The sequence below is a fragment of the Ochotona princeps genome, chromosome 6, assembly GCF_030435755.1.
Source record: "Ochotona princeps isolate mOchPri1 chromosome 6, mOchPri1.hap1, whole genome shotgun sequence".
Lineage (NCBI taxonomy): Eukaryota > Metazoa > Chordata > Mammalia > Lagomorpha > Ochotonidae > Ochotona > Ochotona princeps.
Window position 1 is genome coordinate 36,618,259 of NC_080837.1, and position 144,179 is coordinate 36,762,437.

At 43.3% G+C, this 144,179-nt stretch overlaps 1 protein-coding gene, 1 non-coding gene and 2 pseudogenes across 28 annotated transcripts; 2 read left to right on the top strand and 2 right to left on the bottom strand.

The window, feature by feature from the left end:
* Positions 1–588: 588 nt before the first annotated feature.
* Positions 589–115,702, bottom strand: MGA (MAX dimerization protein MGA). Of its 27 annotated transcripts, none has more exons than XM_058666026.1 (24): positions 115,110–115,699; positions 55,798–56,932; positions 47,090–48,020; positions 45,306–45,384; positions 45,096–45,191; positions 37,808–37,939; positions 37,493–37,597; positions 34,853–35,514; positions 33,376–33,721; positions 31,347–31,573; positions 30,047–30,226; positions 29,393–29,465; positions 27,389–27,906; positions 24,572–24,869; positions 22,395–23,021; positions 16,964–17,257; positions 15,334–16,784; positions 11,371–11,501; positions 8,924–8,975; positions 6,384–6,590; positions 4,654–4,765; positions 4,144–4,374; positions 3,008–3,184; positions 589–2,174 (listed from the first exon to the last, which is right to left on the bottom strand). In XM_058666026.1, exons 2-24 carry the CDS (start codon positions 56,865–56,867, stop codon positions 898–900), a joined length of 9,276 nt encoding a protein of 3,091 aa, XP_058522009.1. In that variant the 5' UTR covers positions 56,868–56,932; positions 115,110–115,699; the 3' UTR covers positions 589–897. The 27 variants fall into 27 exon arrangements, 26 of the variants coding, with proteins under 26 accessions (XP_058522009.1, XP_058522006.1, XP_058522015.1 ...); XM_058666023.1 differs by having other exon boundaries at positions 55,825–56,932; positions 114,975–115,699; XM_058666032.1 differs by having other exon boundaries at positions 27,719–27,906; positions 114,975–115,699.
* LOC118759291 (U6 spliceosomal RNA) lies at positions 77,333–77,439 on the top strand. The gene has a single exon (XR_004996095.2). It is a non-coding gene; the product is annotated as a U6 spliceosomal RNA (small nuclear RNA).
* LOC118759303 (U6 spliceosomal RNA) lies at positions 98,166–98,261 on the bottom strand (annotated as a pseudogene).
* An 8,061-nt stretch (positions 115,703–123,763) lies between the features above and the next one.
* LOC101525401 (phenylalanine--tRNA ligase beta subunit-like) lies at positions 123,764–125,516 on the top strand (annotated as a pseudogene).
* The last annotated feature ends 18,663 nt before the right edge of the window (positions 125,517–144,179 follow it).

Here is a 144,179-nt window from a genome sequence, read left to right on the forward strand (position 1 = left end):
ATTTTTTGTTTGTTTTGGCCACTGTCTGGTCTGGCGAGAAAAGATTAATTTTAGCTGTCTCTTGAATAACATGATTTGTGAAAGGCAGAGAGGGCCCCTCCTATGCCTACTTCCAAAATACATATTATCCAGCACAGATTCCTGGCATGGTAAATGATCTTTTCAACCTACACCAAGATAACAGGGAGAATGTTGTTTTAACATCCCAAAGTAGTTACCTTAGTAATAAAAGTTAAAAGTAATCCTACTTTACCAGAAAGCTTGAATTTATAATTCTGATAGAAAAAGTAAGGGAATAGAAGCTACTTGAGAGATGAAAGGGAAAATTTTTGCTGAATGATACAAGTTTCTTCACTTTGGTATTCCATTATAATCACCCTCTCTTGTCCTATTTTTTTTTTTTCTTGCCCTTTTGAGAAACACCTGAAAATGATCTCTTCTGGATCCTTTTACACAAGTGCATTACATTCCTTAGAATTCAGACTTGACATGACAGCTATCAGCTACAGTTCAGCCCATAATAATCCAGTCTCAAGCAGCTTTTTTTCTTGGGCGGGGGGGATGGGAACAGAGGGGAAAGGCTGGGGGGGCAGATCAGAGAGGACTAGGAATCACTATGGAGCCAAAATCTTGTTAGGACTTCCTTGGGCAAGTGGGCACCTCAAGTTCAATAATGGATCTTAGCATGAGGGGACCCAGCACCACAAGTGAGGTAACACAAATAACATGATCTGAATTTCTTCATATTTCTTACACCAGGGTCAGCACCCTACCCTCTTTGTCATTCACTGCATCATGAAAGAATCACTATTCTATGACAAATAAACAGATGCCTGCAGAGAAAAGTGAGACTCAGTTTCCCCTTACAACCTGGCTTCTGCTTGAAGATAAACACTCTCATTTCCCTGCAGAAGCTGGGGAGGCTCCAGAGTTGCCCAATTTAGTCACAACAGGTGCCAATGTTGGCATCACTTTGCTCTCCCGGCCTTCCTGGTCACTCCCTGTTAGGTTCATTTTATTTCCAACTGACCCAACTTTGGCAGCTACAGGTGCCAAACAAGGCATCACCTTTGGACTTTGACCATCTCCATCATTAGAAGGATTAGCTACTTTTAAACCTAAAGGGGCCAACTTTGGCATAGGCCTCCACAAAGTGTCCGTACTGCTGCTGTTCTCCAGGCCAGCCTTCATATGCAGGATTGGGGGTGAGGATATACTCTCAGACTCTGCAGCAAGGCCAGAAGTATTCTTTCCTCCGTCACTAGCCTTCCTGTGAGAAAGGAGGGATTCCTTTATTTCAGAGTCAATAACAATCTTCAGGACATCTGGCTCAGAAGCTGGTTCTGCAAGTTGTTTTTCACTCTCAGAAAAGTCATCCTCTTCCAAATGCAAGAGGAGAGGACTTATGGAGTCGCTCTCTCCTTGCACATCAGGTAACTCTTTCAAACTAGGCCCAAAGTGGCCAACCTGGAAAGTTGCTCTGTTTGCAGGAAATTTACTGACAAAAGCCCGCCGAGCATCCCCTGAGAACTCCGTATCCACAGAGCTGGGCAATTCAGCCATAGCAACAGAGTCATCATTTAGTTGCTGATTAAGGTAGGCAATCTCATTGAGCAGTGATGTCAGTGTCTCATCAGTATCATCCTCATCTTCCAGGTTTGTGAGCAGTTCACCAGAATCCAGTTCTGCCTCCTCTATGGCTGATGCTACTTTCCTCAGCTCCATCTCTATGCTGGAGTCCTTTAGCTCTTTCATCTTTAACTTACAAAATGGAGACTCCTTTAACTTTAATCTCTCTCCTCTTGATTCATTCTCTTTCCATTTACAGTGAATTCCTCTTATGTCACCAGAATTCTTTTTAGGTAAGTACTCCTGAACTTCCTGCGCATTGGAAATGTCAACTATTTGTGGAAAACCAGAATCTTTATTTGTCAGAAAAACCTGCGTTGGACTCAATACCATTCTGCCATCTCTATGATTTCCTTTGGAAGAGATTCTACTCAAATCGTCTAAGGAGTTATCTTCATTCCTGACAGAATCTTTCAGGTGGTCGAGTGGCTTGCTATCAGCAACTTCACGGTGATATTTAGAGCCATTCATATCTACCAAATCTCCTTCTGTGGCCAGTGACGTCACATTAACAATTCGTGGCATCATAAATAAGTCATCATTTTCTGAAAAATAAAAATTACAGAAAAATCTCACTTAAGATACATATTGGTGGACACCCGAACCTTTATATACATATATATATATATATATATATATATGGTTTCATATATATATATAAAACCATACCAAATGACTATCTTCACCAGTCTACTTTCATCAAGATGAAAAAAATACCAATACACAAGAAAAATTCAACCAAAATTATTTGCTATTCCACCATATTGAACTCATTTTACTTCTCCCTAAATTAATTCTTGTGCAGAGGCAGAAATGCATCTTGATTCTCTTTACCCCAATCATTGTCCCACTGAGTGGAAAATAAAGGCCAATGAACAGAGAGAAGTCCTCCAATGAGGGTACCAAGCAAAGACAAAAGAACTGTGGCTAGCAACAAAGTAAGGGGGACTTAACATTAGTAAGGATACTCTTTTCATCTTAACAGAGAATTAGGGGCCTGGATCTAAATCGTTAAAAAGACTTCCTTTTTAACTTTATACTTACCCTCCCAAAACAATGATACTCAAAGTGAATCCTGGTAACTGTGGAGTTTACCATTTCAGAGTACACCAGAAAACTGGTAAGTATTTATCAACACCAAGAAATAAACCAATGATTCCTCAACATCTTCCTTTCACTTTGACTTTTTGATTCTTCTCAGGATTAGCAATAGTAGGATCTAACAGTTTCCCCTCCCAAGTAAAACATCCCAATGCAGACAACAGCTCATTTATTACAAAGCAAATGCCAATCTAACAGCTCTGGATCGTCCCAGCTCAGATTCAAAGGCTTTCTCTGTCACAGGGAGACTCCAAGAAGACCACACTTCACAACATACCTGACTGAGCTACATCACTGTTGGGAAGCTGAGGCTTTAGCTCAGCTTCCAAGAGAGCAGGAGAGACAGTTACCACTGGTCCCGGGAACATGGGGCCTTTCAATGTGAGCAGTTGTCCTTGAGGAGTCATCACGAGGTTTGCAGAGGAGTGTGGGGAGTTAGAAGGTGAGGCATTTTCTAAAAGGAAAATAAAAACCCAGTTACGGAATTTGAGACCTTCAATTAGTTCGGAGTCAAACTCAACAGTCCAGGAATGTACATACTACCACATTCTTACTTAAAAAGGAAAAAAAGTAAATTTCAAGTTTAGTAGGGGAACAAAATTCACTTGTCTGAATCACATTTCAATGAGTAAGGAAGATAATTAACTTTTCAAGGAACAGAGCTTTTAGAGTCTTCTAGAAGTCTGTTAGTGAATGAGGACGACATATACAGAATTCCATCCCTGGGCTTCCTTTCCTATCTATATACCTCTAGCAAATTAAGTTTCCAGGCTTCAGGCTTCTCACCCGTGAAATGAGGGGAAAGAATAAACGGCTATTTAACTAGTTAATGGTAATAAAATTTGCTTTTTGAAATCTTTAACTCATGTTTTAGTACCCATCGCTATCTTAATTTCATATAACAAACCAGATTTTTAAATTTATACACTAGACTGAGAGTAAAAACCAGGTATGTGCTTCTCTAATACAAGCAAGTCGCATAAAATTACATAGCCTCCTTAAAAACAATACATCAACAGGTGATCTGATGAAAAAGAGCCTAACTCAACAAAATTACTTTTTCTTTAAAATTTCCAATTTATTTGCCTTAGCGACACCCATATTTCCTCAATTACCAGAAGCATGTGGAAATCAAACGTTCACATACAAAGCAATAAAAATGGCAGCTTAAATAAATACTAAAAATGTGACCTAGATTGCTATCAGAAATAGGACTTATATGTTATCATGATTAGTAATGTCTCAGGATTTGCTTGAGTATACAGCAATAAACCAATATATGGTAAATTCTTTTCTTACAGCTTATCTTTGATTTATTTAATCAGAGCTAAAATTATGGCCAAGAGATGTTCAATCCACTAAACTAAACTGATGCTTGCCTGTATCAAGAAAAGCAAAGAATGTCCCTCCTACCTGTGGCCTGGTCTTTTTTTCTGGAAAGAATCAAAGGTTTTCCCCTCTTGTTATTTATAAACATCTGTCCAAGATCTACAGATGTAGAAGATCCTTCCTGCTGATTGTTAATTCTGGGAGACACATCAAACTCATCTGATCCCATCTTCTTTTTTCTCTTTTGTGTCTCTAGTGCTTGTTGTTTTGCATAAATATACTCTAGCTTCTTCAGGACCACTTCCTCTGTCTTACCTACAGGTAGATAAGAAATTAATGATCACTCTTTGCATGACTCCACATAACAATGAGAAATAAGAGTCAACTCAAGTCCAGTTGACTTAACTATATTTCCCAAAACTATGGAAGGCATGAGTGATTATAGTCTAAAGGAAATGTCCCACCCAGTCAAAAGGTAACTGCTGAAAACTCTGGGATTCCAGTCTTATCCTAACTGTAATAAAATGGTCTACTTAGACATTTTTCTGGCTAAAATTATTAAGCTCTTTAGCATAGATAATTTACACATCTCACCTGAAAGCGATGATACTTTCCGTATCAGAATATTCCGTTTTCGGGTAAGGAGATTTTTCTGTCCTATCAATTTGTCTGCCTGATCGGTTAGTCCCTGAATTTCACTGAAGGCCTAGAACAGAAATAATATGAGGTCAAATTAACTCATTCTTTCCTAAAAATAGGAAAAGTCTACATAATTTCTTTAATAAAAGGAATAAATTTTTAGAAAATTTCATAATACTAAGTAAAACAATATTGATGTTTCAGAAATTACTTTTTGTTACAAAACTCAAACACAGGTTTTATTAAGCAACTTTAAAATCATCTCTTAGTATAAGTAAAATCTGGTTGACATAACTTTGCTCTAAACAGATACGAATGTTTATCCAAACTTCTCCAACTTCTACTTATTTAAGTAGAATAGTAGCAATTCAAATAAAACTACCTAAGAACTTATGCATACAGTTAGAACTTCGCCAGCCTGAATATCTCAGATCTTCTTTTGTAATAACTGTCAACTAAGTTGTTATTTTGGTCCCATGGACAGCTGTCACCAGAACCCCAGAGCAGAGTGCTAAATACACTGCTTCCGTTCCAGCATCCAGCTAATGTCCATGAAAGGCAAACAGAGCAAGTACTTAGAACCCTGCCACGTAGGTAGGAGACTGGGAGGGAAGTCCTAGCTTCTGGCTTTGGTCAGGTCTATACCTAGCTGATGCAGGCATCTGGGCAAGACAGTCAGTGATGAAAGGACTCTAACTCTCCTCGTTTAAACAAACAAATCTTAACAACAAAACCTGTCAACTATCAAGTAAGTTAAAATACCACTTATACTCTGTTTTACAATGTGATAAACAGACTGATGTGATGCAGTGGCAGAACGGGCTAATCCTCCTCCTACAAGTGCCAACATCCATACAGGCATCAGTTCATGTCCTGGATGCTCCACTCAGATCCAGTTCTCAGATAATGGCCTGGGAAAGCAGTGGAAGATGCACCAAGTCACTGGACCCCTGCACCAATACTGCAGACCCAGAGGAGACTCCTGGCTCCTGAATTCAAACTGGCTCAACTCTAGCCGTTGTGGCCATCTTGGGAATGAAGCAGCAAATGGAAGATCTTTCTTTCTCTGTAAATCTGCCTTTCCAATAAAAACAAATCTTAAAAACACATCATAGCGTGCAATGCCAGCATCCCATTTACAAGGATCAAACAAATCCATACTGTGTCACTTTGGATCCAACTTCCTGCTAATATATCTAGGAAAGCAGAAGACATCTCAAGCATTTGGGTTCCTGCCAACCATGTGGGAGACCTAGATGGGTTTCCAGACTCCTGGCTTCAGCCTGGCCAGGCCCTGGTTGTTGAGGTCCTTGGGAAAGTGAACCAGTGGATTTTGATTTTTAAATAAATAAATAAATAAATAAATAAATAAATAAATAAATAAATAAATAAATAAATAAATCTTTTTTTTCTTTTTAAATGCAGATATAGTACACACTGCTAAAGAGAATTCTGACAACTAGGAAGAAGATTATCTCTACTAACAATGTGATTTTCAACAAAAAGCTACTCTGACTCATCACAGTCATTTTTCCTGAGACAATTCATGGGCATTCACTAGTCCACATTCAACTGTTATATGTCCACATAGCTCTACTCCCATCCCCTTTCTATGGCAACCAATTTCTTTTCTTACTATATCTGTCAGATTCTTAGTAGAAAAGTAGCTTATATAAAATACTTACCCGAGTAAGTATGAGACTTTTAGAAACTTTTGAAGAATGAAGTAATCCTAATGTCATCTTCAATTTCTCAAAGAGCTCCCTCATCTCTCCACGTCGCCGCCGCTCATTGGCAGTGTGTGTCCGGCGGTAATAAGCAAAAGCTTCAGCTTCTTTCTGTAGTTTTTCACTCCAGTAATCAGTTTTCGGTTTGAGAGGAGCTGACGGAGCCTGTCCAAGAAAGACTGATTTCTAAATATATTTCAGATAAACCAGTCCTCTTTCTCCACCTTAAATGGTACTGCCTGTAACTCAGGCACACATCATCTTCTGTCTGGACTGTTTCAAGAGTCTCTTAATGGTCATTTTACTACTAGTCTATCCTTCCTCCAAATATCAATAATACCAACTTTGAAATCTCAATACATGCTGATATACTGAAATTATTTCCCAAATCGCATTTTGTGGTTTTCAACAGAAGAAGGAGGGAAAGATTATGAGGAGGAGCACCTGTATTAGGAGATCTAGAAAAGCTTATCATATAATTTATTACTACTACAATTTGTTTCCACAACACAGACTACATGAAAAAAAAATCTTACTTAGTGGAACACATACATCATAAAGAAAAATTTCAATACTGTTAACACTTCTTCAAATTTTGGTAAAGGGTCAACATTCTTGTATACCATTCCTTTTTTCAGTCATTCCTAACTTGCAGAAATTCCCAAACATACTGTGCAACCCCACACCGCCCTGACCACACACATAGGTTTTTGCTTGTATCTGAATTACTCTTTTTTCCTTCTACACAATCCTCCATAGCATTTATGACTAAGCAGTTAAAACTTTGTACTTTTCCAGGAAACAGATTCTTACATGCCTTAGGCTTCCCCAAACATGTACAGCTGACAGAGTTTAAAATAACGAAGAGTTTTAGGAAATCCAACTACACTCTGAACCTATAACCAGACCCCAGAAACAACCACTTCTTGATTCTTTCAGTACTATCTTTCAGGTCTTAAATCTATAACACAAATAAAAAGTGATAATGTAAGCTAATTCTTCAATTCTTTTTCAATTTCAATGCTATCTACTGACTTCTTGCTATAAGGAGAATGTATATTGTTCACATCTTGCCACACCATCTACCTAATAACAATTTAGTTCTACTATCTCTTAGCAATCTGAGTATCACTTTATCTTAATTGATCATTCCATCAACATTTTACCTTGCCTTTTAAAGATTTATTTATTTTTTTTAATTACAAAGTCAGATATACAGAGATGAGGAGAGACAGAGGGAAGATCCTCCGTCCAATGATTCACTCCCCAAGTGGCCCCAAAGGCTGGTGCTGAGCCAATCCGAAGCCAGGAGCCAGGAACTTCCTCCAGGTCTCCCACACGGATTCAGGAACCCAAGGCCTTGGGCCATCCTCGACTGCTTTTCCCAGGCCACAAGCAGGGAGCTGGCTGGGAAACGGTGCCACTGGGACCAGAACCGGTGCCCATATGGGATCCTGGCTCATTCAAGGCAAAGACTTTAGCCACTAGGCCACTGCACCAGGCCCTTACCTTGCTTTCTAAATTTGCAAAATGAGGATATCAACATAGGCATCACTTATTCTTTCTTCTCACCTTTTGCTATTTGCATGTACTCATTTTGCAAGATTAAGTCATCTATATTTTATTCATAGGCTATTAAAAATCATTAACAGTAGCTACACAATAATGCATTCTGAACATTAATGACACAAAGCAATAATAACTTCTAACTTTTAAAACTGGCTTTGTGATTTTTTTTTTTTCCTCTTGTATTTCCAATTGTCACTTTTCGGAAAGCCTTTGTCTTTATTATAACCCTAATACTATGTAAAAACTCTCACATAAAGCCTTGATCTTTCAAAAATTGTGTACAATAACAGTGACAGAATTTTAAAAAATGGACAGCAAATCAGTATGAGGTTTAGAGCAAAATATCACAAGCATCTGCAAGTTAATAATTTCTGTACATAGACAGGACATCAATTTGGTCAACTGGTTAAGACATCACTAGCAACACCAGCATTCCACACTGGGAGTTACTGGCTTAAAGTCCCTGCTTTGCTCCCTATTCCAGTTTCCTGCCAATGTACACCCTAAAAGATAGCAGAAAGATGGCCCAAAGCCTTTGGGATCTGCACCCTTGTAGGAGACCTGAAGGAACACCTGGCTCCTGGCTTCTGATTCTCTCAGCTCTGGCCACTGTGGCTATCTGGGGAGTGAACCAGCAGACAGAAAATCAGTCTCTCCTTCTCTCTGCAAACCTGCCTTTAAAATGAATTAAAATCTTAAAAAAAAAAAAAAAAAAAAAAAAAAAAGATAAAAACCACATTAAGGAAAAATTTCCTAAAAGGTAACAGTTGATTACATTAACTCATTGAGAAAACAAACAAAAAAACCACTGAAGAGGGGTTAGGAAGACTGTGTCGGTAGACAATGTTGATACACCCAATGTTGTTTTAACCCTACAACAAATGTTTTCAATTTATTAAATGGATACTTATTAAATATATTCTAAATACCTTTCGACTCCGTTCACCAGGTTTGTCATCTGCAGAGATAGTAGTACGGCACCTAGATAAAGACATAATTTTTAATATCTTACTGAAATTCAGTTATCATTAATTCTGAAGTAGAACAGCAATGAAAGCTGAGGAAGCATCATTATCACTGCTGAGCAGTCTAAGGATTATGAAAGAGGACTATTTATTTTCTTTAGTCCAAAATTATGTTTAGGCTACTTGGGTTACCTACCAGTTAAGCTTAGATGAACTTAAAATCCTTAAACTAATCAAAATTGGCATCAGCAATATTACTGAACTTACTGGGTTTTGTCTACCAAAACCGAGTTCTTTAGCAACAGCAACAAACAAAAAATGTAATATGAAACATACCATTTATAAAAGTAACAGGAAAAAAAACTCTCTGGTATATGTCTAATGAAAACCTTGCAGCTCTCATAAAATTGTACTGAGTGGCCAGTATAGTAGCATGGCACGCTAATCCTCTGCCTACAGCACTGGCATCCCACATGGGCACTGGTTCAAGACCCGGGTGTTCCACTTCCAATCCAGCTCCCTGACTGTGGCCTGGAAAAGCAGCAGAGGATGGACTAAGTACTTGGGAACGTGCTCCCATATCGGAGGCCAGGAAGAAGCTCTCAGTTCCTGGCTTCAGATCGGTTCAGCTCTGGCCATTGTGACCATATGGGGAGTGATCCAGCAAATGGAAGATCTCTCTCTAACTTGGCAATTGAAATAAATAAATCCTTTACAAAATTGTATTGAATGACTGAAGAAATCGATGAATGGAGAAAATGCCCCATTGATAGAAATAAGCAAACACAAAAAATACAAATTACAAAAGGAACACATTGCAACTAAAGACTTAATTATCTTTAAAAAGATCTGAAAGACAGAAAGGGTGGGGAGACAGAAACAATTATTGACATAGTCCATCTCAGAGTCTCCACTTGCCCAATTTTTCACAGCCAACATATGGCTGAGGTGGTTGATCGACCTGTTCTGTCCTCTGTCTTTTCATGGTTAGGGTTCTGAGTCCGGCAGTTTGATTGCAGTGATCCCCAAAGAAACTTTGTCTGAGGTGTTCCCAGACCAGATTCTTGTATCTACTAGCAAGTCTACTAGCAAGTACAGGGCCCGGCACAGTCCACTGCTCCAATCAGCTGCTGGCTGCAATTGCTGGGTCAGCCCTGCTTCCAGTGCCGTCTTCCACGCAAACCAATGAGTGTTGCAGTTCAGCCTGATTCTGCCCAGCACACACACTCGGCCCTCACACAAACCAGTGGGAGCTGCAGCCTAGTTGGAGCGACCCATAATAATCCCCACCAGGCCCGCCCCCTATCCTGGTTTGCCAGTATGTGTAGCAGTAGTTCAGTCTGCCCCACATCCCATTCGGCTCTCATATATGTCAATGGGTATTAAAGCTTAGTTGCATCTAACCAGCCCAACTCTCCAGCCCTCACGGATGTTGTTGGGTGCCTTTCTGTCTAGCTACCCCCTAGTTTTCGTGCCTTCCTGTGGGAGTGGTAATCCAAGAAGAAGGAGTCCACTATTTCCCTCCCAGGCTATTCCCACTCCTGGATTATGCACTCTCCAGGTGGTTCTGTGGTTTACCTTGACAGAATTAGCCCCCTGTGCCAGCTTCTGCCAGCTGATGCTGAGAGTAGCCAGTTTTCTTTCTTTCTCTTTTTAAAAGATTGACCTGGGACTTGGTACAATAGTTCAGTGGCTAAATTCTCGCCTTGCAAACACTGGGATCCTATATGGGTGCTGATTCATGTCCCATCTGCTCCACTTCCCATTTAGCTCCCTGTTTTGTCACCTGGGAAAGCAGCAGAGGATGGTCCAAGGCGTTAGGACCCTATACCGACACGAGAGACCCAGAAGCAGCTCCTGGCTCCTGCTCAGTTCCAGCCCTGAACTGACTGTTGTGACCACTTGGGGAGTGAACCAGCAGACAGAAAATCTATCTCTTTATGTCTGCCATTCCAATAAAGATAAATAAGTCTTTAGACAAACAACAAATAAAGCCTTGAGAAAAAAAAACTTTAAAAAGATAAAGGAATTAACCTTTGCTGAGCAGAGTATGTCAGTTATGCTAGTTAGATTTATCACTGGACTATGTCAGTTATGCAAGTTGGATTTATCATCGAACATTTTCAAAGGAGATATTTTCCTTATTTCATCAGTAAAGAATCAGAGATGCAGAGAGTAAAAATATGCCAAGGTTAAATATCTACAAACTAGTAAATCCACTATTTAACGTTAAGTGTATCAGGCTCCAGAAGCACATATTATTCATATTTACATACTACTTAAGAGAATGATCATGCCAAGAAAAAAAGACTAACAGAAGAACTAAGTCAGTTACCCCAAGCTCCTAAACAGAACAGTTTTGTTTTCGACTACAAAGAAACAAAAACAATTCTAAAAGCAGTAAAACTTACGGCTGTTTGGATGACTGTGGATGAGTAGCTGTGGTCTTCTTGTGGACAACACTAACTTCTTGTGGAAGCTCTTCTATGGTCTCAATGTCCACCTGTTCCTCATCTTCCTCAATGCATTCTACAGAGTTACTCTGAAACACATCATTGCAATATTAAGTAATTAATTGGGAGGTAAGCATACCTGAACTGTTCAACTACATGTTCCTCTTGTAAAAGATTAGTGCCAAACATTGAGTACCAGCAGTACTGACAAAATCCTATGCTTACTACTCATTTAAAAAGAAATTAGCAACAATCTAGAACTACACTTAAGTCCTAGGTATGCATTAAACAGACCTTACTCATCATTAGATTCAACAGAGTGCCCCACTGCAAGGTTGCTTCAGTGTTTTTTAGAGGACAAAACATAGGTATTGAATATACTAAAGCTTTACAGCCTCAAGATCACATGACTGTAAATAAAAAAATCAGTGAGGGAGAAGGCAGAAAGGGGAAAAATTCAGGCTCTGTTTTAAGGGGGCTTCATGACTAACACTGTTATAGATTCCTAGAAATGAATACACATATTAAACATACACAAGGAAAAAACGAAAACAGTCTCTTTTAGCTTTGATAGTCCCTCAGCCTCACAGAATGAGAGCTTCTGAGAAACTCAGAACTGTTGACTTAGTAAGGGGAGTCAATCCCTTTATGTAGCAAGAGAATTTCAGATAGAACTAAACTAGGGTTCTATCTTCTGTAACTGCACCGTATGCACAGCACAGAGAGGCATAACTCAAAATGAAGCATGCCAAACATCTTACTAATTCTATGCTTAAATTTGTTGGAAAAATTATTTACCTCCAAATTATAGGCTCCACAAGGCCAACAGACACCAAACACAGACTAACATTTAGTTTCCACACCCTTATAATTTAAGCATATTTTGAACAAGGTATGTTAAGTTTAAAGCATACATTAAAATTAACTCTAGGAAGTAAAATCAATGTGGAGCCACAAAAAAGAACCCAAAGAATCAATAACATAAGTTCATGCTCTACAATACCAACTGATGAGGGTCTGCCTAGTGCATCCTCACAAATTAGATCACACAACCTTCACAATGCAAAATTCACATTGAAACAGCCAGTCACAACTTTCTTCTCTGTTCCTATGCAATGCTAATCACAAGTATAAGTATAACATGAGTATGGGTCAATGTGCACAAATGCAATGTAGAATTTAAATTTTAGAAATAATTTAATATAAGCAATGTCACACTCTAAAGTTTTATTAAGTCAGTTCTACACAGAAACAGTCTTCACTGGCTTTAAAAGTGGATTGCTATTTTTGATTGACATTTATCTGGGTTGACTTACAATGGGAGATTCTGCAAACAGCACAATAATCCTCAATATTTAACTCCCATACTCATGCATTCCTTAGCTATCTATAGATATTGGTCCATGAAAGACATTACTCAGAGTATACGAAGCAAACACACACGGAATCATTTAACTTTTAGAGCTAGATCCTCACAAACAACTGAAATACAGAGGTAACTAACAGAGGTAACTAACAGAGGCTAGCAGGATAGCTCAATTGGCTAATCTCTTGCCTGCATGTGCTGGCAGCCCATATAGGTGCTGGTTTGTGTCCCGACTGCCCCTCTTCTGATCCAGCTCCCTGCCTGCGGCCTGGGCAAGCCAGATGGGGACTTGGACGCCGCTCCTGGCTTTGGACTAGTTCAGCTCCAGTTGTTGCAGCCATTTGGGGGAGTGAACCAGCAGATGAAAGATCTTTCTCTGTGTCTCTCTCTGTATATCTGCCTTTCCAATAAAAATGAATAGATCTTTAAAAATAAACATTAGAGCTTGAAAATATTCATTTTAAAATTTTTATCTGTATAACCAGCTAACACAGAGGCTGAATGAAACCCAAGGAACTGACATTCTAAAGTGATCAGCTGCATCACAATGCACACAACTGCTACTGCTGCTCAAGGAGTGCGACACCATGTGGCCCTCAGCTGGCTGCATCACCTTATGTGTTACATCTCACATTATACGGGTCAACAAACAACAGGCTACATTACCTTGTATGAATCAACTTGTTCTAGAACTCAGCAATGTTCATTCACTTACAGATCACTTAAAACTGCTTTACACTATAAGAGTAACTGAATCATCTAGTCTATGTAGTCTAAAATACTATTTGGCCCTTTGCAGAAAAAGTTTCTCTAACTGGCTCTCACAATATGCAGCCACTTAACTCAATTTAACCTTAACTATAAACTCCGCAATACTTAAGGAGAAATTGAAAAAACGCAAAAGATTACAAAGAATGATGGCCAAAGTCTACACAGATGGGACATCTTGTTAAAGTTCATGGAGGGCACCAATGCTGTGGAATAGTGGATTAAGACACTGCTTGCAGTGTTGGCATCTGATATGGGTGCCAGGTCAAGTTCCTGCTGGTCCACTTCTGATCCAGCTCCTCACTAATGTGCCTGGGAAAGCAGCAGATGAAGGTCTAAGTGCTTGGGCCCCTGCCACCAGTGTGGGAAACTTGGATCAAGTTGTAAGCACAAATCTGTTGTTTATGATAATTGGCAGTGAACCTTCCCATTACTAGAGAGGATCAAACAAAGACTTCATTATTTATCTCTCAAAAGTAAAGAAAGACTTGAAGGATAGAACACAAGAGAGATCTTCTAAGGTCTTCTGTAATACTAAGATTCTAAAATGTTGACAACAGGGGCAGTATTTGTCATAACAGATAAAGCTGCTACCTACAATGCCCACCTCCTACATGGGTGCCAGTTTGTGTTTCAGCTGCTCTACTTCGAATCCAGTTCCCTGCAAATGGCCTGGAAAAGAGACAGTGAAAAATGGTGGCCCAAGTGCTTGGGCCCTGCACCATGTGGCAGACATGGAAGAAGCTTCCAGGTTCAACATGACCCACCAATAGCCACTGCAGCCATTCAGGGAGAAACATAAGGGATGGAAGATCACCTCCTTAACTGCCTTTCAAACAAGTAAAAATAAATCCAAAAACTATGTATGGATTTTTTGGGTGTTCTTCTTTGCAAAGTGAACTTGTTTTTTAATTTCATTTTTCTATAAACCTTTTCAAGTACCCATATGTAAATGCTACAAACATATTCAATGATAATTTAAAAAATCAATTTAAGGCAATATTGTGTTAAAATATCAGATACATAGAATTTCTTAGTTTTTCTCCAGAAATAAAACACTTCTCCAAATGCAGGCAGATGAGTTTTTCACATCTAAGGTCATTCATTCTGTTTCTTATTTCCATTAGGTCAGCCACAATCAACTCATGTAGAAACAGTCAAGGACTTACATGGGAATAGTGGATTGGTGATTTTTAAAAATCCAACATGGTAGAAACTCTCCAACACTTATTCCCTAAGGACTCAATCTTGGCTTACCTGGTACACAAGCCTCAGCAAGTAACACAAGCTTAGTAAATTTTATCTGATTAATGGAGTCCTAAAACTAAAATGTTAATCACAACCTAACTACACACTCCAACTGAATATATTAAGTCCTAAAGGTCTTTTTACTTTCCTTTCTTTTTTTTTAAGATTTATTTTCTTTCCTTTTTGGAAAGGTAGATTTACAGAGAGATGGAGAGATAGAAAGATCTTCCATCTGTTGGTTCACGCCCCAACTGGTTACAACAGCTAGAGCTGAGCCAATCCAAAGTCAGGAACCAGGAGCTTCTTCCAGGTCTCCCACACGGGTCCAAAGCTTTCCCAGAATGTAAGCAGGGAGATGGATAAGAAGTGGAGCAGCCAGGATATAAATCGGCATCCATATGGGATCCCAGTGGATGCAAGGCAAGGATTTAACCACTACACTAGTGCACTGAGCCTCTTAAAGATCTTCTGAAAAAGCTACTATCCCTAATAAGCCAGTTAAATCCTTGAGGTTTCAGTCACAACAAAAATGAGCTCACCACCTTTTCTACATCATCAACCTCCTCACTCTGGTAGCCAGAAACAACATCCACAATTTCATCAACAGAATCATCAGTTTTCTCATTTTCATCTTCCTCATCCTCTTGCAAATCCAAAACAGGGTAGTCAGCACTGCTTCTCCCACCCTTCTTCGCTTGCTTTGGTTGTATCTGCTTTCCTCGTAGTTGTAGGTGACCCTGGACACGTCCGTTCCCTCTGCTGCCTTTTACAGCTCTCCGAGGAACAATGGAGAAGGCTGCAGCCTTAGAAATCTTAGTCCAAGAATCATCTTCAGTTTTTAAACCTCTGGCATTCTCAGCAGTTGCATTTCTTGCAAGTAAGTCAGAGTTGCCTTGTGCTTGCTGAAACACATCTGAATTCTGTTGACACGTCTTTGCTTCAATTAACTGTTCCTCTGCCTCTTTCTTACATTCTCGTGATGTTTCAGCATTCTTCCAGATAAAGGAGCCCTTCGAGTGTCTCCTCCATCTCTCCCTACTACTGTCCTTCTCTACAGAGTCTCCACACTCCTTCTCACTGGCCTCAGGCTGTGTATTACACTGCTGTTCCACAACTCTGCTCCCTGATAATTCACATTTATTTTCTTCCTTAGAGACAACTGGAAATTCTTTCAACTTTCCCTCTAAATTGTTAAATTCTTTCTGCTGCTCCACCTTCACGTCTCTAAGCTTTTGAAACTGCCTCTTAAGATTTGATTTTTCTTTGGAAATGCTATGATTCCTAGTCCCACGTTCATTAATATCTTCAGAGTCTTCTACGCGTGACCCAGTGCTACACGAGTGCTCAGAAGACTTCATAGTTGCAGGACCTGCTTCTGTTAACAATTCATCATCCACTTGAGCACCTCCTTCTTCCAAGGAATCATTCAGGGTTTCTTCTGAGGCAGCAGTAGCTGCTAAGTTTTGCTTAATTTCATTAGCCTCAAAGTCTACAGCCTCTCCTTCAGACTGCAGAACCTTCTTAGTTTCGGGTTCTCTTTTTACAGAATGTGCTTCATCTTTTTGGTCAGCATTCATGGGTTCCTTCTTCATCTGAAGGGAAGCCACATGTTGAAGAATGGAACTAGGAACAGACTTTTGTCCTGGAAGCTGCAACAAGGCAAAACTACCAGACTGGAGAGGAATGAGACTGGCTGTACCAACCGGCTGCCCTCCTGAACTATAGGTTATTTTGGTTTCTGATCCTGTTTTATTTGTAAAGCTTTGTGGTTCAGGAGGAGAAATTCTCAGGGTCAATGTGCCAGCCTGAGATACAAAATTAGGTCCAGAGGAAAGCACTGATGGTGCCTGAGTGATAACATTTACTGCTGGGGAAGATCCAACAGCCTGAATAACAGGATTCACAACAGAGAAAGTAGAGGATGAAGCAGAAGATGGTGGAGTCTCCGAAGGTTTGGAAGGAGCAGGTAATCGGATTCCCATCACTGATCCTGGTAAGAAAAAGAAAATTTGAAATCACTATCACCCACATCTAAACTTCAAAGGTATGCTTTTCTTTTTGAAAAAGTACTCCAAGACACTAAAAATAATCACCTAGGGGTATTGACATGGCATATGACCAACTGATTTTTAAAAAGAAAATCTCATCAGAAAGATTTCCATTTTGTACCTGGGTTCCGAAACATGACAGGCTGCAAGTTGGGCTGGATGTTAGATCCCCGAAGCTGATGTAAAGGTAGGAGCTGGACAATCTGCCCATTAGGGTGTCTGAAAAGATTCATTCCACTTGGACTCCTAACTGGTTGTAGGACCATCCGCTGTCCCTGAAGCTGTGTGTTTGGAACAGCAGGTCTCACAGGAGGAGAACCCTGCTGGACCGGAATTAGCAACAGTCGAGGTCCAGTTCGTTTCACTGTGTTAGGAGACACGTGTGGATTAGTCACTTGAATCTGAGGGGTATTTTCTGAAAAACAGGAAATGGAATTCTAGTATCAGAATTTCCCTTTAACAACCATAGGAAAAAAATCTACTATGACATAGGATCAGATGATACTACAAATGACTTCAATGTGAATCATAAAAATTGGTAAAACCCACTCTTCATAATATCTATTTATGCTAAGAACAAATTACTTTTCACTCTGTGCATATTCATATTTAAAATAGTTTTAAAAAGCATCAATTACCAAGATGTGTATCTAAACAGGTGATGCTTTTATGTGATGAAAAACATGAGAAGGCCTCTGAAGCTTGATTCTCATGAAAGCCATATACTTTATGATAAAACTCTTCAACTTTTCCAATGAAGGCAGATTGGAGCTGGTGTTATAAGCTAGGCCTCCACCCGTGGCGCCGGCATCCCATAGGGGTACCAGTTTGAGTCCTGGCTGTGCCACTTCCCATCCAGCTCCCTGCTCTTGGCCTGGAAAAGCAATGGAGGATGGCTCAAGAGCTTGGGCCCCCATACTCATTTGAGAAACTAGGAGGAAGCTCCTGGGTCTTCTTGTCAAGTTGGCCTAGCTGTGACCATTTGCAGTCATTTTGGCAAAGACCTCTCTGTCTCTCCTTCTCTAATTCTTTCAAATAAAAATAAATTTAAAAAAAAGAAGGCTGGTAAAACTATACTTATGATTTCATTTCACAGCTTATACTCAAGGAAGGTAAGTCAAGAACTAAGACCAAAGGGTATATAAAAAACTTTTTTTGGCTTTAAAATCCACTAACAAATAAACAAAGTGAAGAATTTGTGAAAATTATCTTTCAAAAGGAAAAAAAATACATACCCCCCCAAAATGGAATGAAATTAAGAGACATCAAAGAAGCAGGGAAATAAAGCCTGGTTAGGAAAAGGCAAAACACAGTTTTAAAACAAACAGAAAACCAGAAATTTAATGCAGAAAACGTAAATTAAAAGATTTCAAAACATTAATACTACTAAAGATGCATTGTAAAGTTTGGGAAAGATATTTAGAAATATTGAAGATAGGGAAAAATAGTGAATATCACCCATTGAAAATTTTTTGGGTGATAGGGATAAACAGGTAAGAATAGCAATGAATAATAAAAGAACCTAGTCTGCCATTATCATTCAACTTGATAAAGTTATTAACATTACTAATAAATAAGACTTTAATAGCTTTGCTACTAAATAGGGAAAGTATAAAAAATAAAAAATTTCACCTGAACAATGCAATTTCTATTAGACAAGAACACACAAAACCTGCCACAATTATTCCATAACATTTCAATGATAATTACATGCATATAAGGTAGCTTTAAGACTTCTTATAAAATGACACAGACCAAATTGTTCATAAAAATAATGTGCCATTTAAACAAAAAACATTTACCTTGGATGGACTAACAAAGGTTGACAAATTCTTATTCAACTTTCTGTTCAAATTTTAGAAAATGATTCAAACTCTAAATTACACCAATTCAGAGAATAAAAACAATCTTAACATATGCTCTAAATATGTCTGTTTCAATATGTACGTGGAGAACAGGAAAAAGTCAAATGGAAAGTCACAAATTGCTAAGTTTTTATGAACCGAGAACTAACATATGCACTGGCCCTAGAAGTGGTATTTATCTGAGTGAACTCTGCTTACAAAAGAAAGATGAGAAAACCAGTAACATTCAAATACTTTCAGGAGGTATTATGGATGGCATTTTAGGTGACAAACAGATAGAATAAAACCCTATCATATCACATAAAGGTAATCTTTCTTCAAATTTCAAACTATTGACTATATATAGAAGAGAATATCAATCTTTGATGCTACATATTATTATTCCAGCATTTTCTGGTTTTTCATTAACAGAAAGCATGCCACATGTGAAGAACGTGGCTAAATGGAATTTAATACAATTACTACTATTTTCAGTATATGTGGTTAAACCCCTAGTGTAGCAAGTAATTTAGGCTTCTAACCAATATTGCTTTTTAAAATGCAAATAAAAAATAGGTGATTTTAATTAAAAAAATTAAGTAAATGATACTACAGTAAATGACAGCATTTGGAGTAAAATGATATATTTCTTGAGTAACTTAAGTCTGAGAAACAATGGAACTAAAAACTAAACTTTTTAACAGTCTAATGACATTAAAAGTACAGAAGCCTGAATCCTCAATGATTTAGAAGACATGATGTAGGCCTAGCGCAGTAACCTTGCAGTTAAAGTCCTCGCCTTGAAAATGTCAGAATCCCATATGGGCGCCAGTTCTAATCCCAACATCCTCACTTCCCATCCAGCTCCTTGCCTGTGGCCTGGGAAAGCAGCCAAGGACAGCCCAAAAACTTGGGACCCAGCACCTGGTGTAGGAGACCCGGAAGAAGCTCCTGGCTCCTGGCTCCTGGCTCCTGGCTTTGGATCGGCTCAGCTCTGGCTGCTGTGAACACTAAGTGAATCAGTGCATGTAAGATTTTCTTTTTTTTTTTTTTTAAAGATTTATTTTATTACAAAGTCAGATATACAGAGAGGAGGAGAGACAGAGAGGAAGATCTTCCGTCCGATGATTCACTCCCCAAGTGAGCCGCAACGGGCCGGTGCGCGCCGATCCGATGCCGGGAACCAGGAACCTCTTCCAGGTCTCCCACGCGGGTGCAGGGTCCCAATGCATTGGGCCGTCCTCGACTGCTTTCCCAGGCCACAAGCAGGGAGCTGGATGGGAAGCGGAGCTGCCGGGATTAGAACCAGCGCCCATATGGGATCCCGGGGCATTCAAGGCGAGGACTTTAGCCGCTAGGCCACGCCGCCAGGCCCAAGATTTTCTCTATCTCTCCTCCTCTCTGTATATCTGACTTTCCAAAAAATCAAAAATCAAAAATCTTTAAAAAAAAAGATGTTAAAATATACAACACGAACCTTAAGACTCAATAGGCAACAGTACCACCATCAGTTACCTCCCCACAAAACTACATATATGTTAAACTAACTGCATCTTGCAGGTTTTTGGGTTTTTTTTGATGGGGAGAAATAAAAGACAAATTCAACACCATCATTCTTGTAATAAAACTACAAATCACAAACTAATTTCCAATCATTTCTCTCCTAAAAGATTTGGAGGATATTTATTTTCTCTAAATCCCTGCAAACTCACTTTTGCACAATAATTCTTCTTTGTACTCAAAGCATACTTTAAAAATCCCACTTATTTCAACTAGTTAGAGCTGAATATTACAGTTACCCAAGTATCAGGGTCATTATTACTGTGGCATAGTAGATAAAGCTGCTACCTGCAATGCCAGTATCCTATAACGGTATCAGTTTCTGTACTGGCTTCTTCACTTTTGATCCAGTTCCCTAGTCAAGGTCTGGGAAAGTAGCAGAAAATAGTTCCCACATGGAAGCTCGGCCTCCTGCCTTCAGGTTGGTTTCAGCCCTGGCTATTGCAGCCATCAGGGGAGTAAACCAATAGAAACATGGGCTGGGAAGATCAATTGATCTATTTCTCTCTCTCTCTCTCCCTCCCCAACTGTATCTTTCAAATAAACAAACACATCTCAAAAACATTATGCAAGTATAGGGTGTTTCTAAGTCACAAAACAAAAAATTTAATTAAAAAACTGATAAATATGAAAATCAGAAACTAAAAAAAGTCTCTACTAGCTTATGTATAATAACTGAGTGCTGATTTATAAATTATTTTTATGAGGCAAGAGGAGCTATAACAGCAGGAGTAAATATTAATCTTCAGTACAAAACATAAAGAGGGCTCGCTGCGGCAGCCTAGCATGCGCCAAAATCCCATATGGGTGCTGGTTCTAATACCTGCAGCCCCATTTCCAACCAGCTCCCTGCTTGTGGCCTGGGAAAGCAGTCGAGGATGGCACAAAGCCTAGGGACCCTGCACCTGCGTGAGAGACCTGGAAGAGGATCCTGGCTCCTGGCTTCAGATCAACTCAGCTCCGGCCATCACGACCCCTTGGGGAGTGAATCAACAGATGGGAAATCTTCCTCTCTGTCTCTTCTCCTTTCTGTACATCTAACTTTCCAATAAAAATAAATACATAAAACATACATTTTTAAAAGATAGTTTTTTTTTTCAATTTTTTTTTAATTGGAAAGTCAGATATACAGAGGAGGAGAGACAGAAAGGAAGATCTTCCCTCCGACGATTCACTCCAAGTGACCTCAATGACTGGAGCTGAGCCAATCCGAAGCCAGGAGCCAGGAGCCTCCTCCAGATCTCTCACATGGGTGCAGGGTCCCAAGGCTTTGGGCCGTCTTCAACTGCTTTCCCAGGCCACAAGTAGGGAGCTGGATGGGAAGCAGGGCTGTTGGGATTAGATTCAGCACCCATATGGTATCTCGGCATTTGCAAGGCGAGGACTTTAGCCACTAGGCTGCTGCACCAGGCCCATAAATAAAATCTTCAAAAAAAAAAAAAAAAAAAAAAAAAAGAGCCCTCAGCTTGTCTGCAGTATAGACATAAAGAAGACTTCTCAGCTGTCTCATTATCTTCCCTTACAAAGCTACACACAGGGAAAGACACTACCTGTGAATGTTCCATATCCTATACAGTAGTGGCTAGATGCAACTCCTCTTTACTTCCCATTCTGGCTTTCTGCTAAAGTGAACTCTGAGGGACACCAGGTTATGGCTCAAATGATCAGGCCTGCTACCACATGAAAAAGCCAGAGTGGGCTACAGACTCCTAGCTTGGAAGCTGCAAGTGTTTGGGGAGGTAATTCGCAGATGGAAAAGCTTTTCCTCTGCCTTTCAAAGCTGTTCTTGTGGCTCAGGTGCACTCCTATTTGTGTTATAGTGTCTTTTGCATGTCCTGAGATAATTTCCAACCACTAATCATCTGTCAAAGCTGTTAAAGTTACCTTCCAGGGTGTCAATTATTTTATTAGGGTTCTTATTACAAATTTAAATAAATTTTCAGTGATGTGTCCTAAACTCATATTAAATAGACCACAGGCTCTATTGCTTTCAGTGTTTAGTTGTGCAGAATGCCAAATTTTTCAGGATTTATACACACCATTTGATGGCAGGAAACATCTACCATACCCTAAGATATTTATAATTCTCACAACTAAAGTTATGGAAAGAGCTATAGAGCAAAGCAACTAGTAACAGGTAGGCCTTACCTGGTCTCTGGCTCACTGGTGGACTCCCATTAATTCCCGAGAGTAAAATAGGAACAGAGCCCAGAGATGAAGTTGGTGTGGTCACCATGGAGGAAGATGCAGCTGTGGTCACCATGACTATGGAGGTGGAGGCAGTGGAAGCAACAGGAAGAGTTATGGTTGGAGGAGATGCTACCAAAGAGTTAGGAAAAGCAACTGAAGCCACAGGGGTAGTTATCCCAGTAGTTTTGGTAAGGTTCACAGTGGCTGTAGACAGGGTAGATGTTACAGGGGTGTTGGTATTAGTTTCAGAGACCTCAACACCCCCTGGAGTGGTGGCACCAGAAGAGTAAGTTGTTTCTTTAGTTCCCACGTCAGAAACAGCAGTCATAGGTGTCACAGCAGTAACGTTTTCTAAAAACACTTGAGGGGTAGTAGTAGTGACAGCAGCAGTCACGGGGCTGCACACCTGAGCTGCCTCAGAAGAAACCACAGGTGTGACGACCATTACTGGAGAAGGTCTGATACTGAACTTCTGTGGGCCTGTCAGGGGTTGGGGTGTGCTAACTCCAGGTATCTTCTGCTGCAAGGCTCCAACTTTACTCATCACAAACTGTGTGAACACACCACCAGGAGAGGGTCGAGCCGCTGCAAATAAAAATCTGCAGGTCAAAAATCTTCAGTTCTCTTATTTTATCTTCATAGTGACTGTGCTTTCAATATTTACTGGGCACCAGTGAGTCAATTTCCTATAGGTACTACCTACCTGCATTACATATGCCAATGTCCATCCACAGAAATCAAACAGTTCCCTCAAAAAATCAAGCCTTTATAATTATAACAAGAACAAAGTTGAGTGTTCCTACAAAAGTTCTTTTGGCTGTGCAACATATTCAAAATGTCAAGCCACTTAGGAGATAATGCAGTTTTAAACAATTTCAACTAAATGGATAATAAGGCCAGACAAGGGTGGGTGTCACAGTACAGCACTAATTAAACTGCCCCTTGCAAAGTACACATCTATTATCTGAGTACTGATTTGAGCCCCAGCTACTTCATTTCTGATCCAGAACCCTGCTAATGCAGTTGGGAAGCAATGGACAGGGGTTCAAATATTTGAGTTCCTGCCACCCACATGGGAGGCCAACATGGAGTTCCTTGTTCCTGGCTCTGGCCCTTCCCAGAAGTGGCTGTTGCAGGCATTTGGGGAATTAACTATTGGATGGACTACCTCTCTTTCTCTCTGCCTTATAAATAAGTAATATTTTTTAAAAATAGAATTCTTCCCTCAACACTGATTTTAAAACTGGATTCCACCATTTCCCTGTCCAAGCACCTATACCTCCTTATGGCTGTCCTCTTATGAAGCAGTCAAATATCACGTATTTGTAAAATACATCAAAACACTTTTCAAAAAAAGGGCAGAACAAGATTGTTTTTGGAAAATCATATGAAAGCTGCTTTTTAAAAGCGGTAAAATAGGTTCTTTTTAATGCATATAATGCCCATCCTCTATCTTCACACAATTCCAGCCTTCAGCTAGAAATTTTAAATTCCTGTTAGAGAAATAAGAATAACAATTGACACTTTTATTTAACATTCCTAAGTAGACTGGAAACAACAAAAAGAGCAATTTATTAAACAACCTGTAGATATGCTGAAAGCTAAAACAGAAATGCTTTAAAGGTAAATACTAACATTGAAATGTTAGGCAAAAGAAAGAGATTGTCATTCACAGAACAGAGATGAATAGAAAAATGCAATGTTTTCAAAATCGTGTTTAACAAGAGCCTTCTATTTTAACCCTATACACTAATACACCCTGCCGGCTTTTGCTGGATCCTTAGTTTCCTAAACTCAAGGCACATACATAACGACTGTTATCAAAAATATGTCTTCGTGGAAAAAATAATTAACACTTTAAAATGTTCTTCCTTCTCAAAAAAACAAAATTAAACTGTTTTTTTCTACACTAATACAACAAGTTTAAAAGCCTCTAAAAGCTAAAGTTCAACTTATTGTTTAGCACATTACAAGAGGACTCTTCCTTGCAAAAACTCAAACATTTAAATGACAGACTTAACAGAATAATGCCAAATTCCAGGATTCTCTCATTTTTATAAACTCTGTATCTAAATTAACTGACTTAGCACCAAGTCACAGGCTCTCTCAAGATTTTTATGTAAACTCCAACTTACCAATTGGCCTTTTTGCTGGGACAAACGCCTTTGGATTCTTCGCAGGGCGATTTGTTGTGGTGCTGGTGGAAGATGTCATTTTGGAATTGGATGTGGAAGGCAGCAGGGTGCGTGGTTTCCTGGATGCAGCCACCTTGGCATTGGATGCTACCTTGGAGATGACAGTACTGAGGGTTGAGAGGTCCAGGACTGAGGGTCGCAACCTGCCTGTGATATAAGCAGCTAGCCTATTGGCTGGATGCAATGCCCCCATCTGTCCCAATAGCAACTTAGCCTGCGGGTAACTCTTACCATTAACCTGAAACAAGTGGCAAAGAGAAATTCTGTAAAGATAAAATTCTCTTGCTAACTCCTCTCCCTTGTCAGGGGTTTTATTTTTACAAGGTTTTAAAAGTCTATTTATTCAGATTTAGGAGGGGGAAAAAGAGATGGACTTTATTCAAGGTAAAATAAGTAATCAGAACTTGAAAAAAATGCTCTGATTTTATGTTCTCAACTAACCTCATACCCCTCATTTTGTAGTCTGGAAACAATTTTAGAAATTCACCATTCATGTATTTATATATAAATATATATAGTCAAATCTAAACAATCCTACAACTGTCATTAAGCAATTCTGGTTAACTTATTAACAACCATTAGCAAGACAAGAGGGGCACCATAATGAAACTGGGGTCTTTATAGCATCCTTCATGTTTGAAAAACACATGGTGAATCTACTGTACATTGTTAAAGCCACAAATTCATTAGTTTTCAGTTTTCAAAAAACTCAACTTCGAAACTATTGTCTCCTTATCTTGAATAGAGGCATAATTTTGCTAGTAAAAAACTCACTACAATTCCAGTCACTTAAATGTCAGAAAAAGTGAGCCAACAAATGAAGTAAATATCTATGCTGTCTCAGTTGATTAGCCTGCCCATCTGGGGCACTAGCTCCTTTCTGGTTTGGTTTTGTTTTTTAAATAAAACAAAACCCTGCCATGTTTCTACCCATGTTCTTTCTCTAGGTCATATGCTGGGTGACTCTGTAATAGATAATCTTGTTTATATCTCCCTTTCAAGATTTAAAGCTGTATTCTATTCTCTAAGCTAACAACAAATTGGTGAGGAGAATAGTTATAGCAAGACACTCCACTTTAAAGACACAAAACAAAATTACTCTTTGCTACTTAAGTAAAATGATGATTATTCCCAGAGATCTCAAACAATAAACTTACTATTTATTTTTTGGTTATATAAAGTTATAAAAAGTTGCATAGAGCTACCCACACCTGTTCTTTTGGGAGAGGCTTCAAAGACTACTCAGTAGCTTCTCCTAAGAATATGGCAGGGTGAATATCTCTGCTCTGAAATCCTTGAGCTCAGAATCTCTGCATTTAAATGACAAAAGGGGGGATAGAAGCCAAGCCTTAACATAAAAATTATTACATATTAAGTATACCTTATATAGAATCTTCAGGTAATTTTATATAATATTTTTAGTACACACCTAGGTGTACTTAAACAGGGCCAGGTACAGAATTTTCCAGTTGTCATGTCAGCGCTCATGAGTTTCAAATTATAAAGCATTTCAGTTTTTTGATTAGACACACCCAGCAATCTCAGTAAACAATTTTAGTTAACAGAGCTGACATCCCATGTGGGTGTCAGTCTGATTCCTGGCTGCTCCAATTCTGACTCAGCTTCCTGGTAAATGTGTCTCTGGCAGCAGAAGACGGCCCAGACACTCGGGCCCCTGAATCCATGTTGGAGACCCAAATGACAAAATCAGGCTACTGGCTCCTAACTTCAGCCTGGCATAGCCCTTGACCATTATGGTCATTTAGGGAATGAATCAGTTCATGGAAGATTTCTGTCTCCCATCCTGAGACTTAACTTTTCAGATAAATGAGTAAATCTTTCAAAAATAAAATACCAATAGAAGCAATTACAAAGCACTAACAAGAAAAAACTGCAATGAAGTCTTTTAACTAAGAGTATCTGTCATATTATTAATGCAAAAGTCCTCAACCCAGGAACATAGTCAGTCTAGTAAAAATCAAGTAACCTGGCGGTAATGTTGGACATCTCTACATATTTGCTGCTCTGACACTGATTCAAAAGTGTATTTCATGTCACTTAGCAAGGAGATTATATCCTCTTGACTAAAGTACACTTGAGAATTTCTCTTTCCAAAGGACTTTTTGTATGTCAGTATAACTTTAACCAATACAACTTGTATTGTCCAACAATGATCATTACACTGACAAAAACTCTTAAGAATTAAAAAATAAAACTTCAATTTAAAAATATGTTACATACTTGAATAACATCTTACTAAATTAAACTTTTTAAAAATTCTAAACACAAGACAAGGAGTTTTCAATAAGTCTGCAGAAAATGCATATTATACTTTTCATCTCAAAGTCAACTTCAACTTCTTACTATCCCTAACATTTCCAACACAGTTTTGCTTTGAAAACTGTTTGCTAATATTAAATTCCCAGAGGTACAGTGATTTCCTGACTACATCTCCTTGTATGTCAGAGGTATCACTCCATCTAGACAATATAGTTCAAAAGGAGCAACTTTATGGAAAGACCAGGAAGAAAGTTATAAGCTAACACAAACCTCTACATTTTTAATCATGTGTTTCAAAAATCCACTCTAGGTTTGCATCTATATAACTGAGGCCTATGACAAAAATGGGTAATACTTTATTCCAGATCCTAGGAAATGTAAAGACAATGATATTAAAGGTCGCCTTAAGGGCTCTGAAAATTCAGGATGTCACCTAAGTATAAAAGGTGCTGTACCCAGATTAAAGGTAATTCTCACCTGGATAAGCCCAGATGTGCTTGAACTGGGTTTACGTTTATAAGCCACAAGCTTCCCCGCAGGCGAAAGCCCTGCATAAAAAGGCAGGCCTTTGCCTCCATGTAATCTCTCCCTCACTGAATCCAGAGCATCTGTCTGTACAGAAGAGAGATCATCCATTTTCCCAGGGGACAATGGACCATCAGGAGTCTCTGATCCAGATTTCTCAGCCATATCATCTTGGTCTTGACATGATGGCATAGAGATTTTCACACGGGAAGAATAAACAGGAGGGTTCTTCTCACCCCGGCTCTTTCGCTGAGAAGCCAACTCAATGATGAAGCTGCCCACCTTAAGTGACTGTGGCATGTTGCTATTGATGTGTTGGGACAAGATGCTCAAAATCTTGTTCCGATCCTCTTCCCAGTTGCAATCTGAGATGATTTCTATCAATTTGGTGGGCCCACCAGGTGAACTCTGATGCACATAAGAGGTAGAACAGGATTCCCCTTCATTGCAGGAAGACTTCCAACTCTTTTCTGATTAAAAAGAAGAAAAAACAAAAGGACACTTCTGCATCACAGCATTCTACACTGAACTTTGAAAGAAATGCCAGTGTTTCTCAGTCCACTCCTATGTGTCTCCTAGTGTTAACTTAATATCTAAGTTGTGAATGTAAAATCCACAATTCAAGAATTTTCCAGAAAGAATAAAGATTCCAGTGAATCTGACTACAGGAAAGTTTTCACTGTCCTGATGACCAAGCTCTACTCAGAAAAACCTGGAACTATTAGGTAAGAAAGTGCTACCTTGTAAAGCATTACCTACAATCAAAGTGAAGCTTATCTGACATATCTATGTAAGCAATATGTAGATGCTTAGAAGTGCTAAAGAATAGTAAAGAAGACAATATTCTGGTTTTAACAACAACAAAGTGCATTCTACTTGTCTAGTTTCTACTGCAATAGTTTTGAATTATTTCTGAGCTTTCATGTGATTCCTCTGTGCAGACTGAGCAACTTTGCAGTGTATTGCAATGTATTTCTATCTATGGTAACATGTTGACTAAATGTATACTTCACTAGACACCTAGGTTTCAATGGCATAGGCCAACAGTCAATGTGTTATAGGTTTGTCAAGGATGCAGGTCCTTGTGAGGTAGGGTACTCACGCTCTCAGGCAAGTTCTCTATGCAAGCAGCCTCCCTTACGCACCTCAATACACTATAAAATTATTATCATTTTTATGAGTATCAACAACATTTTAAAAAAGCTATGTTTAGTGTCAAATGTCTAAGAACAACCAAGAACAGTAACTCACTAGTTGCTAACTCTCAATACAGTAATACAAGTGGTAGCCTCTACTAGAAAAACTGGTAGTAGTTCCTCCTTCCTCCCTTCACATTTCCCCCAGTGATAATAACTATAAAGGATCTTATAGGTAGGGCTTATATTGTGGGGCAGTGGGTAATGCTACCACCTACAACACTAGCATCCCACATGGGTGTCAGTTCAAGACCTGGTAGCTCCACTTCCAATCCAGCGCCCTGCTAATATACCTGGGAAGAACATCAGAAGATAGTCCAAGTGTTTGGGCCCCTGCTATCCATTTGGGAGTTCTGGAAGAAGTTCCCAGTAATATGCCTGGTCCAGTCCTGGCTATTGCATTTTCTTGAGGAGAGAATGAGTGGATGAAAGTTCCCTCTCTTTTTCTCACCTCCTCTCTTTTACTCTGCCTTTCAAATAAATAAATAAAAATCCTTAAAAATACTGCTAACCTCCAAGGAAGTTAATGAAAATATCACTAAATGTCTCCAGTAACAATATACAATAGAATAAAATAAGAATAGGAGTGTTAAATACACCAAATGGGTATAAAATAACTTTTTGTCTCTCTTTTTTGCAGAAGTTAGAAACAGGACAGGCAGACATGTCTTTATTGCTGGTTTGGGTACTCCTCCATAATTACTATAATCCAGACCTATATAATTACTATCAAATTACAAGAAGGAATTCTCACTCTAACCTTGTGATTTATCAGAATCCTCTTCCAGGTCACAAGAAAGTTGTTTTAAGTTCTGCTGTTCATAATCAGGTTCCTAAAGAAGGGAACAACACACAAATACTTCAACTTGACATAAAATACTATCTACAGAGACCAGGACATTAAACATTAGGTTGTCACAGAAGTGATATTGACAGAAAGATTTAAAATACCAGTAACTTCACATCTGTACACTCAGGTATGCTATTCCAACATACAACTCTGGGCAAAAACATTCCATGATAATGACTGAATCATAAAAAAAATACACACATACACATATACATATAGACAGAACCTTATTCTATTAATATCTAATAAGATAAATTTCAGCTAATTAAAAAACTCACTAACATAGGAAGATGCAAATCTCAGTAACTGCAGATAACAACTTAATCAAAACAGGAGTGATTATTTAAGAAATTGCTCCAGAGTCATACAGAGTAAAATTTTCAATCATCATAAGGTAAAGATCATCTGAACAGGTACTAACAGAATTAAATGGACATTTTTGTACTAATTTTAATTCTCTGTCTTACAAGTAGAGCATACTATTCTGATATAATAATATACAACTGCTAACATCAGCAACAGAAAATTGCAAGTTAAAAAGAAATTACACAACAAATAGTTCACCTTTGCATTGTGGTTTTCAGGACTAGCATGACTTGAACTCTGCTGTGGAAACAATGGGGTTGGGGATGGGGACAGGGAAGGCTGTCTCTGTTCTTTTTTGCGCTCATAAACTCGAACTCGGGCACAAGTCATCATACTTTCGAAGTATAAGTAGATTGGATCTTTGTCCTCTTCCCGAATCTGTGAATTTCATACGACATAACATTCCATACAATGGGAATAAAAAGTCTTCTAAATAGCAAAGAAAATCTTGCTTAGTTTTTGTTGGTAATTTTGCTGATAATTCCTAATTATCAACTTCAGTATATGTATGGTCCACAAGTAAATTAATCTTGGAGCAGCTAGAAAACATCTGATTCTCTGACAGGAAATTTCAGGTCATATCAGAGCAATGCTTCTTAAGTACATCTGGTAACAGAATAACCAGTTCATCACAGATTGATACTCTGATAAAATACACTAAGTAACAGAATACGTAACAGTGAAGCTCAAGATTCCTCTAATCACTTTGCTGCAGAAATTTTTTATTTTGTATTCTCATTTTCTACATTTTCAATACAGATCAAAAACAAGTAATTCTAAATCAGCATGTTACAGACTGTACTGTGTTGCATTATCATAAAATATTCTTCAAGTTAATGGACTAGCAAGGAAAAGCACAATGAATTCAATCGCCAGAATTGCTGTACCTTCACTTATTGGTTTTCAAAGTCACATAGTAAGTTATTTCAAACTTTGAACTTTAATGCTACTATTTTATATTAAAAGTTTAAAAAAATATTTTAATAATGCTTCACTGTTAATCACTTGAGCATTTTAATTACTCAATATGTTAACACCATGAAAATAACAGTATCTTTAATAAATTTTTTTAACATGTAAAAACACCTTTCTATCATTCTGGAAGTGATTCGGTTATTTTAAGAATCAATACTATTGGGCTCGGCAGCGTGGCCTAGTGGCTAAGGTCCTCGCCTTGATCCCATATGGCCGCTGGTTCTAATCCCGGCAGCTCCACTTCCTCTCTATCTCTCCTCCTCTCAGTATATCTGACTTTGTAATAAAAATAAAATAAATCTTAAAAAAAAAAAAAAATCAATACTATTCACCTCTTCTTTAATAACATTTTTAACTTCCTTCAAATACACCGACTAAACCAGAAAGAAAACTAATTTCTTAAAGACATATTCGTTGAAGGCAGAATGATCTAACAGAATAAGAACCAAAAACGTGCCTGAAGCTCATCATCTTTACAATGAATTTTTTCAACTTGCATTTAAAAATGAAACTCCAGGCTTACCACAGGATTGGGTTTGGGAGTATATGTCCGTGCAGGTTTAATTCCAGTGAGCAGCTTGCCCTTCACAGTAGGAGGTAAAACTTCCGGCTGAGGCAACAACAATGGTTTCACAGGTTCGATAACAGAAGGCGTGGGAATATAGACCGGCTCTGGATCTACTTCACCTTCTACTTTCACCCACAATGGATAATGTCGAACAGGCTGTTCAGGCTCTGTTTCACATATAGCTTCACAAAAAGGAGGATAGATTTTTAGGTGCTTCCAGCAACTCAGAGTTACCACTGGTACGCTGCCATTCACAACAGGTAAGAACTCATTAAAACAGCAATGTACAGTAGGTTAAGCCATTGTTTGCAAAGCTGGCATCCCACATCAGAGCAGCGGTTTAAATTCCAGCTGCTTCACTTCTGATTCAACTCCTTGCCTGAAAAAGCAGTGCAAGATGGTCTGAAAGTTTGGGCCCCTGCAACCCATATGGAAGACTGAAATGGACCTGGAGCATGCTGGGCTATTTCAGGCAAATGAGGAATGAATTCCCAGTGGAAAGAATGCATCCCCTTCTTCTCCATTGCTCTCTCTGCCTTTTAAATAATACTTTGTTTTGGAACAAGACAAAACAAGGCTGAAAGTAAAACAGGCGGTGCACATAAGAGGAATTACACACGAGTCTGTATTGCATATTAACAACTACATTTTTTCAAATGGGAAGTGATGTTCTACAGTGAAAATAGCATGTAGAGACTCTAAAACACACACAAGAAAAACTACATTGTTCAAATTCACTATTTTACAAATACACATACACTGTCTTTGTGCTAATAGCATTAGGAGGAAGCAGATGATGATCCATGTTATTTGAGTCCCTGTTATCCACGTGGTGGACTCAGGTGGAGTTTCTGATTCCTGGTTTCAGACTGTGAGAAGGAACCAATAATTGGAAAACACTCTCCTCTCCCCCTCTTTAGTCTTCTTCCATTCTCTCCCATTTTGTCTTTCAAATAAATAAATCAGTCTTTAAAATACAGTCACAAAAACTCCTCAGTTCATGGTAAGCAACAGGACATATAAACAGACATGCCCCCAAAAAAGGAATTATCTTATAAACAAAAAAGATATTCTACATGATGAAATTATAATCAGCCTCTTTGAATGAGATATAAAGATAAAACACGAAGGAAAAGAATGAAGTAATATATAACATGGGTCTATATCTATGTCATATTTTATCCAAAAAGAAAATAAGCTTTTCAGAACAGAAAAAAAAGTACGTGGGCCCTTGCACCCCTGTGGGAGACCTGGAGGAAGGTCTGGTCCTTCATTTAGACTGGCCAACCTCCAGCCATTGTGTCCATTTGGGATGTCAACTGTCAAGCAGCCGATGAAAGATCTCTGTCTGGATGTCTCTCCCTCTCTCTGATTTTTCCTTTTAAATAAATACAAGAATCTTAAAAAAAAAAAAAAAAAAAAAAGCCACGGGGGCCTAGTGGCTAAAGTCCTCGTCTTGCACATGCCAGGACCCCACATGGCACCAGTTCTAACCATGGCTGCTCCACCGCCCATCCAGCTCCCTGTCTGTAGTCTGGGAAAGCAGTGGAGAATGACCCAAAGCCTCGGGACCCTGCACCCACATGGGAGACTTGGAAGAAGTTCCTGGCTCCTGGCTTCAGATGAGTTCAGCTCTGGTTGCAGCCACTTGGGGAGTAAATCAGTGGATGGAAGAACTTGCTCTCTGTCTCTTTCTCTCTGTAAATCTGACTTTCCAGTAAAAATAGTAAGCAAATCTTTAAAAAAAAAAAAAAAGAAAGAAAAGAAAAGATGCTCAGCTCTGATTTTCCCCTATTCTGTCCCCAAATCTCAAACCACTTGGTGAATGGCTTCAACCATAAGCAAAGATTTTTACTGAAAACTTCTTTCACATTTTAATTTACTTTTATTTTGACAGACAGAACAAGACCTCACCCATCCATATATCTACAACCAAGCCTAAGCCACAACAAAGATTATATTTGTTTTAATTCTCAATACTCACTGTATTCAAGCTTTTTTCTTTTCTTTTTCTCTTTCAATGGCTCTTCCTCCTCCCTCAATCCTTCTTCTTCTTCCTTTATGTCCTCTCCTACAGTATCATAAAATACTGGATCTCGGTGAGTAGCTTTCCTTTGGAAAGATTTAGTTTTGGATCCCCCTTTAACAAGCACAACTTTTCTTTTCAAACAAGTACAGCCAAACATACAGTCTGGTCGACGGCAATGAGCAGGCTGGCGCTTCTCCAGAGCTAGACTGGAACACACACAACCCAGTCGACAGAAGTCATTGTTGCACGGGGGAGCTCGTTTCTTTATGATTGTGTGGATGGGCTTAGTTTTGAGAGACGCCTAAAGTTAAAGCATAACGTTACAATTCCACTAACCATCGCCCTCCACCACTACAAGCTTACAACATACTAGTCTGCCTTCTTTTCTGACTCTGAGTACTATTCCACAAATTAATACAGATTCATAGAACATGAATGTAACCAGGGCTCTGGACAACGCCATTTCAGTGTTCAACACAAACAAGAGAACAAACATTCTCACTAATTATAAACAAAAACATAAAAAATGGATTCATTATCAATAAAAATTCTATCTAATGCTTTCTGACAGGAACATGGGTCAGACCTAGTCTGTTTCACAAAATATCACTGGTATATAGTCTGGATCATTCATTTACAAAGTAGCCATCCCATATGAGCACTTTTTGTGTCCCAGCTGCTCTACTGCCAATTCGGCTCCCTGTTAATGCAACTGAGAGAGCAGCAAAAGATGGATCAAGTCATCCTTATGGGAGATGTGGATGGAATTTCAGGCTACTATATTCAGCCTGGCCAGCAATGGCCATTGTGGTCATATAGGGAGTAAACCAGCAGACAAAAACTCTATCTCCCTCTCTCTGAAATTCCACCATTAAAACAAATAAATCTTTAAATAATAATCTATAATCCACATTTAGTCCATTTGATGATCTTTGGCTCTAGAATACAGTCCCAGATTTAAAAATGAAAAGCACAGAAATTCATTACCAACATGTGTTTCCATCACTTCACATACAAAGGCTGCGAAGACAAGCGCAGCACTAACAAAAAAAAAATGTAACTGTCAAATCTTGCAAAAAGCCAAGTTTTACACAACAGGTTTATAATTTGTTGGATCTTCTTAGATCTTGTATCTTTTCACCAGAATTTTCAAAGCTGTTTAGCAAGATCAACAAATGCACTTATATACATGTTGGGATTTTCAGAATGGCTAGCTGCCTTTACACAGGAAAGTTGTATCTCTCTTGGCTAACAGGAGGAACCCACATTTGTGTGTCTAGGTATAAAGAACAACAAATGGGAAGACAGCTCTTCAGCTGTGTGCTAATTAACTGCTGAAAATCTTCCTGTCAACCCATTCTCCTTCACCAGCATCAACCTTATTTTAGCTAACTACTCACAAATACACTTACGAAAACACACAGATACTTACTTGAGCAGTAAGCAGAGTTGTTAGAGACACGTCTGCTCGCTCTTCAGTGATATAAGTCCTTGGTTTTCCTTCCCAAAGTGCACAGTCTTCCAGATCCATTAGCTTCACCTGAGATTTAGACAAGCCTGTAGGACGAGTTCCCTGTGGCTGTGGCTGTGGCTGTTGTTGTGCATGCCGAAAACTAATTTGCTTTGAAAATACATTTTCATCTAAAGTTGGCACAACAAAGTTATTCACCTGATTTTCTGAAACAGTGCTTGAAGAATTCTTGGCAATCTTATCTCCTGGAATCACATGAGAGTGTTTCTGCCTTGGAGAAACAGGGTATGGTAAAATGGATTTATAAGACGACTTCATTCGGCCACCGAATCCTGACTGTTTGTTTTGAGATTTTCCCTTTCGAGAGGCAGGGGGAACAGAATGAGGTTTCAAAGAGTAAGAGGTAGAAGGGGAAATGGTAGATTGCTTCTTTAGCACACTGTCAAGTGTTCGCACATAAGAAGTACTCTTGGTGGGAAGCTGATACACTACAGGAGATGTGGGAGCATTGGAAGAGAAACCCATGCTTGTTTCCATCAGTTTGCCTTCATTTTCTAAGTATTCATCTAGCTTATCACTGCAAAAAGCAGAACGGTTCTTCAGTGAACCTTCTGAACTTCCACCTAGAAAAGAGACACAAGATACTAACAATATAGGACAGATGTTTATAAGTCTTTGGAAAAGTACACTAAAAAAAGACAGGAGTATTAAAGTACAAGCTATGAACCTTTAAAAATGCCCTTCACCAAAACAGAAGGGAAAACATAAAATCAAGTAAAATGACTTGAATCTCATAAACAAAATTTATCCTCTAAAATTAGTCCAAAACTATGAAATTATTTAATTTGACTTTTATAAGAAGCTAACAATAACATAAGACATCAACCTTTGACAGTTTTTAACTACAGAAACCACAAATAAGTAAAAATATAATTGTAAAAAGCAGAATTAAATCAAAATACCTCAACAGAACATGAAAGGATTATTTAAGAGACTAAGTTATCTAAAAATCAAATAAAATGCTAGGAACAAGATAAAGCCAAAACACAAAAGTCCTTAGGTTTCATTCTTTGCTTTGGGCGGCAGACACACAGATAGATACAGAGTTTTCATCTGTTGGTTCATTCCCCAAATGCCCATAACAGCAATGGACCAAAGCTGGGAACTGGGAAAAAAAAATCCAGTTAGAATCAGGAGCTGGATCCAGAAACATATTCCAAATGCTCCACTGTATTACTTAACAGGGTTCTAAACTGCTAAGCTAAGCACCTGCTGTAAACATTTAGGATCTTTTTGCTTGTTTTTCTTATTTATTTCAGAGGCGGATAAAGAAAACTCCCATTTGTTGGCTCACTCCCAAAATCTCTGCAAAAGCCAAGGGGTCAAAGTTGGGAACTCAGTTCCGCTCTCCCACACAACTGGCAGAATTCCAGTGACCTGAGCCATTACCACTGCCTCCCAGGGTGTGTAGCAGCAGCCAGTTAAAAATTCAGAAGCCAGGGCCCGGCGGCGTGGCCTAGCGGCTAAAGTCCTCGCCTTAAACATGCCAGGATCCCATATGGATCCCGATTCTAATCTCGGCGGCTCCACTTCCCATCCAGCTCCCTGCTTGTGGCCAGGGAAAGCAATCAAGGACCGCCCAAAGATTTGGGACCCTGCACCCGCATGAGACACCCAGAAGTGGTTCCTGGTTCCCGGCTTCGGACTGGCGCAGCACCGGCCGTTGCGGCTCACTTGGGGAGTGAATCATCGGACGAAAGATCTTCCTCTCTATCTCTCCTCCTCTCTGTATATCTGACTTTCCAATAAAAATAAATTAAAATTTTTTAAAAAAAAAGATTAATGAGAAAAAGTAAATGGAAGTAGGAGTTTGGCTTAGTATGGAGAATTGTTACACTCTATCAGAGTACATGGACTGCATGCTTGGGTTTGGCTTCTGAATTTTTTTTAAAAGATTTATTTATTTTTATTACAAAGTCAGATATACAGAGAGGAGGAGAGACAGAGAGGAAGATCTTCCAGCCAATGATTCACTCTCCAAGCAGCCGCAACAGCCGGAGCTTAGCCAATCCAAAGCCAGGAGCCTCTTCTAGGTCTCCCATGTGGGTGCAGGGTCCCAAGGCTTTGGGCTATCCTCAACTGCTTTCCCAGGCTACAGACAGGGAGCTGGATGGGGAGTGGGGCCACCGGGATTAGAATCGGCACCCATATGGGATTCTGGCACTTCCAAGGCGAGGACTTTAGCCGCTAGGGCACCATCCAGGCCCATTTCCATTTACTTGAAAGCTACTACCAAATATTGGTAGAGAGATGAGCATCACACTGTTATAACACCGTACAAAGATTCAATGGTTAATTAAAAAAAAAAAAAGAGCTTCATTAAATAACATAGCAATGAGAAGGAAGAGTAAGTAATAAGAAGAGTCTAAAAGCATACACAGTCAAAACACTTGAAATTAGAAAATAGGAAACAAGTAAAACTCAGCAAGGCAATGATTTCTAGTTCATTTTAAACCATGGAGAAAACAATCAAGACTTACTCTTAACCAAAATGTAGTGAAATTTTTCAGAAGATAGCTACAGTTTTAGAAAATAAGTTACCTTCACTCCTAGATGCGGAAGCACTATGAAGCTTTCCTCGCCATCCTTTGATCTTGGTAAAGTCGTTGGTCTTCCCTGTCCTAGAAACAAAGGGAAACCCAGTATCTACGAAGAAAAAGTAAAACCAATGACCAAAATTCTACCAAGCAAATGTAAAAATCACATATGAGTACTACCTACATCGATAGACAGAATATTTACCTTAAAATATTCTAAATTTATTCAACAAAAGTAGTTTTTTTAATTTATACGAAAATTAACTCAAGCTTTAAATAAGATAGACAGTGATTGACTTTAAAAATGCTATCCACTCACCAGGAGAGGCAGGGTTGGTTCCTGTAAGATTCCAAAATGGAAAACTAGTAGCTGGAGCCAAAGGCAGCTGTACTCCCAAGTATTTAAGATCAATGCTCATTGTTGGATCCACTGAACTCAATTTTAAGCCCACTATAAGAAAAAAGAACCACAAATCAAATGATCTCTCTTTTCATGTTATTAATCTTTGGCAGGGTATTCAGAAAAAGTAAGCAGGGTGAGCATTTAGACAGAGCAGCTTAGCTGCCACTTGGGAAGTTATCACCCCATACCTTAGCTATCACTTCTAACCTACTTCTAACCTAGCTTCCCTTCTAACCCAGTTTCCTGCTTATGCACACCCTGGGAGACAACAAGCAAGGGCTTAAATTCTTTTGTCCCTGTCACCAATAGAGCCTTTGGCTCTCTGCTTTGCCTGACCAATGCTGTGGGCATCTGAGAAATAAATAAGCTTGGTAAAGTTTTCTCTCTGCTGTTCAAGCTTTAAATAAATAAATAAGCAAGCAAGCAACTTGGGGTCGGCATCGTGGTGTAGCGGCAGCAGCAAAATATTAGGGCACAGGTTGAAGTCTTAGCAGTTCCACTTCTGATCCAGCTCCCTACTGATGGCCTGGGACAGCAGTGGAAGGCAGCCCAACTCCCTGGGTCCCTGCAATCACAGAAAAAGCTCCTGGCTTCAGCCTTTTCTCTCTCCACTGTTAACACCTTCTTTCAAATGAAAAAATATATGAATCATTAAAAAAAAAAAAACACCAAGCAGCCCCAAATCACTGACAAAAACATTTCAGGTTTAATCAATCTTTTTTTTTTTAAAGATTTATCTATTTTTATTACAAAGTCAGACATACACAGAGAGATAGAGAGGAAGACCTTCCGTCCTATGATTCACTCCCCAAGTGACCGCAACGGCCAATGCTGAGCTAATCTGAAGCCAGGAGCCAGGAACTTCCTCCAGGTCTCCCATACGGGTGTAGGATCCCAAAGCATTGGGCCGTCCTCGACTGCTTTTCCAGACCACAAGCAGGGGGCTGAATGGGAAACGGGGCCACCGGGATTAGAACCGGCATCCATATGGGATCCTGGCGCATTCAAGGCGAGGACTTTAACTGCTAGGCCATCGCGCCAGGCCCTAATCAATCTTTTCAAAAGATTTATTTACTTTTATTGGAAAGTCAGTTATACAGAGAGGAGGAGAAAGAAAGGAAGATCTTCCATCTGATGGTTCACTCCCCAAGCGGCCGCAATGGCTGGAGCTGAGCTGATCAAAGCCAGGAGCGTGGAACCTCCTCCAGGTCACCCATGTGGGTGCAGGGTCTCAAGGATCAGGCTCATCCCGATTGCTTTCCCAGGCCACACAGGCAAGGAGCTGGATGGGAAGTGGAGCAGCCAGTAAATAAACCAGCGCCAATACAGGATACCAGCATGTGCAAGACAAGAACTTTAGCCACTAGGCTACCGCGCTGAGTCCAATCTTTTAGAAAATGGGAAACAAATATACCTTAACAATTTTAGTATTAATTACATTAAAAAAAACATGCTACACAGTTCCCTGACTGTGACTACAATCTTAATAGCTACATGTCTGTGAATTATAAGAGAATAAATTACTTTGACACAAAATCTCCTTCTAAAAAAATTTATTTTTATTGGAGAGGAAGATTAACAGTGAGAAAGATCTTCCATCCACTGGATCATTCCCCAAATGGCTATAATGGGTGAAGCTGAGCTGATCTGAAACCTGAGGGCTAGGAGCTTCCTCTGGGTCTGCCACTTGTGTGCAGGGTTCCAAGGTTTTGGGCTGTCCTCTACCGCTTTCCCGCACCACCAACAATGAGCTGGACAGGAAAGAGAGTGACCAGGACATGAACCAGAACCTTTATGGGATGACAGTGCTGCAGGCAGATTAGCCTACTGAGCCATGATACTGGCCCCTGGATTGACTACAATCTTAATGTAAAATCTATAAAGCAAATCAAAAGTGATGGTTCACAAATAGCTTTGGGTTTATTTTAATAAACTTTTTAATTAAGCCATTTGAAAGACAGACACTAGGAGAGTGAACATGCATAGGTTTACATCTCCCATCCACTACTTCACTCACCAAATATCCACAAAAGCTGGAACTAGGCCAAGCTAAAGCCAGGAGCCAAAAATGTAACGCAAGCCACCTACAGGTAATCAGACAGGAACTCAATCACTGAGCCCACACTCACAGGGTCTGCACTAGCTGAAAGCTGGAGTCAGGAGTTTAAGAGGTGGACATCCTATCAAGGCAATCTGACACCACACACGGATGTCTTAAACACCGACTTAACCTGTGCTCCTGGCTTTGTTTCAAAGCTGTTCGTAGCCCACAAATCTAGTATTTACTGCTATCACTTGAAAACGGAAATACCACATAACTAACTCCAGCGTCAAAGGAAAAATGGGAAGACCTAAAAATATTAGACCTATTTCCTTATGTGACAACAACTCACTGTCTCTTTAGAAGAGCTATCTTTCTGGGCACAGTATAATGGCTCAAATGGCTAATCCTCCCTTTGTAAGCATTGGGATCCCATATGGGCACTGGTTAGTGTCCTGGCAGCTCCACTTCCCTTTCAGCTCCCTGTTAGTGGCCTGGGAAAGTTGTGAGGACAGCCCAAAGACTTGGGATCCTGTGCCAACATAGGAGACCCAGAAAAGGCTCCTGGGTGTTGTCTTCAGATTGGCTCAGCTCAAGCTGTTGCAGCCACTTGGGGAGTGAGCCAGCAGAGGGAAGATCTTTCTCTTTGTATCTCCTTCTCTCTGTAAATCTGACTTTCAAATAAAAATAAATAAATAAATCTTTAAAAAAAAGTTCACATTAACCAGTCTATATCACTTGTACTAAGACTGGGATCCATATACTTGAAGACCATTCGCTCACACAAGGCTCTCTCTCATTAAGTCAAAAGTTGTTCAATCAAACCATTCACTTTAGAAAATGGCGTGGGGGAGGGAAAACAGAAGCAGCATCATAATGGTAAAGCCACCACCTGCAATGCCATTATAGGCACTAGTTGCAGTCCCAGCTACTCCACTTGGAATCCAGCTGCCTAACAGACCTATACAAGCAGCAGAGGGTGGCCCTGGTTTTCTACATCCATGTGGGAGACCCAGAAAAGGCTCCTGGCTCTGGGCTGGCTCAGCTGGGACCATTACAGCCATCTGCAGAGTGAACTGGCAGATAGAAGACAACTCCTCTCCCTCCCTGCATCTCTGCCTTTCAAAGAAATAAAATAACCTTTAAAATAAAGGAAAGAAAGGGAAGGAAAGGGGAGAATATGGGGAGGGGAGGGAAGGAAAAAAACAAACAAAATGAAATCGGGGGCAGGTATCTGATGTAGCAGTTAAGCCTGGAACATGTCTTGGGACATGCATCTCCAAACTGGAGTTCCTGGTTTTGAATCCTAGCTTCATTCCCAGTTCCAGCTTCCTGGTACTGTCTACCCTGGGATCAGGTATTTGCTCAAGTGGTTGGCTCTCTGCCACCTACATGGAAAACTCAGACTGGGTTCTCAGCTACGGCTCTGGCCTGGGCGACTCCAAAGTCTCAAGCTTTGTGAGGATAAAGCAGCTGATGGGAGACAGCTGTCTTTCAAACACTTTTAAAAAAAAACTTTTTCTTTTTATAAAGTAAACTTCTATTTGACATCTTGCAATTTTTCAACTCTTAGATAAATTATCAGCTTTATAACAAACAGGCTACAGAATTCTTTGAAAAAGAAACGTGCATTAGAGTTAAAAATTCTATAAATTACTCCACAGAGCACAATAAAAATAAGGCTAATATATTATAGTGGAAGAAAAATAAACAGTGGGCAGCATTGTGGCACAGCAAGTTAAGCAACTGCCTGCAACACTGGAATCACCAGTGTGAGTCCTGGCTACTCCAACTCTGATCCAACTCACTGCTAATGTGTCTGGGAAAGCAGCAGATGATCATCCAAATGCTTGAGAAACCCTGCCTGCATGCAAGAGACCTGGAAGAAGTTCCCAGCTCTTGCCTTCAATTTGGCCCTGATCCACCCATTACAGCCATTTGGTGACTGAACCAATGAATGGAACACCTCTGTTTATCCTATTTCAAATAAATAAATAGAAAAATCTTTTTTGAAAATGAAAAATTTAAACTTAATTCATGCCAGGACATCGAACATGTAAAATAAGTACATTACTTCAGCCACACAAGAAATACACATATATTTACACATAAAACTACCAAATACATTTTTAAGTTCATGAAAACACACAACAGAAGCCAAAGTTAAAAACATGAGAAAGAGGGGCCAGTGTGGTGGTGCAGAAAGCCAATATTTTGACTCTGGTGCTGGCATCCCAAATAAATCCCAATTTGACAGCCCCAGCTGCTCCACTTCTGATCCAGCTCCCTGCTTGCGGTCTGGGAAAGCAGAGGAAAATGGCCGAGACTTTGGACGACTGTGCCCACATTGGAGACCAAAAAGAAGCTCCTGGCTCCTGGCTTTGGATCAGAACAGTTTCGTTCACTGCAACCATTTGGGGAATGAACCATTAGATTTCTCTGTGTTTCTCTCTCTAACTCTTTCAAGCTTAATAAATTCTAAAAGATAGATATGAAAAAGATTTTTAAAAAATTAAAGATGGAAAAGAGTGATTCTCCTATTGGTCCTCAGAGCAACCACGGGCAGGTACGTGATTTACGGCTAAGAACAGGCCCAATTGGGGAGGTAAGGGGACACCCTAACGGGGTTGAGGTTCCCACCAACGGGTGCGTGTGCTGGAAGGGGGGCTGCATTCTATCTAGGAAACAGTTGCAGTCACCCGAGGCACTAGTGTGGGCTGGGATTGGATGCACCAGGCCAGTTCAGACCCCAACACCATCTGGTGTCATGCAGAACCAGGGTAGATGTGGGACTGACTAGGCTGGGTCTCAACCCCCTACTGAGCCATGTGTGAGCTGTACATGGGTATGGACGAGCCATGGCTGGGCTGAAACATCCAACAACAAGAACCAGAATGGGGTGAAAGCCAGCCAGGAAAAGCCACTGTTCCTGCTAGGATAGAAGGTGAACTGAGTAGGGTTGGCTCAAGAACCCCCTGGTATGTGCAAAATCTGGCACTGGGAGGGGTTCTGATGGAGGAGCCTGGGCAACTCCTCTGGTAGGACAAAGTCCCTGCAGGTAAGCTCAAGAAGCATGAAAGGAAACAGCCCAGAATAGGCCATGGAAAGTTTCCCACTGGCATACATTTGGCATGGGTCAGGAGCAGACCAGGCTGAATCAGTTCATGTCATCCACTGGCAAATCCAAACACCACAACAGAGTGTGGGTTGAGCCGGGTTTGGTCGCGACAAAACCAGTACACATTATGGAATGCCAGGGTGAGGTTGCCTGCACTGGATTTGACTGCAGCACCCAACCAGCACACGTGAGATCCAGGAAGGGAGGGGCAGAGCTGGCAGGGGGATTAAGGGGCTGGTCCACTCGCCGGATAGCTACTCCCACTGGATAGCATGGGCTGGGATGGGGATAGACCAGACTAAGCAAGGCTGCAGCACCTGTGCGCTGCATGTGGACTAGATCAGGGAAAAGCCAGGCTGGGCTGATTATTCTTGTGGGTGCAAGCATAAATTAGAGTGGGTGAGGGATGTTTGGGCTTAGCCGCAGCATCAGCTGGCAGAAGCTGGCACTGGGGACTAATTCTGTCAAGTCAAATCACAGAACCACCTAAAGAGTGCATAAACCATGACTCAGAGAGACCTGGGAGGGAAAAAGTGGGTTCCCCTTTCTTGGGTCACTAGTCCCACGTGAGGGCATGAAAACTAGGACAGGGGCTGGGGTGGCTAGACAGAGAGGCACTCAACAACATCCGTGAGGGCTGGATGGTTGAGTTGGTTAGATGGAACTAAGCTTTAATACCCATTGACAAGTACAAGAGCCAAATGGGATGGGGGACAGACTGGTCTACTGCTACACATACTGGCAAATCAGGGTAGGGGGCGGGCCTGGTGGGGGTTATTGTGGGTCGCCCCGACTAGGCTGCAGCTCCCACTGGTTTGTGTGAGGGCCGAGTATGTGCTGGGCAGAACCAGACTGAACTGCAACACCCATTGGTTCCTGTGGAAGTTGGGGCTGAAAACAGAACCAACCCAGCAATTGAAACCACCAGCTGATCATGGTGATGGACTGTGCCGGGCCCTGTGCTTGCTAGAACATACAAGAATCTGGTCTGGGAATACCTCAAAGTTTCTTTGGAGATCTCCCCAATTGAACTGCCGGACTCAGAACCCTAACCAAGAAAAGACAGAAGACAGAACAGGTCAATCATTCAACTCAGCTATATGTTGGCAGCGAAATATGGGGCAAACGGAGACTTTATGATGGACCATATCAATCAGTGGACAACCTCATCGAGCGAAACTGGTAGCGATTCATAACGGGAGAACTATTAAAACCACTTGAGCAAATATCTCAGAGCATGCCCCACATCCGGGACTTGGGGTGGGTGGGAAACCGAGTGGGGCTTCTCCCTCAATATCCCCCTTTACCTCAGATACATGATGGAAACAATATGGACATAATAGTATTACCCACTTCCCTATACCCCCTGAACCTTTCTTTTTTTTTAACCGTAATTAACTATGTAAAGACTGTCAACAACAATACAATACAATAAAATAAAATAGAGTGATTCTGGGCTATGAGAATCAACAGAGAAAAAACACTAAGTTCTGAATATTTCTTCCATACATAAGATATCAAGATAAAAAAGATCTAGGGCCCGGCACAATAGCGTAGTGGTTAAAGTTCTTGCCTTGCACGCCCAGGATCCCATATGGTCACCAGTTCTAATCCCAGCAGCCCCACTTTCCATCCAGCTCCCTGCTTGTGCCTGGGAAAGCAGCTGAGGACGGCCCAAGGCCTTGGGACCCTGCACCCACGTGGGAGACCCGGAGGAGCTCCTGGCTCCTGGCTTTGGATTGGCTCAGCTCCAGCCATTGCAGTCACTTGGGGAGTGAATCATTGGACGGAAAATCTTCCTCTCTTTCTCTCCTCCTTTCTGTATATCCACCTTTCAATAAAAATAAATAAATATTAAAAAGAAAAGATCTAAACATATTTTTCAGTTAAAAGAATTATAAAAAAAGAAAAATGCACAGAGACATATTGTAGGAAATAAATCAAGGTTGGGAGGGATGGAGGAAAAACTGGAAAAGCTAAGGAAGAGGAGAGAGAGAGAAGAAAATGAAATAAAATCTTGGCTTGTTTCTTTTAGAGAAAATTACCCTCTTGAAGACCAGGATGTATAACTTGTTTGTGCCTCAAGGACTTCAAATCTTCTATTAAATCCTTTTCTAACTGAGAAATCCGTGCTCTGCAACCTAGTCACAGACAGACAATGATTAAGACATTACATTCTACAGAATATCAAACACTGAATATTTTACTACTAGAGGCCAAGCCTCAAATACATCTCATTTTAAATGGCATAATACCTGAGTCACTTGTGCTTGATGCCTGTAGACTACAGGGTTCTTCTGCTGTCCCATCAACAGCGTGAATGTCTAGTGCTTCCTACATATTTTAAAAAAAGAGTGTAGCACATATCACTTTATATGTAAAACGGGTTTAAAAAAAAAACAGAAGGAAAAATACCACCATGTTCACAATGATGACTGCAAATTCAACCAACAGGAACAATGCGTCTTACTTTTTCTATTTTCTAAATGTTCTATATTAACATTAATGTTATCACAAATAAAAAAGGAGCAAAAATCAATCTAATATCATACATGCAGATTTCTCAGAGCCTACATAAACATAAGTTACTAGCAACCAAGAAAAATTTTAAAGAACAGGTAGGAAAAAAATAACACTTACAATAAAGAACATCCTGTATCTGTGTAGCCAATTTAAAAACATAATAGTCTAAAAGAAAAAAACTAGCTGAGAATCCACAGAGAATAATCAAAGCAATTATATTACTATGTGAGAGAAAAGAGCTGCTGCTACTACTGATTCAAACCACCAGGAACGAGGGTTGCTGTATCTCAAAAATTAGTAAATTTTCAAATATTTTTATTTCTTTTTAAAGCCTGTAATGATGAAAATTCCAGTAAGACTCAGAAGTTAAAAAACAAAACCAGCTAGGGGCTGGCACCATGGCATAGTAGGCTAAGCTTTCACCTACGACACTGCCATTCCATATGGGTGCTAGTTTGTGCCCAGCTATGCCACCTCCCATCCAGCTCCATGCTTATGGCCTGGGAAAACAGCACAGAATGGCTCAAGTCCATGAGCTCCTGCACCCATGTAGGAGACCCAGAAGAAACTCCTGGCTCCTGGCTTCAGATGAGGTAAGCTCTGGCCACTGCAGCCATTTGGAGCGTGAACCCAGCAGGTGGAATATCTTTTCTGTCACATCTTTGTAACTCCGCCTTTTAAATAAAAACAAAATCTTAAAAAAAAAAAAAAAGGCATCAAACAGCTAAATGCATGGGCATGTGACTTCACAATTAAGCTTCTAATTGGGATGTCCACATACAGGAATGCCTGGGTTCCATACCAGCCTTGGCTCTGACTTGTTTCCTGATATTGCAGACTTTGAGGAGCAGTAGTAATGACTAGTAATCGGGTTCCTGGCATCCACGAGAGACAGCTGGACAATATTTCCATCTCCCAGCCACGTTAGCCATTTGGGGAATGAATCAACTAATAGGAGCTGCCTCACTACCCCAAATAAAAAGATTCTGGGGCCAATGCGGCCGCTCAAAAAGCTAATCTGCAAACTTGCAGTGCCAGCATCCACATGGGTGCTGGTTCATATTTCAGCTGCTCCACTTCCCATTCAACTCCTGCTTGTGGACTGGGAAAGCAGTAGAGAATGGTCCAAGTACTTGGGACCCTGCACCCACGTGGGAGACCTGGAAGACTCTTGGCTCCTGGCTTCACATCTGCTCAGCTCCACCTGTTGAGCCATTTGGGGAATGAAGCAGTAGATAGCAGATCTCTTATTTCTGTTTCTACTTCTGTTTATTTGCCTTTCAAATAAAAATAAATCCTTTAAAAAAAACTTTAAGTCACATAGCCAAGTAAGGTACAAACAGGAACTGAGGTCTAAATAGACATAATTTATGTTGTTCAAACAACTATCTCAAATGGTCACTATCAACCAAATCAAACACTCTTGGAGACAATATTCTAAGCTAGTTATTATCAGTATACAATTCAAGATTGACTCATCAACTTTTAGAAAGACTGCTAAGAACTAAGATCTTACCTTTGATTCAAAGGAAACAAACAGAACACCATCCACATCTTCCAAATCAGGCTTTACATCTGGAAAGGAACTTCCAGAGCCTACTGGGATATTCTTTGTAGAACCTAAAGACCTTCCTGTGTTTTTGGGTGTTTTCCCTGTCTTAGAGAGTTTCAATTTCCGTGGCCTTCCTCTTTTTCCAGGGATATTTGGAGAGACATTCTGAGCACTTACAGCCTTTGGATTGGTTGTAATTTTAAGCATAGCTGTTCTCTTCCTGCCCAAGTCCTCTTTCACTGAAAATAAGTTCTGAGCTGAATCCTTTGAATTCTCCAATATTCCTTCTGTGTTGATGTTGTCAAATACAACAGGGTAATCCCACTTGGGCTCTTTAAGTAATGGATATTTTTGCACCACTCTGAGATCTGGTGAATGTTTCACATCATTTTCTGATTCCTTGCTTAAACAGAACCCAGTACCACCAGAATTTTCAATGTATGCAGGCAAATAATCTAATTCTGATTTATCCTTTCGAGACATGGAAAGCATGTTATCTGGCAGCTCAGAAACCTTCACTGTGTTTTTGGTGACAGCACAGGGCTCCAGATAGACTACTGGCATCTTCCCTGCCTCTAAGTTGAACATTTTAGCTTTTGCAACACCTGATGGGCTACTTGGTAGCCATTTATAAGACGGATGGTCAGCTCCCAGGTCACCAACTTTATTGTGCCTCTTCAGCTGTTTCTCTAGTATTGGGTCATCGTCACTGTTCGAGTAGACATCTGTTTCTTCATCTGTCTCTTCCTGTTTCACAGTGACCCCTTCCGGGCACTGCCCAAGTTCATAGTCATAATCATCCAGAGGCTCCTCTTTAATGACAACATTGAAGTTTCCATTTGGATCTACTGGTGAGGCAACATGGGAGCCATCATCAAAACTGTTGGCAATAAGACTGAAGAGATGGGAAGGGAAAGATAAAAAGTACAAAACTATTCATAAATGAGACATAAAGATGGGAAAAACTTTTTCTGAAACCAAGTAACACATCAAACCTCACAAATCATTTCTCAACATTCTACGTAATCTAGCAAGGTTCTCAAAAGCAATTCATTAGTATCAGTTTCTTCTTTTGTTAATTTTAATTTAAAAGTACACAAAATACAGAGTAAAGGTTCCTCTTACCATTTAATCAAAATGCACTATTTCAGTATTTTTCAAACAAACTCAGTTTTGCAAGTCAGCTAGTACTGACCTAAAATACTCTAAAATTCCACGTGAAGATTAACAATTACCAATGCATTAAACACATGTCCATCACAATAAGGAGTGAAAAATAAGCATCAGAAACGGCTTTCAAGCTGCCAAATTTTTCTTTGTGTTTGAAATAAACACTTACATAACATAAAACATAACATTAATCATTTTAAAGTATACAACTGAATAATTTTTAATATAGTCACAAAGCTGGTGCCAGATGATTTTTCAGCTTTAAAATTGAAATGCATATTTTCGATGTAAAGAATCACCAACACCAAATTAAAAGGGTAAGGTTGTTACACGGCTCATACGGACTGTGTATTATTTATCAAATAACACTATCCTAGTCACAAAAAAACATAAAAACTGTTCTGAGGCACTCCCTTCAGAACATGATAGGTCTAAAGAATTAGGTTGGCTACCATAGCCCCATATGAGGTAATAGATTTAGAATCAGAATTCTCAGACACAAAAAAAGCTAAACAATTTCTGCACGACTAATTTTCTTTTCTCCAAAATACCACACCCACAAAAATCTTTGCACTACAAAAAAAAGTGACAGTTGCTTTTAGGAAAACTTTACACACTTATAACATATACTCATTAGCAAATGACAAATAATGAAATCTGCTGGTTTACTCTTCAAATGTCTGCAACAGGTAAGGAAGGGTTAGGATGAAGCCAGGGCTGGGAACTGCATCCCAATCTCCCATGTAGATGACAAGGACCAGAGTCCTTGAGCCATCATCTGCAGCTTCTCCCGTATGCACAACAGCAGGAAGCTGATCACCCATCAATGACAGACTGCAACCTGCACTCCAAGACAGAATGTGGGAATCACAAGTGACAAAGAAGGGAGAGACAGAGAAAGAGATCTTCCATCCACTGGTTCTCTCTCCAAATGTTCCCTAAGAGCTAGAGCTGGGTTGGTTCAAATTTAGGAACCAGGACCTCCTTAAGTCTCCCACAGTGCAGGGGTCAAGCACTCCCACCATTCCCTGCTTCCCCAAGACATTAGCAGGGAGCTGGATCAGAAGTGGAGCAGGGCCCAGTGGCGTGGCCTAGCGGCTAAAGTCCTCTTCTTGAAAGCCCCGGGATCCCATATGGGCGCCGGTTCTAATCCCGGCAGCTCCACTTCCCATCCAGCTCCCTGCTTGAGGCCTGGGAAAGCAGTCGAGGACGACCCAATGCATTGGGACCCTGCACCCGCGTGGGAGACCCGGAAGAGGTTCCAGTTCCCGGCATCGGCGCGCATCGGCCCGTTGTGGCTCACTTGGGGAGTGAATCATCGGACGGAAGATCTTCCTCTCTGTCTTTCCTCCTCTGTGTATATCTGGCTGTAATAAAATGAATAAATGTTTTTTTTTAAAGATTTATTTTAGTTTTATTACAAAGTCAGATATACAGAGAGGAGGAGAGAGAGAGAGGAGGTGGAGCTGCCGGGATTAGAACCAGTGACAATATGGGATCCTGGCGCATTCAAGGCGAGGACCTTAGCCACTAGGCCACGCCACCAGGCCCATGAATAAATCTTTTAAAAAAAAAAAAAAAAGAAGTGGAGCAGTCAGAGCTTGAACCAGTGCCCACATGGGACACCACACCACAGGGAGAAGCTTAACCCATTACACAACAGTGTTGATCCCCAAAATCATACAAAACTCAAAAGGCTTAACCGTCAGATCCAAGCAGCTCAACAAACATCTAAAAGGACACACACACACAAATTTTACACACACAAATCCGCAGGCTCAAGAGAAAAATCTTTAAAACAGGAGAGGAGAGCCCAGTGCAACAGGCTAGTGGCTAAATCCTCGCCTTGCATTTGCCAGGATCCCATACAGGTAGCGGTTTGTATCCCGGCTGCTCCACTTCCCATCCAGCTCCCTGCTTGTGGCCTGGGAAAGCAGTAGAGGACAGCCCAAGGCCTCGGGACCCTGCACATGCATGGGAAACCCTGAAGAAGTTCTTGGCTCCTGACTTAAGATCTGCTCAGCTCCAGTCATTGCAGCCACTAGGGGATGGAAGATCAATCAGCCAACCAGCGGATGGAAGATTCTTCTCTCTGGATATCTGTCTCTCCAATAAATAAATCTTTAACCAAAAAAAAAGAAAGTAAAAATATTACGAATTTAATGTAGGAATAAAAGCAACAGAACTAGATTCACCAGACTATGTAAGTCAGAAGACAATGGAGGTCAGCCATAAAATGATGCAACAAAATACAATATCTCACTTTGTACAGCTAACAAAAGGACTCTTTAGATATCTTCAGAGATCTGAGAGAATTTAGACTACAGAAAAATAATACTCCTGTGATTTATCAGAAATAAGACAAAGATGTCAGCTATCGCCACGTGTGCACACAGCCTTCTATCAGGATGATAATCAATGGCACACAGATCACAAAGAGTAAGTAACCTGATCTCTAGCCACAAACACAATGGACTAAAACGGAAAATACTATGAAACACCCTAAAAAACTAATAGAATTATAAATTTTTTGTCAAGATTGCAAGATCCAACATTAATACACACACACCAGTAGTGAGTGTCAAAAATTCAGAAAACAATTAAAAATGGCAAAAGGAGAAAATATTTTAGTAATAAATTTAATCAGATACATAAGACATATATGAAAACCATAAAACTGAAACAATTAAATATGACTTACATATATGGGAAAATATCCCATATTTATGAACTAGAAGACTTAATATTAGTAACAGTAGGAAATGCTTAAAGTCAATACCTGAAAACAAGCCAGCTGGGAGTATTCACTGAAAGTAAACAAACTAACTCTAAAATTCATATTAATACAAGAGACTCCCCCAATCCCTACCAATATGAAAACAAAATCTTGAGACAATTAAGTTTTGAGAGAGCTCAATACTTCCCAATGGCCATTTATACTATAACGCTACAATAATTAAGACAATGTGATGTTAGCATATGTTAAATATATACATCAACCAAGCCAGGGACAGGGGACTCTTACCGTCAAACATCATTTGGGTATTTGTAACATTCACAGGCCTCATGAAAGTATCATTTTACCAACTAGCCTAGGAGATGGTGTGGCAGGCAGATTAGACCAATTCTCCACCTGTTGTGCTGGCAACCTGACTCTAATCTCCCTTCTCCCCTTCTAATCCAATTCCTTGCTAATAACCTAAGAAAGCCACAAAGGATGGCCCAAGTCCTTGAGCCCATGCACCCAAAAGGGAAATCAGGAAGAAGTCCCTAGTGTTCCTGGCTTTGGCCTGGCCCAGTTCATGTCCCACCTGCTCCACTGCCCACCCAGCTCCTGCTTGAGGCCCGGGAAACAGCAGAAATGGACCAAAGCCCTGGGGCCCTGCACCTGTGTGGGAGACCCCAAATGGGCTCCTGATTTTGGACTGGCCTTGACTCTGACCTCTGCAGACATTTGGGGAGTGAACCAGCAGATAGAATACCTCTACCTCTCTGCAACATCTGCCTTTCAAATAAATAAATCTTCTTTTAAAAAAAGGAGTATCGGGCCCAGTGGTATGGCCTAGCAGCTAAAGTCCTCTTCTTGAAAGCCCCGGGATCCCATATGGACGCCGGTTCTAATCCCGGCAGCTCCGTTCTAATCCCATCCAGCTCCCTGCTTGTGGCCTGGGAAAGCAGTTGAGGATGGCCCAAAGCTTTGGGACCCTGCACCCGTGTGGGAGACCTGGAGGAGGTTCCTGGTTCCCGGCTTCGGATCGGCACAGCACCAGCCGTTGCGGCTCACTTGGGGAGTGAATCATCGGATGGAAGACCTTCCTCTCTGTCTCTCCTCCTCTGTATATCTGACTTTGTAATAAAAAAAAAATAAAAATAAATAAAAATAATTTTTAAAAAGGAGTATCTTCTTAAAACTGTTTTCATATACAACTAATTTTAATATTTGCAAATTCAAACGCCCCATTAAACCACAGTGACTACCTCAATGTCATTCTCACTTGCTTTCTTGGGAGAAAAATATATGAGCCAGTAACTCTAATGGCAGCATACAATCAATCAGCCAATCAAATGGAACTATATCTTAAAAAGCCACAAATGAAAAAGCTGAATGATCTAACAATGCTTAGGCTGATCTCATGTGGAATTAACTTTGTTTAGTGCCTAGAAAAGTACCTACAACTATAAGATGTTCAGACACATTTGATGAGTAAATGAAAACAAAGGTAATATTTATTTTACTTATTTTTAAGGCAAAGAGTGAGTGAGTTAGACAGAGTAATGCACTGATGAATCCATCCTCTATTTGCTAATTATTTCATCAAACAGCTGCAATGGCCATAGCTGGGCTTGGCTAAAGCCACGAGCCTGAAACTCCAACTGAACCATTTTCCCACTACTTTTCCAGGAGCATTAGCTGGAACTCGATTAAAAATAAAACGGCCAGGACTGGAACCAGTGCTCATGTGTGATGCCAATGTCATAGGTAGCAGCTTAACCCACTATGCCAAACACCATCCCTCCCTCCCAAGAGCTGTTTAAAAAACCTTTTCCCCCAAATGTCTGAAGGCCAGGCCACATAAACAGATCGATCAATTGACCTATTGATAAAGAAGGTGGAGAGGGATCCTTGCCTAGCAGTTAAGACGTCTCCCACACCATGACAGAATACTTTAATATCTGGTTCTAGCTCCTGACTCCAACTCTCTAACAGTCCCAAGGAGGCAGCAATGAGGCTCAATTTGATTCTTGCCAATCATGTGGGAGAACTGGATTAAGTTCCCAGCTGATCAGTCTTAGCTCAACCCAGATCAGCCGAGCCTTGGCCCCTGTAGGGTTTGGAGGAAATCAATGATAAGAACCCTTTTTCAATAACACACACACAAAAAAAACTTTTTCAAAAGAAAAACAAAATAAATTTAAAATGGAGGTTAAATATACAAAATGAAGGCTAAGATAACAAACTTCCAATTTCAGGAAATAAAATCGTCATACAACAGAATTAGCTGTCTCAAAAGACAATACCAACGCAGTTAAAAACAAGTCAATATGCATGTTGACAAAAATGTGGGAGCAAAAGAAATGATCATACTGTTTGTGAAAGCACAAAATGGTATAATTTTGAATTAAAAGTATGTCTACCCTATGATGGAGTAACTCCACCAGATATCTAACCAAAAGAAAGTACTGCATATGCAAACCAAAAATTCTGTGTAGGAACACTCATAACACACCTTGGCTTCAGTCCTGACTGCATTGCTTCCAATCCTCATTTCTTACTAAAGTGCCCGGGAAAGAAGATGATGATGGTTCACGTACTTGAACCAACTCTGACACCCACGTGGGAGACCCAGATTCTAGCCATCACAGTCAACTAGGGAATGAACCAGTGGATGGAACATCTCTCCATCTTGCTCCCTCTTTCTGTAATTCTACTTTCCAAATAAACATTTTAATTTTTTTTTACGAAAAGTTCTACTAGCCATCATCAAAAATCAACAATTTAAATGTACATCAATAGGAGATAACACTGAATTTGTAGAGAAGCAGAATGTAGAAGTTTGCAATTCAAAGGACTGACAGCTAATACAGAGGAGTAAATCTAAGGTAATAAAAAATTCTGTTGGAAAAAAACACTAGTTATACCTCCAGGAATCAATTTGATCCAGAAATCTGGATCTACAAAAACAGACAAAACTAAGCTCTAAAAATAGTCTCCTTTGGGCCCGGCATGATAGCCAAATGGCTAAAGTTCTCACCTTGCACATGCCGGGTTTCCATTTGGGCACTGGTTCTAATATTTGGCAACTTCACGACCCATCCAGCTCCCTGGCTATGGCCTGGGAAAGCAGCAGAGGACAACCCAAGGCCTTGGGACCCTGTACCCAGGTGGGAGACCTGAAGAAATCTCTTGGGTCCCAGCTTCAGATCAACTGAGCTCTGGCCATTGTGGTCACTCAAGCAGTAAACCAGAGGATGGAAGATCCCTCTTTATCTCCTGATCACTCTGTAAAAATCTGCCTCTCAAATAAAAAAAACCAAATCTTTAGAAGCAAAAAAACAAAACAAAAACTGGAGTTGGCTCAACATGTTAATTCTGTCTGCCAGTGCCAGCATCCAATACAGGCAGCAGATCCTGTTCTGGCCTATCTATCTCCCTGCTTGTGACCTCAGAAGGCAGCGGAGGGTTGCCCAAAGCTTTGGGACCATGTATCCACGTGGGAGACTCAGAAGAAGCTCCTAGATCCAGAAAGACCCAGCTCTGGACATTTCAGCCATTCAGGGAGTTAACAGATTCAAAATCTCAGTCTCTCCATTCTCTGTAACTCTTTCAAATAAAAATAAATCTTCTTAAAAATGTAATAATCTTCAGCTTGTTTTCCAACTGGGTAGTAACTTCACAATTAGCAAACTTTTAAAAAAAGATTTATTTATTTTCAATGGAAAGGCAGAGCTACAGAGAGGAGATTCAGACAGATCTTCCTTCCGCTGGTTCACTCCCCAAATAGTTGCAACAGACAGAGCTAAACTGATCTGGAGTCTGGAGCCAGGAGCTTCTTTCAGGTCTCATACGCAGGTGTGCATGGTCTGGAGGCTTTGGGTCATCCCCTACTGCTTTCCCAGGCCACAAGCAGGGAGGTAGAAGGGAAGTGGAGCAGCTGGGACATGCATCAGTGCCCATATGGGATGCTGATGCATGCAAGGCAAGGATTTAACCACTAAGCTATTTGCACCAGGCCCTTAAAGAGTGTTAAGTTTATTCTGAATCCATCTGTGGCTCATTTGGGTAAGTTTTGTTTCAACTATGAGATTTTTTTTCCTCTTTCCCTATCAATCACAAGTGATCAATGTAAGTTACCGAGAAATATTTTAAATATAAATAAAGCATCCTCATATGGCAGGTATTCAGCCCAGCAGCTGAAACATTCAGGTCCCACCTTGAAGTATCTGGTGAATACCAACTCCTAATCCTACCTCACTGTCAACACAAACCCTGGAGGCAGCAGTCAATGACTCAAGTAACATGGGAGACCCGGACTGTTCGCAGCTTTGAGGCTTTAATCCCACCTACTATAGCAATGTGGGTTGTGAAGCAATGAATGGGAGTGTACTCTTCCCACCATCCCCACACTCCACTCTACCTCTAATCTGGGGGGCAGGCATCTGGTGCAGTATTTAGGATGCTACCTGAGACATCCACATCCTATTCCAGAGCACCAGGTTCTGAGTCTCAGTTCCACTTCTGATGTATCTTCCAGGCAAGAGATCATGGCTCAACTACTTGGGTCCCTGACACTCACAATGAGTTCCAGGCTTCTACCTTCGACTTGGCCCAGACCTAGCTGGTGCAGGCATTTACAGTGTGAACCAGCAAATGGAAAGTCTCTCTCATTTAAATTTTTTAAAAAGTTTTTAAATAATATTTTTAAAATTTAAAGTATGTGTAGCACTCCAAAGAATAGATGTGTTAAAGCCAAACTCAGTCCATCTCAATCTTCCCTTCATACCTCAGAATAGAAAAACCATTACCCCACCTTTCAGAAGCTTCTTGCTTCAATTGAGAAACTTCAAGTGCTGAATCAGTTTCCATGAAACCAAAAAAGTCTTGTTTTATATTAGGAGAAGGCTTTTCCAAACTCTTGCCTGACAAAGGATCCAAGTCACTGGGTTGTATCTCTGGCCCCTCCCCTTCTGTAGGACAGACTTGAGGAGCAGGAGAATTGGAAACACTATTCCCCTCCTGGTCAGAACTGGTCTTCTGTTTCCCATCTCTCTGGGGTTTACTATTCAGTCCATCATCTCGAAAGCCTTTGGCAAATGGGTTGTAATCTATTTTCAACTGGGTAATCTGAATGTTCTGATAAGCTGTTACTGCAAAGAATTCCGTCTGTGGGAAGGTGAACGTGTGGACACCAGGACCATTTAACTGTATCACCTCTGTGGCCTTTTCTGCAGGCACCAAGTGAAGTCTTGGCAAATAGCGATGCATAGAGTGCAAGATAATATGCCCTTCTTGGTCCAGTGTATTGTTGGTAAGTTTCAGTTTATAAAAAGATACAGGTTGATGCATCCAATAATGACCTGTAGAGGGAGATTCTGGGTGAATAAAAACCCTCCCCAAAACATGGGGTTCAGCCTTCCCACTAGGTTCCCACCAACGACCATTCCATTTGTAACGATGATTATCCACAGGAGATATATCCATGACAAGAATATACTTCAAATTTGAATCTAATCCTGTAATCCAGTAACGACAGTAAGGAAACATGCGTCTTCCCTGCTTGGTCAGAATCATCTCTGTGCTTCGATGATGAAATTCATTCCACATACTATTGTTATCAAGTGTAACAGTGATTCTTCCCACAGTACAATCAGCCGGAAGGCAAATCTTCCCTTTAGATTTTCCTGGTGGTGACACCCTATTAGCCAAAGCACAGGCATCCCGATTAGTAACCAGAATTCCTTGATCAGTCTTGCCATTTCCTGGCTGTTTCAGGATGACAAAAAAGGTAGGTGCTGTTCCTGCTACTGTCCCACCATCTTGATTAGCCAGTATGATCTGCTGTTTCTCCTCCATGACTCCAATGAGAAACTCAGTAGTGAAATAACTGCAGTCAACACAGTCACAATGGCCTTGCCATCCTAAAAAAAACCAAGCAAACAAAATTTATATCAGATGAGTACTTTGTAAAGAAATAAGATTGTGTCAACCCTAAATTATCACTTAATTCTTCTAAGACTGTTTATTTGCTTAACTCACCATTTTATTCACTCTGGAGTATTTTTTTAACTGTTAATTTAAATCTAATTAGTTAAAACTATTCATGCCACAACATTCCAAAAAATCACTACAAATCCAAATATCTCACTCAACAGAAACAAAAAGGATTCACTTCAGAAAAGCAGACAAAAGTCTATTAAAGTTGAGCCCAGCACGGTAGCCTTGCAACTAAAATCCTTCCTTGCACACGCCAGGATCCCATATAGGCATCGATTTTAATCCCAGTGGCCCCACTTCCCATCCAGCTCCATGCCTGTGGTCTGCGAAGGCAGTCAAGGACGGCCCAAAGCCTTGGGACCCTGCACCCATGTGGGAGACCTGAAGACACTCCGGGCTCCTGGCTTCAGATCAGCACAGCTCCAACTGTTGCTGCTGCTTGGGGAGTGAATCAACGGATGGAAAATGTTCCTCTCTGTGTATCTGACTTTCCAATGTAAATAAATAAAACTTTTAATTATTTATTTTTTAATTCATTTTTTCCCTTTTTAATTACATTTTTGACAATCCTTACATAGTTAATCAGGATAAAAAGGTTCAAGGGCTATGGGAAAGTGGGCAAGACCACCATTTCCACATTGTTTCCTTCATGTATCTGAGGTAAAGGGGTATTTTAAGGGAGAAGCCCCATCCAGTCTTCTGCCCACCCCAGGTCCCTGATGTAGGGCATGCTCCAAGCGGCCTGCTCAAGTGGTTTTGATAGTTCAACAGCCATGAACTGCTGCCAATCTCGCCATTCTAAGCACGATGAGGTCGCTGAAGAATCCACTGATCGACATAGTCCATCTCAGTCTCCGCTTGCCCAATTTTTCACAGCCAACATATGGCTGAGGTGGTTGATCAACCTGTTCTGTCCTCTGTCTTTTCATGGTTAGGGTTCTGAGTCTGGCAGTTTGATTGCAGTGATCCCCAAAGAAAGTTTGTCTGAGGTGTTCCCAGACCAGATTCTTGTATCTACTAGCAAGTCTACTAGCAAGTACAGGGCCCGGCACAGTCCACTGCTCCAATCAGCTGCTGGTTGCAATTGCTGGGTCAGCCCTGCTTCCAGTGCCGTCTTCCACGCAAACCAATGAGTGTTGCAGTTCAGCCTGATTCTGCCCAGCACACACACTCGGCCCTCACACAAACCAGTGGGAGCTGCAGCCTAGTTGGAGTGACCCACAATAATCCCCACCAGGCCCGCCCCCTATCCTGGTTTGCCAGTATGTGTGGCAAACCAGAAGACTAGTCCAGTCTGACCCACATCCCATTCAGCTCTCATACATGTCAATGGACACTGAAGCAGAGTTCAACCCAACCAGCCCCACTATCCAGCCCACACACATAGTGTTGGGTACCTTTCTGTCTAGCCACCCCAGCCCCTGCCCTGGTTTTTGTGCCCTCCAGTGAGGGTGGTAACCCAAGAGGGAAGTATCCACTATTTCCCTACTGCGCCACTTCCAATCCTGGATCATGCACTCTCCAGGTGGTTCTGTGGTTTAACTTGACAGAATTAGCCCCCAATGCCAGCATCTGCCAGTTGATATTGTGGCAAAGCCCAACCAACCCTCACCCACTCTGATTTACGCTTGCACCAGTAGGAACAGTCAGTCCAGCCTGGCTTTTACCTGATCTAGTCCACATGAGGCCCACAGGTGTTGTAACCCTGCCTGGTCTGGTCTGTCCCCATTCCAGCTCACACTCTCCAGTGGGAGTAGCCGTCCAGCAGGGGAGCACCCCCATATTCGCCCTGCCAGCTCCGCCCCCTCCCTTCCTGGTTCTAACGTGTGCTGGTTGGATGCTGCGGTCACATCTGGTACAGGTAACCTCACCTTGGCATTCCATAATGTGCACTAGCTTTATGTTGCGACCGAACCTGGTGCTCGGATTCTCCAGTGGATGAAGTGAACTGATTCAGCCTGGTCTGCTCCTGACCCATGCCAAATGTATGCCAGTGGGAAACTTTCCATGGCCTGTTTTGGGCTGTTTCCTTTCATGCTTCTTGAGCTTACCTGCAGGGACTGTGTCCTGCCAGAGGAGTTGCCCAGGCTCTTCCATCAGAACCTCTCCCAATGCCAGATTTTGCGCATACCAGTGGGTCCATGGGCCAGCACTACTCAGTTCACCTTCTATCCTAGCAGGAACAGTGGCTTTTCCTGACTAGCCTTCAACCCAATCTGGTTCTTACTGTTGGATGTTTCAGCCCAGCCACGGCCCGTCCATACCCACATACAGCTCACACATGGCTCAGTAGGGGCTGAGACCTAGCCTAGTACGTCCCACATCTACCCTGGTCATCCAGAGCACCAGATGGTGTTGGAGTCTAGCCCAGCTTGGTGCGTCCAGTCCCAGTCCACACTTGTGCTAAGTGAGACTACAATTGTATCCTGACCAGAACACAGCCCCCATTCCAGCTCCTGTGCTCCTTGGTGGGAACCTCAACCCAGCTAGGGTTGTCCCCTTAGCTCCCCAACTGGGCCTGTTCCTAACCACAGATCATGCGCATGCCAATGGTTGCTCTGACTCAGCTTGGCACAGACCCTCACCTGTCCCAGCCCTTGCCTTACAAACTGTGGCTTAGCGTCCCTGGCTCAGGCAGACCAGTAGGTGCAAGTGCCTAGCTTGGCATGACTTGTGCTCCATCCTGATTTCTAATTTTGCTTGTGGCCTAAGGTTTGCTCAGTCCTGCCCGGTCCATCCCGTTCCCAATGTAAATAAATAAAACTTTAAAAAAAAAAAAAAGTATACTGGGCCCAGCGTGGTAGCATAGTGGTTAAGGTCCTCGCCTTGCACAAGCCAGGATCTATATGGTCGCCAGTTCTAATCCTGGCGGTCCCGCTTCCCATCTAGCTCCCTGCTTGTAGCCTGGGAAAACAGTCCAGGACAGCCCAAAACCATGGACCCTGCACCCGTGTGGGAGATGTGGAAGAGGCTCCTGGTTCCTGGTTTCGGATTGGCTCAGCTCTAGCCATTGTGGTCACTTGGGGAGTGAACCATCGGACAAAGATCTTCCTCTATGTCTCTCCTCCTCTCTGTATATCTGCCTTTCCAATAAAAATAAATAAATCTTAAAAAAATATATTATACTAAGGCTTAAGGGAATACATTGCAAAACTGCATTTTAAAAGGATTTTAGCACCTTAGAAACTGATTTATCAAATTACTTAAAGCAAATTCTTCTGAAATGGAAAATAATAAATTTTCATTGCCATTGCAATCAGAGAATATGAAACTAACTATTTATATGGTTTTACAAATAAGCAAAACATATACATATATATACATATGTATGTATAAAGTTGTCCCATTATAACATAAGGAAAACAAAGATTTTGTATTTTCAAGATAAATCTTTTCTTTCTAAGATTTGGTGTTGGAGTCAGTATTATAACTCAACTGCCTAATCTTCCGCCTTTAAGTCCTGGCATCCCATGTGCACACCAGTTTGTCTCCCAGCTGTGTCACTTTACAGCTCCCGGCTTGTGGCCTGAAAAAACAGCAACAGATGCCCCCAAAGCCTTGGGACCTTACACCCACGTACCCACGTATGAAACCTAGAGGAGGCTCCTGGCGTCAGATCAGTCCAGCTCTAGCCTTTGCAGCCATTGGGAAGCGAATCAGCAGATGGAAGATCTTTCTCTCTCTCTCTGTAATTCTGCATTTCGAATAAAAATAAATCTTTTAAAAACAAACAAAAAAGACTGTTTTTATATGAAAAACACAGAGAAGAAGAGCAGAGAAACATCTTCCATCTGCTGATTCACTCCTCAAATAATCAAAACAGCCAGAGCTGGGATGGCCTGAAACCAGACTTTCTTCTGGGTCGCCCACATTGGTGCAAGAGCCTAAGGACTTGAGCCATCCTCTGCTGCTTTTCCAGACCATAAGCAAGAAGATGGATCAGAAGGGAAGTATCTGACACATAAACCCGCATCCAGTGTCACAGAAGGTCTAACTTACGATGACACAGCACCAGTCCCAAATCTAATATACTTAACTCTTAAAAATATCCTGGGGGCCCCAGCGCAGTAGCCTGGTGGCCAAATCCCCACCTTGCAACCACCAGAATCCCATATAGGTGCTGGTTCATGTTGTAGCTGCTCCACTTCCCTTCCAGTTCCCTGCTTATGGCCTGGGAAAGCAGTAAAGGATGGCCCATAGCCTCAGAACCCTACACCCATCAGGGAGATCAGGAATAAGCTCCTGGCTCCGGGCTTCAGATTGGCTCAGCTCCAGACATTGCAGTCCCTTGGAAGAACCTTTTTTCTGTATCTCCTTCTCTAACTCTTATTTTCCAATTAAAATAAATCTAAAAACAAAAATTCCTGGTGGGTCCAGCACTACAGCATTGCAGCTACAAACAGCCACCTGCGGCCCTAGCATCCCACAGAGATGGTGGATGGAGTTCCAGCTGCTCCACTTCCAATCCAGCTTACTGCTAATGTGCCTAGGAAGGCAGCAAAGGGTGGATCAAGTTCTTTGTTCTTAAACCCATGTGGAAACTTGAAAGAAGCTGCTTGCTTCAGACCAGCTCAGTTCTGGCTGTTGTTACCATTTGGAGAGTGAACCAACGGATGGAAGATATCTGTCTCTCTCTGTAACTCCTCTTTCAAATAAATGTCCTTTATATATATATATATACCTATGCATTTGGATGCATACATATATACATATACATATGTATATATCCAAACAAAGGTTGCTTGGTACAACACAAAACTTTGGATCAGTTAAGACAGCAACAATTTTTGATAAATTCAACATCATGCAAGTTTTTATCTTACACACACACACAAGTAAAACCAAAGAGCAAATGACTAGCAGAAAAATCTCCCAACTTATATCATAAAGGATTATTTGCATATCCTGGAAAGGATTCCTATGAAAAAGCAAATGTCAAATAACCTAGCAGCTGAAATCTTTCCTTTGCATGCACGGGAATCCCTTCTAATCCCGATGGCCCCACTTCCCATCCAGCTCCCTGCTTGTGGCCTGGGAAAACAGTTGAGGACGGCCCAAAACTTTGGGACCCTGCACCCGTGTGGGAGACCCGAAGAGGCTCTGGGCTCCTGCCTTCGGATCAGCTCAACAGTTCCAGCTGTTGTGGCTGCTAGGGGAATGAATCAGCAGATGGAAGATCCTCCTCTCTGTTTCTCCTCCACTCCGTATATCTGAGTGTCTAATAAAAATAAATCTTAAAAAAACAAAAATCAGCAGAAAAAAATGCAGAACGTAAGAGTAAATCATTGTCTGGGCCCGGCGGCGTGGCCTAGCGGCTAAAGTCCTCGCCTTGAAAGCCCCGGGATCCCATACGGGCGCCGGTTCTAATCCCAGCAGCTCCACTTCCCATCCAGCTCCCTGCTTGTGGCCTGGGAAAGCAGTTGAGGATGGCCCAACGCATTGGGACACTGCACCCGCGTGGGAGACCTGGAAGAGGTTCCAGGTTCCCGGCATCGGATCGGCGCACATCGGCCCGTTGCAGCTCACTTGGGGAATGAATCATCGGACGGAGGATCTTCCTCTCTGTCTCTCCTCTTCTGTGTATATCTGGCTGTAATAAAAATGAGTAAATCTTTAAAAAAAAAAAAGAGTAAATCATTGTCAAAACAAACACAATCTCATAACCAGAGAAATGTAATTTAAAACCATCCTACAAAGTTTGGCACAGTGGTTAAGATACCCTCTGGACATTGCATCCCACAGAGGAGTACCTGACTTCAAGTCCAAGCTACATTGCCAATGAGGACCCTAAGAGGGTAAGGGGTAATAGTGTAAATATTTAGGCCTCTGCCATCCACCTGGGAGACCTTGATTGATTTCCCAGCTCCCAGCTTCAGCCCTGCCCAGCCTTGGTTATTCTCAGAATTTGCAAAGTGAACCAGCAGATGGAAAATTCCTTCTCTGTGTGTCTTTCCATTTAATAAATAAAAATTTTTAGAAACCAGTCAGGGATACTGTATTTTTAAATTTTGGCTAATGAAATCCAAAGCTTAGCAGATGCTGAAAAGAGTATAAGTCAACCACGATTTCATCTAATCCATTGGTAAGAGTATAAAATGCCATAATTGGGCCCAGCACAATGCTCAGTGACTAAATCCTCGCCTTGCAAGCACTGGGATCCCATATGAGCACCAGCTCATGTCTTACCTACTCCACTTCAAATCCAGCTCTCTACTTATGATCCAGAAAAGCAGTGCAGGACAGCCCAGAGCCTTGTGACACTGTACCCTTGTAGGAGACCTGAAGGAGGCTCCTGGCTTCAGATGGGCTCAGCTCTGAGGAAATGCAAGATTTTGTCTCACCTTCTCTTTGAAAATCCGTTTCCAATAAAAATAAATATTTTAAAATAAATAAAAAAATAAACAAATAACCTAACTCTAGGCCAAGTATCCAGAAACATTAAAGAAAAATCTCTGATCTGAAGTTGACTTTTAAGAGACAGGTAAGATTCAAGGTGATGATTTGCAAGCTACCTCCAAAAATTATCAATATAGTTAACTGGTTTTCTAAAATAAACTTCCTTAAGCAATAAGTATCAGAGATTGACAAAACGAAGCTAAAATGACAAAGTTAAAACTCAGAAGTGACACATAAGGTGACTTAAGACAAAAATTTTCAGTTAAAGTTCAAAGTTTTCCTACAAATCACCACACTAAGGGCCAACACTGTGGCTCAGTAGGTTAAGCCTGCAATGCCAACATTCCTAATGAACACAAGTTCAAGTTCCAGCTGGTCCACTTCCAATCCAACTCCCTGCTAACACCCTGTGAAGGAAACAGACCATGACCAGAATATTTAGACCCCTGCCACCCACATGTGTGAAAGATCTAGATAAAGTTCCAGGTTCCTGTCTTCAGCATGTCATAGCCCTCGCTGCTGCAGCCATTGGGGGAGTGCACCTGAAAATGAACGCTCTCTGTCACTCAATCTTTGAAGGAAATAAATCTTTTTTTTTTTTTTTTTTTTTTTAAGATTTATTACAAAGTCAGATATACAGAGGAGGAGAGACAGAGAGGAAGATCTTCCATCTGATGATTCACTCCCCAAGTGAGCCGCAACGGGCCAATGTGCGCCGATCCGAAGCCAGGAACCAGGAACATCTTCCAGGTCTCCCACGCGGGTGCAGTGTCCCAATGCATTGGGCCGTCCTCGACTGCTCTCCCAGGCCACAGGCAGGGGGCTGGATAGGAAGTGGAGCTGCCGGGATTAGAACCGGCGCCCGTATGGGATCCCGGGGCTTTCAAGGTGAGGACTTTAGCCACTAGGCCACGCCGCCGGGCCTGAAATAAATCTTTTTTTAAAACCCCATTATTGAAAACTAGCACAGAGAACACTTGTTAAGGGCACTTAAATATAACTAAGAGTAAATTAAGAGCAATTAAGCAACTTTTTTTTGAAAAAAAATAAAAAGACTTCTTTATTTTAATTGGAAAGGCAGATTTACACAGAAAAGCACAGGCTGAGAGTAAGATCTTCCATCCACTGGTTTACTCAAGTGGCTACAATGTCCAGAGCTGAGCCCATCCAAAGCCAGGAGTTAGAAGTTTCCTCCAGGAATCCAACACAGGTCCCAAGGGTCCCAAGGTCATGAGCCATGGGTCATACTTTACTGCTTTCCCAGGCCACAAGCAGGGAGACAGATGAGAAGTGAAGCAGTCAGGACACACCTGTGCCCATATGGGATCCTGGTGATTGCAGGGCGAGGAATTAGGCACTAGGCTATCGCGCCGAGCCTCATCGTGATCAACTTTTACATGAAAGTATCTTTCAGCTTTTCCAAACCTACAAAATAGATGAAAAGACTTGTGGTTTTAAAGTATCGTGTCCAATAATATTAAAATCTTGGGCCCGGCATCATGGCCTAACAGCTAAAGTCCTCGCCTTGAACACGCTGGGATCCCATATAGATGCCAGTTCTAATCCTGGCAGCTCCACTTCCCATCCAGCTCCCTGTTTGTGACCTGGGAAAGCAGTCAAGGATGGCCCAAGGCCTTGGGACCCTGCACCCGTGTGGGAGACCCGGAAGAGGTTCCTGGCTCCTGGCTTCAGATCGGCACAGAACTGGCCATTGTGCTCACTTGGGGAGTGAATCAACAGGTGGAAGATCTTCCTCTCTATCTCTCCTCCTCTCTTTTTAATAAAAATAAATCTTTTTTAAAAAAGAGCCAATTGGGCCCGGTGGCGTGGCCTAGCGGCTAAAGTCCTCTTCTTGAAAGCCCCAGGATCCCATATCGGCGCCGGTTCTAATCCCGGCAGCTCCACTTCCCATCCAGCTCCCTGCTTGTGGCCTGGGAAAGCAGTCCAGCACAGCCCAAGGCTTTGGGACACTGCACCCGTGTGGGAGACCCAGAAGAGGTTCCTGGTTCCCGGCTTCTGATCGGCGCGCACTGGCCCGTTGCGGCTCACTTGGGGAGTGAAACATCGGATGGGAGATCTTCCTCTCTGTCTCTCCTCCTCTCTGTATATCCGGCTTTTCAATAATAATAAAATCTTTAAAAAAAAAAAAAAAGAGCCAATCAAGTAATCTGGTAGATCATAATTCATAAAACCAAAGACTTAACTTATGGCCAAAATCATTTCATTTCATTTTTTTTTTTAAGATTTATTTATTTTCATTGGAAAGACAGATTTACAGAGAAAAAGAAAGGCAAAGATCCTGCTTCTGCCGCTTCACTATCCAAGTGGCTGCAATGGCTGGGGCTGGGCTGATCTAACAGCTAGGAGCTGGGAGCCTCCTCCAAGTCTTCCATGTAGGTACACGGTCCCAAGGCTTTGGGCCATTCTCAACTGCATTCCCAGGCCACAAGCAGGGAGCTGGATGGGAAGCGGGACCTCCAGAACACAAACTGGTGCCCATATGGTATTCGGGTGCGGGAATGGTGAGGACTTTAGCCGCTAGGCAACCGTGCTAGACCCCCAAAATCATTTCTATCTTGAGTCCTAACTGCTACTAATGTTAAGAACAAGGAATTGTTCTAATTCTACATCAATCCAAACACAGATTCCACTTCACTTGAAGCATATGCCTGTGCACTGGGGTTTCTACACTGGTCTTTACACTCAGAGTAATTAACTGAGACTAGTTAGATTTATATTGTTCTTTGTCAAAAACAGCTAAGATAACTTTCAGTCAACAGGAAAAAGCAAACACACTTAAAATAAGGGTAGTCTCGGGCTCGGCAGCGTGGCCTAGTGGCTAAGGTCCTTGCCTTGATCCCATATGGCTGCTGGTTCTAATCCCAGCAGCTCCACTTCCTCTCTATCTCTCCTCCTCTCAGTATATCTGACTTTGTAATGAAAATAAAATAAATCTTTAAAAAAAAATAAAATAAAAAAATAAGGGTAGCCTCACATAAATATATACCCTTCCAGCAAAGTTCTAAAAATACTGTGTGGCTGTCTAAAAGCTTTAATGAGGAACACAGTTGGGCACACATTTAAGTGAGCATTGAAAAATTTCAGTCCAGCTTTATCATATCAAGTATTTTTCTAAGTAAAATATAATAAATAGCAGAGACAATACGTTTATGAAAGGGAAAACTGGGAAATGTCTGACTGTGTTATGTCACAATAGACACAAGGTTTCACAGAAAAATATCTTAAAGCAAATAACATGTCAAGTCCCACAGTTTAAATTTCATAGTCCCTACTACAACTGTTTTCTCCAGTGACTTCCTTTTCCAGAAATCTAACTACTAAACTGATGTTCTGAAGTCATCTCACAAAATAAACTACAAATTGTAACAGTAAAAAAAAGATCAGCTGTGCTAGATCAAAAATCCAAATCAACATCACTACTTTACAAACAAATATCCAAATGCTGGTCAACATACTGCTTCTCAATTTGCTAAACACCACAAACTTATATATAATATAAACTCATATAATAAATAGTGCTGCACTGTCACAACGTTTTCTCACTACAAGAAACTACATTTTGAACTTGAACATTGAAAGAGTAAGTTATCTCGAATATCAGTCTTTACAAATATATACACAGTCTAGAAATTTAAAATTCTACAATAGAAAGTGGAAATAAGTAATCAGAAAATAAGACACAAATGGTGGCAGAGTAAAACAGCTATTAACCTTCCTATTCAATATGTTAAGCATATTTAATTTCACTAAATGAATGACACTTGCTAATTATTAACAAGCATTTTCTTCAGTCAACATCCTGTTCCCAAGTTAAAATAAATTTTTAAATTTCTGAAACATTTCAGGTTTCACTGCACTTGCCTAAGATGCTACTGTTCCTCTCTTCCCAGATACCATGCGTCTTTATTGCTGGCATTTTCTGTTTCTAGAAATGAGCCGATAGCTACAACTCTGGGCAAGCAAGTTACAGTGTCTTTTTAACAGTTACATAAGTAGAGTGTGAAAACTAAAATTTGTAGTAAGTTCGGCAAAATAACCAAAGCATTGAATTTACTCAAGCCTTTGGCTTCTTTTTTAAGCGGACTCCAATCCACTAAACCACACAACCTCTGGAATTATAATCCTCGGGGGAGGGGGGTTCACGAATCTGGAGCTCTGACAGGCTAGGAGTGAAAGCATTCCCAGCTCACCAGGGGGAAGAGCGATCGCCGTCGAAAACCAAGGGTCGACATCAGTGGCTTTTGGACTGCGAAGGCCCGCTAGCCAACACCACGTGAAAAAACGCCGCGAGGAAAGCTTTTCCAGGGAAGCGGAGTCCCGACAGGTCACGTGCGCCCGGCCGCCTGCCGTCACCGTGGAGCCTGCGGAGCCGCGGGCCTCCCCGCCCTCCCCGCGCGGCCTCCCGGCCCTCCCGGCCCTCCCGGCCCTCTGGCCCTCCCGGCTGTCGTCACGCTGCCAGAGGCCCCCACGGCGTCGCACCCCGGAGGAACAGAGCCGGCCGAGGAGGTTCTAGAACACGCACGGAAGCGCGCGGGTGGGCTCGAGATGCCTCGCGATCCACGTGTCCGCTCCGGCGACGCGAGTCCCAGCAGCCGTCTCTGCGCGGATCGCACTTTGGTTTCTCTGATTGTGCCATCAGTAACCCCTCCCTTCTAACCTCTTCCACCGCTGGCTCTTAATAGCGTGACCAGGGTTCCAGAGGCAAGGAAAAAAAAATCGCCAATCAGGACACTACATTTTCCACTCTCGACCCAGTCTGGAATAAACCCTAACTTTTACCTTCGCACACACAAACTGAACTTTGGGTACTGGCGCTCAGTGAAGCCTCATTAGAGTCGCAGGCTTAAGTTCCTTCACAATTCAACAGAAACAAGAAGCCTCATAAACAGGGAATTAGCCAAAAGCTGCTTCACAAAGGGGAAAAACTAACACCTGCTCTTCCCACCTGTTCACCCCGCCGCGCTTCAGCACTTCAGAATCACAAGTCCTTTGTTTACAAAGTTACCAGCGGCTCCCTCTCCAGCCCTCCTTCACCAAGCTGGCGGGCCCGCCTCGGTTGGACTGGAAATTACATGCAAGAGACGCGGGTACAGGTGTCAAAACGCGGCAGCCGACTCCTCAGAGAAGCGACGTCCGCACCACTTCCCTCGGAGTTTTGAAACCCCGAGACCGAAGCGTTGAAACGCGAAGCGCGCCCTGCAGGCAGTCGGCTCGGAGCCCGGCCCGGCGCCGGGTCGCCGCGGACACGCGGTGCGGCGCCCCACACACGCGAGGGCCGCGCTCGTCGCCCGCCCGCCTCGTGGCCGCTCGCGCCGGCGTCGATGCTCGCCGCGAGGTCGCCTGGTGCAGGGCCGCGGGCGCGCGCCGGGTGACATGCGCGGCCTCGCTTGGGGTCGCGGGCGCGCGCCCGGGGCGGCCCAGCGCCAGGCCCGGCCCGGCCCGGCGTGCGAAGCTCGCTGCGCGGAACGCGGCTCACGCGGCTCACAAACACGAGCTTCCAACTCGAAAAACTCCAATCGGGCCGGCCCCAAGGCGACGCCCTCCACCCAGGCCCTGCGTTACCGTGCGGGGCGTGGCGGGCCTCACCCCGAGTCCTTCACATCCAACGGGGGGGCGGGTTATTCCGTTCGGTTCGCACACCGTGTGTCCGCTCCAGCTGAAGAGCCTGCGCGCGCACCGGACGTCCACGTCACCGCGCACGCGCTGCCACCCGCTCGCAGCCCGCCGCGCAGGCGCAAAAGCAGGCGCGAGCGGCGCCTCCCTCGCCCCTCCCCCGCTCCCGGAGGCCGCTCGGCCCGGCGGCCGCGGCGAGACCCTTGGGACCCGCCCTCGCGCCGAGGCCGCCGGCCTTCCGGGGCCGGCCACGCACGACAGCCCGCGGAAGCTTCCAGAGCCGAGGACGACGGAGCGGGAGCGAGGGACCCCGCTTCCTCAGCTTCGCCCTCGAAGCCTTCGTGCAAACCGTGGCAGCGCTGCCCGCCGGGCCCTGCTCCGCAGTGTCCTCGCCGCCCCGCCCCGGCCGCGCCCGGCCCCACCCCCGCCAGCCCCGCAGACCCCCTCGCTGCACTAACAGCCCGTCGGATGAAGCCCAGCTCGTCCTCCCGCTGAAGGCGACTGAGCGTCAGGAAACATTGAAGCAGAGACCTTGCTTCAGAGTGCGTGCTCGAGCTTGACACAGACACGACGAAGATAGGGAGACCAAAAGCCTCCCTGCCGAACTGCAGAGGAACAAGAGCTGACGTAAAGCCCAGAGATGTCCTGATAAGAGTAACAAGAAGACAGATCGCCAGAGTATTATCTGAGCTTTAATGCCTTGATCCTGTTTATTCAGTTTTTGTCTCTACAAGAGACTTATCTGATGTACAGAGAAAATATTCCTGAATATCTACCATGTGTCCGGCAGTTGCTGAACCAGGTCAACGGACAATGTCTTAAAACCAGATATCAAAATCTTGCTATCTTTCTCCTTTCCAACTGTTCTTTTATGCTGCTACTATGTCGGGGTGGGGTGGGGTGGGGTGGGGTGGGGTGGGGTGGGGGGACAGGAAAGCAGAAATTGTGGCTTAATATTCCACAACTGTTCGCGTCCACTCCCTTGGAAGAATTAGCAAATACTGAGAACCTACTAGGCGTCAAGTGACTTAATAAAAAAAAAAAACACAGTGATGGAGAATGAGGAGGCTTGGAAGAAGGAGTGGGCAGGCTTATCCAACAGCACTAACCTGACCTGCCTTCCACGTAGCAAGGATTCTTCTCGTTCAGCTCTTCCTAGAGACATATGCTGTAAAATGGAAAGAACTCGGAATAATCTGGACTAGAAAATGTGAAGCTAAAATTAAACTTATAAACTTGCAAATGATTCTGAAGTTCTTCTGGGTCACATACTGTCAGGAAGAACATTCACGATCCTAGGCAAAGCTGACAAATTTCTTTAGCACCTTTCTTCTCTTCCTCGACCCCAAGAACTTGTTTCCTAGAAGCTGCCCTGTTCAGAATGTGCTACCTCAAACAAGAATGCTTTCTTGTCAAGGTTCTAGGGATTTCCTCACACAAAATTTTCCATTGCAGAACTATAATTTGTGCTGATTTAGCATTAAAACATGAGACCGTAGGTATGAATCAGTGGTTCACCAGTATGCATCGCAAAATAGCCCATTTAAACCACATGCGATCTCTAAGAATTTTGAGGACCATGAAAGGGTAGAAGATTCCTTATTAAGACTCCTTATTGGCACTCTTCCCCCCCCCCCCCAACCCTCCAGGCAAACAGGAAATGCAACACTAAGCTTATTTCAACATTCAGCACCAGATCTGGTAGGAAAAACTGCACAAAGCAGAATTTGCCTAACTTGAAAAGGCTGTATTCTCTGAGGGTCATCTGAGAACTTACATTGCTTTTATGTGACAATCTAAAAATACGACAGGGCCTGGCACGATACCATATCAGTTAAAGTCCTCGCCTTGAACGTGCTGGGATCCCATATGGTCGCCGGTTCTAATCCCAGCAGCCCCACTTCCCATCCAGCTCCCTGCTTGTGGCCTGGGGAAGCAGTTGAGGACGGCCAAAACCTTTGGGACCCTGCACCCATGTGGGAGACCTGGAGGAAGCTCCTGGCTCCTGGCTTCGGATCGGCTCAACTCCAGCCACTGCGGCCACTTGGAGAGTGAGCCATCAGACAGATCTTCCTCTCTGTCTCTCCTCTCTGTATATCTGCCTTTCCAATAAAAATAAATCTTAAAAAAAAAAAAACACTGCAAACATTTCATTGATCCAGTTTTATCATGCTGGTATTAACTAACCACTTTTTAAACTTTGTTTACTTTTTCAAGTAACTAATTACATTCTTTTAATAGATACAATAGTTTTCAAAATGAAATACTTTTTGTATTTTTTGAATATGCAAGAAAAATGCATCCTCATATAAATCAAGGTTTAAAAACTACCACGGTAACTGCAATGGCTAAATTTAACCTTGCTACTGGAATTACATTTAATTGGTAATCCAACCTAACAAAAATATTTTTTTTAATTTTCATTAGAAAGATTGACAGAAGCAGAGACAGAAATATCTTCAATCCGATGGCTCACTCCCAATATGGCCTCATCGGACACAGCTGAGCCAATCCCAAGTCAAGAGCTCCCTCCAGGTATTCCATGCGGGTGCAGGGTCCCAAGGTTTTAGAATGTCCTCTACTGCTTTCCCCAGACATAAGCAGGAAGCTGGAAGGGAAGTGGAGTAGCCGGCACAAAATCTGGTCCCCATATGGAATGCATGAGTTTGGAAGTAGAGCATTGAGCCAGTTGAACCAACACACTGTCTCCTCATCAAAAATCTTCACCTTCATTTTCCTTGAACTTTCAGGAAGATTTTATCACATAACAAAGGGAAGGAAAAAGCCACCAGTGAGACATATGAGCAATCTGATATGCAATGTATAAAAATTTGATCTTAGACATTCTATAAACAAATAGGCACCGTACCACTTGCATGCCTTTTTTTCTATTCAACAAATATTTGAGTGGATCCTATACACTGATGATAGGGAAAACATTGCAAGTAAATCATAGTTCAGATAACTATAATAGAACCCCAAAGAACTGTCATAATAGAATCCACCAAAATATATAACCTATCCAACCTATTAAGATCCCAACATCACAGTTTTAACTTCTGTGAAGACATAACTATCTCAAAAGACTAAAAGAAAAAAATACCTCTCTTAAAGATTAAAATTCCAGGCCCAGCGCAGTAACCCAGTGGCTAAAGTCCTTGCCTCACACACGCCGGGATCCCATGTGGGCACTGGTTCATGTCCCGGCAGCACCACTTCCCACACCAGCTCCCTGCTTGTGGCCTGGGAAAGCAGTCAGGGATGGCCCATGGCATTTGGGCCCTGTACCCACATGGGAGACCTGGAGGAGGCTCGTGGCTCCTGGCTTCCAATTGGCTCAGCTTTGGCCTTTGTGGCCACTCGGGGAGTAAATCAGCAGACTGATCTTCCTCTCTGTTTTCCTTCTCTCTGTATATCTGACTTCCCAATATAAATAAATATATATATAATACTAAAATTCCTGAGTTGTGGTCTTATTTATACTAAGTGAATAAAGAACATTCACTAAATAAGACCACATACAGACTAGGTTGCAAAAAGCTGGTTTTTATGAAAACTTCTGGTTCAGCACAATGGCTCAATTGACTAATCCTCCACCTCCAAGTGCTAGGATCCCATAACCATGCTGATTCATGTTCCAGCTACTTGACTTCCCATCCAATTCCCTTCTTACAGCCTGGGAAAGCAGTGGAGGATTTCCCAAAACCTTGAGATCCTGCATCCATGTGGGAGACCTGGAAGAAATCCCTGACTCCTGACTTCAGATAAGGTCAGTTCTGCTTATTGAGCCATTTGAGAAGTAAACCCTCAGATGGAAATTCTCTCTCTGTAAATCTGCCTTTCCAACAAAAATAAACAAATTTAAAAAGGAAAAAAAATCCTTCGCCAACCAACCTAAACAGTTTAATCCTAGTCACAGGGGGAGGGAGGGGAGGAAGGGAAGGGAGCTCTACCAGCTTATATAAAACTCCATCAGGCAACCAAAATGCCCATCAACAAAAGACTGGATAAGAAAGCTAAGGTTCATCTACTCCATGAAATACTACTCCAGTATTACAAAAAAATTGTATTTCTTCATGGCCAAGGGGCCCAACTAGAAACCGTTATGCTAAGGAAAATGAGCCAATCCCAAAAGATTAGATACATGTTTGCCTTAATTTAGGATGAAATGATGTCAATCCTAAAAATAGTACCTGTAAATTGTAACATTATTACACCCTCAAACAGCTTGTATCACATGCAATAAGATATTGTGATGTAACCAATGAACCAATAATCAATGACAGACAGACTGCATATGAAACTACATCAAAGAACTGAAAAGCTTTTTAACACCCCGTTATTCCGCAATGAGTCGGGAGAGCAGAGAAATCTTCCACCTTCTTAGAGTGAATGAGGAAAATGTTAAGTATAATCCATCAAGGTTATAACAGGTAACTTACAGACAGCAGACTCCAATCTGCATTAGACATCAGTAAGAACTATAAAGACATACAGTGGGATACAAGAGCGATCCTAACAGCGTCTTAACAGGAGATCATATGCACGGAGCAGGAGGGGACCCCAGAGCGGAACGGGAGCACAGGAGGAGGCTTGTATCGTAGCCCCGGAGACTCCCCGGTACCTCACCAAAGACTATCAGTATGGACACCAAGGACGATATCCCAACTGTCAAAGAGATCACAGGGAATTGGAGTGCCTTCGTAGGCTGAGAACTCCGAGGTCAACCATTCCCTATCGGATCTCCAATATGGGATGGAAGAAGCCCAGATCATTCCTCATAGGATCTAATGTCATAGGAACAACAGCCAGGAGCCCTGAACAGTTTTCAGAAACAGAATAACAGGAAACTTCCTTCGAGACTCGAGAGAGGAGCTTTCTCTGGTCCTTATTTAGTTCCAACTTTGGCTCTCCACTCTCTCCTGCAATGGCCATCAGAGTCGCTCTAGAGCCCCCAAAATTAGATCAGATAGACAGAGAGTAATAAGGAAAGTTTAGAACAAATAGGAAAAAGTCAGCTTACACTACCATATACCTCACTAGATAGGACACAAAGATTAGTTACTCCTCACTAAGGTACTGAAGATTTCTCTGTACACCCCTCCTAAAATTGTTCTGTTCCTCAATTGTTAAAAAATGGCTTGTTAGGGCCCAGAAGCGTGGCCTAGCAGCTTAAGTCCTTGCCTTGAACATGCCAGGATCCCATATGGACGCCGGTTCTAATCCTGGCAGCCCCAATTCCCATCCAGCTCCCTGCTTGTGGCCTGGGAAAGCAGTCGAGGATAGGCCAAAGCTTTTGGGATCCTGCATCCACATGGGAGACCCAGAAGAAGCTCCTGGCTCCGAATCAGCTCAGCTCCGGCAGTTGTGGTCACGTGGGGAGTGAATCATCGGACGGAAGATCTTCCTCTCTGTCTCTTCTCCTCTCTGTATATCTGACTTTGCAATAAAAATAAATAAATCTTAAAAAAAAAGATTTAAAAAAAGGCTTGTTAGAGTTATAAGCCTGTTTGGAACATCCTAAAATTCACAAAGTTCAGTAAAAACCATGCTTGAATTCCATAAGCTTCTAAATATAAAAATGAAAATAGACACGAGACAGCTGAATAGCACCCTATAACCATTTTTAGGTTTATAGCAGCCAGTTGTGTATACACTAAAATTGAGATGTCAAGGAAATAGTTACAGGATGTGGTTAAAAACTTGCATTTTCTAACATACTGGTCACTCAATACCACGTTAATTAACTTCATGATGTTGTTAATTTACATGTTTCTTCCTGTTGTTCAAGATGTGTAGTGATATCTCACTGGAGTGGATGCTATCCTGCCAGCTCTACTTTCAGACCAAGGATGGTCTCCCAATGCACCTATTGAATTTGTATGGACAATAAGATGCTGGATTCTCCACATGGTCCATGCCCACAATGAAGGAATCATGACTGGTTATGATCTGTACTACTGCAATAATATGGAGGAATTCAATACAGGGGGAGGGTTTGAGGAAGGGTTGGGGAATCCCAGAGCCTATGAAACTGTGTCATAAAATGATATAAAATTAAAAAAAAAAAAAAAAAAAAACTTCCATTAGGACCTATCATTTAGTACTGCTACTGGAAGTCATGCCGAGAGGCAAGTTTGCCTGGCTCTGGTGTCTGTTACTTGGACTGTGGAATTAAAAATAGCAAGAAGCTCACACCAACACAATAAGGAGCTTTAAAAGTTTCCTAATTAGGGTCATTACGATGGCTCAGCTGGCCAATCCTCCACCTCCAAGCACCAGCATCTATATGGGCACTGATTCATATCCCAGCTGCTCGACTTGCCTTCCACCTAACTGTTTGCGGCCTGGGAAAGCAGTAGAGGATGGCCCAAAGCCTTGGGACACTTCAACTGCGTGGAAGACCCAAAAGAAGTTCCTGGCTTAGGACTGACTCAGCTCCAGCCAATGAGGCCATTAATGGACTATCTTTCTCTCTGTAAATCCGCTTTTCCAACAAAAATAAATCCCTAAAAAAAGTTTACTACTCAGTATAGTAATGTTATTAAGGGCATATTTTAGAAAATGTTAATGAGGGTGGACAGGAAGTTGGAAACAAAATAGAATGTGATCAGTGTTAAGCAAATACCATTCTCCAGGTCCCACGTCACAAGCTCACATTATCATGTTCTTCATCCTTTGCATATCATGATCTTCCCAGATGCATCAAGCCTAATTCCTTTTTTTTTTTAAAGATTTAATTATTTTTATTGGAAAGGCAGATACAAACAGAGGAGGAGAGACAGAGAGGAAGATCCTCTGTCTGCTGATTCACTCTCCAAGCGGCCACAAAGGCCGGTGCTGAGCCAATCTGAAGCCAGGATCGGGGAGCTTCTTCCAGGTCTCCCACGCGGGTGCAGGGTCCCAAGGCTTTGGGCAGTCCTCGACTGCTTTCCCAGGCCACAAGCAGGGAGCTGGATGGGAAGCAGGGCCACTGGGATTAGAACCTGCACCCATATGGGATCCCGGTGCATGCAAGGTGAGGACTTTAGCTGCTAGGCCACCGCACTGGGCTCCAAGCATAATTCCTATTCAACCTTTTGCTCAAGCTTAAATGTTCACTCACTCACTCAAAAAAAAAAAAAAGAAAAGAAAAAAGAAAAAAACTTCTGAACCACCAAGATCAGGTACAGTCATCCTGTTATATGTTCTCAAAGTTACCTAAACATAATTTATTGTAACCATTTTCTTTTTCTTTTTTTTTTTTTAAAGATCTATTCATTTTATTACAGCCAGATACAGGAGAGACAGAGAGGAAGATCCTCCGTCCGATGATTCACTCCCCAAGTGAGCCGCAACGGGCCGATACGCGCCAATCCGATGCCGGAACCAGGAACCTCTTCCGGGTCTCCCACGCGGGTGCAGGGTCCCAAAGCTTTGGGCCGTCCTCGACTGCTTTCCCAGGCCACAAGCAGGGAGCTGGATGGGAAGTGGAGCTGGATGGGATTAGAACCGGCGCCCATATGAGATCCCGGGGCTTTCAAGGCGAGGACTTCAGCCGCTAGGCCACGCTTCTGGGCCCAATAAATGTCTTTTTTTAAAGGGTTTATTTTTATTGGAAAGGCATATTTACAGAGAGAAAAAAACAAAGATCTTCCATTTCCTGGCTTACTCTCCAAATGGCCACAATGGCTGGTGCTGAGGCAACCTGAAGCCAGGAGTAAGTGACTTCTGGATCTTCAACGTGGGTGCAGAGTCGCAAGGTTTTGGGCAATCCTCCACTACTTTCCCAGGTCACAAACAGGGAGCTGAATGGGAAGTGCAGCAGCTGGGACTCGAATCACAGTCAAGATGAGATCCTGGTATTTGACGGTGGAGGATTAGCCAATCGAGCCATTGCATCAGGCCCATATAAATACATCTTAAAAAGAAAATGTTGGGGCCCGGCGGCGTGGCCTAGCGGCTAAAGTCCTCACCTTGAAAGCCCCGGGATCCCATATGGGCACCGGTTAAAATCCCGGCAGCTCCACTTCCCATCCAGCTCCCTGCTTGTGGCCTGGGAAAGCAGTTGAGGACGGCCCAAAGCATTGGGACCCTGCACCCGCGTGGGAGACCCGGAAGAGGTTCCTGGTTCCCGGCTTCGGATCGGCGCGCACCGGCCGTTGTGGCTCACTTGGGGAGCGAATCATCGGACGGAAGATCTTCCTCTCTGTCTCTCCTCCTCTCAGTATATCTGACCTTGTAATAAAATAAACAAATCTTTAAAAAAAAAATAAAGAAAATGTTGGTATAAAATGAAATTAAAACATAAGCTAGTACTTCGCTTCGGCAGCACATACACTAAAATTGAAACGATACAGCAAGGATTAGCATGGCCCCGCACAAGCATGACACACAAATTTGTGAAGCGTTCCACATTTTAAAAATAAAATAATAAGCTAAATGGCAGACAATTGCCATAGCTGTTAAGCACCTATTAGGATGTCAGCTTCCCACTTTAGTTTATATATTCAAGAACTGGTTTCGGGCCCAGCACTGTGACCTAGCAGCTGAAGTCATCACCTTGAACGCACTGGGGTCCTATATGGGCGCCAGTTCTAATCCCATCCAGCTCCACTTCCCATCCAGCTCCCTGCTTGTTGCCTGGGAAAGCAGTCAAGGACGGCCCAAAGCCTTGGGACACTGCACCCGTGTGGGAGACCTGGAAGAAGTTCCTGGCTCCTGGCTTCGGATTGGCTCAGCACCGGCCATTGAGGCCACTTGGGGAGTGAATCAGTGGACAGAAGATCTTCCTCTCTGTCTCTCCTCCTCTCAGTGTATTTGCCTTTGTAAACAAAATAAATAAATCTTAAAAAAAAAAATGGAGTGAAACTAGTTCCCAGTCTATGCCTGGGACTATCATTGTGGCACAATGGATTACGCTGTGATATCAGCAACCCATATGGCTGTAGTTCATGTCCCAGTTGTTCCACTTTAGATCAAACTACCTGTTAATGTGCCTGGAAAAGCAGCAGAAGATGGACCAAGTACTTAAGAAAGACTCTGCAAGAAGCTCTTAAATCAAAGATCAATCTCTCTCACTAAATTTTTCTCTTGCCCCTTCTGCCCTCTTTTTTCCTTCCCTCTATCTCTGCCTTAAAAGTAAATAAAAATCTTAAAAAAAAAAATGTCTGTGTCCAACACAGGGATAATTGGCTCCAGGTCCTGACTCCCGATTCCTGCTAATACAGATCATGGGAGGCAGCAGTGATTGTGTTCTGTCATCCACATGATGGCCCTGAATTAAGTTTTTACCTCCTAGGTTCAACGTAGACCAATCCCAGCCATTGTAGGTACTCAGGGAGTGAACCATAAGATGGGAGATCTCTCTCTCACTTTGACTATCTCTGTCTGATTTCCAATTTGTTTTAGAAAGATCATCTTATAGGCCTGGCACGATGGTCCAGTAGTTAAATCCTCACCTCACACATGTCAGGATCCCATGTGGTCACCGGTTCATGTCCTGGTTGCTCTACTTCCCATCTGGTTCCCTGCTTAGGGCCTGGGACACTAGTAGATGATGGCTCAAAGCCTTGAAATCCTGCATCCATGTGGGAAACCCAGAAGTAGCTCCTTTCTCCTGGCTTGGATCGGCTCAGCTCCAGTCATTGTGGTTCTTGGGGAGTGAACTAGTTAGTGGACAGAAGATCTTTTTACCTGTTTCTCATTCTCTCTGCAGATCTGCCTTTCCAATAAAGACAAAACTTCCTGAAAATAAAAAAAAAATCTTATTTTAGTCGAACAAATTTTTAATCTACACACAATTTCTTCATAATGCATTTTCCATGAACATTTTCAAGACCCTGACATTTGTTAATTTAAACAGGCAGCATACATAATCCCTGTTTTGCTTTTTTTTAAAGATTTATTTATTTTTATTGGAAAGGCAGATATACAGAATAGAGGAGAGACAGAGAGGAAGATCTTCCATCCGATGGTTCACTATCCAAGCAACTACAATGGTTGGAGCTGAGCCAATCCAAAGCCAGGAGCCAGGAGCTCTTCTGGGTCTCCCACACGGGTGCAAAGTCCCAAGGCTTTGGGCCGTCCTCAACTGCTCTCCCAGGCCACAAGCAGGGAGTTGCATGGGAAGCGGAGCCACCGGGATTAGAACCAGCTACCATATAGGATCCCAGTGTGTTCAAGGTGAGGACTTAAACCATTACGCTATCGCACCAGGCCCCCTGCTTTGCTTTTTAATAATTATTTATTCATTTGTTACTTATTTGATAGGCAGAACAACAGAGAAAGAGACAAAGATTTTCCATTTGCTGATTCATATCCAAATGCTAACAACAGCCAGGGTTAGTCCAGGTGAAGACGAAGAGCCAGGTACTCCAACTGGGTCTCCCACACTGGTGGCGGAACTCAGGAACGTGGGCCATCTCCACATTAGTAGGAGGTTGGATCAGACAGCAAAGCCGGGACTCAATCATAAGCACTTCTGTCACGGCCAACATTTGTTTCCAAGGGCACACAGTTGTAATTAGGGGGAAAACAATACCAGGGATTCTTATTTCACATTTCTTATAAAGGGAATGAATAAATATATAGAAGGGATAATACTGTTCTAATAAAGTCTAAAAAGTGTTGACTACCAATTGAATTTATATTACCTAGAAAATAGATAAAAGATAAATGTATTCTAATAGTAAGCTTGAAAAAAAACCACAATTTACTATCTGGTCATGGAAGCAACAAGTTGTAATGGAGTCTGCCATCTGTATATACCCATTCATGAGAAAAAATTAGTAAATATATTAAAACAATTAAGGGATATTTGGTAACAATAGTTTGTTTTATTAAGATCTAAATGGGGGTAGCACAACGGCTCAACTGGCTAACCCTAACCTCCAAGTACCTGCATTCTATATGGGCGCTGGTTTGTATCCCAGCTGCCCCACTTTCCATTTAGCTCCCTGCCAGTGGCCTGGAAAAGAAATAGAGTACAGCCCAAAGCGCTGGGATCCTGCACCCACATAAGACACTCAGACGAAGCTCCTGGCTCCTGGCTTGGAATTAGCTCAGATCCAGTCATTATGGTTATTTGAAGAGTGAGCAACAAGATGAAAGATCTGTCTCTCTGCCTCTCCGTCTCTCTGTAAATCTGATCTGCCTTTCCAATTAACATAAATCTTAAAAAATTAAAAAGATCTAAATGCAAAAGGTCAGAAATTAATAAGAGAAATAAAATAAAAAATGTTTTAAATGATTACATAACAAACAATAATTCTAAAAGAAAAGTAAACAATAAAAGTTCTCAACATTATACTCAACCCTAGGAAGGAAGGATAAAATATCTGTGGATGAAAGCATAAAAGGAAAAATAGGAGAAAGTTTACCTAACCAAACTATGGGCTGTCCAGGGATTTAAAATATACAAGCAGTACTTAAAAAAGAAAACAGAATCATTGGTCAAAGAAAAGAACTGGGCACACAGCAAATAACCGTAAGACTAGAACTGGACAATTCAAGATGCTTGTCACAAAATAATATACTAGAGATCTGTCTGCAACAGCATATAAGAGAAGTCACACTTATTTTACATGAAGGGAACCACAGTTTAGAAATGAGGTATTGCCAACAGCTTGAGTCGCCAGACTACCGGACATCACAGATCAGCAGTATTTCCATCCCCCTCATCATTAACTATTGGTTGTCTGATAGCAAGTTATCTCATTATTTACTTCAAGCTCCCAAGGGTAGGAATTCTGTTTTATTTTCCAAGATCTATAAATGGTAAACACTCAATAAACAGTTGATGAGAAGAGCTGATGAATACTGTGTTTTTATATTAAATATTTACAATCAGGTGAATAAAAACTTAACTTACAAATATACTAAATATTATTGTAATGATTTAGAAAAACAGGCATGTATAAGATAAAATATTGGAATATGCAGTAACAGCATTTAATTTCATATAGATAAAAATTCACTTTGCTGTCCTTGTATGGTGTACTGTTTAAAAACTCTGCACAAGGCATTTAGAAATACTGATCAGCCATGTAATGGCTTCCTAGATAGCTAAAACTTAGCCTTCTGAGAAAAAAAAAAAAAAGATACAGCAAGCCTGGAATGGGGCATAAATCACCTTGCCAAGAATGCAAGAATCACCTTCTCCTCATCGGGGACAATACCAAGGAAGAAATAAGGCAGAACACTTCCTAATCCAGATCAAGTGCTAGACCCAAGACAGCATGCTACTTGTTGGGGAAGGCAGGGAATAAACTGCAAACAGGGCTACAGCATTTTATACTACGGACCATCGTTGAACTTCAGCTACAGGACATTATGGCGAAACCAAGAGCAGAGTGAAGCACCCAGCCATTCACTACACACTTCAGGAAAAGGCATGTTAAGAAACACTTAATTTAAGAAGAGCTTAAGCCATATCAGACATAAAGGAAAAGAAGGACTAATATTAGCAAATAGATTTCCTTTGGTACTCATTAGCAGAGACCTGGAACTAGAAGTACAGCAAATGTCATATGAGGGTCTCTGATAGGCAGGCATCGCAGACAAAGTCAACTGCAGGACCAAATGCCAGCCTGTAAATGAACTTTAAATAAATACAGAAATATGTAAGTGGATTTGATAAACTTTACCTTTATTTAAAGTGCTAAATGTGATCTGATCACTGGGGAGCAAGGAAAAACATGTATTGAAATAGAGGATACATTGTTCAAGCAATCTGAATGCAACACATAATGCAAATTACTGCATATACAGTCTAAATTGTAGCGATCATATAGGTCAAATATTTTTCATCCATAAGTAATCTCACTCAATATCCTCTGGATTATTCTTACTAAGTAAAATAAATACCAAATTGCTAACTGATTGCATCCTTAAACATCAACGTTGTGCAGGCACTAAACCATGAACCAGTAAATAAATGCATACCTTCATGGAGCTCAAATTCTAGAAGAAAAGACAGGACAAGACTATGGCAAGACTATAATGAGCAATGTGGAAGAAACCTTTGGGAACACTATAGGACTACACTGTACCTAGGAGGTCTAGAAAGGTTACAAAAAGAGAGAGCAATAAAAGTAAGATAGAAAGGGCCAACGCAATAGCGTAGCGGCTGAAGTCCTCTCCTCGAACACACCGGGATCCCACGTGGGTGCCGGTTCTAATCCCGGCAGCTCCACTTCCCATCCAGCTCCCTGCTTGTAGCCTGGGAAAGCAGTCAAGGACAGTCCAAAGCCTTGGGACCCTGTATGCACATGGGAGACCTGGAGGAAGCTCCAGGCTTCAGATTGGGTGAGCTCCAGCCATTGCAGCCGCTTGGGGAAAGACGCATCAAATGGAAGCTCTTCCTCTGTCTCTCCTCCTCTCCATATATCTGCCTTTCCAATAAAAATAAATAAATCTTTCCTTTTTTAAGATTTATTTTATTTTTATTACAAAGTCAGATATGCAGAGAGGTCATCCTGCACAGTGTAATTTTAACTGGCCCTGGCTCACCAGGCAATTCTCCAGTTGCAACTGCAGGCATCCTAAATGGTTGCCAGTTAACTCTCTGGCTCTTTGATACTTCAATCCAGCTCCCTGCTCGTGCCCTGGGAAAGCAGTGGAGAACGACCTTGGTCCTTGGGTTCTTTACCCACGTAGAAGACCCAGAGAAGACTCCTGGCTCCTGGCTTCAGATTAGTTCAGCTCAGGTCATCAAGGTCATTTGAGGAGTGAACCAGTAGATGGAAATCGTCTTCTGTCTCTCCTATCTGTATATCTGTTCAAGTAAAAATAAATAAATCTTTACAAAAAATACATTGCTGCCAGAACTGTGGCACAGCACATTAATCTGGTGCCATCCCACTTGGGGACCAGTCTGAGTCCCACATGCTTCATTTTTCTTTTTTTTTTTTTAAGATTTATTTTTATTACAAAGTCAGATATACAGAGAGGAGGAGAGACAGAGAGGAAGATCTTCCGTCCGATGGTTCATTCCCCAAGTGGCCGCAACAGCTGGAGCTTGAGTCAATCCTAAGCCTGGAGCTTCTTCTGGATCTCCCACGCAGGTACAGGGTCCCAAGGCTTTGGGTCATCCTCAACTGCTTTCCCATGAATGGGAAGCAGGGCCACCAGGATTAGAACCAGCGCCCATATGGGATCCTGGCGCATTCAAGGTGAATACTTTAGCTGTAGGCTATTATGCTGGACTCCTGCTTCACTTCTGACCCAGCTACCTCTTAATGTGCCTGGAAAAGCACTGGAGGATGGCCCAAGTACTTGGACCCCTGCACCCACATGGGAGACCTGGATGAAACTACTAGCTGCTAACTTTTACCTGACCAGCCCTAGCTGTTGTGGCCTTCTGGGGAGTAAACCGACAGATGAAAGATCTCTCCCTAAATCTGCTTTTTGAAAATGAATGTATACACACAGATTACTAATACAGTGTTCCAATAATCTAGTACGATGCCAACGTACGACACACATTCTTTAAAATATTCATCTCCAGGGTCCGGCGGCATGGCCTAGCGACTAAAGTCCTTGCCTCGAATGACCCGGGATCCCATATGGGTGCCAGTTCTAATCCCAGCGGCTCCACTTCCCATCCAGCTCCCTACTTGTGGCCTGGGAAGGCAGTTGAGGACAGCCCAAGGCTTTGGGACCCTGCACCCATGTGGGAGACCTGGAGGAGGTTCCTGGCTCCTGGCTCCAGATCGGCACAGCAGCAGATGTTGCACTCACTTGGGGAGTGAATCATCAGATAGAAGATCTTCCTCTCTGTCTCTCCTCCTCTCTGTATATCTGCCTTTCCAATAAAAATAAAAAAATCTTTAAAAATAAATAAAATATTCATCTCTAAAAGGAAAGGGGAAAAGTTGGAGCTTATAAACAGTTAGTGATGTAAAGCTTAGGTTTGTTTGTTTTCCTGCTTTGTAGTTGCTTTGGAATGCCTTTAGGAATATCCAAATATTTCTCTTTAACTTCACAGATGTTATGTATACAAAAATTTTTCGAATTATTTTTGTTCTTTGTCTAATGCCAGTCAAGTCTCATTAGCAGGCAAAAAGAAAAAATTCCTCATCTGAATAACAGATAATTGATATAATAAGTAGTTTTTTTCTTTCAAGACCTAAAATTAAAATGTCCTCCGGCATCCTCACACTCTCAGCTTCAATTACCCTTATCTGTACTATGCCTCTTTACTGAAAAAGGGAAAAAAGAGAGAAAGGCAGGTAAGCAGTAAAAATAGAGTGAAAACAAGTGCAGATTCTAAAAATGCAAAGGATTAAAGTTTGAAAAAGAAGTAAACAACATGGTCAACATAGTTCCCTAAAGAGGTTAAAAATACATATTCTAGACTCCCACTGAATCTCAACTCTACTGCTTCCTGTGACTTGAGCAAATTACTTAGATTCGGTCTCCTCATAATTAAAATGAAAAAATAATAATAGCATCTACTTCACAGAACTATTAGAGCATCAAATGGATGATAAGTGTAATGCAAATGTACTACATGCATGTGACACAGCACATGAACATATACTCAATAACTGTTTTAATTCTTTTCATTTTAAAAGATTTACTTATTTAACAGAGTTCAGAGATAGGTATCTTCCATCCTCCTTTTCACTCCCCAGTTGGCCTCAATTTCAAGGGCAAGGCCAGGCTGAACAAGAACTGGAAGTTTCATTTGAGTATCCTACAGGGGTGGCAGGTGCCATTATTTGGGCTATCTTTTGCTGCTTTTTCCCAAGACGTTAGCAGAAACCTGGATGGAAAGAGGAACTGCCAGGACTCAAGTTAATGCCAAACAGAATCCTGGCATAAGCCAGAAGCTATATCTGCGATGTCACAATGTTGGCCCTCATTATTTAATTCTTACAGTAAACAACTAAGGGGACTGGCATTGTGGCACAGGGTTACACCTGACACCTGTGACACTGGCATTCACCATCAGGACTGATTTGAGTCAAGGGTTCTCCATCTGCAATCAAGCTCCCTACTCTTGTTCCTAGGAAAAGCAGATAGTCCCAAGCAGATGGAGCTCCAGGTTTCTGGTTATGGTCTGATCAAGCCCCATTCATTGTGGCTATCAGGAGGTAAACCAGTGGATATAAAATCTTTCTTCTGAAAATGTCTTTCAAGTATAATAAGTCTCCTAAATAAACAAATGACTTAGGACTTAAAAAACAAGGACAAATATTTGGCACAGCAGTTAAGTCAGGAGTTTCTTCCAGGTCTTCCACGTGGGTGAAGGGGGACACTGCTTTCCCAAGCACATTAGCAGGGAGCTGGAATGCAAATGGAGCAGCAGGGAATAGAACCAGCACCTATATAGGACACCACAGAGCAAACCAGTGCCATGGCATAATCGGTAAAGCCACCTCCTGTGAAATAAGCACAAGATGGCACAGGTGCTTGGACCCTGCACCTACTTGGGAGACGTGGAAGAAACTCCTTGCTCCTAGCTTCTGTCTTGACCAGCCTCAGTCATTACAGGGAATAGATAAACCAGTGGATAGAAGGTCTTTCTGTTTCTTGTCTCTCCCCACTTAACTCTGCCTTTCAAATACATAAAATAAAAATTTTTAAGATTTATTTATTTTTATTGGAAAGTCAGATATAAGGAGAGGAGGAGAAACAGAGAGGAAGATCTTCTATCCGATGATTCACCCAGCAAGTGGCCACAACAGCCAGAGCCTTTTCCGGGTCTCCCAAGTAGGTGCAGGGTGCAAAGGGTTTGGACTATCCTCCACTGCTTTCCCAGATCACAGGCAGGGAGCTGGATGGGAAGCAGGGCTACAGCGACATGAACCAGTGCTCTTATGAGATCCCAGCATTTGCAAGGCAAGGACTTTAGCCACTAGGCTACTGCAGGGCCAATAAAATATATATTTCAAAGATTTATTTTTATTCTTATTTTTATTGGAAAGTCACATATACAGACCGAAGTCAGAGAGGAAGATCTTCCATTTGCTACTTCACTTCCCAAGTGGCCACAACAGCCACCCTTTGTTTTTCTGCAAACTAACAAAACCTTTAGTGTTTTCAAATGATTGAAAAGAAAACCAAAGTAACAGTAATGCTTCATGGTATGAAAATTATATATAACTCGAGTTTTTTTAACACATTTTTTTTGTTAAAACACTGCCACACTTATTCTGTGCTGTAACAGTAGACTTCATATTTACCAGACTGGAGATGGCTCTGTAATGGTTTCCATGCCTAATCAGTGCACTACAAATGGCAACAAAGCAATTATAACTTTGATAACTTTTGGAGTACCACAGTTGAGTACTTGAGTATCAGTATACACTATGGGGAAAAGCAAGGAGAGAAAATAAAAATAGGGTAAAGGATAAACAAAATTTGATACACAAACCCACACCCCAATAGAAAAATACTCAGCTACAAAAAGCAATGAAATTCTATCACCTTCACAGGTGCAGGGGCCTAAGGTTTTGGACCATCTTTCACTGCGTTCCCAGGTGCATTAACAGAGAACTAGATTAGAAGTGGCATCCACATAGGAAGCTGGCATCGCAGTTGTTAACTAAACCCATTATGCTACAACGCCAATCTCCCCTAAATTACTTTCTTAAAGATCTTTCTCATAATACCTCCAACTCTTTGACTATTCCTTCTAAAAGACTAATCTTTTTTTTTCCAAGATTTATTTTCCTATTTTCTGGGCCCAACACGGTAGCCTAGCAGCTAAAGTCCTTGCCTTGCAAATGCTAGGATCCCACATGGGCACCGGTTCAGTGTCCCTGCTTCCCATCCAGCTCCCTGCCTGTGAAAACATACACAAAAACAGAAAGCTGAAACAGATCATATGGAAAAAGAAAATCCTTAATGTTTCCATTTAGTCTAAAAAATAATAAATGTCTATATTAACACCACATTTTTTAATTGGGAGAAAACAACTATATGATTTGGAACTTCTTGAAAATTTATTTATTTGAAAAGCAGAATGAAAGACCAACAGAGCGAGATCTTCCCTCTACTGGTTCACTCCCCATATACCTGCAACAGCCAGGAGCCAATTAACTCGACGCAGGTTTCCCACCTAAGTGGTAGATATCCAAACACTTAATACCTGATCTACCATCTCCAAAGTACATTGGCAAGAAGCTGGACTGGAAGTAGAGTACTTAGGACTCAAACTGGTATTCTGTTCAACCTGGTATTCTAACAGGAGATTCAGGCAATTCCAGCAACAGCTTCACTTGCTGTACCAAAAGGCTTTCCCGAAAAAAATTGTATGTTTGCATATACATACATACATATATATATATATATATATATATATATATATATATATATATATGGAAGAAAAAATTTAAAAGATGCATAAGTAATAACAGCAGTCCTGGTGGGAGGGGAGAAAAATTTCAAGGTAGGGAATGAGCAGGGATAGAACAGGGTGCAAAGAAGATAATCAGGAAATAAATTTTTTTTTAAGATTTATTTATTTTTGTTGCAAAATCAGATATACAGAGGAGAAGAGACAGAGAGGAAGATCTTCCGTCCGATGATTCACTCCCCAGTAACTGCAATGGCTGATGCTGGGCCAATCCAAAGCCAGGAACCAGGAACTTCTTCCAGGTCTCCCACATGGGTGCAGTGTCCCAAAACTTTGGGCTGTCTTTGAATGCTTTCCCAGGCCACAAGCAGGGAGCTGGATGGGAAATGAAGCTGCTGGGATCAGAACTAGCACCCATATGGGATCCCGGGGCACATTCAAGGTGAGGATTTTAGCTGCTAGGCCACCACTCTGGGCCCAAAATTTCCTAATTACTCATTTCTATATATCTTAAGTTTTCACCACACAATGTATCATCTCTATATTTTAAAAATCAGTTAAAAATGCACCTCCCAGGCCCGGCGGCGTGGCCTAGTGGCTAAAGTCCTCTCCTTGAAAGCCCCGGGATCCCATATGGGCACCGGTTAAAATCCCGGCAGCTCCACTTCCCATCCAGCTCCCTGCTTGTGGCCTGGGAAGGCAGTTGAGGACAGCCCAATGCATTGGGACCCTGCACCCGTGTGGGAGACCCGGAAGAGGTTCCAGGTTCCCGGCATCGGATCAGCGCGCATCGGCCCGTTGCGGCTCACTTGGGGAGTGAATCATCGGACGGAGGATCTTCCTCTCTGTCTCTCCTCCTCTGTGTATATCTGGCTGTAATAAAATGAATAAATCTTTAAAAAAAAATGCACCTCCCATAATCAGAAATATTCTCGAAAACAATGAGAATCAAATACTATGAGAGAAATGAGAATAACAGATAGAATTGGGACATAGGCAAAATTAAGAAATATTATACTCATTTTCTGAAACAGCCTTGTCTGATAAAGAATTTTCAAAAGAAAAAGCATGGCCCACAACAGCCTGGTGACTAAATCCTCACCTTTCACATGCCTGGATTCCACATAGGCTGCCCCACTTCCCCTACAGCTCCATGCCTGTGGCCTGGGAAAGCAGACAATGACAGCCCAAAGCCTTGGGACCCTGCACCCACATGGGAGATCTGGAAAAAACTCCTGGCTTCTGGCTTCAGATCATCTCAGCTTTGGCTGTTGCAGCCACTTGGGGAGTGAATCATCGGACGGAAAATTTTTCTGTCTCTCCTCCTCTCTCTGTATCTGGCTTCCCAATAAAAACGAATACATCTTTAAAAAAAAAAAAAAAAAAAGGAAAAAGTCTCATGAAAGACATGAAAGAATAAAAGCTAAATGGCACTTAATTATATGTTTGACAAACCACCTTTACTAAAAAGAACAATATTCACTGAAATTAGATATCAAGGGTATTGTATCTGTCTCTCAGCAGTTATGATACTTTCTGCCTGTGGTTACCTTGTAGGAGGAGGCACCCCATAACCCAAGGAAAAACACAGAAAATAGAATTTCAGCTTTAGGTACATACACAGTTATTTAATCTTCAAGTGAACTTGGTAACCTTCCAACCCACTCTCATGGGCACATACTGTGCTTTCAAGTCATGCACAAAGACAAAGTCAACATCATCTATTCTTTCATTATATTTGCACATTTTATACTGAACTTAGAAGACATTTGTGGGTGGGCCCTTAGTCAAGAAAGACTCCAATTAGAAAATCCATATCCTAAATTGCAGGGCCCACATTTCACCATGGATTCAGGCTCCTGATTCTACTTTCTTAATGCCCTGGAGGAAAACAGTGATGGCTGAAGCGATTAGTTCCTGCCACCCACAAAGGAATGTGGATTGCACTAACAGCTCTCCGCCCGGCCGAAGCCTCACCAGGCAGCCAGTTCTAGTCACGTAGTCATTTGGAGAATGAACCAGCAGATGGCAGTCCTCTTCCTTCCACCCTCCCTCTCTCTCACTCGGCCGCTTAAATAAATAAAAACATAAAAGACAATCAGAGACACAGCCAATGTAGCTAAAACATAGACAATGAGAGGAAAGATGGTGGAAAGTAAGGCTGTACAGGTAGACAAAAGCTGCCATCTGGCCTGGCAGTTAAGACATCCATGTCAGATTATCACAGTACCTGACTTCAATCCCACTTTACCGATCCAGGATCCAGTTGACTCAGCCTAGGCATCACAGGTTGAATAAACCAGGGACCATGAGTTCTCTGGTGTGTTCTCTCACTTGCTTCACCTCTCCTTTCTCTTTCTTGTTCTCACTGCAACTCAAAAATTGTTAAGGGCTCGGTATGACAGCCCAGTGGCTAAATCTTCGCCTTGAAACCACCAGGATCCCAAATAAGTGCCAATACACGTCCCACCTGCTCCACTTCCCATCCAGCTCCCTGCTTGTGGCCTGGGAAAGCAGTTGAGGACGGTCCAAAGCCTTGGGTTCCTGCATCCACATGGGAGATCTAGAAGAAGCTCCTGGCTCCTGATCAGCTCAGCCCTGACCTTTGTGGCCATTTATGGAGTGAACCAGAAGACAGAAGATCTTTCTTTCTGTATCTTCTTTCTGTAAATCTGTCTTTACAACAGAAACAAATAAATCTAAAAAAGAAATTTTGTTTTTTAAGTCATGCAGGGGCACACCACTGTAGTATGTTATGCCACCATTTGCAAGGCTAGAATCTTATACACATGCACCAGTGCAAGCTCATTCACTTCCAATTCAGCACCCTGCTAAAGTGCCTGGGAGGCAGCAGCTGATAGCCCAAGTATTTGAGCCTCTGTCACCCATGTGGGAAACCCAAATGGAGTTCCTGGCTCCTGGCTTTGTCCTGGACAAGCCATGCACAGAACAAACCAGCAGATGGAAGACTTCTCTGACAGTCTACTTTTCAGATAAGTAAGTAAATTTTAAAAAAATAAGATGAAGAAGAAGGAGGAGCTCATTTCATTTGTAGAAGTGTCATCACACAGCATGCTGTAAGGTACAGGAGGGAATCTGGATTTTACTATTCCCAACCATTGTCATCATCATGGCAAAATTAAAATGTTTTCAAAGCACTGTTTTAGATGACCATCAGCCCTGCCACACAGTGACATCCCTGGGTCAGGCCAGTCATGCCTGAGTCAGAGATGGAGGTGGTCTGTGGGTCCTAGTCCTGGTCACTCTGACAGTCTTTTTCTCTGATCTACCTCAGTGAGAGGGCCAAGTATAAGTGGGGTGTGATGAAAGTTATGGTAAGTCATGACTACCAGGAGATTGTAGTATTCTTGGCCAAGTTCAAGTTGCCCTGTCAACCCATGTTACTGGAAGTAATGATGCTTTTGAGAAAAACGACAGAATTGAATAACAAGCGGAAGGAAGATGGTCTATACTCTCCTGCCAAAAAAGAAAAGGGTTGGGTGGGAGGAAGGAGCATCATCATGACATAGTATGCTAAGTCTCTGCCTTTGGCATCATATGAGTGCTAGTTCGTGTCACAGTTGTTCTACTTCCAATCTAGCTCCCTAGTTATGGCCTGGGAAATTAGCAAAGATGGCTCAAGTCCTTGGGCCCCCTGCACCAGCATGGGAGACCTGGAGGAAGCTCCTGGATTTGGATCAGCTCAGCTGCAGTCATTGTGGCCATTTGGGAAGTGAACCAGCAAATGGAAGATCTATTTCTCTGCCTCTCCTTCTTTCTGTAAAATTTGCCTTTCAAACAAAAATAAAGGGACCAGGTCCTAGCCCTCCTTGGTCACCTAGAGCTGCTTGCTACGCATGCCACCCACCATGTACTGGGACACAGATGAAGAATTTTCCATGTTTCTTTTCTTTGGACAGAGCTTGGAGCAGGGATGGAGTGGAAGGATCTGGCAGAAGAAAGGAGTGACTGGAGCTTGTTCTCCACAGGACTCTAGTTCTGGCCCAAGTCTTCCCTTCTTTCTAGGGGATCGTCTATCCAGATCACCTTCTCTCATCTGCCTGTGAAAACTGTGGAGGTCAATATCTAACCAATGCAGAGACTTACAATTCAACATTTTTTTTTCACATTTTTGGATAAAGGTTGAAATAAAGTGGCCTGATATTTGGGGGGGGGGGGCAGAATAACTGTTTTTGTAATATTATTATTCTGCTCAAACACCTTCCAAAGTCAACATGATTAGACCTAGGGATTCCAGGGCCTGCGCCACGTCACACTGCTGCTTGTGTCTAAAACATCCCATAGCAGAGCAGTAGTTCAGGTTTCCAGCTCTTTTAGCTCTGATCCAACTCCCTGTCAATGCATGTGGAAAGTCCCAGTACTTGGGTCTCTGCCACCCACATGGGGGAGACCCAGATGGAGTTCTTAGCTCCTGGCTTTGGCCTGGCTCAGCCATGGCTGCTGCAGGCCTTTGCAGAGTGAACCAAAGGAAGGATTCTTAAATCCCTCTTCTCCCTTCTGAAGTTAAAGGCTTCCATTAGCAGGGACAGAGCTTTCCTTCTCTTTAACTTCATGGTCTATCATACAGTCCTAAGAAAAACTTCATTCTAAACAAAATATTCCCTGTACATGCATTTCTCACCATTTACCTCTAACAACAGTTATCCCTTTACATATCTAACATCCTATGTGCCAATCACCTTGTTTCTGAATCAGTATTTCTTCTGCAAATACAGTTCTACCCAAGTGGGGAAAAGGAAAAAGAAGGGCACTCCTGCTATGTAAACATGAGCAAGGGCACAGAAGCTTGACTGTGTGGATGAAATCCACACATGCAGACACACACAGTTAAATATTCAGTCTCTCATGAGAGCACAGAGGGCACAGGGAGATGGGCTGGGAGACAGAGCTATGTGATCTGTGCCAATCAGACTCCCTGAATTTCAGTTTCCTCATCAGCAAAATAAAAACAATAGCAGTGCCATAGGCCTAACATGCCTAACATTGTGGCAATTTACACATTTATTCAACAAATACTTCTGAGCTCTTACCCCATGAATCAGCACTGCAAACGGTGCTGCAAAATGACTGTGAGTAAGAAACAAACAAAATTCCTACCCTCACTTCACTATACTTAAATTTTAGTAGGGGGACCATCTAACAAAGTAAATAATTACAGTATTATATGGTACATTAGCAGTGGTACTATAGGGTAAAAAAGCAGAGAAGAGTGACAGGAAAGAAAAGTTTAAATTAAGACATTTAATTCAAAATCTGGACTGAGGGAGCAAGCTATGCAGTGTTCCCACCAAAGGAACCTGGGAATGAAGGGCAGATGCAGAGCAGGATTAAGGAGAGACAGGAGACAGCAAGATGGAACAGAGAGTGAGTAGGCAAGGGTAAGAGATGAGTCAGAGGTAAGAAAGGATCAAACCACATAGAACCCTGGAGGCTATGGTAAAGATTTTAGCTTTTATTTTGCTAGAACTAAAAAAATCACTGCAGCGTTCTAAGCTAAAACACAAGCATATATTAACAGCACCAGTCACTGATTTAACAGCCCCTCTGTTGGCCATACTAAGAAGTACTAGAAGAGAGTAGGGCTGGAGAGGTCAACTAAGACATTAAATTAGATAATGATATGATGCTTAAGACAATGCACTTAAATGTAATGCCTGACACACAATAATCTTCCCTTAAAAATAGGCTTACTGTTTGCTCCCCAAATCAAACCAGCATTGGTGATCCTGGGACTGTCTCATGCAGATTAAGCCATAGTGGCCAACTGTGGGGTCCAGAGTGGAGGCATAGAAATGGAACAAACTCTGGCCGCTCCTAGGGATGGGAAACTCCCCAAAGACATGGATACAAATGAGTACAGCTAAATAAGATCCAAAGCATAGAGGACCTGGGGCAGTGCCAGTCCTGGAATACAGCCCTCAGTGCCCCCACCCTCAGACTGATCTTTACCTGCATGCCAGGTCCCATATATCAGTGAGACTGCTGATACCCCAAACCTGGAACCAGCCCAAGTCAGCACAGAAAAGGCTCACCCTGGGGCAGCTGCTCTCTAAGACAGTGACAAACGTGGCTGGCTCCATGACCCAGAGAGGGCTGTGCCTGGTTGCAGACACTATCCTTGGGCAGTAGCCTGGGATGCACAATGGAATAGACTTGTGTATTGTCTGATTCCCTGGTGTGTCCAACAAGTGCAAGGGGACACCTGATACTGGGGGTGTGGGGCTAATAAACAGCTGATCCTTTTCCCAAAATTAAAAAAAAAATGTGGCTATTGCACTGTCATCCTCAAGCATCACAGCGATACCTTCCAAAGAAGCAAACCTAAATAACAGTGATTCTGGATTCTTTCTTAGAGTTCTGGTCTGAACAGCAAAACCAAAGAGTAAGTCACATAGGGCTGGCAGCAGACTTAGTAAGGGAATCTCTGGGACTCCCTTGCTGGGCTGCTGCTTCCATGGATGAGTATATGAGAGCTGGGACTAGGGGTGGGCCAGTTCAGGCAGGGGTGCAACACCCATCAGCCAGCATTTGGGCCAGTCTAGGGGCAAGCCAGCCCGGGCTAGTACTGCCAGACCCACTGACATGAAACAGAACCAGAGGGGGTACAGGCCTACCAGGCAGGATGCAGCACCAGCTGGCAAGTTCAAGGACTGGGCACAACTCATGTCAGGCTGAGCCACAGTACCTCTAGTAGGCAGTAGGCACAAAACTCAGGGCTGGGAGCATGCCTGGCAGGGAAACTATGGACACTCCCCAGCTAGGTTACACCTCCTGCTGGTGAGCACAACGGATTGGGCTGACCTAGATAAGACAGCAGCACCTGTCGAAATATATGTGGGCCAGGTCTGGGGATGAGACAGACTGAGCTAAGCTGCAGCATCCACAAGTGCAAACAAGAACCAGATGGGATGCAGAACAGACTGGGCCAGTCCACAGCAGAGGCTGGCACGTGCATAAACCAGGGCTATGACAGGCCTGATGGAGATTACTGGGGTCATCCTAACTAGGCTGCAGCACATGCTGGTATGCATGAAGAACAGGCCTGTGGCATGCTGGGCCGGGTTAGACTGCAGCACCCATCAGTTCTCGTGAGATGGAGCTGGGTGGAACTGATAAGGAAGCATCCACTAATATGTGCATTGGCTGGTGCAGATAACAGAACGAACCTGATCCTGCACTGACTTGCGTGCCAGAGTCAAGTCTGAGACTGTGAGGTTTCGTGGGTGACTCCCCAACTAGACCCCTGGACTCAGACCCAGACCACAGTGAAAATCACAGGCTGTATGGTCAAACTTCGGAGTACATGTATCAGGACTGGGCCTCCTCAGCTGCTGATGCCTCATATGCACACCTGCACACAGGGGTCATGACAGTCAGCTCATCTAGGCCATCAGAGGATGGAATGCAGAACAAGTTGGATAATTCTCCTGGCTAAGCTTTATAGCAAGTGTCTGGTCTGTGGATGCACTAAGGTGGACTCTGTCAACTAGTAGACCTTGTAAAGATTTTTTTCAACTCTGGAATAATAAAACCAACAACTTCTCAGAACTACCAAAACCACTCAAGTAACATCCTCAGAACACTCTTTCCCACACTGAGTTCTCTAAGACATCATCAAATGACTGTCCACCATACCTGAGTGCTGATGTAGTTTGACAGAAAGGAGCAGCCCCCACCACATCCTCCCCTGTGACGCAGGATAAAAAAAAAGAAAAACCTGAAACATTTGTCCCCCCTACCTTCCTCCATATCTGACCCTCCCCACCTTAACCAGAGGCCCACATGGGAATGCATCCCTTTCAACTATATATTAAAAAGAGAAAAAAGTAAGTCATAGAGTCATGAAGACTCAAATTTTCAGCAATATTCTAAATTATGTCAGTAAACAAGGAATAAAAATAGATGTAACTGGAATTTCACATCTCTTCCAGAAACATATTTAAATAATACAGTAAAAAACAACAACACTTGGCCCTGGCAGCTTGGCCTAGCGGCTAAAGTCCTTGCCTTAAACGCACCTGGATCCCATATGGGCGCCAGTTCTAATCCCAGCAGCTCCACTTCCCATCCAGCTCCCTGCTTGTGGCCTGGGAAAGCAGTAGAGGACGGCCCAATGCATTGGGACCCTGCACCCGAGTGGGAGACCCGGAAGAGGTTCCTGGTTCCCAGCTTCGGATCGGCTTAGCACCGGCCGTTGCGGCTCACTTGGGGAGTGAATCATCGGACGGAAGATCTTCCTCTCTGTCTCTCCTCCTCTCTGTATATCTGACTTTCCAATAAAAATAAATATTTTTAAAAAAAAAACAACACTTAAGTAGGAGATATACCTAGTAGTAAGTACTAAAAACAAAACCCCAAGATACAACTTAGGGACTGAGTTTGCTTGGTCTTTGGAGAGGTTGCTGGAGAGGTAAGCATTGTGGTATAGTAGGTAAAGCCACTACCTGCAATGTTAGCATCCAACACAGATGCTTGTTTTCTTATTCAAGTCCTAGCTTTTCCACTTTTTTTTTTAGAAGCGTAGGAACAGAGCTTTATTCTCTAATCCACGTACAGCAGTTTCTTACACAATCAAGCAAAATGAGTTTCTCATCCAAGCACCTACTCTATGTTAATAGTCTGGGAAAAGCTAGAGAATATGGCCCAAGTATTTGGGACCCCTGCCACCCACACACCCACATGGGAGACCTGGACGAAACTCCTGCCTTCTGGTCTGGTCCAATCCTGGCCATTAAGGTCAATTGGGGTATGGTCCAACAGATGAAAGATCTTTCTCTCCCCACCCACCCCGTAACTCAAATAAAAACAGAAATTATAAAAACAAAATAAAATAAAGGATGTCCCGTGGGATACCTATACTTTATACTGGAGTGCCTGGATTGTATCTAGCCTGTTTCTGATCCATCTTCCAGTTCATGCACACCCTGGGAGGCAGAAGGCAATATTCAGCTTCCCATTTCACATGTGGAGACCAGGAGTGGCTTCAGCCTGGCCTCGCCCTCACTGCTGGGAGATAAACCAGCAGACTGAAGATTTCAGTCTCTACTTTCAATAATAATAATAATGATAATTTTTAAACAGAATTGAGCTCTGATTTTGTCACTAACATATTACACTACCTTGGAAGAAAGGCTTATATCCCAGAACTTGTGCCCTGTGGTGTAAAAAGTGAGTCACAGAGCTTGCCTTAGGCAGCTGAAGAATAACTACTAGGTAAAAATGTATTACATAATCCACTTCTCTCCATAAATGTCCCACAACTCATTTAATCTAAGGCAAAATTTGTCCCACACTTCCCAACTTCCTGACAGCTACAACTTTCTCCTCACTTCAAGACAAAAAACAATAATCACCTTGGTTTCCACTACTAAACCCAGCCACACTATGACTTTTATGGCTCTAAGGAATTTTTGCCTTTTCTGGATTCCTTCATCCATAAAATATAACATTTAAAACGTTTTAATTGAGATTGATTCTATTTTATAACTGTATTGACATAAAAATCCTGCAAGAGAGGCATCAGTGAAGACCCAAGAAACTGGGATCCTGTCACTCATGCGGGAGAGGAGGACTGTGTTCCAGGCTCCTGTTCTCACAATCCCATTGCCCCAGGGCACTGTGGGCACTGGGGGAGTGAACCAATGTGACTTTTCTTTCTATCCCCCATCCCAAGTCTTTCAAATAAATTAAAAAATTAAATATAGGGCCCAGCAGCGTGGCCTAACGGCTAAAGTCCTCATTTTAAATGCGCCGGGATCCTATATGGGCACCGGTTCTAATCCCATCCAGCTCCACTTCCCATCCAGCTCTTTGCTTGTGACCTGGGAAAGCAGTCGAGGACGGCCCAAAGCCTTGGGACCCTGCACCTGCGTGGGAGACCTGGAGGAGGTTCCTGGCTCCTAGCTCCGGATCAGCGCAGAACCTGCCGTTGCGGTCACATGGGATGTGAATCATCGGAAGCTCTTCCTCTCTGTCTCTCCTCCTCTCTGTATATCTGACTTTGTAATAAAAAATCAATAAATATTTTTAAAAAGTTAAATATAAAAATAATAATTGGTGACTTTTATGATGTCATTTTTCCTTGGAAATGAAATAAAATGGCCATGTCTTGCCCACATTAATACTAACATGCTACTCAGAAAACAGTAACTTCAACACAAAACTGGGAGAAGCTTGAGGAAATTATTCTTCTGAATTAAAGCCTAATCTGCACAGTTATTTTCAAACCTGCTATTTGAAATGGCATCAATATTGATCTAAGTGTCTTAAATTCTTCGTGAAAATATAAAATATTAGCTATCATAATGCACTATTTAAAATAAAGGAAGCTATAACACTTTAAAAGAACTGAAAAGTAATCTGCTGTTAAAAGCTTCATTTTGAAAACACAAATACAGTTAACAGCTTGGAAAACACTATTATTGGCACTAACACATGCATAATCCCCCATAAATGATCACCTGGGTGGAGGACGATCTGTATTCTAGTCCCTCCCTCCAAGTGGATGAATGCAGCTGCAAACCAAATGTATTTGGAGACTTAAGACATGTATTTCAGGCTTTTCACTTAACCCTAAAGTCCTCAAGTAACACTTCACACTATCACAGTCTCTGTCTCTGTAATCAGGACTTCACACCAGAAAAACCCCACTATCTGAAGAGAATGTGACTGACAAAACTCACCACAACATTTCAGGGAGATGCCTGAGAAGGACCATGGCAAAGTTGACAACAGCAACTGTCACATAATGAGGGCAAAGCATTGTTTCCAGTCTTTTATCTTACTGAACCTTTTTCTATTACTGTTTATCTGCTGCCAAAAAAACTACAGAACACTTCATACGTCATCCTTGTGCAGGGGTCATGCTAATCTCTGCATTGTTCCAATTTGGGCTTATGCGCTGCTGAAGCAAACACATCTTACTCATTCTTAACGGTAAATATTAGTGTCCTGATGATACTGATAACAAAAAGTAGTAAGAATCCAAGTAACTCGTACACGAAAAGCGCCAAGAACCAGGAAAAACCTCTATACAGAGGAAACAGAAAAGACTGGTTCAATCAATCAACAAGCAGACCTTAAAAACACTGGAAGTTGGCTTGGCGGCGTGGCCTAGTGGCTAAGGTCCTCGCCTTGATCCCATATGGCCACTGGTTCTAATCCCGGCAGCTCTACTTCCTCTCTGTCTCTCCTCCTCTCAGTATATCTGACTTTGTAATAAAAATAAAATAAATCTTTAAAAAAAAAAAAAAAAAAAACACTGGAAGTTAGATGCAAGACATTGAAAAATTCTGACAGAAAAGTATTTCCAATCTAGAGTTTACCATAGGCTCTTCACAGATGGCATCGGTGGTGGGCCAAGGACCAGGTTATTACTAGACCTGATATCTGTGTGTTTAAATAGTTTCACTGAAACACAGCCTATCCATTCATTTATACATTGTCTGTGGCTGCTTTTGCAATGCACAACAGCTTAAGTTAGGAAAACCTCCCTGTTGCTCATAAAGCGTGACTTTTCAAGGAAAAGTTTGCCAGCCCTTGGTCCATGAACACAAGAGCCAGCGACAAACTATGACAAAGAACCTAGATATAAAGCTTTGGAAACTTAGAATAAAATTACAACAGTACTTCTGATGGAGGAACCTGGCCGATTCCTCTGGCAGGACACAGTGCCTACAGGTGAGTGCAAGAGCCACAATAAGGAGCAGCCCAGACTAGGCCAAGGAAAGGTACCCACCGGCATACATTTGGCATAGGTCGGGGGCAGACCAGGCTGAACCAGTTCACATCACCCACTGGCGAATTCAAGCACCAGAACAGAGTGTGGGTCGGGCCAGGTTCAGCCACAACACACAACAGTGCACATTACAACAGAGATTGGATGCCTGCTGGGCTGGACTAGGCTGTAACCCTCACCAGCATCAGCTGGTATTGGGGGTGGGTCAGGCCAGGCCAGGCCAGGCTACAACACCCACTGGCAAATGCCAAGGTGAAGAGGGCCGTACCAGATTGGGCTGCAGTGCCCAAAAGGGCACACATGAGAACTAGGATGGAGGGCTCCCCTGCTGGACAGCCACTCCCACTGGAGAGCGTGAGCTGGGATGGGGGCCGACCAGACCAGGCAGGGTTACAACACCTGTGGGCCTCATGTGAGCCAGATCAGGGAAAAGCCAGGCTGGGCTGACTGTTCCTACTGGTGCAAGCATAAATTAAGAGTGAGAGTTAGTTGGGCTTTGCTGCAGCATCAGCTGGCAGATGCTGGCACCAGTGGCTAATTCTGTCAAGTTAAACTGCAGAACCACCTGGAGAGTGTGTGTTCCGGGAGTCAGAGTGGCCCAGTAGGGAAATAGAGGGTACTTCCCTCTTGAGTTTTCACTCCCATTGGAGAGCATGAAAACCAGGACAGGGGCAGGGGCAGGGGCAGCTACACAGAATGGGACCCGCCAGTATGTGTGTGGGTTGGATAGTGGGGCCGGTTGGGTTGAATTAGGCTTCAATGTCCATTGACATGTATGAGGGCTGAATGGGATGTGGGACAGACTAGACCAGTCTGCTGTACATACTGGCAAGCATGGGAACCAGGGTAGGGGGCAGGCCTGCTAGAAGTTATGGGGAGTCACTCCAACTAGGCTGCAGCTCCCAATGGTTTGTGTGAGGGGCGAGTGTGTGCTGGGCAGAATCAGGCTGGACTGCAACACCCATTTGTTCATATGGAAGACAGGGCTAGAAACAGAACTGAGCCAGCAATTGCAACCACCAGTATATGCATAAACTGACTGGGGCGACGGACTGTGTCAGACCCTGAACTGTCATGCACACACAAGAATCTGGTCTGGGATCACCTCAGACAAAGTTTCTTTGGGGATCTCCCCAATCGAACTGCTGAACTCAGAACCCCAACCATAAAGAGAAGTGCAGGTTCCGTGGTCTGCCAAGGAGTGCCAGAGCCGAGCCTCCTCAGGGGCTCAGACGGAGCAGTGGACAGCATAATCAGATGCACATGGAGGATATGGCAGTCTATTGGAACCCACAGAAGACACCTGGCACCACAACAGAGAACAGAACTAATCAATCAATTACCCCAGCCATATGTTGGCAGTGAATAACTGGGCAGAAACTACAAGGTGAACTATGTCAGCCAGTGGATTCTGCAGCGACTTCATCGTGTTTGGAATGGTGAGACTGACAGCAATTCAGGACCGTTGAACTATGAAAACCACTTGAGCAGGACCCTCGGAGCATGCCCCACATCAGGGACCTGGGATGGGCGGGAGGCTAGGCTTCTCCCTTTGTCTCTCCCCTTACCCTAGATACAGAAAAAAAGTAATAATAACATAGAAACTGTGGTCTTACCCACTATCCTGTAGCCCTTGACCCTTTGTGCCCCAATCAACTATGTAAAAATTATCAAAATAATTACGAAAAATTACAACAGTGCATCTTCCAAGAAAAACCAGTTTCCTGATACTTTTTTTTAAAGATTTATTTACTGATTTTTTATTACAAAGTCAGATATACAGAGAGGAGGAGAGACAGAGAGGAAGATCTTCCATCCGATGATTCACTCCCCAAGTGACCGCAACGGCCAGTGCTGTGCCGATCGGGAGCCAGGAGCCAGAAACCTCCTCCAGATCTCCCACACGCGTGCAGGGTCCCAGTGCTCTGGGCCATCCTCGACTGCTTTCCCAGGTCACAAGCAGAGGGCTAGATGGGAAGTGGAGCTGCCGGGATTAGAACCGGCACCCATATGGGATCCTGGTGCATTCAAGGCAAGGACTTTAGCCACTAGGCCATGCCGCCGGGCCCTCCTTATAGTTTTTGAAGACAGAGCCAAGAAATAAATTTCTGATATATATATATATATATATATATATTTTTTTTTTTTTTTTAAGATTTATTTACTTGCTTACTGGAAAGGCAGGGCTACGGAGAGACAGAGAGTTCCACACAGAGGGAGAGACAGAGAGCTGTTTCGTCTGTTGGTTCACTCCACAAATGGCCACAATGGCCAGAAGTGGGCAGGTTCACGCCATGAGCTTCATCCACACATGGGTGCAGGAACTCAAATCTTTGGGCCACACTCTGCTGCTTTTCCAGACCATTAACAGAGTGCTGGACCAAAGTGAAGCAGTGTGACTCCAACAGTACCAATATGGGATGCCAGCACTGCAGGTATTGACTTTATCCAATACCCCAAAGCACCAGCCCCCTAGTTTCAGATTCTAAAACAGTATTAAATGAATCCTCTTCTGAGTTATGAATTCTGAGACCCAGATGAAGCTGCTGGCTCCTAGCTTTACATCAGCTCAGCTTCAGCTGTTGCAGCCATTTGGGAGTGAACTAATGGATGGAAAACCACTGTCTCTGTGTCTCTCACCTACTGTACACTGTCTTTCAAATAAAAATAAATGTTTTCTTTTTATTTTTTTTATGGGAAAGGTAGATATACAGAGAGGAGGAGAGACAGAGGAACATCTTTGATTCGCTGATTCACTCCCTTTCAGTTCCCTGATTATGGCCTGGGAAAGCAGTCGAGGACAGCCCAGAGCTTTGGGACCCTGCACCCACATGGGAGACCTGGAATAGGCTCCTGGCTTCAGATCAGCTGAGTTCTGGCCGTTGTGGCCAGTTGGGGAGTGAATCAGCAAACAGAAGATCCTCCTCTCTGTCTCTAGTCTCTGTATATCTGACTTTCCAATAAAAATAAACAATAAATCTAAAAAAAAAAAATCTTTAGGGACCAGTGCTACACTGTAACTGGCTAAGCTACGGCTGGCAAAATCAGAATCCCTTATGGGAACCAGTTGGGGATCTGGCTGCTCTATTTCCAATCCAGCTCCTTAGGGAAACAAGGGAAGATGACCTAAGTATTTGAGTCCCTGCAGCCACATGGAAACCCAGACAAAGCTTGTGACTTTTATCTGGCCCAACCCTGGCTCTTATGGTCCTAGAGCAAGTGAACCAGTGGATGGAAGACCTCTCTCTCTCTTTCCTTCCCTTCCCGCTTCCCCCCTCCTTCACTCTTTATATATCTCTGCCTTTCAAATAAATATTTCAAAACCAATAAGAAACACTTATCCCTTAACTGATCACTGCTTGCCAAGACAAAACTCCTTTCTAATCTTGTTTCACTTCCTCAACTGAACTGCCACGTCCTCCTGAGGAAGGAGGCATGTCTTTTACTTCTTTTTGAAGTTCCAAACAGCAAATGATACAGTGTCCATATATGGCAACTGCTCAATACATGCTTATCACTGAATGACAAAACAACCAGCTCTACATTAAGGCTCTCACACCTACAATTCACATCATTAAGCCTCCCTTCATGCAACAATTTAAAGAACATTCCCAGGGTGAATACTGCTGAATCTACTGAATTTATTACATTAGGCCCATTCCTTCCACACCAAAGAGCTCGAAGTACACGTGGCATGTTAAAATAGAAATCATGACTACTGAGAAGGTGGGTGGCAAAATGCACAAGTGAAGGAAGAATCTTTCATAAAAGCTTGCTTCCAAAGAATAAGCATTATTCAGCCCGAGAAATCACAGCATTCCTAATGGGTCTGAACCAAGACTTCTAACTGACATAATTTCAGTAAATTCAGAAAACTTTGTACCAGCTAAGCTACATCATAATGGAGCTCACTAAAAAAAAAAAAAAAAAAACAAAAACCTTACCATAATAAAAACTCAATTAATGATCCATATAATCATGTTATAAGATCTAGTTTCAAATGTTTACCATATTTAGCCAAAGCAAAACTTCTAAATTTTTTCAGCATTATTAAGCATCTACCACATGCTAAGCACTAGAGAAACAAATGAATAAAAAAGTTAGTCAAAATACCAACTAATTTTGCACTTAGCCACAAATTACAGTGCAAATAATACCCCTGAGGAAATACCACATGGTGAGGCATCCACTTCTATCTGGTGAAAACACCAGAAATTGTACAGAAAATTTAAGGTTGGCACTGAAGGCTGAAAAAGAACTTGAGGCAAAGAGAGAGGGGGGAGAAAAAGTATTCTAGGCACATGGTGGGGATTCATAAAAGAACAGGACATATTAGATATGACAGAAATGATAAAGAATGGAGAGAGGGAGAGAGCCTTAAGATAGCTGAACAGTGGTGGTCCGGTACAGTTAACTATGAAGTCTGGAGTTCACCTTCTCAGAAAATTGAAACAAAGTGGAAATACTCAGGCAGGAAAGTAGCAGAAATCTGAGGATTCAGCTAACAGGAAGAGTCTAGATAAAGTAATCATACCAAAGACATACCACATCATTTAGGCAGGCATTGTTGCACAGTGAGCTAAGCCAGTGCTTAGCATACTGACATCCCATATTAGCGTGCCTGGTTCAAGCCCCAGCTACTTCAGTCCTGACCCAGCTTCCTGCTAATGCGTCTGAGAGGCAGAGGTAGATGGCTCAAGCACTTGAACCACCACTGCCACCCACATGGGAGTCCTGGATGGACTCCAGGCTCCTAGCTTTGACCTGTCCTGGCCCTGACTGTTGTAGAGATTTGGAGAGTGAGCCAGCGGATGAAAGACCTCTGCTGATTGCCTTTTAAATAAAATGGATAACATCTAAAAAAAAAAAAAAAAATCAGCAATGTTACATCTTGTAAACACTGCTCAGTAAAAATTGCGTGCTGATACCAATGTAACAGAAATACTATAATCTACTCCCCCTTCATAACTTTTGTGAAGTCTCAGGACCCTCACTGGCTTTCCGCTCCATGTTTTTTGTTGTTGTTGTTTAGATTTTTAATTTATTTTTATTGGAAAGTCAGATATACAGAGGAGGATAGACAGAGAGGAAGATCTTCCATCCATTGATTCACTCTCTAAGTGGCCGCAAGGGCCAGAGCTCAGCTGTTCTGAAGCCAAGAGCCTCTTCCAGGTCTCCCATGTGGGTGTAGGCTTTGAGCCGTCCTTGACTGCCTTCCCAGTCAACAGGCAGAGAGCTGGATGGGAAGCGGGGCCACTGAAATTAGAACCAGTTCCCATATGAGATCCTGGTGCATGCAAGCCAAGGACTTAAGTCACTAGGCTATTGCACAACTGTTTTAAAAACAAGGAGATAGGGGCCCGGCGGCGTGGCCTAGCGGCTAAAGTCCTCTTCTTGAACGCCCCAGGATCCCATATGGGCGCCTGTTCTAATCCCGGCAGCTCCACTTCCCATCCAGCTCCCTGCTTGTGGCCTGGGAAGGCAGTCGAAGACAGCCCAATGCACTGGGATACTGCACCTACGTGGGAGACCCGGAAGAGGTTCCTGGTTCCCGGCTTCGGATCGGCATAGCATCGGCCCGTTGCGGCTCACTTGGGGAGTGAATCATCGGATGGAGGATCTTCCTCTCTGTCTCTCCTCCTCTCTCTGTATATCTGACTTTGTAATTAAAATAAATAAATCTTAAAAAAAAAAAAAAACAAGGAGAGAGGGCCAAGCTTCCCATCCAGAGGACCCTACACCCTCGTGGGAGACCCAGAAGAGTCTCTGGGCTCCTGGCTTCAGATCAGCTCAGTTCAGCTCCAGCTGTTGTGGCCACTTGGGGAGTGAATCAGTGGAGGGAATATCTTTCACTCTGTCTCTCTTCCTCTCTATATATCTGACTTTCCAATAAAAATAAATAAATCTTCTTTAAAAAAGTATCTATATAAGGATAGCCTCCCCAATGTTCATATTCAGTTGATTGTGTCAAAAAACTCAACCTCTGGAATCAACCTTGTGGCACCTTGCAGCCAGCAGGGCTGACATCCCACATGGGCCAGCTTCCTGCTATGCACCTGGGAAACCTGGGCCCCTGCCACTCACATGGGAGACCCAGGATGGCATTCTAGGCTCTTAACTTTGACCTGTCCCAGCTCCAGTCATTACAGCCATTTGGAGAGTAAACCAGTGCATGAAGACCTATCTCTGTTTCGTTTCCCTTTCTGTCTGTCTGTAACTTTCTTTTCAAATAAATCAATCTTAAAAATGAACTCCTTATGCAAGCATATCGAGTACCCATCTCAAGTTCAAAATCCAAACTAAAATTGAAATGTCAATGAAGTAGTCACAGGATGTGGTTAAGAACTTGCATTTTTTTAAACATATTAGTTACTCAATATCATGTCAATTAATTCCATAATGTTGTAAATTGTTGTTGATGTGATGTTGTGGCTTTAAATTGATCGGGATGATATTCTGCCAGCTCTGCCTTCAGACCAGACATGGTCTCCCCAAGAAACCACTGAATTTACCTGGACAATAAGATGCTCTACTCTATGCTTGGTACACACTTGCAATGAAACAATCTTGACTGAATCTGAAATATAATACAGCAACAAGGTGGAGGAATCCACCATGGGGGGAAGGTACAGGGAGGGGTTGGGGGAAATCCCAGAGCCTATGAAACTGTGTCACATAATGCAATGTAATTAATAATAATATATATATATATATATATATAATAATATATATATATATATATTTATTATATATACAAATAAATTAATTAATTGTTAAATAGTTCAACATCCAACTAAACTCCCCATCTAAACACTCCTTCCAGTTTTCCATCTCTATAAATGGAACCACTTGCTCAACCTAAATTCTTGGAGTCATCTTTTTTTTCCTTTTTTTAATCTTTAAGACATATTTATTGGGGCCCGGTGGCGTGGCCTAGAGGCTAAAGTCCTCTTCTTGAACGCACTGGGATCCCATATGGGTGCCGGTTCTAATCCCGGCAGCTCCACTTCCCATCCAGCTCCCTGCTTGTGGCCTGGGAAAGCAGTCCAGGACAGCCCAGAGCACTGGGACCCTGCACGCACGTGGGAGACCTGGAAGAGGTTCCTGGTCCCCAGCTTCGGATCGGCACAGCACCGGCCATTGCAGTCACTTGGGGAGTGAATCATCGGACGGAAGATCTTCCTCTCTCTCTCTCCTCCTCTCTGTTTATCTGACTTTGTAATAAAAATAAATAAATCTTAAAAAAAAAGACATATTTATTTATTTGAAAGGTAGACAGAGAAGGAGGGACAGTGAGAAAAAAATCTTCGATGTACTGGTTCATACCCAAATGACCACAACAGTGAGGCCTATGACAGGCCAAACGAGGAGCTAGGAGCTCCATCCTGATCTGCCACATGGAAGACAGGAGCCCAACTACTTGGGCAATCTTCTGCTTTCCCTGGCACTTCAGCAAGAAACTGAATCCAGAGCAGTGGAGCCAGGGAAAGGAGTGGCATTATGACACAGCTGCTTAAGGCACGGATTCAACACCTACCTGCTTCTCTTTTGAACCAGCTCATTGCTAAAGTGCTTGGAAAAGCAGCAGATTTGGGTCACCCAAGGGTGAGACCCAGACGAAGATCCACAATCCTAGCATCAGTCTGACCAGCCATCAGGGAGTGAATCAGCAGATGAGGATCATCTTCTAACGCTACCACTCTGCTTTTCACATAAATAATTCAGAAGTGGCAGCAACAGAGCAACTGGGACTCAAACTGGCACTCTAACATGGAATATCAGTTTTGTACTGCACCGCAGTGCCAACCTCATGGAATCATCTTTGATTCCTCCTCTTACCTCTCACAGCTAATCCATCAGCAAATCTATAGGTTGCATATTCAGTCACCTCTCACTGCCTCCTTCACTTGATTGAAAACGCTGTATTCCATGTCAGACCATTCCACGACTTCTCAAGTCAACACACTAAGATTTACCTACTACTGCAGTAAAAGACAGACTTAAAACACAAATGAAGGGGAGACCAGAGCAATGGCTCCATTGCCTAATCCTCCACCTTGCAAGCAACGGCAACCCATATGGGCACCGGTTCTAATCCCTGCAACTCCACTTCCCAGCCTGCTTGTAGCCTGGGAAAGCAGTCGAGGACAGCCCAAAGCCTTGGAACTCTGCACCCATGTGGGAGACCTGGAAGAGACTCCTGGCTCCTGGCTTTGGATCAGCGCAACTCTGTCCACTGCAGTCACCTGGGGAGTGAATCATCGGACGGAAGATCTTCCTCTCTGTCTCTCCTCCTCTCTGTATATCTGACTTTGTGATAAAAATAATCTTCAAATAAACCTTTAAAAAATAAAATACGAGGCCCGGCAGCGTGGCCTAGCGGCTAAAGTCCTCGCCTTGAAAGCCCCGGGATCCCATATGGGCGCCGGTTCTAATCCCAGCAGCTCCACTTCCCATCCAGCTCCCTGCTTGTGGCCTGGGAGAGTGGTTGAGGACGGCCCAATGCATTGGGACCCTGCACCCGCGTGGGAGACCCGGAAGAGGTTCCAGGTTCCCAGCATCGGATCAGCGCGCATCGGCCCGTTGCGGCTCACTTGGGGAGTGAATCATCGGACGGAAGATCTTCCTCTCTATCTCTCCTCCTCTGTGTATATCTGGCTGTAATAAAATGAATAAATCCTTAAAAATAAATAAATAAATAAATAAATAAATAAATAAATAAATAATAAAATACAGACTAGAATATTACTTAATACACAAAACTGCACAATGGATTCTGTCACAGTGAGAATAAAGTCTAAAATTCTTGTGATCAACAGGCTCTATAGTCTGAGCCCTGTCAGCTTTCCAATCTCATCTTCTCCCATCATTTACCACCACTACTGCCACCACCAATATCCCAACACATATAAAACACCGGCACACTACCCTTCATGCACCTCTTTGAATATGCTAACCTGAGACTCACCACAGTCTGTTTTAGGACCCCTACTGCTTGAAACATTCACTACTTTGGCAGGGGCCACTGCTGATCACTCTGCTCTCTGCCAATGTTACTGTGGAAAAGCCTTATCTGGCCACCCTGCTAAAAGAACCACCAATCCCATCACCACCATTTTTTTTAAGACTTATTTATTTTACTTGAAAGAGTCATACAGAAGGAAGGCAAAAGTTAGAGAGATCCTTCTATCTGCTGGTTCACTCCCCAGACAGCTGCAATAACTGTAGCTGGACCAGTCCAAAGTCAGAAGGTCTTTCTGGGTGCACCTTGGGCCGTCTGCTGCTGCTTTTCTAGGCCATAGCAGGGAACCGGATCAGAATTTAAACAGAAGGGACTAGAACTGACATCCATGTAGGATGCCAGTGCTGCAGGCAGAGGATTAGTTTGTGACACTACTGTGCCAATCATTCTATTTTCTTCATAGCACTTTGACAATATCTGAAATACTATTAGCTCACTATCTATGCACTAATATATAAATTCCAGAGGAGGTGGGGCTTTATTTTGATCATAGTTCAATCCCTAACACCTGGCACAACACCTGCCATACAACGTGACTCACTCATGGTGTCCAATGAATGGATTCACCTAATTGCCCTCAACTATCCTATTTATGTTTTCTTCCTATTTTGTATAATTAAATAATCCTTTCCAATCTTTTGATTTAGATCCAATTTTTGATTACCAGAATTGTCTTTCTAGAACAGAATTCTAACAGACTATTTAAACATAAAGCTTTCCAGTTGTACTGCCTTTAGTTCCTTCCTATAATTAGTTTTCAGCCACTCTGTTAGTGATTTTTTACTATAATTTGTATTGTTCTCTTTCCATACTATGGTTATAAATGGAATGACTACAAATCCCACTGATAAAGAAGGACAGATGTGCGGACTGCAAGGGTCTTCAAAAAGTTCTTCAAATTGTGTTATGATAAAATCATGAAGATTTCAAAGCTTTTACACCAAAATATTTTCTTTTTTTCTTTTTGGACTCACAGAGAAAAGACTATCCAATCAAGTGTTTCATTTCCCAAATGCTTGCTATGACCAGACGGGTCCAGGGTGAGGCCAGTAGCCAGAAATTCAGTGTAGATTTGCTACCTAGGTGGCAGAAACCCAACTACCTGAGCCATCCCCACTGCTTCCCAAGGATCGGCACAGAGCTGGAGCCAGGTAAGTGGGTCCATGCCTTGTGACACAGAATATGGTCAACATGAGTGTCAGTTTGAGTCCCAGTTGCTCTGCTTCTGATCTAGCTTCTTCTTTATGTGCCTCGGAAAGCAGCAGACGAACTAAGTGCTTGAGTCCCTGACATTCACCTAAGAGACCTGAATGGAGTTCCAAGCTATTGGCTTTGGCTTGGAACGGCCCTAGCCGTTGCAGTCAGGTGGAGAGAAAAAAAAAATCAATGATAAAAGATTTCTCTTTCTTTAAAAAACAAATTTTTTTTTTATTGGAAAGTCAGATATACAGACAGGAAGAGAGAGAGACAGAGAGGAAGATCTTCCAGCTGTGGATTCATTCCCCAAGTGACTATAATGACCAGAGCTAAGCTGATCCAAAACCAGGAGCCAGGAGTTTCTCCTGGGTCTTCCACACAAGCACAGGTTCTTAAGGCTTTGGGCCATCCTATACTGGTTTCCCAGGCCACAAGAAGAGAGCTAGATGGGAAGTGGAGCGGCTAGGACACAAACTGGCGCCCATATGGGATGTCGGCACATGCAAAGCAAGGGCGTTAGCCACTAGGTTACTGAACCGGGCCCAAGATCACTCTTTCTGTCTCTACCTCTATATAAGTCTGCCTTTCAAGTAAATCAATTTTTTTTAAATATTTTTATCACAAAGTCAGATACACAGAGAAGAGCAGACACAGAGAGGAAGATCTTCCATCTGATGACTCCCTCCCCAAGCAGCTGCAACGACTGAAGCTGAGCCGATTCAAAGCCAGGAGCCAGGAGCTTCTTCCAGGTCTCCCATGTGGGTGCAGGGACCCAAAGTTTTGGGTTGTCCTTGACTGCCGTCTCAGGCCACATGCAGGGAGCTGGCTGGGAAGTGGAGCTGCCGGGATTAGAACCGGTGTCTGTATGGGATCCCACAAAGCACTTTAGCTGCTAGACTACCTTGCTAGGTTCAATTTCAAAAAAAAAGTAAGATTTTGGCTGACACTGTAGCATAGCAGGTAAAGCTGCCAAGAAACTGGATACCCTATGGGCACTGGTTCAAGTCCCAATAGTACCACTTCCAATCCAGCCCCCTGTTAATGACCTGGGAAAGCAATGGAGGATGGCGTAAGGACTTGGGCCACTGCAGCCACATGGGAAACCCAGAAGAAGCTCCTGGCTTTGGATCAGCTCAGCTCTGGCCATTGTGGCCATCTAGAGAAATGGACAAATGTGGCCATGTCTCTCTGTGTAAACTTGCCTTTCCAATAAAAATAAATCTTTTTTTTTTTTTTAACTGAAAGGCAGAGTTACAAGAAGGAAAGACAGAGATAGATCAATCTTCATCTGCTAATTTTATCTCCAAATGATTACAATGGCCAGTCTGGGCCAGACAGATCTAGGAGACTTAGAAGTACATCTGATATATGTGGGTATGGACGAGCCGTGGCTGGGCTGAAACTCTCAACAGCAGGAACCAGAATGGGTTGAAGAGCGGTGCTGGCCGAAGGACCTGCTGGTATGTGTGAAGCCTGACACCAGGAAGGGGTCGGATGGAGGAATTTGAACAGTTCCTCTGACAGGACACTGACCCTACAAATAAACGCAGGAAGCATGGAGGTAAACAACCCAGAAGAGGCTTTGGAAAGTGACCCACTGGCATACATTTGGCTCGGGTTGGGGGCAGACCAGGCTGAGTCAGTTCACATCATCCACTGGCAAGTCCAAGCGCTGGAACTGTGTGGGGGCCTAGCCAGGTTTGGTTGCGATAAAAAAAACAATACAAAACACAAAATGCCAAGGCAAAATGGCCTGTGCCGGTAGGGAATGCAGCACCCAACCAGCACACCTCCCACTGGTTTAGGTGAGGGATTAGTGTGTGTTGGGCAGAGCCGGGGAGAGCTGCAATACTCATTGGTTCCAATGGAGGTCGGGGCTCAGAATAGATCCAACCCAGGGGTTACAACCACCAGCTGATCGGAGTGATGGACTGTGGCGGGCACTGTGCTTACTAGTAGTACATGTAGCAGCCTGGACTGGGAACACCTCGAAGTTTTTTTGGGGATTCCCCTGAACAAAATGGAGGAATCAAAACATTAACCAAGAAAAGATGGAAGATGGAGTAGATCAATCAACCACCTCAGCTATATGCTTGCAGCGGAAAACTGGACAAGGGGAAACTCTAAGATAGACTATGTCAATCAGTGGACTCTGCACCAGCCTCATCGTACCTGGACTGTTGCTGATGATATGTTGGAGCTTCTAATTGACAAAGGTGACGCTCTGCTGGCTCTGCCTTCATGCCTGAGAGGGCCTCCCTAAGAGGCCGTTGAACTTGACTGGACAGTGGGATGCTAGACTCTGTATGGTGTGAGCTTGTAATTAGGGAATCCCAACGGAACCTGAGCTGTGGTTATACATCATGGTGAAGGAATTCACCATGGGGGAAGGGTTTGGGGTGAAGGGGGGAGAATCCCAGTACCTATGAAATTGTGTCATGTAATACAATGTAATTAATGAATTAAAAAAAAAAAGTACATCTGAGTTTCCCACATACAGGACAGAAGTCCAATTACTTGGGCCATCCTCTGTTCCCTCCTCAGGTGCATTAGCAGGGAACTGGATCAGAAATGGCACAGCTGAGACTCAAACTGGTGTTTATATAGGATACTGCCATAGCAGACAGCAACTTAATTTGCTGTGCACAACACCGGCTCCCTACAAATAGGTTTTTAATACTTTAGTAAGCATAGCCAAATGCTTTCCAGAAAATTACAAGTATACCGACAGCAGGGTATGAAAGTGCAAATGTTCCAACTCCAATGTCAGATACTTTTTTGTTGTCATTTCATTATACCATTGGCAATCTGCTAGACTTTGGAGGGGAGGCTGTTTTGAACTGTAATTGAAAACAACAAAATTTCTTATTTTAATTGACTATTTTTGTGTACAATTAGCTAGTCATGTCTTTTGCCCATCTATTAGAGTTGTCTGGGCCTAACACATGGTTTATTTTTTTCCCCATAACTTTGGCTTTGTTCATCACTGGATCTCTGAAACCTAAAAAAAAAAAAAAAAAAAAAAAAAAAAAAAAAAAAGCTAGCACATAGTAAATCATGTGTGTTGAAAGAAAACTGAATATATACATTTCTTTAAACTTTACATTTCTGCTAAAAACCATTTGATACAACTCTACTCATCTTTGCTTTTATAGGTTCTGCTTTTGCAATAATCCCCAGAAAACCTATCTCAAGTGGAAAAATTGCTTGCCCAGTTTTTCCAAAGTAGTTGATTCATTTCATTTCATTTATCTTTAAGTAACTCACCCAGATATTATTTAAATGTTAAGGTAAAGATCCTATCTTTTGGTTTGTGGTTTTTTGTTTTGCTTTGTCTTCAAATATTTTAACCAGTTGTTCGGATATAATTCTAGAACTCTTTTCTAAAAAGAAATGTCATCATTAAAATACTACAAAATAGGGGCCCAGCACTGTGGCCTAACAGCTAAAGTCATCAATTTGAATGTGCTGGAATCCCATATGGGCACCAGTTCTAATCTCAGCAGCTCCACTTCCCCTCCACTTCCCATCCAGCTCCCTGTTTGTGGCCTGGGAAAGCAGTCGAGGACGGCCCAAAGCCTTGGGACCCAGCACCCGTGTGGGAGACCTGGAGGAAATTCCTGGCTCCTGACTTCAGATTGGCACAGCACCAGCCGTTGCCGTCACTTGGGGAGTAAATCATCAGACAGAAGATCTTTCTCTCTGTCTTTCCTCCTCTTTGTATATCTGACTTTACAACAAAAATAAATAAATCTTTTTTAAAATACTACAAAATAACCCTTACACATACATTTCCATATTTATCATCTATCCCACTACTCTATTTCAGGGCTACTACATATCGTTTTGTCACATACTTAGCAAAGAAAGCGTCAAATCAACACTGATTTCACCTCATTTTTCTCTTCCAAAAATCTTCCTACTTTACAGGTAAAAACATTCAACTTTACTATTGTTTATGTACCATTACCCGGCACACAAACTTGAGCAAATTACTCAAATGGTCTACTGCTATCTTCTTCTTTGGCAAAACCCAGACAATAACACTTACTGCCTAAGTTTGTTCTAACCACTAATTATGAGCCATTCAGATACTTAGCATACAAGTCACGTTGCTCAAAATGACAGCTATCTAGTAGTATTATGATTGCTCAATAAAAATTTTTCAGTTTGTGTTCTCATAAAATTTGAAGATAAAGCCAAGTAGTCCACGGAACATAAGCAGTGGCATGGAAAACCTGTCATCTATGCCAACTTCATTTCAGCAGGGCTTTTACCCTCATCCTTGGGACAAAGAACAGCAGAGCCTGGAGCGGAGACCAAGAACCAAGGCTGGGAGGAGGAAGTGTCAAATCTTCACCAACATTGGCCCACCAAGAGAAAAGACGTTTCCAATCAGCCACTCCAGGCCTAGCAATCCCTTCGTTAACAATTTTGGTTCTACCACCTCCAAAGCTAAGCGATTCCTGTCAATTTCTCTCCAGGAAATATACAGGAACACATGGTATTTCCCAAATGAGGCAGTGGGCAGGTGTTAAATTTAAACGGGATTGATCAAGATGCGCAGATTTAGAGGATTAAAAATTACCTCCACCAGGTTTCTCACACCACCAACGAACGACTGGGAGGATGTATTCTTTGTTAGTAATTTGATGATTCATTTTTGTGAGTGGTTACCTGCATGATATTAGGGGGTAGATCCTCAAAGACCATGAGGAACCTTAAAAAATAATCTCCTCTCCACAAGCTTCAAAATGAATGCGAAATTGGGGGTCCACGAGACAACCCGACTACGAACTCAGCCCTCCTCATTCCTCAGCGATCCTCAGCATTCAGCCCTCTTCAGCGCTCCCATCAGCCCGCCTCAGCCCCCCACAGCCCCTCTCAATGCTCCTCAGCAGCCTAAGCCCTCCTCAGCCCTCTTCAGCGCTCCCATCAGCCCGCCTCGGTGCTCCTCAGCCCTCCCTCAGCTCTCCTCAGCCCTCTGCTGACCCCCTCAGTGCCCCTAGCACCCTAAGCCCTCCTCAGCCCTCTTCAGCGCTCCCATCAGCCCGCCTCGGTGCTCCTCATTGCTCCTCAGCCCTCTTCAGCGCTCCCATCAGCCCGCCTCGGTGCTCCTCAGCCCCCCCTCAGCCCCGCCGGCCGCGCGTCGAGGTGGGAGGAGCCACGGCCGCCCTTCGGGCCGCAGCACGTGACGCGCCACCCTCCCCGCCCCGCGTCCCCGCGCCAGCAGCACGCGCTGCCAACCGCGTCATGTGACCTTCACGCGGCCCCAGCGCTACCCCCCTTCACGGCTCGGCGACTCTCCCCAGCAGCCATTTTGCCGAGAACTTGTCGTCTGTGCTCCCGCTGGAGCCGGACGCTGCGCCAAGGCCGTGACCGGATTTTGCAGGCCGCGCCCGCGCTTCGAAAGAACGCCGCGGCCGTCAGAGCTGGGGCGAACCTCACTCTGCACGTCGCACCCCGGCACGCCGGGGAAAACTGTGGGTGCGCCTCGGCCTGCCATTGGCCGTGTAGCCCACGTGACGCTGCAGCCCCCCACCAACGCACCCACACTCACACGCAGGCACCCTCTCTCCCTCCCCCTCCCCGCAGAGGCCGCAGCCGGCCGCTCCACGCCTCGCGCCCTGCACTGCCGCCGGAGCGCGTGGCGAGCCCGGCGCCTGCGCGTACCTGCCGGGGCCGCCGGCCCACGCGCCGTGCCGCTCACGGGTCCGGGAAGCCTCGCGCGGCGGGACCCCCGGCTCGTCATTGGCCGCCAGCTCCGGTCACGTGCCGGCCCCGAGCCCGCCCCCAACCGCTGCTCACCTGGCACCGCGCTCGAAGCGGCTCCCAAAGTCGTTTGCACGCGGAGAGGAGGGAGGAGTCCCAGGCCCTCCTCTACTTGCGCGTCCCAGCGTGGCGTCCGTCAGCGGGGACGGGAGGAATCCGCGAGGGCGGAACGAAGGACGCTCACACCTCCCGGCTGCACTTGGCACACCCCGCCAGGAGCCGGGAGCCCTCTCCCTGGGGCGCTCCCCGCGGCACGCCGGGATACGTCTGGCGCCCCTCGGTGCGGCGGAGCATGCCGGGAAGGCACCTCTCCTCGTTTCCTGGCTCTTACCTCTCGGGCGTTGCTTGCGCGATCCCTGGGTTGTGAGGGAGAAGGTCGGGTGGTTATGGGACAGTAACTGGATAGACCGGGCACTTGCGGTCCGCGCTTCCCCTCCCGCTTGTTTGAGCTATGTGTTCTTGGAGAAATCGCTTACCACCCCACGCTCCCCTTTCTGGAGCTGGCGTTTAGAGTGCATGCTGAGTGAGTTGGTTTATAGTGGAGAAAAAAAAGTACTTACCACAGGTAAACCAGCAAGCAACTTTTCTTGGACAGTGGAAGAGAAGGCTGACCTAAACATGACTTAATACAAGACCTATCAGAGTTTCTCCAGAGACTGGAAACCAGATCTTTCTGGTCACTTTATTGGTGATATTAGCGAAAGGGAAGTAGGAAGGGCACGGAACCAGTTTATCAGTTTCTGGTTTTAGCTATTACCAGTTGTGGTATTTTGGAACAGAATAACTCCACCTGTTAATACTAAGCAAGGTGGTCTTATCAGTCTACTTTATAACTGCTCACAAACTGACATCCCAGCCAAAACCTAATATTCAACGCTCCCTTAAAACAGTTCACACCTTTTGTCCTTAAAACTTCGTTCCTCATCTTGACTGATTCACAGCTGTTTTAAGCTAGATCTTAAAGGAATGATCAAGTTTGAAGAGTGCGATTAATACCATTCAGACTCATAAGAGCTCTTACTTCAAGGTTAGAAACTAAAATGTATTAATGGATTAATTTGGTTACCAAGTCAAAAAAAAAAAAAAACAGTTATGGGCACCCTTTTCTGGATTCAAGGTTCTTAAGCCTTATTAGTTACTGGAAAATTATTTTCTGGGTCCAGCACCTTACAAGTGCTGAGATACCATGTGAACTCCAGTCTGTCCCTGCTGCTCTACTTCCCTTTCAGCTCCCTGCTTGTGGCCTGGGAAAGCAGTCAGAGACTGGCCCAAAGCCTTGGGACCCTGCACCCATGTAGAAGACCTAGAAGAAGTTCCTGGCACCTAACTTTGGATCAACTGTTGTGGCCATTTGGGGAGTGAGCCAACAGATGGTAGATCTTTCTGTCTCTGTCTCTCCTCTCTGGAAATCTGATCTGCCTTTCCAATAGAAATAAATAAATCTTTTTCAGAAATTATTTCCTAATAGTGCAAAAGAAATTAGATCATTATATATAATTTTTAAAACATTAAATTATACACATGCCTATGCTAAACATATTTATAAAACTTTCCATTGGTCTTCATTACACTTCATTGTAGCAACAACCCTAAAAAGTACTATACTAACATTGCCGTTTGAATCAGTCTCAAGTGGGAACCTGGAACAAGTTCTACCATATTCTCTGGGCATGTGTGATACACGACTTGGTTTGCCACCTGTAGGCTGTAGTTGTAGAATCAAAGCTTAGAAACCAGTCAGATTGTGAACTTGGCAGTCCTTTGACTTTCTGAACCATAGGTGTGAACAGGTTTGGACACTTTGTGATCTTCAGTTCCATTTCTCTGAAAGCAAGTCAGCTGTACCTAGTCTCTGGATCATCCTAGTGCCCAGTGACAAGAGGCGCTGGGTGGGTGTGAGTACCAGTTAAGGTGAAAGTCACTTTTGAGCAAGCATCCTGCACTCTGTCCAGCATAGCAGCTAGCAGGTTTTTTTGTCTTCTGTGCTGTTTCTCTCCACAACAGTGCTGGAGGCACACTCACATTCTAACACTGCAGATCTTTTTTAGCTCCTTGCTGACTATTGCCCATCTGTTGGAATGGATTCTTACATTATCTCCCGTCTTCATTTCAAAGTGTTTTTTTCAGAACATGTTGAAATGCTGAACTGTACAGGTCACTTGTGATAAACTGTGCAGTTAACAGTGATGACACAGAAAGGATCAGAGAGTACAGCATCTGTGCCTGCCTTTCCAGGGGGATAAACATGGTCTGAATTTAAGTATCTCAGAGTAAAGATGCCCTGAAAACTCACCCTCACCTTCGCTTACATAACATTGCAGCTGCTCCCTTTCCAGTCGCTTTCCATGATTTGTTTTCAGTCATACTCAATGAAGGAAGCCTTTAGCTGGGATAGAACTTCACATCAACATCTAAAGCTCAGATGTTCCCAAAGCCAAATGATCTGTCTCCTCACCCCACACACCATCTCCTACTGCATCTCTTTAAAAGGGCACTGGCACCCTCACTGCAGCAAATCTCCCGGGCTAGAACACCTGTGATGTCCTCAACTGTTTCTTCTCATTGCCACCCACATTCAGCTGGTCACTGTATCATTGCTGCAAACATTGCATCTTCTAAAGTCAATCCCTGCTTTCAACTTCCTCCACCCTTGAAATAATTCAAAACTCATTATCGCTATTAGACCTTATAGACATAAAAGTACCAGTATTCCATTACGAAATTGCCTGTTGCACTCCCCTGCTGGGCTGCAGCTCCCAATGGTAAGTATGAAAGCCAGGGCTGCAGGCGAGCCAGGCTGGTCAAGGCAGCAACACTCATTGATTTACATGAAGGCCAGGTCTGGGGACAGAGCAGGCTAAGCTAAGCCACAGCACCCATGGGTGTACCCAAAAGCCAGATAGGATACGGGATGGACCAGGGTAGGCTGCAGCACATGCTAAAACTGGGGCTGAGGGAGGTCCTGGTAAGAGTTATTGGGGGTCATCCCAACTAGGTCACAGCATCTGCTGGTATGTGTGAAGACTGGGCCTGTGGCCCGCTGGGCTGGGCTGGGCTAGGCCACAGCATCCGGTGGTCCATGTGAGAGATGGGACTGGGAGTAAAACTGACCAGGCAATTGCATCCACTGATTGTATGTCAGATTTCAGGTGACAGACTAAACCTGACCCTGCACTAACTAGCACATACAGATGTCAACTCTGAGTTTGCCTCAAGCAAGATTTCTTGGGAGACTCCCCAACTAGATCACTGGACTTCAATGTCAGCCACAGGGGAAATCACAGGATATCTGGTCCAACCTTGGAGTATATGTATCAGGACTAAGCCTCCTCAGCTGCTGATGCTTGTGTGGTGGACAGAATGCCCAGATGCACACAAGGGACATGACAGCCAGCTCATCTAGGCCAGCAGGGGATGCAAAGCGAAACAGTTTGGACATTCTCCTACCTAAGTTTTCAGCACATATCTAGGTCTATGAATGCACACTGAGGTGGATTTGGTCAGACAATAGACCTTGGAAAGATTTTCTCAGGCTTGGTGCAGCAACGACAACGTCTCAGAACTATCAAAACAATTCAGGTAGTAACCTAAAAGCACTCTTCGCCACACTGGGGACTCTAAGGCAACATCAAATGACTTTTCACCAACCCCAGGTGATGATGTGATTCGACAGCAAGGAGCAGCCCCTTCCCTGTGAGGAAAAAAAAACTGAAACATTTGTCCCACCCACTTTCCTCCATACCTTGACCCTCCCCACACTAATTGCAGACCCACATGGGCATCCCTCTCAACTATGTAAACAGCATTAAAAATAAAAGAAATAGCAAGTTAAATGTGATTTCTACTGTAACAAAAGTGTAAAACTCCTGTGACAGAAGCATGGCTCTCCTGGCTCAGATGCAGAGTGAGATGGACTGCTTGAGATGAAACAGAATAGCCAACCTTCATTGTGTGGACATAACAGATTGATTTGAAGGGCACTGTAACTCTGACAGTCAAAGCTAGTGCCAAGATTTATGGTGTTTTAAGTCTACAGTCCTAGGGGCCTCTATAAGTAAAGGAACATAAAACTGGGCACAAATCTAAGCAAGTGAAAATGCAGACATAACTCTTTGTGAGTTCCAGGAAAGCTGACTTGATTATCTGCTAAGTTATTGATATGCTTCTTGCTAATTCATGCCTACTCATGTCAGATTCATTTCTTTTGTTACTTATTGCTGATTTAGTAGTTCTAGAGTTCTCTTAATATTTCCTCTGTATAAGCCTATAAAGTTTCAATTTCTTTAACAATACTTTTGGACCCACTGTGGTAGCCTAGCAGTTGAAGTCCTTGTCTTTCAGGTGTCTGGATCCTATATGGGCACCTGTTCTAATCCAGTGGCCCCACTTCCCATCCAGCTCACTGTTTGTGGCCTGGGAAAGCAGTCAAGGAAGACCCAAAGCCTTGGAACCCTGCATCTGCACAGGAGACCCAGAAGTGGCTCCAGGCTCCTGGCTTCAGATTGGCGCAGCTCCAGCCATTGCAGCTACTTGCTGGGTGAATCAACAGCCCGAAAATCTTCCTCTCTGTCTCTCCTCCTCCTCTGAGATATGTATCTGAGAGGAAGGCTTTGGGCCATCCTCTACTGGGAGCTGGATTGAAAGTGGAGCAGCCAGGATTACAATCAGTCCCCATATGGAATCCTGGTGCATGCAAGGTGAGGACTTTAGCCAGTAGGCTACCATGCCAGGTCCTTCATATTGCTTTTGCAATGCAATCTGTCTCTAGCTTTAGAAATACCTTGAAGGACGCTTTCTTAGTAATTAAAAACTTGGCAATTTAAAAAAAAAACTTGGCAATTTAGAACTTGGTAACATATCACTTTATATTATCAAATATTCCTCTGCCTAAAAAATCTCCAGTTTTCAATGAGCAAATTATCTTTTTAAAGATATTTATTTTTAGTTGAAAGGCAGATTTTACAGAGAGAGGAGAAACAGAAAGAGCTCTTCCAACTGCTGATTCACTTCTCAAATGGCCGCAAAGACCAGAACTCTGCTGATCTGAAGCCGGGTCTCCCACATGGGCAAAGGGTTCCAAGATTTTGGGCTTCTTATGCTGCTTTCCTAGGCTGCAAGCAGGGAGCTGGAGAGGAAGTAGAGCAACCAGGACAAGAATCGATGCCCAGATGGAATGCTGGTGCTTGCAGGTGTATTGAGCCATTACACCAGCCCCAGGATAGTCGTTCTTCCTTGCTCCCCTGAAGTTAGGCAGGACACTAAAACTCGTTTTGGCAATGAAAGTTGTCAATGTTACATACATCATTTCTGGCAAGAAGCCTTAAATGCTACTTTGTAATTCAGCCATTTGCTGCTACCTTCTGGCACAGCTGTAAGCACTGCTGCACCTGTTGGTTACCCTGTCAGCCTTGGGCCATACAAGGGTGGCACAGAGCAAATATTCGCAGCCACCCAGCAGTGCAGAGGCAGCATGAACAAGGCTCATAACCTAGCATCCACCCAGTGATAGGCAAATGAGGAAAATGCCACAGTTGACCCAAATCCAGACTGTTAAGGAAAACCACAATTGCCAGTGTCCAGGATGTGGTACAGAGGCTTAAGCTGCCCCCTGCAATGTCAAGCAACTGATAGGAGCACAAGTTCAAATCCCAGATGACCTACTCTCCTTGTTAATGCACCTGGGGAAGCAAGAGAAGATGGGCCAAGTCCATGAGCCTTAGCCACCCACATGGGAGACCTGGATGGAGTTCCAGGTTCCTGACTCTGGCCTGGTCCAGTTCTGACTATTGCAGCTATTAGGGGAATAAACCATGGGAGAGCTCTCTTATCTCTTATCTCTTATCTCTTCCTGACCCCCACTCTCTGTAACTTCAACTTTCAAATAAATGTATCTTTTTAAAAAAAAAATTCAGAAACAAAGAAGAGTAAGAAACTAGCAGCATGAAGGACAACTGTTTGTGGGTGGTGCAGAAGAAAATCCTGCAGAAAGAACCATTGGAACTTTTCATCTCCTCCCACTACATAATCTATTTCTCACATAGAAGTCAGAGGATTCCTTTTCAAACAGCATGGGGCGGATGTTTGGAACCATAGTTAGGGCACCCTGAGGACCTCTGCAGCCCATATTACAAGGGTCTGATCTGGGGTCTCAGCTTCTCCACTGGTGAGTTCAGCTTCCTGCTGATGCAGACATGTGGGAGCTAGAAGGCAAAGAAGGTTATGTGGGTCCCTGATACCCACATAACCCTGATGGAGTTCCAGGCTCCTGACTTTGACCTGGCCCAGGCCTGGTTGTTGCAGGCATTTAAGGAGTAAGCCAACTGATGGAAGATCTGTGTTACTGTCTTACAAAAAAGTGAAACTAATGTAATATCAGTAAGATTTTATGATCCTCCAGCATGAAACTGGCACATCTTTCATATTAGTTTACAGTAAAACCCATGCTGTTACCTTGGCCTGTGAAACCTGACTTGTACACCCTTGGCCACAATAACAGATATTTCACTGATTGCCCTCTCAGCCTGGGCAAAATCCTTCCCAACTGTTCTTTTCTTTTTTAAGATTTATTTATTTTTATTGGAAAGGCAGATATATGAAGAGAGGAGTAGAGACAGAGAGGAAGAGCTTCCGTCCGATGATTCACTCCCCAAGTGACCACAACAGCCAATGCTGAGCCGATCCGAAGCCAGGAGCTCTTCCGGGTCTCCCATGCAGGTGCAGGGTCCCAAGGTTTTGGGCCGTCCTGACTGCTTTCCCAAGCCACAAGCAGGGAGCTGGATGGGAAGTAGGGCTGCCAGGATTAGAACCAGCATCTATATGGGATCCTGGTTCATTTAAGGCGAGGACTTTAGCTGCTAGGCCACCACGCTGGGGGGTGGAGGGGACAACTGATCTTATAGCCCAAGGATTACATTCTAAGACAAAAGCCTTATCTGACTCTGCCCTCTAGGTAGCCTCCTTACATACCAGCCATCTTTTACCACCCTTTTGTTTATGGCATTTTTACTATGGTGTACCCTATTTGTTTCATTGTTTCCCTGCTACCCCCATCCAAGAGAATATAAATTTGATAAGTAGAAGCCTTCTATTTAGTCTCAGCTTCTTCATCACCATCTGAATATAAAAGACTGATATGGTCAGCATTTGGTCAGCATTGTGGTACAGTGAGTTAAATGAAATGACAGCATCCAATATCCAAGTGACAGTACATGTCCTGGCTACTCTGCTTCCCAGCCAGGTCCCTGCTAATCTATCTTGGAAGGCAGTAGAAGATGCTGTGTGACCCATGCAGGAGATTAGGATGGAGTTCCAGACACTCACCTTGCATCCACCAGGATCCCATATGGCTGTCGGTCTGTGCCCCAGTTGCTCCATTTCCCATACAGCTCCCTGCTTGTGGCTTAGAAAAACAGTTGAGGATAGCTCAAAGCCTTGAGACCCTGCACCCACATGGGAGACCTGGAAGAAGCTCCTGGCTCCTGGCTTCGATCTGGCTTAGCTCAAGCCATAGCAGCCATTTGGGGAATGAACCAGTAGATGGAAGATCTTTCTCTCTGTATCTCTTCTCTCTGTAAATCTGCATTTCCAATTTAAAAATCTTTAAAAAATATTGCTAGGTGAATCAAATCTATCTAAAAAGACTACATTCTAAGTACATACTGTTAAATATATGACTAAGAACTCCTAAGTATATGACACTCCACAAAAGGCAAAAACTGTTGTTACAGCAAAAGATTCATAGGTGCAGGAGAGACAATAGATGGCGCATAGGAAAGTTTTAGGGTAATGGAACTACTGTGTGATACTATAATATTGTATCAGTGCATTCAGGCTTAGAACTGTGCAGTAAGGATGAACTCTATAGACTTTAGTAATGTAACAGGGGAAACTGAGGGGTAAGGGAGGGGTTATGGAAATGTTTGTACTTTCTGTTCAACTTTTCTGTAAATCTAAAACTGCTCTTTAAAATTTTCAGTTGGGGGAGGCAGGCATTTAGTGCTGCAGTGTCACTTGAGAGACTCATCTCGCATGTTGGAGGGTCTGGATTCAAATCCTGCCCCAGATTCCAGCTTTCTGCTGAAGCGCACCCTGGGAGGCAGTAGATGGTGGCTTGAATAATCGGGTCCTGCCACCCATGTGAGAAACCTACATCAATTTCTAGGCTTCTGACTTCAGCTTGACCCAGCCCTGGCTATTACTAGCACTTGGGAGATGGACCAGCAGATGGCAGCTCCTTCTCTTCTATCTTTAATTCTTTGCTACTCAAATAAATACATTTTTTAATAACTTTATTTGGGTGTAAAAAAATTTCGAACACCACAATTTTTTTTCATAGCACACATTTCTCTGGACTTTTTTGGAGACCCGTTTTATATAAGCCCTTCAACTTTATCTTTTTCAAAACTGTCTTGGCGACTCTCGATCCTTTCCATTTCCATGTAAACTTTAGGAACTGATTCATCAATCTCTCTGAAAAACCTGCTTGAATTCGTATTAGAATTGCATTGAATCTATAGGTCAAGTTTTGAATACTAATTTCTTAGTAATTTTGTGTCTTCTGAGTCACTCACATGTAATCATAATATATATAATTATATATTATATATACATGTGTATATATATATATAGTCACAATATGTATATTTAACAAAGAACAAAAATGTAGACTATAGGCAGTGGGCCGACTCACCATGCTGACTGTCAGCGTGAAACATGATCTGTTCTTTCAATCCTTGGGCCAGACTTACACTGAGGAAGATTTTGATGAACTATGTTTTGAATTTGACCTGGAGATTGATGAAATTATTTCTGAGCAGGAAATAATAAGAGCAAGGAAACATAAACACAAAGGGAGCCTCTGATGCTGTTCTTTACAAAATTGATATCCCTGCCATTAGATATGATTTCCTGTGTCTGGAGGGATTGGTTCAGGGTCTCAAGTCTTCAAAGAAAGGATAAAAGCTCCAGTATGTAAACATGTAATGCCTAAAGGAGAAACCCCAAAATTGATTTGCATAGAAGAGACAGCTAAAATGTGCCCTTTTGTGGTGGCAGCAGTTCTACGAAATATAAAGTTTACTGAAGATTGGTATGACAGCTTCATTGAACTTCAAGAGAAGCTACATCAGAACATTTGCAAGCAAAGAGCATTTAGTTGCTGTTGGTGCTCAGGATTTGGACAGTTTACAGGCCTGTTTATCTACACTGCACGACATCCTTCATGTATCAAGTTCAAGCCTCTCAATAAGACTAATGAATATTTAGCTTGTGGACTGATGAACAAATACAAAACTGACAACCATCTCAAACATTACTTACACATCCTTGAAAATACGCCCCTGTACCCAACGATCTATGAGAGCAATGGTGCGGTTCTTTCAATGCCTCCAATAATCAATGGGGAACATTTCAAATTAATAGTATACACTAAAAATGTGTTTATTAAACATACAGGAACTGACTTGACTAAGGCCAAAATAGTTCTTGAAATTATTGCCACCAGGTTCAGTGAATTTTGTGAGAATCAATTTACAGTTGAAGCAACTGAGGTAGTTTTTCCTAATCAAAAATCATATAACTTTCCAGAACTGGCTTACCAAAAGGAGATAGTAAGAGCTGATCTGATTAACAAAAAAGTTGGAATCAGAGAAACTCCAGAAAATTTTGACAAGCTTCTGAGCAGCATGTGTATTTAAAGCCACAAGTCACAGGCAACAGTAATCACATTGAGATTGAAAACCTTTCACCAGAGGTGACATTATCCATGCATGTGATATTGTAGAAGATGCAGCTATTGCTTGTGGATATAACAACATTCAGATAACTCTTCCGAAAGCCTACAGCAGAGCTAATCTCACTGAACCCAGGAATGATACTGCAGCTGCCAGTTTCACAGAAACAGCACCTACCTTTGCTCTGTACTCCCGAGGAGATACTGCAGATAAACTTGGTTTGGATATCTCTGCAACACAGGCAGTCTACATAAGCAATCCTAAAGCCACTGAATTTCAAGCGACGTGTACTACCCTTCCTCCTGGCCTTCTGAAAACCATACCAACAAAGTGAAAGATGCCGTTGCCTCTGAAACTCTTTGAAATTTCTAACATGTAATAAAAGATTCTACCAAAGATGTGGATGGAAAAACTACAAGCATCTCTGTGCTGTTAATTACAACAAAACTCTGGGTGTGAGATCATCCATGGGTGGCTGGATAGTTAGCACCTGCTCACTGTGCCTCCTGGGGAAGACAAGGGAGATTATGTGTGACCAAAGCATCAGCAGGCCCTGCCTTTTTCTCTGGGTGATGTGATGAGATATTTGCCAAGGGTCAAAGTACCAAGAAGTTTGGGGTCCCTTCACCCTGATGTTATTACCAAATGTGAGTTGGCCATGCCATGTTCCTCCCTGGAAATCAATCATTTTGTGAAGATCTTATTCATGTGATTGTCACTTTTCTTGAATGTCCCTTCTTTTTCCCTTGGTGACTTTTAGTCCTCCTCTACTGGGAACACCCTTTTGTGATTTAATGTTTAATAAAGTAAAGGCATTGTCTCACTCCCTGAAAAAACAAATCAGACTATAGTCAATTTCTCATATCTCAAAAACAACAAGACAAAAATTAACCATTTCTTCCAAGGACTAGACACATGAATATCTTATCAAAAAAGAGCTATAAGCAGCTAAAAGGCATTAGAAAGCATGCATAACACTACTTATCGACAGAGAAATACAAATGGGAACCACTTCACAACCTCAGAATATTCAAAACTAAAAATGCTGACAATAGCAAGAGTTAGCTAGGATTTGGGGTAATTAAAACTTAGACATAGGGCCCAGTGCAGTAGCCTAGTAGCTCAAGTCCTTACTTTGTATGCACCGGAATCCCATAGGTGCCAGTTCTAATTGTGGCGGCCCTGCTTCCCATCCAGCTCCCTGCTGTGTCCTAGGAAAACAGTTGAGGACAGCCCAAAACCTTGGGACTCTGCGCTCATGTGGAAGACCCATAAGAACCTCCTGGCTCCTGGCTTCAGATTGGCTCAGCTCTGGCCATTGTGGTCACTTGGGGAGTGAATCAGCTGATGGAATATCTTCCTCTCTGTCTCTCCTCTCTGTGGATCTGATTTTCCAATAAAAATAATCATTTTTTAAAAACATATATTGCTGCTGAGAATGTAAAATTGTGTCATCTTTGGAAAACAGTTTGAGAATTTACTGTTGTGTATTTATTTACTTGAGAGGCAGAGAGAAAGAGAGCTAGAGAGCCTGTATCTATTAGTTCACTCCCCAAATGGCCAGAACAGCCAAGGCTGGGCCAGTAAAAGCTGAGAACTAAGAACACATTATAGATAAGCACTACCTCCTAGAATCAGCAACAGTAGAAAGTTTGAGTTAAGAACCAACTTCTGGGGCCTGTCGTGATAGCGTAGTGGTTAAAGTCCTCGCCTTGCTTGCGCCGGAATCCCATATGGGTGCCGGTTCTAATCCCAGAGGCCCTGCTTCCCATCCAGCTCCCTGCTTATGGACTGGGAAAGCAGTTGAGGATGGCCCAAAATCTTGGGACCATGTACCCGCCTGGGAGACCCGGAAGAGGCTCCTGGCTTCAGATTGGCTCAGCTCCAGCCATTGCGGCTGCTTGGGGAGTGAATCATCAGATGGAAGACGTTCCTCTGTCTCTTCTTCTCTCTGTATATCTGCCTTTCCAATAATAAATAAATAAATCTTAAAAAAGAAAAAAGAACCGGACCCAGCGGCTAAAGTCTTCTCCTTAAACACATCAGAATCCCATATGGGTGCCGGTACTAATCCCAGCAGCTCCACTTCCCATCCAGCTCCCTGCTTGTGGCCTGGGAAAGCAATCAAGGACGGCCCAAAGCCTTGGGACTCTGCAGCCACGTGGGAGACCCGGAAGAGGTTCCTGGTTCCCAGCTTCAAATCGGCATAGCACCAGCCTTACAGTCACTTGGGGAGTGAATCATCAGACGGAGGATCTTCTCTCTGTCTCTCCTCCTCTCTGTATATCTGACTGTGTAGTAAAATAAATAAATCTTTAAAAAAAATCTATTTTAAAAAAAAAGAACCAACTTTTGTTTTTAGGATCTATTTTATTTGAAAGGCAGAGTCAGAGAGAGCGATCTGATGTCCTCTGGTTCGTTCTCCAGATGGCTGCAATGGTCAGAACGGGGCCAGACTGAAGCCAGGAGCGCAGAACTCCATCGGGACCTCCCACATGGGTGGTATGGGCCCAGGCGCTGGACCCTTTTCCACTGCCTATTCAGGCATTAGCAGAGAGCTGAATCAGATGCAGGTAGCTAAGATAAGTGTTCCAATATGGGGTGCTGACATTGCAGGTAATTACTTAGCCTGCTATGCACAATGTGAGCCCCAACAATCCCAAGTACTCCGATATGGAAGTCAGGCATCCCAACCAGCATCCCAACCCCTAAGTCAAACACCTGCTCCTGAAACTGTGACACTTCCTTATGAAGGCTAACAACTACTTACCATATAATCCAGCAATTCAAATCCTAGGTGTGCATTCAGGAAAAATGAAACTATCAGACATACATGGTATCATTTAGAAGTTTTTGTAACAAATACATTCATAATAGCCCTAAACTGGAAATCACTCAACAAGCATCAGCAGATAGATGGATAAACAGATTAACCATCAATGGTGTCTTATTCAGCAGCAAAAGGAACATACCCCTGGTCCATCGGCAACATGGATGAATCTAAACATCCTGAGCAGAAGCATCCAGGTATGTGGTGTCCCAGAACAAGTAAAACCAATCTGTGATGCAGTAGACAAAGAAGCCATCTCTTTTTTTCCAGTCTCCTCATTGAGTGATGGGATTAATTTCTTTACATCCTTGCCTGCTCTCCACACTATTGACTGCTTTGATCATAGAGCAGAAGGGATGTTGTATCTGTTTCAAAGGACTGGCAGCTTATACTTCTTACTTCCTGGGACCCATCCACCTTGATGTGAGGAAGCTCAGAGAGCTCATGGAAGATGGTACTAGCTGAGGTTTCACCCTCAAGCTAATCCCAACTTCCACAGCAGGTGCATAAGCTACCTAGGAAGTGGAGTCTCCAGCTACTTCCACAGAGAGCAGAGGCAGACTGATCCTACTAAATTGTAACCAGATTGCACACAACCAGAGCAAATAGGAGATTTTGTTGTTTTAAACCACTACACTTTGGGGAGTGGTTTTATACCTCAATAGTAAAATATATTAAAGTCAATAAGTCAATAGATTACCGAAACACTTGGTATGAGAAATAACATCAGCTACTGTTTCTAGGGAAGAAGCAGGACCAATTACAAAAGGACATGGGGGCTTCTGGAGGGAACATATATATTTTTGACTAGGCATAACAGTTACAAGGCTGTGTGAAACTATCAAAACATCATAGATATAAAATCTACATATTATATAGTACACATAAATTAATTATAATGTATTTAAATTAACATTAATGGAATCTTTCAAAAAGAAAAAAAAACAGCTTTCGTGTCTCTCCATCAGCTACAGAATAAAGACTAAACTCCTCCGTTTGCTGTGAGACTCTTCACGAAACAGTCCTGGGTTGGATTCGCCTTTTCACACCAGAACCAAAGGGAGCAACCTGCAATTCCAGCAGGCCCAGGCTTCCTAAGGCTGGTCTGTGTTCCCGGCATCTCACTGCCTCCTGGATCAGGCTGCTGAAGTCACAGTCAGCCTGTGACGCCCACCTTTACCCACCCAGGGCTGACAGAGTCCTTAGTCACCACCTCTTCTGGCTGGCAGAACACATTGTGAATACTTTCAGGGTAATACTTATCACGCACGTGTTACATTGTAAATTGTGTTTATATGTTACTTTCCTTCCCTAGCCCCTGACTTCCTTCAGAAAAGAGCCAGCTTCTGATTCATCTCTGTATCACTCTAAGTCCTGGGAAGGTAATGGATACCCAGCAAACAGTATATGGATCACCTTGCCTTTGCTAAGCTTTCCTCTCTGCCTCTCATTGCTTGACTGGAAAGCGCTCCCCAGCTCCCTGTAACATGGATCCCAAGGCTTTGAGCCATCCTGCTTTCCCAGGTCACAAGCAGGGAGCTGTAAGGGAAGTGGGGCTGCAGGGATTAGAACAGGTGCCCATATGGGATCCTGGTGCTTGCAAGGAAAGGACATTAGCTGTTAGGCTATTGCGCCAGGCCCTCAAAAAAATTTTTAAGATTTTATTTTTTATTGGAAAGACATATTTACAGAGAAAAAGAGACACAGAGAAATATCTTCCATCCACTGCTTCCTTCCCCAAGTGGCCACAATGGCCAAAACTGAGTTCATCTTAAACCAGGATCCAGGAGGCTCTTCCAAGTCTCTCACACAAGTGCAGGGTCCGAAAGCTTTGGGCCGCCCTCTACTGCTTTCCCAGGCCACAAGCAGGGAGCTGGATGGGAAGTTAAACAGCTAGGACACAAACCAGTGCCTACATGGGATGCTAGCACCTGAAGGGGAAGAATTAGTCAATAAAGCCATCACACTACATCATCAGCTCTAAATGCATTATTTATTTATTTATTTATTTATTTATTTGCAAGGCAGAGAGATGGTTGCTGATGGTTGCCCACTGTACCTTCCTTGATGCCCACAGCAGACAAGTAAAAGGAAAAAAAGGAAGTCGAAGAAGACCTGGTGGAGAAGCAGCACACCAGAGACAAAAATAATCACAGCCTGAGCCAAACAAGAACAGGAAGCAGGAAAAGTCCTTTCGACTGGGAGATGGGTGACCACAAACACAGCCATGGCAGCATGGGGGCTGGGGGAGGAGAGCCAGATGGCGGAGGAATAATGAGAGTGAATCACAAAGACATGGAAGCTCGCAGCATTTGGCAGTGAAAGGAGGAGGACAAGGGGACAGCTGCTGAAAGACACCGAGGATCACCCAGGGGGTCTTTTCCAACAGGAGAGATCTTGGCGAATGATCAGGAGAAATGAGCTTATCTGAACAGTCAGGGAGAAAGTAACATGTGCCACAGGTTGGCTAAGGGCAATAAGAGAAGCTAGAATTAAAAGAGAGAGAGGGGCCCGGCGGCGTGGCCTGGCGGCTAAAGTCCTCGCCTTGAGGGCCCCGGGATCCCATGTGGGTGCCGGTTCTAATCCCGGCAGCTCCACTTACCGTCCAGCTTCCTGCTTGTGGCCTGGGAAAGCAGGAGAGGACGGCCCGAGGCTTTGGGACCCTGCACCCGCGTGGGAGACCTGGAAGAGGTTCCTGGTCCCGGCATCGGTTTGGCGCGTACCGGCCCGTTGCGGCTCACTTGGGGAGTGAAACATCGGATGGAGGATCTTCCTCTCTGTCGCTCCTCCTCTCTGTATATCCGGCTTTTCAGTAATAATAAAATCGTAATAAATAAATAAATAAATAAATAAATAAATAAATAAATAAATAAATAAAAGAGAGAGAGAAGCTAGAATTAAGACTCAGGTGAAGTGGACCCAGCCTGGTGGCCTAGCGGCTAAAATCCTTGCCTGACACGCTCTAGGATTCCATGTGGGCACTGTTTCTAATGCTGGCAGCCTCGCTTCCCCTCCAGCTCCCTGCTTGTGGCCTGGGAAAGCAGTAGAGGATGGCCCAAAGCCTTCGGACCCTACCCCAGCATGGGAGACCTGGAGAAAGTAGCTCCAGCCATAGTGGCCGCTTGGGAAGTGAATCATCGGACAAAAAAATCTGTGTCTCTCCTCCTCTCTGCATATCTGACTTTGCGAAAAAATAAATACATCTTAAAAAAAAAAGACTCGGGGAGGAAACACACTTAGAAAAGAATCTAGGGGCTGGCATTGTGGCTGCTCGCAGCACCTCACCCCATATCTGAATGCTGGCTACTCTGCTTCTGAGCCAGCTCCTTGCTCATGTGCCTGGGAAGATAGCAGAAGATGGCCCCAGTGCTTGGACCCCTGCCACCTATGTGGAAAGCTCACATGGAGTTCCTAGCTCCTCTTTGGCTTGCCCCACACCTGGAAGCTGCAGGTATCTGGTGAGTGAACCAATGGATGAAAACTCTTTCTCTCTGTGTTGCTCTGCCTTTCAAATAAATCTTAAAAAAAAAAAAAAAAAGAAAAAGAAAAGAAAAAAGAAAAAAAAGATCACCTTTTACTATGAGATAGAAAAATAAGACATCAAGATGTTTTTAGGTGGAGAGAAGTTTGGATAACAAAATTCAGTCATTGCCCTCTGTATTCTCAATAATAGTAAGTACTAAGATGTGTTAAGAACACCAGGAGACTAGCCTAAGTATATTTTTAATTTATTTGAAAGGCAGAGTGACAGAGATATAAAGACACACAGATACACACACACACACACAGAGGCAGACAGACAGAGGTTTTCCATCTGTTGGTTCATTCTCCAAATGACTTCAATGGTCTGAGCAAAGCCAGGCCAAAGCCAGAAACTAGGAACTCTACTCAAATCTCCCTCATGGGTGGCAGGGAGTGATCCAGGCACTTGAGCCCTCACCTACTGTCTCACAGGCACATTAGCAGAAAGGTGGATTCAAAGCAGAGGAGCCCCATTCAAACCATATGCTCCAACACACCATTCAGGTATCGCAAACAGTGGCTTACCCCACTGTTACACATTTTGGGCTTTTTTTTTTTTTTTTTTTTTTTGGTTCGTTTGGTTTTGGTTTTTGTTGTTGTTTGTTTTGTTTTGTTTCGTTTTGCTATATTTGCTCATTCTCACAACCACCTCATAAAAGAGCTATACTTAAAAAAGAGAGAGAGAAAGTACTGTTGTTGCCCCACTTTAAAAAAAAAAGAGCAGAGTGTTAGTAATCACTTTTGTTTCATTTCAAAGAAAGAGACAGAGAGAAATAGAGATAGATTTTTTTTTCCATCTACTATTTTACTGCTCAAATGCCTGCAACAGCCAGGCCAGGCCAGGCAGAAATCAACAGTCCAGAAACCCATCCACGTCTGCCATGTGAGTGGTAAGGGCCCAAAGACTTGGGTATCATCTGCTGCCTCCCAGGCTGCACACCTGTGGGGAAACCAGGTGAGAAGTAAAGTCATGGGGACTTGAATCAGGCACTCCGACTCGGGCTACTGATGTCCCAAGTCAGACTCCACTACTAAACCAAATGTCCACTCCACTCCCATTTCATAGTAAAGGCAAGAGATCCCCTGAAAAGTAAAATATCTATTTTTTCCCAAATATTTATTTATTTTTCTTGAAAAGCAGATATACAGAGAAAAGGAGAGACAGAAAGATCTTCTGTCCACTAGTTCACTCCCCAAATAGCCACAACGACTAGAGCTGAGCCGATCTGAAGCCAAGAGCCAGGAGCTTCTTCTGGGTCTCCCATGCAGGTACAGGGTCTCAAGGCTTTGGGTCATTCTCCACTACTTTCTCAGGCCACAAACAGGGAGCTGGATGAGAAATGGAGCAACTGGGGCATGAATCAGTGCCCATATGGGATGCCAGCATTTACAGGGGAGGATTAGCCAATTGAGCCATCACACTTCAATAAATGGTAGAGGTCATTCTGTCTGTAGGACAGAAAGGGTAAGGTTATCTGCCAATGTAAATGAGGAACCGGAGGATGGAAGTAAAGTGGAGACTGAGGATTTGAATGCAAGGAAGTTCACAACAGCCAAAGTGCACCATGTGCTGGCCAGGGCATGGGCAACGTAGGCCTCATTCCACGCAGCAGTTCTGTGCTCTCTCCCTTGCAGAGTCCACAGCCCAGGTTGGTGTCATTCCTCCTTGAGTCCTGCTCAGGCTGTCGTAGGTGAGTCAGCCTTCCCTTCAAGTTCTCGGGCTTCAGGTCTGCCCAAGATGGCAGAGAATGATTCTGTCTGTCAGAGACAGAGCCTGATGACACCCACGCATGAAGGCAGTCTTACTAAAGCTGATTCCAGTATGTGTTTTATAACAGCTTTGGAATGGGGGTCGAAGATTTCCTGGTCTAAAGAGCTGAAGAGGCACAGACCTCCTCACACTGTCAGAGCCTTCCTGTAGCCCTCACCCCAGGTGAAAAAAAAAAAAAATCTGCCTTTAAAAAAAAAATTCTGAACTTGCTAAAAACTTTTTATATGTTCCATAATTATTTACATCACCAAGGAAACAGAAGGATTTACAAGACACCAAACTGCTCTATTCTCTTCCTCAAATGTCAGTGGTATGTTGGCAAAGATTTTTGGAGGAGTGAGAACAGAAAATCAGCAGCACTAAAAAGCCAAAAGCTCCTCATATAGACATCAGTCAAAAACTGCCTCAATCCAAATTTTATTCCACAGAATGGAAAAAATGGATTCCAAATTATCTCCAGGCAAATTTGCATCATTGGTTATTACCTTCTCTGGCAAAACATACTAATATTTTCTAACACTCCTCCCCTGCATTAAAACATACTGAAAAGGCAGGTGTTTGGCTCAGAAGTTAAATCACCCGTTGGGATACCTGCAGCCCATGCCGAAGTGCCGGGTCAAGTCACTGCTTCTAGCTTCCTGCTCATAGGTAACCTGGAAATCAACAGATTCGGGGTCATGAAGTTGAGTCTGTGCCATCCTCATTGGAAATCTAGATGAAAGTCTGAACTTGTGGTTCCAGCCTGGCGCGGTACTGGCTGTCACAGGGAATGGAAGAGCTCTGCCTCCCTGCCTTCCAAAAACAACTGAAAAAAAAAAAATTAACAGATAAACACAAAAACCACTTTGACAAACATCCAACTTCACGTAAGTCTGCACTTGAACACCTGGGCTGATGGGGTTCCAAGACTCAACAGGCTAGGCAAGGGCACACACGCATCAGGGACCTGATAGTGAGGTGACCAATTAGGATCCAGCTTAGTACAAAGAGCAAGAGCTCCATTGTTCCTGAGATGCAACAGAGCAAACAGCGCAGAGTGGAGCTGGGTTGAAGAATGTGTCATGTGAATCCGCCCACAGACAACTCCGGGAACTGTTCCTGAAATGGGAGGAGGCCATCGTCACCTCCCTCTTGGCAGCACCATGTGCCACAGAAATCATTTTCACTTTGCAAGTGCATTTGACATGCTGTCTGCCTTTCCTCAGTTCCTACTCCCTGCTTGGGAAGACAAACTTGATCCTTAGCAACCTCTGCTATTTACTACCGAAAGAAGGAAGTGGAGGAGTTTTACAAACCCCTGTCACCCCAGGCTGCTCGTGAAGTCACCCCTGCAGGCACCTGGTGGGACACCCGCTAGAGTAGGTCAGAACTGATGGGTAAGCTTTGCCCTGTTTCTTCCCTCTTGGTAGGTAAATGTAAGAGCAGTGATGATTGGCAATATCTACGCTTTTACTGGGGAGAGAAGTCAGCTGCTCTGTGTACATCTTGGAAAGATTGGGAAGGCCCCACACTATAGCAGACATGTGTTAAACTGTCCAAGCTCACCACCGTTACCTGTGTGGTCCTCAGGGTTGCTCACACATAAAGAAGCTGTTTCTTCTGACACACAAGGCAACACAAAGTGACCTTTAATTATTGTTTCTGATCAGGGAGGTGTGATGTACCCACACATGCCAATTAATCAGACTGAAGACTCGCCATTACGCCATCTGACCTTCAGTCAGATGAATTTTTGAGAAAATTCTACATCAATCCCAAAGGCACACTAAGGCTCTGTGACTCCTAGAAGAAAAGAACACATATATATGAATCCTAAAAGGAAGGAAAATCCAGCCAAGACATCCCCGTTGTCTTCAGTCTTCCCATTGTCTGCAGTCTTCTCCCATTGCTTTCCCTCTTTAGGCCAGGATAAAAGCAGGCCTCCATTCTTGAGTTCCATCCCATATTTCATTCCCTTTTAGTGACTATTTAGCTGCCTAGATTTGGCCCTCAACTTGCTACTAAAATCACCTCTTACTCATCTCTCCTATTCTCCCTTCCAATGGTTTAAAGTTATTAACTCCCACAGAAGGCCCTCCTGGCCCCTCCAGTATTTAGTTCCAGAGCATTTTCTAATTCATTCTCTCTAGACACACACATGCACATTCATAACCACCTAGGCCCCACACATAGGAGTCCAATAGAGCCATTCCAGACAGGCATGTGGAGCCTGAGTGCACTGTCCTGGGGAGTTGAGGAGATTCCAAGTAGACCACAGTCCACAGGGAGGAGAGGACCACTGTGAGGAAAGCCTTTACCTCAGCCCCAGCAACACAGCCACTTCTCCTCGATGCTCCCTGCTGGCCTCAGAGAGATACAGAAAGGGCTAGCACCGTCTCCGACTGCCACAACAAGAAATGAAATGCTGTATCTTGGCAAAAACAGCTTAGTCTCAGGTGAGGATCATCATAATTAATAATTAACATTGGGTTATTTTTCTAAAGATTTATTTATTTAAAACGCAGAACAACAGACAGAATTCTTCCATCTACTGGCTCATCTCCCATATGGACACAACAAGCTGAAGTCCAAAGCCTGGAACTCTCACACGGGTAGGATGGACCCAGGTAGTTGGGCCATCTTCTGCTGGCTCCCCAGGCACATTAGCAGGAAGCCACATTGGAAGTGAAATCACCAGAGCTCAAATTCACATTCCAATATGGGATGATGGCATCATAAACAGCGACTTAGGTCCATTGTGCCACAACAAGAGCTCCCAACACTTGCAATTTGCAGTATACAGTTGTACTTTTATGGATGGGAGCTAATTTGATCTTTGCATTATTCCAGTAAAAAGGTCAAAGATGTATTCTGATCCCTATTTTATAGATGCAGAAAATTCAGAAAGGCTTAATGACCTAGCCAGAGTTCATAAAGCCAAAATAGGACACAGAGTAGCCAAAAGAAGGGAAAGCTCAAAGAAACAAGTAATAAACTGCCCTCAGAGAAGTCACTGTTGTCGCAGTAGGCATGATGGATTGGACACTGCCAGCGCAGGGTGGGGCACAGAGGGGAGTCACAGGGTTCCAACGACCTCCCCAACCCCACACCTGTGTTAACATGTTGCAGAGGCAAGGAGAGCTGGGAGGAGGTCCACAGTTCTTCCCGAGGAGGAGGGGCCGTGCAAACAAGGCTTCAGCACTACTTCACTGCATTGGCCCCCTTCCTTACAACTGCATTTTTGATGTTAACTGGGAACTCCAGTTCCAAGGCTCTCACGGACCCTGCCTTTCCGCTCCCGCCCACCCGACCACGCCCACCTTCCCTGCTCCTGCTGCTTGCTGCACTGCCTGTTTGCCTTCTCTTCCCCCCAGCATTGTTCACTTCCTCTCCCTTTCCCCACTCCTCCTCCTCCTCAGCACTTCTTCCAAACAGCTCCATGTAAGGATTGAGAGGCGCTTGGAGGCGCACAGTGGCCTGGCTGAGCCAAGCTGACCTGCTAAGGAGTGGCCATCACAGCAACCACAAGCACCTCCCTGGGGCTGCCCTACCCGACTGGCCTGGAGCTGCCTGCAAACTACTGGCAGCAACTCCAGGAAGTCCAGATGGTCCTGGAAAAATCTCTGGCCTAAAGACAGAAAAACAGAATTGATTTTGAACCCCCAATGGAAATGAGGAACCTACTGGGTATGGACTCTGAAATAAGATTGAACCTGAGACTCCCTATTAACCACCACTGCAACTTGAACCTCAGAGTCCCAGGAATATCACCCAGTAAGATGCTGGACACGGTCAGGAGCTCCCAGGCTAACACCAGTGGAGAGACCATCATGGTGGCTGGCAGAAGCACAGGCCACACTGTGGTGTCAGGGAAAGCAGCAGTCTAGGAGCTCCTTGCCTGAAAGGCAAGCTCCTCTGCTCCAGAGCTCCAGGATAGGGCACTGGCTGGGCACATCATCTACACTGTCTTGTTCCTCGTGGTGCGGGTTGCTGTCCAGAGTCCAGCACAATGGCGGCGAACACATGTAGGTATCTAACACCCCAGTGAAGGATGCCTCTCCTGATGCCACAAGTTGATCACGTTCTGGCCTAACACCTACCTTGTAGTATCGTGCAAGGTATCAGTGTGACCTCACAGAGTCCACTTTCTCCTGCCTCACACCTGTCTGCAGCCTAGCAGGGAGGCGTGCATAGCAAGGAATGCACAGAACCGGGGCTGTGAACCAAATCAGTCACATGAGTCACCAGCCTTGACATTGGAGCAGAGGAGCCACCAGGGCAGTCGAAGGGAGGAGCAGCTTGAGGACAGAGGAAGCACAAGCCTCCCACCAGCATGAGATGAGACACAGAAGCATCAGGGATCCCCAGGGGCAAGCCACGGGGCAGAAGCAGGACCAGTGTGGTGATGGTCATAGCTGCTCTACCAGAGCTATGTATTTGACATGGTAGTTAACAGGCCACTTGGGGCACCCATGTCCTAAGTCAGAGTGCCTGGTCCTGTTTCTTTTCTTTTTTTAAGATTTATTTTATTTTGGGCCAGCGTGGGAGCTGGCTAAAGTCCTCTCCTTGAACGCACCAGAATCCCATATGGGTGCCAGTTCTAATCCCATCCAGCTCCACTTCCCATCCAGCTCCCTGCTTGTGGCCTGGGAAAGCAGGAGAGGACGGCCCAAAGCTTTGGGACCCTGTGCCTGTGTGGGAGACCTGGAGGAAATTCCTGGCTCCTGGCTCCATATGATCAGCTCAGTACCGCCATTGCGGTCACTTGGGGAGTGAATCATCATCGGATGGAAAATCTTCCTCTCTGTCTCTCCTTCTCTCTGTATATCTGACTTTGTAATAAAAATGAATAAATCTTTGATCAATAAAATAAATAAAGCAAAGATTTATTTTTATTACAAAGTCAGATATAGAGAGAGGATGAGAGAAAGAGGAATATCTTCCAACTGTTGATTCACTCCCCAAGCAGCCACAATAGCCAGAGCTCAGTCAATCCAAAGCCAGGAGCCCAGAGACTCTTCTGTGGGCCCAAGGCTTTGGGGCATCCTCTACTGCTTTCCCAGGTCACAAGCAGAGAGCTGGATTGGAAACAAGGCCGCCAGGATTAGAATCAGTGCTCATATGGGATCCCAGCACATGCAAGGCAAGGACTTTAGCTGCTAGGCTACTGCGCTGGGCCCCTGGCTCTGTTTCTGATCAGTGCCAATTCTGGAAGCAGCAGGTGATGACTCAAGTGCCTGGGTCATTGCCACCCACGTGGGAGATCCAAACCTCGTTACAAGCAACTTGACTTTAATCTGGTCCAGCCCTGCTGCTGTGAGAGAATGAGTGACTAGGAAATCTCTATCTCTCCCTTTTTAAACAAATTTTGAAAGAAAGTGCCTAGATGGTTGCTATACATAAATTAGACATCAACAAAGGTTTTAAAAAGTTGACACACAAAGTCCTTGAGAAACCTAATATCATGATCACCACTTACCAACAGTTTGGCATGACCCTACAAAGTACCACGATTTAGCTTGCTCGGGTTCACCCCTTCAGCTAAAGTACCTCCTCCACCTTCTCTGTGGCACCTTTGCTACGGGTCCAAGAATGGTGTCCCTGGACCACCATGCTCATCCCCACCACCACATCCAGAAAGGATCTGTTCCGAAGCCATGGCCTATAAGGAGCTTCACCCACCCCCTCACCTGGAAGCTCCTGCTACTCCTGGTGATCCCATGGATCTGGACCAGTTACTTCTCTTTTTTTTTTAAAGATTTATTTTATTTTTATTGCAAAGTCAGATATAGAGAGAAGAGGAGAGACAGAGAGGAATAGCTTCCGTCCTATGATTCACTCCCCAAGTGAGCGCAACAGCCGGTGCTGAGCTGATCCGAAGCCAGCAGCCGGGAATCTCCTCTAGGTCTCCTACACGGGCATAGGGTCCCAAGGCTTTGGGCCGTCCTCAACTGCTTTCCCAGGCCACCAGCAGGGAGCTGGATGGGAAGTGGAGCTGCTGGGATTAGAACCAGTGCCCATATGGGATCTTGGCGCGTTCAAAGTGTGGACTTTGAGCTGCACCAGGCCGCCTGGACCAATTACTTTTAACACAGCAGTTCTCAGGCTAAGTTACAGTGAGATGGAAAAATCACTTTCTCTCCCTAGATTCAAATCTCTTTCAGAGTAGGAACTATGTTTTCACTTTTTTTTTTCTTAAAAAAAAAAATGTTATTGTTGTTGCTGCCAGCATGCCTCAACAGGCTAATTCTCCACTGGTAAGCACCAGCATCACATATGGGTGCTGGTTCATGTCCTAGCTACTTCACTTCTGCTCCAGCTCTCTGCTTATGACCTGAGAGGACTGACCCAAGTCCTTGGGTCCCTGTACCCACATGGGAGGCCTGGAGGAATCTCCTGATCCTAGCTTTGAATCAGCTCAGCTCCAGCTGTTATGGCCACTTGGGGGAGTGAACCAGCAGATAGAAGATCTCTTTGTCTCTACTTCTGTTAGTCTGCCATTCCAATAGAAATAAACAATCTTTAATTTTTTTTTGTTTGGTTGGTTCTTTTCTTGATTTATAAGGCAGAGAGAGAGTTTCTGTCTGCTGATCCACTCGCCAGATGTCCACAGCAGTCACTGCTGGGTCAGGTCAGGCCAGAGCCAGGAACTGGGAACTCAGTGCTAAGTACCATAACCTTCCCATGAGAGTAACACAGTAGCACGACTCCCAGAGGGACTCAAACCTATATGGGATATAGACATCCTAAGTGGTTACTCAACTACTTTACCATACACTTGCCACTCTCCATTTTCACATCCTGTCAGGGCCTTATTAGTTCCTTGTGCATTATGTATTCAGAAATGTTGTTTGAAGCCCAACACAGTGGCATCATAGTAAGCTAATTCTCCACCTGTGGTGCTGGCATCCCTATGGACACCAGTTCATAGCCCAGCTGTTCCACTTCTGATCCAGTGCTCTGTTTATGGCCTGGGAAGACAGCAGATGATGGTTCAAGTCCTTGGGATCTGCACCCATGTGGAAGAGCCAGATGAAACTCTTGGCTCCTGGCTTCAGCTTGGCTGGTTCAGCCATTTGGGGTGAACCAGCAGATAGAAAATCTTTGTCACTATCTCTTTCTGTCTCTCCTTCCCTCTGTAAGTCTGCTTTCAAACAAAAATAAATGAAACTTTAAAAGAAAAAAATGTCATTTGAGATCATTTAAGATGGCTATTCAGTCACTCTCTATTCTAAATATTTAGCATGGACAGATAAAAACAGGAAAAGACTGAAATGATAAGGCTGGGCTCAAAATGAGATTATCAATCCCTGTGGCCTTGAACGAAATAGGAGAGTCATGAGCAGAACCAAGGCCTCTAGGCTGCAATGGTCCTAGTGGAGATTGCAGGGAGGGAGCCAGGCTCAGGGTGGGCACAGAAAGGATGCCCCCATCCAGCTAGGGGAGCAAGAAGCAGCCCAGGGCCAGGAAGCAGGACCGAGATACAGTTCCAACACTATGGAAGATGCCCACAAAGAAAGTTTCTGACAGCTGCCTGGCTGTAGCTTATTTGGGCTAAAAAGGGAAACTGTTCCATTACAAATGATTTAGAATTGAATGATGAAAGTAACATATGTCGGAATTGGTGGAGTGTGGGAAGGCAATGATGACAGCAAAGTACAATCGGGGCAGCAAACCGGAAACCCTGCCTACAAGCCTGGTGGGCACCCATTCAAGCAGGCCAAGATACACTCCATCAACACCCTAGGCTCATGTACCTGAGAGCACGAGGAGACTAAAGGGGAGACCTTTGTCACCTGGCAGCTGGGGAGCACAGCAGGCCGGGGAATGCTGTCGGCAGGCTGGCCCTGTGTGTGCTCAGACCCACAAGCTCTTCCCAAGATAAAGCCTTGCAAGAAGGAGAATCTGCTGGGGCTGAGTCCAGGGGCATGCTGGTGGGCGCTGGATGCAGTAGTTGAGACTTTGTAACCTCCTGACCTCAGCCTGGCCCATTCCCAGCTACTGCAGACATTCAAGGAGTGGCCCAGTGTATGAGAGATCACTCTCTTTCCCCTTGTCTCTCTGCCTTTCAAATAAATAGAAATAAAAGAAATTTGCTTACAAATCCCTTGTACAGTGGGGCCAACATTGTGGCATACCAGTTAAGCTGTAGTGCATGATGCTGGCTTTGCATATGAAGAGTTGATTTGAATCCCAGCTGCTCCACTTTGAATCCAGCTCTCTGCTAATGCACCTGGGAAGGCAGCAGAGGATTGGTCCACATGCTTGGACCTCTGCACTCACACGGGAGACCTGGAGGCAGCTCAGAGCTCCTAGCTTTCACCTGGCCCAGCCAAGATGTTGAGACCATTTGAGGAATGAACCACAGTTGGAAAATTCACCTTTCTTCTTCCATCCTTCTCTCCGTAAAACTCTGCCTTTTGAATAAATAAATCTTATGGGAGGGGAGAAACATTTTTATTTATTTATTTATTTATTTAAAGATTTATTTTATTTTTATTACAAAGTCAGCTATACTGAGAGGAGGAGAGATAGAGAGGAAGTGAAGCTGCCGGGATTAGAACCAGCAGCCATATGGGATCAAGGCGAGGACCTTAGCCACTAGGCCACGCTGCCGAGTCCGAGAAACATTTTTAAAAGTCCCCAGGATCAGTAGCAACAAGATTCAGATTAAAAAAAAAAAAAAAAAAAAAAAAAAAAAAGATTCAGATAAAAAAGCAGGAGGGGGGCCCGGCGCCATGGCATAGCAGTTAATGTCCTTGCCTTGAAAGTGCCGGGATCCTATATGGGCGCGGGTTCTAATCCTGGTGACCCTGCTTCCCATCCAGCTCCATGTTTGTGGCCTGGTAAAACAGTCGAGGACGGCCCAAGGCCTTGGGATCCTGCACCCGTGTGGGAGACCTGGAGGAGGCTCCTGGTTCCTGGCTTCAGATCAGCTCAGCACCGACTGTTGAGGTCACTTGGGGAGTGAATCATAGGACAGAAGGGTAACTGGGTGCAGCCTGGGCCCCTGGGACCTCTGCTACTTCTCCCCTTCAGGATTCTGCCAACTCTCTGTACCTGTCCACTCCTGGAGCTATTATTGGGGTTGTTCTATAATCTTTTTATTGAACTGACCTCATCTGGATAAGAGATATGCAAAGGGGGGGAATGAAATTACCTCACCCTATATACTAATATTACAGATAAAGACCTTGATTTGAAAAGAAAGATTCTGGGCCCGGCGGCATGGCCTAGCGGCTAAGGTCCTCGCCTTGAAAGCCCCGGGACCCCATATGGGCGCCGGTTCTAATCCCGGCAGCTCCACTTCCCATCCAGCTCCCTGCTTGTGGCCTGGGAAAAGCAGGAGAGGACGGCCCAAAGCTTTGGGACCCTGCACCTGCGTGGGAGACCCGGAAGAGGTTCCTGGTCCCGGCATCAGATTGGCGCATACCGGCCGTTGCGGCTCATTTGGGGAGTGAAACATCGGACGGAGGATCTTCCTCTCTGTCTCTCCTCCTCTCTGTATATCCAGCTTTCCAATAATAATAAAATCTTAAAAAAAAAAAAAGAAAAAGAAAAGAAAGATTCTGAAAACTTTAGAAACTATCTGCCTGGCTTCAAGGTAGGATAGAATTACTTAATAATTTATTAAACAGATCACAGAGATTGAAAGCAAAATATTGATACATGTGACTATGTTAAATAAAAAATGCAAGGTGAGGGGCCTGGCGGCGTGGCCTAGCGGCTAAAGTCCTCACTTTGACATGCCAGGATCCCATATGGGCTCCAGTTCTAATCCCGGCAGCTCCACTTCCCATCCAGCTCCCTGCTTGTGGCCTGGGAAAGCAGTCGAGGACGGCCCAAAGCTTTGGGACCTTGTGCCTGTGTGAGAGGTCCAGAGGAGGTGCTCCTGGCTTCGGATCAGCACAACATCAGCCGTTGCAGTGCTTGGGGAGTGAATCATCGGATGGATGATCTTCCTCTCTGTCTCTCCTTCTCTCTGTATATCTGATTTTGTAATAAAAATAAATAAATATTTAATAAATAAATAAATAAATAATGCAAGGTGAGAACGCAAGCAGAAGGTTCCCATACATTACTAACGGGCCTGGGAAAGCAATGGGAGACACTCCCTTGGAGTCCTGCACCCAAGTGGGAGCCCCAAAAGTTCTTGGCTCTCGATTTCTGATTGACCTGGCTCCAGCAGTTGTGGCCATTTGAGCAGTGAGGTGGCAAGATGGAAGATCTCTCTTTGTAAATCTACCTCTCAAAAAACAAAAACAAAAACCACCAATTATAAAAAATTCATCACAGGGGAAAGATGTCATCTGGGATGCCTACAGCCCAAACTGGAGTGCAAGTCTTAGAATTCTTTAGAATCCACTTCCTGTTCTAGCCTCCTGCTAACACACCCCGGGAGGCAGCAGTGACAGCTCAAATACTTGGATCCCTGCTACTTACAGAGGAGACCAAGAACTCAGTCTAGGTGATATCTAGCTCCTGGCGAAAATCCAGCCCACAGACTTCACCAGTACCTGGCCTAAAACCCAATGGCATGTATGAGAACTGGGTCTGGGTGTGGATCAAGTGGAGGAACTTGGGAAACTCCCCTGGTGAGTCATAGCTCTTGCTGGTGAACATGTGGTCCAGACCTGGGGGTCAGACAAGCTGGGCATAGTAGCTCCAATGGCTGGCCAATGTGTGAATTGGCAATGGAACAGGGTGGACCATGCAGGACTGAGCAAACCTTTGCCCACAAGCAAAACTAGAGACCAGGATGGAGCACAAGTCATGCCGAACTAGGTTCTTGCACCTACTGGTCTGCGGGAACCAGGCACGCTAAGCCACAGTGTCTAAGGCGGAGGTCAGAACAGTTGAGGGGCTGAGCCAAGCTGAGTCAGAGCAACCACTGGCATGCGCGTGATCTACGGCTGGGAACAGACCTAGTTGGCGAGCTAAGGGGACAACCCTAGCTGGGTTGAGGTTCCCACAAAGATGCGCGTGGGCTGGAATGGGGGCTGCGTTCTGATCAGGATACAATTGTAGTCTCCCTTGGCACAAGTGTGGACTGGGATTGGATGTACCGAGCCGGGCCAGACTCCAAAACCGCCTGGTGTCCTGGATGACCAGGGTAAATGTGGGATGGACTAAGCAAGGTCTCAACCCCTACTGAGCCATGTGTGAGCTGTATGTGGGTATGGACAAGACGTGACTGGGCTGCAACATCCAAAAGCAAGGACGAGATTGGGTTGAAGGCCAGTCAGGAAAAGCCACTGTTCCTACAAAGACAG

Coding starts and splice junctions, on each gene's coding strand:
- MGA (XM_058666021.1), bottom strand. CDS start 115,053: ATGACGAGCCGGGGGTCCCGCCGCGCGAGGCTTCCCGGACCCGTGAGC. Junction 17,258..22,394: donor ACCAGTGAGCCAGAGACCAG/GTAAGGCCTACC, acceptor CCTGTTTTTCAG/AAAATACCCCTCAGATTCAA. Junction 3,185..4,143: donor AAAAAAAGACCAGGCCACAG/GTAGGAGGGACA, acceptor TTTTCCTTTTAG/AAAATGCCTCACCTTCTAAC.